This window comes from Mus caroli, unplaced genomic scaffold (genome assembly GCF_978045245.1).
Source record: "Mus caroli unplaced genomic scaffold, Mus_caroli_1 scaffold_2, whole genome shotgun sequence".
In the NCBI taxonomy this organism is placed as follows: Eukaryota; Metazoa; Chordata; class Mammalia; order Rodentia; family Muridae; genus Mus; species Mus caroli.
In genome coordinates, this window is record NW_028227257.1 from 41,511,757 (window position 1) to 41,655,068 (window position 143,312).

The following is a 143,312-nucleotide window of genomic DNA, read 5'->3' on the forward strand; positions in this document are numbered from 1 at the left end:
TTATGCACTTTAATGTGGTATATAATATAATAAACCTTCCATTATCTGATCTTCTCCAAATTGATTCCTCCTGGAGTTCATATAATTCTTAATTCAATTGTCCTGGGGACTCTCCTTGAGCATGAGAATTAGAAAGTTGGGTTACAGGATCAGAATTCTAAGTAACCTGACAAATTAGAGAAATGTTACATTATAAATGATCAGGATAATGTCCAACAGGGATGGGTGCTAGACCCTGCCCAGAGGATACAGCATGAGGAAACCTAGAAAGCAAACATGATGGGAATTCTAGCATCTCATCACTCATGGTGAGAAATTATTCTGAAAATGAGCATCCAGGCAAGAAATTGCAGAAGAGCAAGACAGCAAATGTTTCTTCTCTATTGTTCAGCCCTGACTTAAAGAGAAATACAAAAATGAGTATTAAAATCCCTCAGTGTGTTACTGTTATAAAGAATATCTTTGTGAGAACTGTGTCCACAGAACATAATTTGGACATTATTTCCTATTTAGGTTGGACCTGCTGTATACCTGGTACTCCATAGGAGATGTCATAATGAAAATCAATGCATATTGCATATCAGAATTACCTCAGTAAACTTTCAATACTATCAATGTCACACCGAGCCCCTCTATATTAATAATCTAGGGTTGTTATTACAAAGTGCCACACACCGAGTGACTCTGAAAAGAAGAAACTGGAACTGAATACTGACTCCCTGGGTAATCAACCATGAAGACTAGAGTGCAGGTCCACAGCACCCATGGCAATGTTGGATAGAGCACCTGTAGTTAATCCCATTGCTGAGGAGGTCGACCCAAGATTCCAGGAGCAACCTTGCTCCGTACACTAGCTGAAGCAGTGAGCTCTGGGTTCAAAGCCTCAATTCTATAGCATGGAAGACAACTGGACAGACACCCAGTGTCAACTTCTGTCCTACAAACATGCATGTGCTGATGGGCATGCAGGTACACTCCACATGCATGTGAAGATGCATACTCACATGCACACATATCAAGTATGCACACATGCGAAGTAAAGACAGAATTTTTTGTTGCACAGGTTCCATTTAAACTGAAGTGCTGATCATGTCTCCTGTGAAAGATGTAGTGAAGGATCCTTTTTGGCTCATCTAATCTCTAGCAGCTGCTATCCCCATATATTCTCCAGCTTGGGGAAGCATGGCACTGATCTAATCTTTAACCAGCATGTGACAGTCTCTTCACACATGCCTTTCTCTAGGTTTATCTGACTCTGGGATCAATGTTTTCTTTCTCAGAAGAGTCCTAGTCATCGAAGATTAGGACCTGCCTTGATGACCTCATTTTAATTAATAATCACGAACATGTTATTTCCAGTGTAGGTCATAGTTGGAAGAACTTGGAGTTAAGATTTCCATGTACCTTTTTAGAGGAACACAGTTCACTTATAACAGCATCCCAGAACAAATTGCATCAGTGTGTCAAGGTAGGGTTCAGCCATTAGGATTTTGTAAGTGCTCCCAGAAAGTCTAATATGTAGCTAGGGCTGAGAACTGCCAGCTTTGGGGAAGGTTGAGGGCAGCCACTAGAGATGGACTAGCTCTAGTACTAAAGGGACTTTGTGTGTTAAAGGTGATATGTTGGCAAACTGGAGTCCCTTCTGTTGACCATAAAATATGAGCAGCCCTTTCTCATCTTAAAAAAAGTAATTAAGAAATAAAACCATGATGCAGCCTATGGCTGTTCACAATCACTTACCCCTCTTCCTCCCTCTACTGTCAGGCAAATCCTCAAATGTAATTCTAAACTTACCATTTCAAATTCTTACACTCTTAACAAGTGCAAATCTGTTCACTGACAATTTCAAAGGGGGTCCAGTGAACCAAGAGCAATATTTACTTGGTAATCTGGCAAAGCGGAGATGAGAAGTTTCAGGCTCCTTTTACCCTTAGGCAAGGGAAAAGAAGGACACTTAGATTAGAAGAAGACTCATGACCAGAGACTTGTAGATGTTGCTCTGTGGCTCTTGAAAGGGACATTGTGAAACCCAGGAGCTGGTACAGTCATAATCACAAGGTCATGACAGTAAAGAGCACACACAGTGGAGTCATCCTCTCTTTATCTCCCCGACTCTACAAAGGGGAAAAAGAACTTCAGGGAGATTTGTGAAGGCCAGTCTGGACAAAGAGTCTGTATGTGAGTAACATGTCTACGTGCAGGGTTAAACAGAAAAAGCCTGAGTCAGACTAGAAGGGATAAAAGAGACAGACTCAAACCCAGGCAGAGGCTGAGCCTTGCACCCTGTCTTAGTCTCCATCAGAAGCGTGCACAGCCCGACACAGAGTCAAGGTCTGGCAGAGTTAGCTCTCAAGTCCTTGAAAACTAATTCAATAATCATGATGGCCACATCCTACATGTTAGAGGCAATAGCTACAGCAAATAACACACTGCCACAAAATTAGTCTTTTTTAAAGTCAAGTTAAAAACAAGTGCCTACAGGCAAGACTTCTTTAGGGCTCTCCTGGGTAACAACACCCCAGAAGATTTATCTCAAACACAACTGCTTTGACCTTTACTCAAACACTGAGCCTACCAGGTCTCCAAAAGGCTCTTCCTTGCCAAACCCAAAAGGCACAGCAGGCCTTTTGTCTCTCTTCCTCCTCCCTGTCCTCTAAGGCAAGCATAGCCTTTCCACTCCCTTCCTCTCACTGGGAGTTCTCCTTTGGCCTCCACCCAGCCATTTCTTTCCTTTCCTTTCGAGGGCTTCTCACATGCCCTGCCCCCTCCACAATTTCTCTTCTTATACCATTGTATTTTAGGTTGAATATATAAAGTATGTCTTTTATAGGCCTGAAGTAGATAAACACTGGTCCAATCTATGGTTTAGCCTAATTCTCTACCCTGGTAGTGTGATGTTATTACTCATGGTTTCAGCTATTATGTTTCTGGTTGATGCTAAAACTCATTTTTAAGTCTTGGTAACTCCTAAAATCTCTTAGTGATCCTCTTCTTGATGGGAGTGGTCTACAAAGGAAAGGGGCAACTTACAGAAGTTTTTATACATCAGTCTGGACAAACAGACTGCACTATTTCCCAGCAGCTGGGAAAACAGCCACTGCCCATTGTCTTCCCACCAGGGCCCTCCCATTGTTCAGCTGCCTTGCTTCCCTTTCTGGGAAAACCTCTAGCATTATAGATTTCTGAGACACTGCCTTGAGGCTAAAGGCAAAAAACTCTGTTCTGATTGATTGATGTCCAGGTTGCAGAGACTGTTGAATATGTATTACTATCTGCTTATATAATCTAATCTCTAAATGTGTCTATTTAGATTAACCATATTTTCTGAGCTATAGAAACATCTTGTCATCGGCATTTCCTACTTTGACTGAATAGACCACATCTTAGACAACATGCCCAGGTAGAATTTATGCGTCTCTCTCCAAAGTGACTGCTTTTAGTGTTCACATTACACTCCCGCCCAGGCATCTATGCTCTTGTGTGGTCTCCTTCCATGCTGACCTTCGCCTTGGTTGTGACATTTCCTTGAGACAATGAGACATTATTAAAGATGACAGAAGCAGAGATCTAAGTAATGCTTGTCCTCTTGGAATGTCATCTCCTGGGGGACAACTGCAATAAAGAAGCTTAGAATAAGCTTTCCTGCAAAGACACTATGCGAGAGGCTCTGGAAAAGATCTGAAAGATCCCAGAGTATCTCATTCCATCCTATTCACATGTCCTATTAGAAGCAGGATGTTAGTGAAACTAGTCCATGAGTATTCTCCAAGAGCACAGAACACAAGTAAGAAGGTACGAATAGAAAAAAAAAGTCTGTTAAAAGGAATGAGTTCATGAGACTATGAGAAGCATTAAGAGCTCAGAGTCATCTGGCAAGGTGGAGATCTGGAAAGTCAACAACTCCAATATGAGTATAAAGAAAACAGATATGGGGAATGTGAAGGTGACTTACAGTTCAATGGAAACCTTTCCTCTCCCTTTAGGTAGGCTTAACTCAAGTCAGGGAGCTAGGGCCCAGAAAATCCACAGGCTACCAAGGTTACCTTGAGCCTGTGGCTTTTGGGTGCTTGTCCTGAGAATTTGAGAAATTACATACCACAGAAGGTGAATTTGGGGGAGAAGTTTATTCTAGATTTATAGATGGGAACTAGAAAGATAGAAAGGAAGAATAGAGTTTTGTGTAATGAGAATAGGTCTGAAGTAGGGTGCCATTGAGCTGGTTTGAGGCCTTATAAAGACTTAGCAGAATCAGTGTGACATGTGTGGATAAGGATGAGCTAAGGAGTCTAGTTGGTCCAACCATGAGGTGTCTAAGCGCCACTTCTCAGTGTTAGTCATGTCATTGCTTTTAGCTTCCAGGAATAGATAGGAGATGAGAAGGCATATGAAACCAGCATGCCCTGTTAGAGTTTCCGGCCTCCACCTAAGACACTCTCAGCCCTGCTGCCTTTTCCTGTCTAGATTTTAATCTGTTCTTATCAGTTACAAGTGTTTCTAAGTTATGAGTATTCCTTATGCTAAAAACCAGGAAACTTAGGAGTGTAGTTATATTCTAAACACTGGAAGCCCAGGAAGAGCTAAGGTTTCCATCTGAAATTGAAGGCAAATTAAAACAACTATCCCAACTTAAAGGCTGTTGGCTTCGTGTGATTCCCTCTTATTTCAGTGGTTGATCTTTTTGTTCTGCTCAAATCTAGATGAAAAGCACTCAAATTGAGAAATACCATCTTCTTTACTCCAGTGGTCCATTTCAATGCTGATCTCATCCAAATGGCCTCACAGAAATATCCAGAATATGACAATTGCTCCTTATCCACACGGATTCATTGTTCTGCTATTAACCATAGTGTGCAGGTGTTAAATGGAAAATTCCAGAAACAAGCAATTCAGAAATTTTAAGTTACTCAGTCTTCCAAGTGGCAAGGTTGAATCTCACACCATCTGTCACCCCCTTTGTCCACTGTAGCCCAAATGCATGTACTGCCTGACTGCTAGGCACTGGGTAGACATGTAAGGTTTGAGACAGAGAAGTGTGAGCATTACAGTGCTTCATTTTGCAGTAACCTTTATTTTGTTTAGTAGTGGCTCCAAAGCAGGAGAACAGCAACACTGTAAATCCATGTATGCTGAAAGGAGTTATAGAGTATTTATGAAGACAAGGTCAAATTCTCAACTTAATGAATTAGAAAAAAGTTGCTAAGAATTATGTTAAAATATTCTGTCCACAAAATCATGAAAAAGAAAACATCCCCTACTGCATTTGTGAAGAGTTAAACTCCACATTCAGCATTGGCCATGCGTGTGCTTGAAAAGCACAGCACACATAGTATGCAAGCTATCTGTCACTCTGGCAGGCATTGGGCTCTTGGGATATGAGATTCATAAGTCAAAGATGGCTGGTATAATATACCAAATGTCGGGGTACAGAGTCTATTATAGCTTCTATGCTTTGGCGTATCTTTTGCTATATTGAAAAGTAACAGAAAATTATGTATGTGTGCTAAAAAAAATGACAAAGATCTATAAAATACTTAAGCCCACTCTTTAAATAGATGATCTTAGAAATAAGCTAACAATTCACTGACAATCCAAATCCAATGTTGCGAATTTTCTGACATTCACAGCTTCCCTTAAGCAGTGCTTTCTAATTGTACTAATTGCTTCTAGAGGACTCTGACCTCATGTCTACTGCTCTTGATGGAACAGAGATGGCAGCCTATACCATCATGGTGCCATCACTTCTCCCTCCAGTGACCATAGTGGACATGGTCAATCTCTCTAGGCTCTGGGCTCGGCTCACCCAGAAATGTTGCCACATAACTCTCTCCAGCACCTTACTCCAGGCATTTACTACAAATCGATCACACAGCATGCAGCCTATTTGCTATCCCTGTCTTGTGCCCTCATGATATATCACATGCATTAAAACAAAGGCCACATCCATGGTTACACCAACCCCTGATATCCCCACCCAAGTCAATTCATCTTCTACCTTTTTAGAAAGAGCTCCAAATTAATCTCTCTGAAGTGCATTTGGAATGGTCTGGGCTGCAAACTTGTTCCCCAGGATTCAGAGTTGTTGAGTGTGTGGTAGTTAGAGCGGTTGTGCAGATAGCTCCATATGTCCTTAATAGCATATATGTATTTTGTAATGACATTTTCCAGTTATCTTCATAAAGAGGTAAAGTCTACTTCCCAGCCTTTGAATCTTAATTTGCCGGGTGAATTTCTTTAAATAGAAGTGAAACTGTGGGGAGCTGGAGAGAAGGCTCAGTGGATAAGAGCACTGACTGATCTTTCAGAGGTCCTGGGTTCAACTCCCAGCAACGACATGGTGTTTCACAACCATCTGTAATGGAATCCTATACCCTCTTCTGGCTTTTGGGTGCACATGTAGACAGACTATTCAGATATATAAAATTTTTTAATTAAAATAAAATCTTTTTTCTTTTAAGCATAGGCCTCAAGAAAACTTGAGTGATTTGCTGCTCTCTCTACTTCTCTCTCTCAAATCTAGGCCACCTTCTTTATCAAAGATGGGGCATGGAGCTATGTCACCTAGATATGTCAGAGAATATAGTCAAAATAATGTAGGTTCCTCACTAACAACAACTTCCCACAGGAACATGTGTGCCATAAGCACCAGTTCACAGATAGAGTTAGGAGATTGTGGGTTATTTGTTATCGTATATTTTGTGCCTTGGGTAACTGATACAGTTGATACCAAGGATCCAGAGCTGGGACCATCAAAATTGTTGAGTGAGATAAACAAAATGAAACCAACAGAAAAACCATCCAACCAACCAAACAACCAAAACCAAAACAACAACAACAAAACCCAAACCAAACTATTGTCTTAAAAAGGTGGTTATTATGGAATCCCTTGTAAGGCTTTGAGACTACTGGAAGCACCTACAGCTTCAGCAGCACAGGAACTTGCAGTTTCAGCACTGGTTTGAGACAGAGCCTGAAACATCACTTAAGTATCCCAGGCTCTTCAAAGGGCATTTCCAGTTATCAGTGGCCTCTGCAGCAGTGAGCCCTGCAGGAAAAATGGCACCACATGAAAGCTGGGGAGATCGTAGTGTAAGGACATCTCTGTGTTGCCATCAGGGTCACAGAAGAGTATGTCAGAAACAATAGAAGGCACTGCGTGAGGTAAAAAATGCCTTTGGATGGTCACATAAATTAATAAATAAAAACTAACTGAACCATTTTTCTTCACAATTGAATTATAAAAGCCTATTGAATAATTATTCAATATTTACCCTTTGCCTGGAGAAATAGAAAACTGGGTAACATAGCAGCACAGGTGAGTTGATCGCATGCATCATCATCATGCATGCACATGCTTTCATAGCCACAATGTCCAGCTGCCTAGTTTCTCTGTATCATGTGGTTTCTCATTTTTGTCACATCAGCTGGAGAGACGAATCTCTCTCTCTCTCTCAAAGCACATCATCACACAGACCCACAGTTGACCTCCTTAGAGGACAAAGGATGTTTTGTAAAAAGTTGCAGCTGCAGTTCTGTTCCTTAAGCTACCTTGTATGTAAGGAAAAGGTGGTCCCTCCCTTCCCCATCCAACAATAAAGGTGAACTTGTTGTAGGATGCAAAGGGAAAGAAATCATGCATTTTTTTTTTTTACAAGTTCTGCCTGTAACGAATGTCCTTTTCCTCATTCCTTGATTCTCGGCTAAGATATATGTGCTGTTTTAGCAGTGAGCGGGACAGAAACAAATGACATTCGAGGAAAAGCTTGCCAGGAGTTTGCATGTTGACTCTTGCCCTTTGCTACACCCTTAAATAAGCAGGTAACGGAGTTCAGGCTAGCCTTCTGGAGAAGGCAGGTACAAAAAAGGTACACTTCGGCCTTCAGCCTGCCAAACCTGTGGGTGAGGTCATACCAGTGTACTCAGCCAGAGCACAGTTGCCAGGGTTCCTGCAGCAGCACAGGAGAGTTAGGCAAGAACAGCCCCAAATATCTTGGCTTACCAGCCTTAATTGCAAACCCACATAATTCTGAATCAGTAACTATTAGTTTAAGCTGTTAAATTTGTGATACCTTATTTAGTTCATTTCATTTCATTTTCTCTATCATCTATCTATCTATCTATCTATCTATCTATCTATCTATCCTATCTATCTTGGAGGCAGGGTTTCTTTGTAGCCCTGGCTATCCTGGAACTCACTATGTACACTAGGCTGGCATCAGACTCACAGATGTCTGCCTGCTTCTGCCTCCTGCTTGCTAAGATTAAGGATAGCTTACTTATAAAGCAAAGGTTAAAAGTTATATTCACAAAAGATAAGGTATACAACATCAGAGGTTTATACTACAAGAGCCACCACAAACTTAGAAAGAATAGAAGGGGAGAGGCTGTCTCTTTATCTGTCATCAGAATCCCAGGGCCAAAAGACAACTCAATCAACCTAAGTACAAAATCAAGTCAATAGCTTCTCCCACATCTTAGAAAATAGGACAGGTGTTTTTCTAAGAAGAATGGTCACAGTGATATAAACTATGTAGCTGCTCATAGTTTCTCTTCTCTCTGTTTTTTAAAATACAACCAATTCAAATTGAATCCCACCTCAAACAGTTAAGGATTTTCCTAAATACAATGTATAAACTGATGCCTTTTGGGGTCACCGTTTCTTCATGCTTCAGAATTTTTCATCCACATTTCACTAATTTTTAAACCATGTATCCACTATGTTTTTATTTGAAGTATTTCAAATAGCTTTTGAATGAAAACCCACTAACTATGGCATTTACTGTACCTATTGATTTGTTCCAGTTTGATGTAAAGACGAAGCTTGCATTGAGTTGAAAACAGTGCTCATCTGTTTCTGATATCTTTTTCCGCCTTGTTCCTCTTGGCCCTGATTATGGTTATGGGGAGGGAAGAGAAGGGGTAGGAAATGGAGGTGATAAAACATTTTGCAATTTTCCAAGTGCTAGATATAATCTAAGATATGTACTTTTTCTCTTGAAATAGTTTCCCCCATAACAATACAGACTCTTATTAGAACTGTATTTTTGCTGACAGCCCAGAGGTGCTTCGCTCAGCATCCTGTGACAACACACACACACACACACACACACACACGCACACACACACACGAAGAAGCATGCTCACATCTTTGATATAACATTACTTTTCTTTGCCTGTTTTCTCATTTATATTTATCATTTCTTTATTTTAGATCTCCACATCCTTTCTTGACACTCCCAATGGCTTTGTGTCTAAACATTTTAACCAAGTTATTTGAATTTTAATCTATGTCTTTAATCAGTCACATTGCTTTGAAAACAGTTTGAATAGTAAAGTCAAATGGCTGTCATTTTTGTTCTGTAATGTGAGTAAAGAAATTAATAGGATTTAAGGATTAGGTTGAATGCCTTCTTTTATGTGGTTTAGATAACATAGTGTCTTATTATTGAAGTTCTAACAATAAAGCATATAGTGTTTTTCAACAAGGTAAGACAATAGCTATATAAATATAAAGCATATTATTCATATCTGTTTTGTATTTAGTATTTCATTATTAATATTAATCATCTCTTCTTTCTTCCAGGGAGCTTAAAGTCCCATATATTTTACAATCAAAACTGTCACAAATTATAACACTACTCAATGTGATCTCTATAAAAGGAAATATAAATGCCAATCAAAGGGGCCATTCGTTGCTTCATTTAAATTCCAAGTGCTTCTGTCCATAAATTACATTAGTAGTCTATATTCTTCTTCCTTAGTCTCAGAAGGAATCAAAGCATGTGAAGTCTTTTCATTCTCATAACCCCTGCTTAAGGAAGCAGAATCCCTGCCAGGACTCTGGGATCCCATTTGTCCCACACAGCCCTAAACACAGAGAACAAGGCCACCCTTGCTAGGTATCTCTGGACTCAGCATCCTTGTATATGTGAGGGAGAGATAATGCAAGTCTGTGTGCTGAATTGACTCAGATGATGTATCTAGGCCACTATTATCATAGTATCCACCAGGTTAAAACTGCTAGGACAGGTGGACCTTATTTCTTTCTCCTTTAGCTGAAAATAATGTTATTAATCACTACATGCAGAGAACTGTCCTTTAAGATCATCTTAGCACAGATTCTTTGTGAACCTTTGGAATTTTATGTGTGATAATGGGGTCCAGGGCATGCCAGCCTGATACCAACTTGTAATCTATAGCAAGCAACATTTAAATGAAATTCAAGAACGCATCCAATTTAAAGCATCCTTGATTAATCCATTTTGAAATGTCACTACTTTCTTCCAGACACTTCTGCAGAATGTGCTAACAAGCAAAAGCAGTGACTGTCTGTTTCATGAACAATGTTGAAAGGAGAAAGGTCATTCCCCAAGGATAGTAAGATTACCCAATCAGCTATAAGATAATAATTGAGGTAATGATAAGGTTTTTTTTTAAATGTTTTCTTTCCATTTTCTAAGTCACTGTACATCAGTTGTGAACATTGATCCCTACTGGGAAAAGGCAAAGGCAAACTTGCAATTGACTTTCAGGTCAGTCATCTCAGATGACAGGCAATGTCGAAGGAATAGCAAGCAAACATCTACCGGTTCATTGCTAGAGTGACATCTTATCTCCTGGGTATGGCCTGTGATTTTCTCTTTTTTCTTGATACAATTCCTAGGTCTATTCAGAAGCACTGTGGTCCAGAGTACATAGTACTGAATGTACATAGTAGTCAGTTCTGCATATCTGTAGGGGAGCAAGGAGAGGTGACATCAGTCAGTGATAAGAAGTGGAATGCTGGTAGATCATTGCTGATCGCCTCTCAAATCAAGGTATTCTAATCCATCATCTTTAATAATCAATATTGAAATAATTTTATCATAGAGATATGTCTGACACATATCTCTATGTGTCAGATATGTGTTAGCATATAATAAACTGGGTAAATGTGGGCCCAGGCTCAGTGCCATTTCTTAGGGAAGCTGTACATTGGTTTACTTAAGCACGTAGTCACTGTGTCCTAGTTCCATTATCAGATAATCTTCTAGCACCAAGGAAAGAACAATACAGGAAATAAACAAAGTCCATGCTTATGTGGAAGCTACTATTTTAACTTAATGGAAGAGAAAACAAATAACAAGATATGACAAACATGCAGAATCTACATACTGAGAACTTTTAAAAAAAATTAGCAGACCTGGAAAATGTGTTACATTTTTACATCTTGTCTAGGGAAGTACTTACAGAGAAGAAAATATTTTGGTGAAGATGTAAAGGAAGTGACAATGGGAGCTACATGGATACCTAAGAGAAGAATACCATGGTGACATCAAAATCAAGCCCTACTAGAGAATATGCCTGGGACAATGAGGGAATGAGCCCAAATTTCATATTCCACAGATAGTCATCACAATATTTCTTTCCCTGTGCAACCTTGATGAGCTTTGTTGTCCATACCTATCCTCTATGAATTATAGCGTTTTCACCCTGAACTTGGACAGCTCTTTAAAATTGCACACACTTGAAGAAAATGGTAAAATAACAGATGTGACCCTGCAATGTCCAGATTAGGTCACAGAAATCAGGATAGCTTCTGCCCACATTTTCTTCATGGGATGCTGGTCTTTGGAAGCAGTCCTTTTGTAGTGAGGAGTCAAGTTCACGTCATGTGGAAATTCAAGTAAAGATGGGTACTTCATTTGAGAGCCAGCTGCCATGGGAATAAGTCAATTTAGAGGTGAACCATTGACCTTAATTTGATCCTTCTCACCTACTAACATGTGTAGCAAAGAACCACCAGAGTCCAGTTATAGAGCTGAGGAAAATAAATGTTTATCACCGCTTTTCAACCATTCTGTTTGGAAGTGACCATACCTCTAGGTAATGAAAACAAGTGAGAAAGGAGGTGTGGCTAGAAGGAACTAGGTCCTGGGCAGTATTGTTTTCTCTTTAGCAAGAAAGTCACTGGACCACAGTCAAATGCAGTCATTCCCCACAGGGAGTTGTCAGCCAGGTTAGACCCCATAATGGCCATTTGGCCTGAGAGAAGGACTGGCTTCCATGGAGGGCTCTTGAGAGTATTTTCCCTCTGCTGTGATAAGCATCCAGGTTGCTGACTTCTAAGGACTGCAGCATGGCCCATCTGTCATGGAGACATTTGCTTCATCGTGTAGGAGGACAGGCAAGTGCAGTGCCAGAAAGAAAGCATTTTTCAATGCTGAGAACCTCAGGAAGACAAACCTGAAAATAATCCATCATTGCCAATGTTTTAAACAGGTTAGCCCACTGGTGTGACAGGCATACTCTTGCTTGGGACGGAGCTTATGAAAGTGCTCACTTTATACTTCCCTGAGGCTGGATGGTCTTCAAACATGAGCAAGGAAAAGACCAGAGATGGCAACGGGTAAGTTAAATCACAAGCAAATAGATCATAGGCCTCTTCTCTACTTGTTAAGGTCTCTAAACAGTGAGGACTGCACCCAATTTTCCTGAGGACTCCTTCAGGAATTTGGAATTAAGGTATAAAATTAGCCAGGACAGAACTTGAACCACTCAAGTTGTTCATGTTGAAGCCACTCCTGCCAGCAATAAATTTTCATATGTGCCCCAGGGTAGAACTGAAGGAAACCTTTGGGTAAGTATATTTACAGCAGGATGTGACAGACATCCTTTTGATGAAAACCAGTCAGAGAGAGAGATAAACACTTCTGTTCTCACTGTTTTTTCATCTCAGGGCCACAGATAGCATGAACAGTTGTTGAGAACATGTGCAGGACATGCACGTGTACCTCAAGAATTAGCTTCTCAACTACATTTGGGTGAAGGAAGGAAGGTAGTCCTGGCCTCGACTTACAAACGGGTTAGGGAATAATGATTTGTTCTTAAACGTTGAATTTGCTTATCTAGATTTTAAAGCTATCTCATTCCATCAGAAAGTTGTCAAGCCCTTCCTAAAGAATCTGGTGAAACCCTGTCAGGACTAAAATGGTACCTTGAATTGTTTTCCCTCTTTATGGGTGTGAAGACAGAACCAAAGAAAACTTATATGATTTAGATAAGGCTCTATGAGGACCTAAAATGGTAGAGCTTATATCCTAGCGTTTAATATTGCTTTCTGTAGATGCAGAAAAGATGGAACAGCTACTCTACCATCAGAAATGTCTGCACTTGACATAGAAAAGCCACTCAATATTGGTAGTCTGTCCTCACGGGGTATAAGATTTTAATGGATGAAGATATCTCTTAATTCTCAAATACTTTTGCAAAGTGAGATTTGTTTAAACTAGCTAAATGGATAAATGTTGGATTCTAAGCATATGTAAGATGTTCAATTTTTGTTTCTTATTTCTAAAACTCTGGAATATTAACTAATTACTTTGTTCACTCTGCAGATGCCCCTGCACATCTTTCTGGGCTGGCTTTCACTATGGATAGACTAGGTGGACTGCTTAGCCTATTGTTAGGGACCAGCAGAGCCAAGCAGTCCAAACAGCTGAGTTAGCTCACCTGCCAGATTTGAGGATCAAAAACGTGGCAAAAATTCATAACTAAGAAAAGCCAGGCATTTCCCTTAGACTGAAGGATGCGAGTCTGACAGTGAGCTATAATTGTTGCTCAGCCTAGGCAAAGTATAGGATCCCAGGCATTCTGATCAGTTCTTGAGAATATGGTAAGTTTGAAAGGGGATAATAACAGAGGCAGGTTTGAGGGACTGATGACTCTGACTAAGCTACAATGTAGGCCAAAGAAGGTAGGGAGGAAAGGTGGATTGTCAGATGGTGTTTATTATCAGTTGTGGAAAAACCCATAAAGACACAACAAGACCTTTAATCTTCACTCTGAAAAATAACTGGAAAGTGAATGACAGGCAGTGTGCAGCTCTGGCCTCTTGCAACTTTCTCAAGTGCAGTCATAAGAGATGCTGAGGACTTTCTCCTTCATGACAATCCCTCCCACTCAGAGCCACAGTTCTGTAGGATTGAAATATGGTGAGGCTCTTAGGATACAGGTTGTCAAATGAGAAAGATTAGGTGTCTATAATGATTTTCTCAGAACATACTCCAGTGGCTAACAGGTCACACGAATGCTCCGTAAGTAATTCATCAAACAAAAATGAATTTTAAGTGGGTGCATCTCTCTGGCTGCCTGTTTGTGGATGTATTCTCTGTGAACTAAAACCAGAGTCCAAGCATATTAAAATACAGTTCACTTCAAGAAACACACACACACACACACACACACATATATGTATTGTATGTATCTTTGTCTATCCCATGGCTATAAGTCAAATTCAAATATGCTAATCATACAAGGGTATGTGTAGGTGGAGGAATCTTTCAGTTATTTTGTGAATGAAATGTTCAGGTTTTATATTCAGCACATTGATGACCATAAAGTCAAACTGTGTGGAAGACAACTACCTGTAAGATCGTGGATGCCAAAGTGGTGTCCGAGACTAATGACACCAGAGTTCTGAGGCACTGAGGCAAAGAAGGAGGGAACCACTGGCGACTGAGGGACCAATAAAATTGAGAGCTCACTGGAAAAAAAAAGTTTAGTCTAAATACTAAATTGAACTATAGGTCTTACTTATTGACCTCTCCCAATGGATTCTCTTAGCTTCCTAATTTTAGGGTCCCTTTATTCTCTGTCAGGTGGTTAACCATTTGACTTGGTATGAACAGACTAAGACAAAAGTGTAGATCTGCCAAGTGTTAGCTTAGAAATAGAGACTGTATATGTTCCTGCTCTGTCTCCTGGAATCCTTCTAAGCTATCCACGTGAAGATATTCAGTTAATCTAGGGATGTACCACCACATGGAGCATAGACCATTGTCTCATGTTAGATCACTGACTAAACAGCTTGCTGTGAGAACATTGCCAAGATTAGCAAGCCTGTCTGACCTATCCACTGACCTTAAGTACACGAGCAAACTCAACTTAGACCATAAGTACCAGTCAGCCAGTCTGAATAATAGATGCTAGATAACAGAGAATAATAAATGCTAGTGCTTTGATCCACTGCATTCCAGGTTCTTTTTATATCTTGTTTTGGTTTTACTTTCGCATAATGATCAATTGACAGAAAGCATACTCCAGCTATATATTATTGTCTCCTGTGATTTTAGGGTCTGGCTATGTAGCTCAGCCTGGTCTTGAAGTCATAATCTTCTTGCCTAGTCTTCCAGGATGCTGGGATTGAAGTCCTATAGCACCCTTCCCAGTTTCTGAGGGGTTAAAAACATGCTGATTCCTGTTCCACTTCCTCCCTCGCCTAAGATCCTGTTTAATCTGTCTGGGTATTGTTTTATTTTCTTTGTTTCCCAGGTGATTCTGAAGTACAGCCAAGATTATAAACTTCCTAACCTAGAAGATATGTTCTGACTCTTCAGAATATTAAAATTCCCGGTGGGATACTTTCCAATTTATATCTAGATAATTTGAGATATGTTTGCTTATGCACACATATCACAAGAAGACTAAGAACATGTCTTCCAACACGTAAAACACCTCTCTAATGGTCTTTCTAGGCAATAACACAGTAACTTCTGTGCCTAAGTCAAACATGCAGAACTGTGGTTTGTGAGGTAGGTGAGAGGACTTAGCCTCCAAGGTCTCTTTGCTTTTGCTGTGGATGCTAGCTTGAATACATCCAAATTTTGGTTTAATATTTAGATAGGAGCTTTGGCATATAAGTATATGAAAGTAGTAGCTCTTTGGAAGAGGAGGCAGAGAATATGCATTAAGAACATTACACCATTTTTACTAATTATGTGTCATAGCTAGCTTGGGAGATTGTGAACTAATGGGGAGGAAGAAGACTCAATACTCTATTTTTTTTTTTATTCCCACATAAGATCCAAGGAGCAAACCCTGCAGTGCCCCGCCCACTGGGCACCCATACTCTCCTACCCAAACTATTGAGAGTATTGGCTGCCATCTTCTGACTTGCCCTCTTTCTGGAGAATCGTTTCCAGCAGACAGAAGCCATCTCCTGTGAAACACCTGGGCGGTTACTTCTCATGCTGCACCTGGAGGCAAGTTGTAGGTGACAAATGTTTAATAGACACAAAGACCTCGCCCATTTTTCTCAGTCTGGGATAAACTTCTGGTTTGACTTAAACTCTAAACACCCATAGGAGCAGACTTCGTCTTTGTGGAAACCTTTCCTTCCTTGAATTCTTCCCTTGTCCTACTCCACTTCTTCTCCTTTCCCCCAGCAGTCCTAGCTTCATCCAGAGTCCTTGCTCCAGACTCCCATCTTAAGTTCAGCTCTTAGGACACACAGCCTAACGAAGTCTTTCTGAAAATTCCATGGCAGTCTATCACAAGCTGCCTCACCCACCATGGCTCTGTATCCAGCCCTTCTTCCTCACCGGCTCCAGGCAAGACACAATTCTCCCTCTCTGTAGTAGTTCTACGCTCCATAGTTCATCTTTTCAAAACTGGGGCATCACTGTGGCACTACCATCATAAAGATTCCTCTGCCTCCAACCCTTCCAATTTCACATGTTAGGCAGGTTCCAGTGAACTCTCGAGAAAAGACTCAAGATCAAAACCCAGCACTCTGTAAGAGATACCTTCCTTCTTTCTCCAACACACACTGATCTAGTTCACTTCCTTCCTCACTTACTATCACCTAAGACTTGTTTCCCTGCCCTGATGTGCACAGTAGCCTTATGTGCTCTCTTTTTTGCATGATGCTCACTTTTGCCTTTTGTTTTACCCATGTGTCTTTTCTCCCAACTCAAATACTGGATCTTTTTAATAAGAAACTGTGCTCTTCTTATAACCTCTTTTCCATAATACCACGTTCAATAGATGTGTATTGACTAATGAGCTAGAAGGAAAAGTCAAGAGTTATAGTTATGCTTCTCAGTACAAGGGATAGACACTCTGACCTTACTGTCAGAGCACAGAAAAGGTTAACTAAGTGTTTGGGACTTGCCATTTCATAGTGTCACATCTTTAACAATTATATTCTCTACAGTAAGGACACAGTGGTCTGAAATCCTTAAATGCCAGTTTCCTAGTTAATTGTGAAGATAGATACATTTTCCCTTGTTGGTAAAAGCTACTGTTGTTCCACATAATGACTTTAACTATAATGGAAATGAGGCAGGACAAATCAATTTTTAGCCCTTGGCAAGTGAAGTTTGTCAATACACAAAGCAAACAGCAATAGAAACTGGTAGTTAATATTATAGTTTTATTCCAATATTGTAATCTCTTCCTTTTCTCTTTCCCTATTGAATTTAAAAGTCTATAATTAGCATGGTTTATTCAACCAATGTAAAGGTCACCTCCATACCATTAAGAATATCTTATTATTCTAAGGATAGTGTGGGCAAGGGGTAAAATGTAAGACTAACACTAGCAAGTGGAATGTGGTTTTACTTCTGTTCAGTTAAGGTTGGCTGGAAATGAGTCTCAGAAACAGAGGAATGGAGCTAACACAAAAGAATTAATGCCTACCTCAAATTATCCTAAGAATTTCCCATCGGAAGACTAGATTATTTTAAGTGTCCTCTGTAAATCTGAGTGGCCAGAGGCTTTAATATAATGTAACCCAGCTCTCTATCCCTCTCTGACCTCTAATAGACTTTATCTGAGTCAGAAGTAGAAAGGGACACAGATGGTACAGGTTGAGAAAGCAACTATAGACCAGAGGCATTTTAGAAATAGGAGTGGCTAAGACAGCATAAACAAGGTAGGTGTGGAAAAGGCACCCAGAACCACACAAGTGGGTGACAAACTGAGGAGTCAAAGGGTCATTGTAAAGATGAGCTAGCTGTGCTGGTTCTGATACTCAAGGGAGCAAAAACTAAAGATGAGACAGTCAGGCAAGTGGACCCTAAGATCTCAAGCTTGGATTCCTAAAATAAAAGAGGCATAGACAGTAGACACAGGAAGGAAATAAGAAGGGGGGTAATGATAAAGTACATCCTATATTTGAGACCCCTAAAGGCTGCCAGTAAGCCTTCCAGAAGAATTCAAAGAATTCACTTAGTACTTGGTGTTATATAACTAACTGCAAACATCTGATTTCCACAGTGACACCATTGTGAGTACAGCCACAGACCAGCAGTCCCATCGGAAAGACTGTAAGAAATGTACTTTCTTGTACTCTACCTGAGCTACTGACTTATGAGATGAAGGCCTAAATGTATATATCTCAAAATTCTCAGATGATTTTATGCATGCTGGCTGAAGTTTGGGAAGTCGTAGGCTTGAGGGCTTGTAGAATCATCAATAGGGCAGTTACACACATGGATTCACAGCAGTTGGCATGCACAAACCTAAGCCACACAACATCTCAGCATGAAGGTGAGGAGGGTATCTTTAAATATCACCACCAGTTGAGGACCAATTGCCATTTGATAGCTGCTAGAAGAGGGAAATTCAGTTTTCTTTGATGGTATGACACTTCCTGGGCCTACCAGGTTCAGGGTAGGCTCCAGTCCCAGAATTAGTTGGGTAACATTAACAGAACTCATTGAAAAATGAGAAAAGTATAAAACAATTCAAAGCTGGGTACGCTGGCAGGTAACAATGAAAAGGTTACACATAAAGGAGCAGGTGTCAGGGGATCAAAATACACTGTACAAATTTGTCAAAGGAATTTGTAAAAGTATTATTTTTAAAAGAAAGTATATATCCCAAAGGGAGAAAATGTTTGCATAATGGAAAATTCCTTCAGAGGCCCAAAAATCAAGCAATGTCACAAAAGATTCTCAAAGGAATTGGAAGAAAAAAATATACAGTGCATTTCATCACAAAAATCAAGAAAAGATAAAATTACTCGTGCACTTATCTTAGACTGTCTTTGACAGAGTGTTAAATACTGTGTGAAGAGACAAGTGAGAGTCAGCCGTCCCAAAAAAGAACCTCTTGTTGGTGAACCAAAAATTGATTTGTTTTAACAAAATCAAATTTTGCTCACTTTGAGAACACACAGACAGTCACACATAGACACACACGTGCATGTGCATGAAGACACCATTCATGATACATGATAATAATCTAGCAGTGTCCGATCTTTCAGCTGTGCTTTGGCCTCTTTGCCAAGAGCGTGCATCTTTAATCCCATAACAAACAGACAAGCCATCTATCTAAGAAGCTGCAACACAATAAATACTAACAATCTGCAGTGTGTTCCGGAAGGAAATACAGAGAAACTCTGCCCTTGCTCACCTATAATTTATCAACTTTATTATTTCTCACACAAATATTGCATTAGGTTGTTTTAATAACTTTCTTCCAGCAAATGAATTTCTCTTGAATGTAGACTAATAACAGGCATGAAACCAGTTCTCTCTGGTCCCCAACGCTGAAACAAAATTACTTCCACACATTATGGCGCAGTAATGGCAGCATTTAGTGTAAACCCCAGCATCAGAATGATCACAGGATGAGCTGAAGAGTGCCCATTGCCGCAGAACACTGAGCTAGGCTCATCATTCTGGAGAGAAGGGTTTGGCTTTTGTGCAAGGTACCAGCTAGCTATCTGGAAACTATCATTTCTCTCAGCTGATGGGGACTAAGGACATGCTGCCAAGTAGTCACCTCTCGGCATTTATTTTGGTTCCACACAGAAACCTGTTTGTTCCATCTCAGGGCAGAGAGGTCTTTGTCTGCTGAACATTTTTTTTTGTTTGGTTGGTTTGGTTTTTTTTTTTTTTTTCAGCCTCTTTGCCGACCGTCTTACTGTTCTAAGGTTTGGTGAAATCCCTATTGTCCTATAGAGAATATCGGCAATCAAGCCAATGAAAAACAGTACACTCATAACCGCATAAGAAAGCCTGGTAAGAGAAACTTAGGGCTGTTGACTCTCTTCTCCAAGGCCATAGTGACTAGAGTATTTAGTGGCCAAAGGATATTAGCTCTTGTTATTGTATGACAGATGTCCTTTATGGTACTACATAAAGAGAGGAATAGAAAAGATGGCCTGGTCTCAATGCATCTCCAACATTTCAGCTAGGCTTCCTCGATTAAATCATTAACCTCTCAACTCTCTCCCTTTCCTTAATAAGTAGGGCTAGTAGGTTATAATTCACTTAGGCTCTTTTCATCTCAAATAGTCCCCATACTCATGCACCCTTGCCAGAGTCCATGATGCCATTCTGATTCTGAAATTAATTATAAATTACTTATACAATTAATTATAAAATACTCTCTTGTATAAACCAAATGAATGAAACTTATAGCAATGTGTTTCTTTGTGCTAAAATCTGAAAGTTTTGTTTTTTTTTTTGTTTGTTTTTTTTTTTTTTTTTTTTTTTGTCAAAGTAGAATGTACAACTAGGAAAATGCTATACCAACATTTTCACAAATAAGAGCTTCCCTTATCAACATCTACATGAAAAAGCTAGAACCTGGTGGGCAGCATTCCAGGGCTTTTAACCATCCTGTGCTCTTTAATACTGCAAAGAAAATACGTTAAAAGATGCTGGTGCATCCTAACACTCTGGGAATGTAAATCAGTCCCGACATTACGGCCATTGCCATGGAGATTCCGGGAAAAGTCCCAACAGGAGTGTGTGAGATGGATCAGTACGTAAAGGCACTTGCTGCCAAGCCTAAGGACCTGACTTAGGTCCCAGGAACACATATGGTGGAAGGAGAAAGCCAGCTCTGGAAAGTTGTCCTCTGACCTCCAGGTGTCTGCATTACACACAGATGTAGGTACACACACACACATTCATATGCATATTAACATGCATATACACAGAACTAACATGTGACCCAGCTATCCCATCATGGCTAGGTATATACCTCAAAGAATTAACCAGCATTTAGAAGAGATAACTGCACATCCTTGCTTTTGAAGACTAATTCACAATAGACAATATATGGAATCCATCAACAGGAGACTGGATGAAGAATACACAAATGCATAGTATATATATGTGTGTGTGTGTGTGTGTGTGTGTGTGTGTGTGTGTGCATGTGTATTGTGTGTATGTGTGCTATATATGTTTATATTATATACATATGTATGATATATAATATATATTATATATAATGTAGTTTTACTCAGCCATTAAAAAATAAGTTTACATTTTTTGGCAGGAAAGTAGATGGAACTGGAGATCATAATGTTAAGCAAAGTCTCATCAAGACGAGGTGCTTAATATGGGGATGGAGGGCATGAAAGTGAAAGGTGACTCACATATAGGAAGAGCAGAAAGAGATGTGGGTTATAAGAAAAATCAGTAGACAAGGTGAAAATGATCAAAGTCTATCATGTGTACATATTGAAATGTCATGGTATAAACCATTTCTCTATAAAATTAAGATAAGCTAACAGAAATGAACAAATCTGTTATAAGCACACAAGAAGCTTTTTGGCTAAAGTTTGACTTCTCATTAAAAATGATGCTGACGGGAGCAACAGAAATCAAGTTAAGTAACAAAAGTCAATAAAAAGCATTCCAGATGGAAAATGTAACAAAGATGGAATGAGATAAATAAGCTTCGTGTTGAAGCTCTCCAGAAAGCCAGGTTCTAGCATCCTGTGATTCCTACACTAATGGATCACCTGGAAGATGCCCCAATGCAATAGCCTATTTAGAGTAAGCCTGTATCTAAATGCCTACTGCTGCTGTGGCTTTCAAGAGGTCCCCTCGTTGAGCCCCACTGTGCTGAGGCCAGCCACATGTGTCTTTTACAATTTCCTTCTCAAACCTGCAGCACTTCTTTTCCTGCCTGCCCGGTGGAAACCTTTTCAATGAAGACAGACCACATGTGCATTGGGAATGGCAGTCAGTGAGCTGAGGCAAACAGATTTGCCTTTCTCATGTTCTGTTATTTGAAACAGGCCTCTGTGCTAAATTCCAGAGGCATTTGCAAAGCGTGCACATTGTCCCCACACCTCTACAGTAGCTTTAGACATAAAAAGACTCCATTAACATCTCATCATCACAGCTTTGACCTCTAAAACCATATCTAAGAAAAATAGTTTGAAAATATAAATCGTTTACTTTTTACTTTGGCTTGAGCTTTAAAAAAATTAAAAGAAAAGTAAAAGAAAGCAAACTTTCAGATCCATTTGAGAGGAAGGCCTGAGGGCTTGCTGCAGATGGCAGTCCTCTGAATTTGGAAAAATACAGAGTGAAATAAATGTCTTCCCCCAGTTGCCCCTCCAGCTGGAGCTGAAATGAAAAGAAGTGAGATTGGGGAGGGGAGACAGACAGGAGGAAAGGCAAAGCAGGCTGTATGTGGCTGGTCTGTGTCTGACTGTTCTAGATCCCTGGGCCTGCAGAGCAGTGAGTGCTCACATAAGAATTCACCTGATAATCTGTCTATTTATTGTCATTATCTCCTCCCACCAACTTCTCTGCCACTGAAACTAAAGCACAAAATCCTGGGAAGGGAGATGTGTGCACCTAACCTAGGGAAGACTGGAGAATGGAACACTAATTCCAGAGTAGCCAAGGAACCAGGAGGTGCAGAACTCTAGGACTTCATTTTCTTTTTTTTTTTTTTTTTTCATAGGTGAAGTTGTTTATTATTGAGTAGATTCAATTCTCTTGGGAATTACACAGGATTTATTGGTTATAGAACCTTGATTTTTTTCAGACTTCTCCCTTTACTAGGTTGTATTTCATTTTAAAAATATATGTTTTTAATTGAAACAGAATCATACCATTTTTCTCCTCTCCTTTTCACCATGCAGCCCCTCCTGATACTCTTCCTTGAACTCCTCCAAAGCTTCCCATTTTTTTTTATATTTTTATTACATATTTTCCTCAATTACATTTCCAATGCTATCCCAAAAGTCCCCCATAGCGCCCCCCACTTCCCTACCCACCCATTCCCATTCTTTTGGCCCTGGCATTACCCTATATTGGGGCATATAAAGTTTGCAAGTCCAATGGGCCTCTCTTTCCATTGATGGCCGACTAGGCCATCTTTCGATACATATGCAGCTAGAGACAAGAGCTCCGGGGTTCTGGTTAGTACATCATGTTGTTCCAACAATAGGGTTGCAGATCCCTTTAGCTCCTTGGGTACTTTCTCTAGCTTCTCCATTGGAAGCCCTGTGATACATCCAATAGCTGACTGTGAACATCCACTCCTGTGTTTGCTAGGCCCCGGCATCGTCTCACAAGAGACAGCTATATTTGGATCCTTTCAGCAAAATCTTGCTAGTGTATGCAATGGTGTCAGCGTTTAGAAGCTGATTATGGGACGGATCCCTGGATACAGCAGTCTCTAAATGGTCCATCCTTTCATCACAGCTCCGAACTTTGTCTCTGTAACTCCTTCCCTGGGTGTTTGTTCCCAATTTTAAGAAGGTGCACAGTGTCCACACTTTGGTCTTCATTCTTCTTGAGTTTCATGCGTTTATCAAATTGTATCTTATATCTTGGGTATCCTAAGTTTTGGGCTAATATCCACTTATCAATGAATACATATTGTGTGAGTTCTTTTGTGATTGTGTTACTTCACTCAAGATGATGCCCTCCAGGTCCATCCATTTGGCTAGGAATTTCATAAATTCATTCTTTTTAATAGCTGAGTAGTACTCCATTGTGTAAATGTACCATAATTTCTGTATCCATTCCTCTGTTGAGGGACATCTGGGTTCTTTCCAGCTTCTGGCTATTATAAATAGGGCTGCTATGAACATAGTGGAGCATGTGTCCTTTTTACCGGTTGGGACATCTTCTGGATATATGCCCAGGAGAGGTATTGCTGGATCCTCCGGTAGTACTATGTCCAATTTTCTGAGGAACCGCCAGACTGATTTCCAGAGTGGTTGTACAAGCTTGCAATCCCACCAACAATGGAGGAGTGTTCCTCTTTCTCCACATCCTCGCCAGCATCTGCTGTCACCTGAATTTTTGATCTTAGCCATTCTGACTGGTGTGAGGTGGAATCTCAGGGTTGTTTTGATTTGCATTTCCCTGATGATTAAGGATGTTGAACATTTTTTCAGGTGTTTCTCTGCCATTCGGTATTCCTCAGGTGAGAATTCTTTGTTCAGTTCTGAGCCCCATTTTTAATGGGGTTATTTGACTTTCTGGAGTCCACCTTCTTGAGTTCTTTATATATATTGGATATTAGTCCCTTTTCTGATTTAGGATAGGTGAAGATCCTTTCCCAATCTGTTGGTGTTTTTTTTGTCTTATTGATGGTGTCTTTAGCCTTGCAGAAGCATTGTAGTTTCATGAGGTCCCACTTGTCAATTCTTGATCTTACAGCACAAGCCATTACTGTTCTATTCAGGAATTTTTCCCCTGTGCCCATATCTTCAAGGCTTTTCCCCACTTTCTCCTCTATAAGTTTCAGTGTCTCTGGTTTTATGTGAAGTTCCTTGATCCACTTAGACTTGACCTTAGTACAAGGAGATAGGAATGGATCGATTCGCATTCTTCTACATGTTAACAACCAGTTGTGCCAGCACCATTTGTTGAAAATGCTTTCTTTCTTCCACTGGATGTTTTTAGCTCCCTTGTCGAAGATCAAGTGACCATAGGTGTGTGGGTTCATTTCTGGATCTTCAATTCTATTCCATTGGTCTATTTGTCTGTCACTATACCAGTACCATGCAGTTTTTATCACAATTGCTCTGTAGTAGAGCTTTAGGTCCGGCATGGTGATTCCACCAGAGGTTCTTTTATCCTTGAGAAGAGTTTTTGCTATCCTAGGTTTTTTGTTATTCCAGATGAATTTGCAGATTGCACTTTCTAATTCGTTGAAGAATTGATTTGGAATTTTGATGGGGATTGCATTGAATCTGTAGATTGCTTTTGGCAAGATAGCCATTTTTACAATGTTGATCCTGCCAATCCATGAGCATGGGAGATCTTTCCATCTTCTGAGATCTTCTATAATTTCTTTCTTCAGAGACTTGAAGTTTTTATTATACAGATCTTTCACTTCCTTAGAGTCACGCCAAGATATTTAATATTATTTGTGACTATCGAGAAGGGTGTTGTTTCCCTAATTTCTTTCTCAGCCTGTTTATTCTTTGTGTAGAGAAAGGCCATTGATTTGTTTGAGTTAATTTTATATCCAGCTACTTCACCGAAGCTGTTTATCAGGCTTAGGAGTTCTCTGGTGGAATTTTTAGGGTCACTTATATATACTATCATATCATCTGCAAAAAGTGATATTTTGACTTCATCTTTTCCAATTTGTATCCCTTTGATCTCCTTTTGTTGTCGAATTGCTCTGGCTAGGACTTCAAGTACAATGTTGAATAGGTATGGAGAAAGTGGACAGCCTTGTCTAGTCCCTGATTTTAGAGGGATTGCTTCAAGCTTCTCACCATTTACTTTGATGTTGGCTACTGGTTTGCTGTAGATTGCTTTTATCATGTTTAGGTATGGGCCTTGAATTCCTGATCTTTCCAAGACTTTTATCATGAATGGGTGTTGGATCTTGTCAAATGCTTTTTCCGCATCTAACGAGATGACCATGTGGTTTTTGTCTTTGAGTTTGTTTATATACTGGATTACCTTGATGGATTTCTGTATATTGAACCATCCCTGCATCCCTGGGATGAAACCTACTTGGTCAGGATGGATGATTGTTTTGATGTGTTCTTGGATTCGGTTAGCAAGAACTTTATTGAGGATTTTTGCATCAATATTCATAAGGGATATTGGTCTGAAGTTTTCTATCTTTGTTGGGTCTTTTTGTGGTTTAGGTATCAGAGTAATTGTGGCTTCATAGAATGAGTTGGGTAGAGTACCTTCTGTTTCTATTTTGTGGAATAGTTTGTGAAGAACTGGGATTAGATCTTCTTTGAAGGTCTGATAGAACTCTGCACTAAACCCATCTGGTTCTGGGCTTTTTTTAGTTGGTAGACTATTAATGACTGCTTCTATTTCTTTGGGGGATATAGGGCTGTTTAGATCATTAACCTGATCTTGATTCAACTTTGGTACCTGGTATCTGTCTAGGAACTTCTCCATTTCATCCAGGTTCTCCAGTTTTGTTGAGTATAGCCTTTGGTAGAAGGATCTGATGGTGTTTTGGATGTCTTCAGGATCTGTTGTTATGTCTCCTTTTTCATTTCTGATTTTGTTAATTAGGATGCTTTCCCTGTGCCCTCTAGTGAGTCTGGCTAAGGGTTTATCTATCTTGTTGATTTTCTCAAAGAACCAGCTCCTTGATTGGTTGATTCTTTGAATAGTTCTTCTTGTTTCCACTTGGTTGATTTCGCCCCTGAGTTTGATTATTTCCTGCTGTCTACTCCTCTTGGGTGAATTTGCTTCCTTTTGTTCTAGTGCTTTTAGGTGTGTTGTCAAGCTGCTAATGTGTGCTCTCTCTAGTTTCCTTTTGGAGGCACTCAGAGCTATGAGTTTTCCTCTTAGAAATGCTTTCATTGCGTCCCATATGTTTGGGTATGTTGTGGCTTCATTTTCATTGAACTCTAAAAAGTCCTTAATTTCTTTCTTTATTCCTTCCTTGACCAAGGTATCTTTGAGAAGAGTGTTGTTCAGTTTCCACGTGAAGGTTGGCTTTCTATTATTTATTTTGTTATTGAAGATCAGCCTTAGTCCATGGTGATCTGATAGGATGCATGGGACAATTTCAATATTTTTGTATCTGTTGAGGCCTGTTTTGTGACCAATTATGTGGTCAATTTTGGAGAAGGTACCATGAGGTGCTGAGAAGAAGGTATATCCTTTTGTTTTAGGATAGAATGTTCTGTAGATATCTGCCAGATCCATGTGATTCATAATTTCTCTTAGTTTCTCTGTGTCCCTGTTTAGTTTCTGTTTCCATGATCTGTCCATTGGTGAAAGTGGTGTGTTGAAGTCTCCCACTATTATTGTATGAGGTGCAATGTGTGCTTTGAGATTTACTAAAGTTTCTTTAATGAATGTGGCTGCCTTTGTATTTGGAGCATAGATATTCAGGATTGATAGTTCCTCTTGGAGGATTTTACCTTTGATGAGTATGAAGTGTCCCTCCCTGTCTTTTTTAATGACTTTGGGTTGGAAGTCAATCTTATCAGATATTAGAATGGCTACTCCAGCTTGTTTCTTCATGCCATTTGCTTGGAAAATTGTTTTCCAGCCTTTCATTCTGAGGTACTGTCTATCCTTTTCTCTGAGATGAGTTTCCTGTAAGCAGCAAAATGTTGGGTCTTGTTTGTGTAGCCAGTTTGTTAGTCTATGTCTTTTTATCGGGGAGTTGAGTCCATTGATATTAAAAGATATTAAGGAAAAGTAATTGTTGTTTCCTGTTATTTTTGTTGTTAAAGTTGGCATTTTGTTCTTGTGGCTGTCTTCTTTTAGGTTTGTTGAGGGATTACCTTCTTGTTGTTTCTAGGGCGTGGTTCCTGTCCTTGTATTGGTTTTTTTCTGTTATTATCCTTTGAAGGGCTGGATTCGTGGAGAGATAATGTGTGAATTTGGTGTTGTCGTGGAATACTTTGGTTTCTCCATCTATGTTAATTGAGGGTTTGGCTGGGTATAGTAGCCTGGGCTGGAATTTGTGTTCTTTTAGTGTCTGTATAACATCCGTCCAGGATCTTCTGGCTTTCATAGTCTCTGGTGAAAAATCTGGTGTAATTCTGATAGGCTTGCCTTTATATGTTACTTGGCCTTTTTCTCTTACTGCTTTTAGTATTCTATCTTTATTTAGAGCATTTGTTGTTCTGATTATTATGTGTCGGGAGGTATTTCTTTTCTGGTCCAGTCTATTTGGAGTTCTGTAGGCTTCTTGTATGTTCATGGGCATCTCTTTCTTTAGATTTGGGAAGTTTTCTTCTATAATTTTGTTGAAGATGTTTGCTGGTCCTTTGAGTTGAAAATCTTCATTCTCATCCACTCCTATTATCCGTAGGTTTGGTCTTCTCATTGTGTCCTGTATTTCTTGGATGTTTTGAGTTAGGATCTTTTTGCATTTTACATTTTCCTTGATTGTTGTGCCGATGTTCTCTATGGAATCTTCTGCACCTGAGATTCTCTCTTCCATCTCTTGTATTCTGTTGCTGATGCTCGTATCTATGGTTCCAGATTTCTTTCCTAGGGTTTCTATCTCCAGTGTTGCCTCATTTTGGGTTTTCTTTATTGTGTCTACTTCCCTTTTTAGGTCTAGTATGGTTTTGTTCATTTCCATCATCTGTTTGGATGTGTTTTCCTGTTTTTCTGTAGGGACTTCTACCTGTTTGATTATGTTATCCTGTTTTTCTTTAAGGATTTGTAACTCTTTAGCAGTGTTCTCCTGCAATTCTTTAAGGGATTTTTGTGCTTCCTCTTTAGTGTCTTCTGCCTGTTTAGCAGTGTTCTCCTGTATTTCTTTAAGTGTGTTATTAAAGTCCTTCTTGAAGTCCTCTACCATCATCAGGAGATATGCTTTTAGATCCGTGTCTAGCTTTTCCGGTGTGTTGGGGTGCCCTGGACTGGGTGAAGTGGGGGTGCTGGGTTCTGATGATGGTGAGTGGTCTTGGTTTCTGTTAGTAAGATTATTAAGTTTACCTTTCGCCATCTGGTAATCTCTGGGGTTAGTTGTTATCGTTGTCACTGTTTAAAGATTGGAGCAGAAGCTGTGTTCCACTCACCAGCAGTCCCAGAATCCTGCGGCGGGGGTCGTGGGTAGCTGGCGGGTGTCAGGCAACCCTGCGCTCCAGGTACCCTGGCGCTGATCAGGTGGGATGAGGCCTGTGGCCCTACTCAGGCCGGTTTCTGCTTCCCTAACTAATGCAGTCTCAGGTCCAGCGTGCAATTGGATTGGAGCAGAAGCTGTGCTCCACTCACCAGAAGTCTTAAGATCCTGTGGCGGGTGTTGTGGGTAGCTGGTGAGTGTCAGCAGACCCTGCGCCCCAGCTGCCCCAGTGCTTTTCTGACCGGAAGAGCGGACTTCATTTTCAAAACCAGAAATGGTGATTGTTTTGGTCTGTTGTTGTTTTCTAAAATTTTCTTTTCTTTTTTAATAGAGAGTGGAGTAAACTTGTTTTGTTTGTTTTGTGAACCAAATGCTGGAGAATCTGGAGAGTTTGAGAGTGATAAGGAAATGACTTCCTAAGCATTTTCTGAACCATAGGGAGGGAAATGAGCCTTCCTGTGCTTAGGTTAATGAGAAAAAAACCCAGGAAATCTGCCATCAAGGGAAACAAACATATAACTTCCCATTGGAACTTCTAAGAAGATAATCCACTGGGATGTTTGTTTACAGCAGCCAGGCCCTGTCTTGGCAAAAACCAATCAGGAGCTCCTAATTCAGCTTTGTTCTAGGACTCTACATGTGGAAGAAGGATTTCTGGTGTGGTTTTCGTTGGGTTGAGTTTTGTTGTTGTTGTTGTGGTTGTTGTTGCTTTGGTTTGGGATTTTTGCTTTGTTTTGTTTTTAGTTGGTTGGTCTGTTTTTATTTCATATGTATATGTGGGTGCCTGTATGTATGTATGTATGTATGTATGTATGTATGTATGTATGTGAGTTCCTGGTGCCACTGGAAGCCAGAAGAGGGTGTAGGATACCCTGGAAATGGAGTTATGGGTGGTTGTGAGGTCATCATGTCATCCTGGGAACCAAAGTTGAGTCTTCTGCAAGAGTAGTAAGGGCTCTTAATCACTGAGCAATTTCTCCAGCACGATGACAATGTTTAAGATTTCTCAACTCAAACAACAATCACCCTTTGTCACCACCACTGAAAAAGGAAGACAGCAAACATCACAATTAGAAGTCATATCCAGGATTACAGACACGATCAACAGATGCTGGGGCAGAATCAGTGGCCAACGATGGTATGTACAGAGGTAGTCCCAAAATTCTCTAGGAGAGAACAGGAGGTCCCAAAGAAAGACTTATTGGATCCCCTCCTCCCATTCCACATGTGTGCCCTGAATCTAGTTTCCATGCAGGGAACTACAAAGAGGAAGGAACCATAAAGAAAGAGACTCTGGCCTTCAACTCAAAGCATCTCACCAATGCCCATATCGATCCAATATGTACAGTGGAGTTATAATATTTTGAAACAGAAGGGAGGAGTTGTCTTAAAGATGGGGTCTAAAAGTAGTCAGAAGCCAGCCATAGAGAAGACCCAGGGGCCTTGCTTGTCTGCATGCCAATATGGCCACAACACAGTAACCTCAGGAGCCCTTGTGGTGATGAGGAAAGCTGTTGCTTCTTTAGATTCCTACCTTCCTGTCTACCTTAAGGTGTCCATCTTATAAGGATGGAAGATTCAGTATTTAGAACTAAGCATTCTCCAGCATGGGTTGGGAAAGCATGTTTGCAGCTTGAAGATAAAGGGTCCTCACCCAGCCTCTTTTAAATAACCAAAGCTATCCAAGAACACCATCCCATCTCTTATATCTGCATCCTAATACACAGTACCCCAAATATCCTAAAATGTCTTCCACTGTGTCTCCTTCAGCTCTGTTCTCCATTTTATGTTGGTGTCATTGAAAAGGGAAGAAATTATCTTCCACTCTGTGCTGGTGTCTTCTGTACATTCCCCAGAAGTGAATCATCTCTGAACCTGCTTTGAAATAGTCAAAGAAAATGATGGGAAGTTCCAGGCAAATGTTCCCTCACTGACTTTAAAGAGTTCAACTCAAGGATAGGACATCACTTGGGAGCTGGTTAGATGCAAATTCTTGGGACACCACCCATATCTACTAAATAGAAACTGCATTTTGGATCATTCAAACAAAGCATCCCACTTCGAACTACTTCTAGGCCATGAATGTCACATTTGAGATATGCTGCTTCTAGAGACCCAGGTAGTCCCTGCTTGTTGAATTACACCAAAGGTTGATGGTATTTTAGGGTAGACGCCTTAACATTCCATGGTGCCAATGTCTCCAGTAGCTTCTGGTCAGATCCATCAGTCATGCAGCAAAGCCTCAGTTCATTCTGGTTACTGAGAGAGCTTGCCTGTATTGGGATACTAAGTTCTCCCTCTGTGGCCTCAGACCTTCCTGCTGTGTATTTATAACATGAAGAAATAGAGAAGGGAAAATACAAGGGCAATTTCAAAGAAGCCAACTTTTATGTACATATCCAGAAAAGGTGTATCCTACCAGAGACTGGGAATATTATCCAATTGTACTGGTGTGAGAGAAACAATATTCCTGACCAGAATGACAATCTTATTTCTAGGTTCCTCATGTTACTCAAAATGTGGACCATGGAGCAACAGTATAGCATCATCTGGGATCTTGTTAAAGCTTCGACCTCAGGCTTCATTCCAGATATACCAAGCCAAAATCTGATTCCCCCACATGCCACCCCCCAGGAACTCGGTATCTTGGTATACTCATTAATGTTTGAGAAGGTCAGCTTACACAATGGTTCTCAACCTAGGCTGCAAGTAAGAGCCATTTGGGAATATATTAGGAAAACTTTGTAGACTATTATTTAAATTCGTATAGAGTAAGTCTTAGACATCAGCATTTTTTTTAATGCAGCTATTTCCAATGTGAAGCTTGTATTTCTGGGTAGAGCAACAGACTTGGGAATATCAGATCTTTGGATTGAAAAATTGTATGTGACTTAAAGGTATAAAACAGGAGAAGTAAGCATACATCTCAAACATGTCCTAAATGGAGCTCATTTGAGTGTATGAGCAGCACTGGAAATCTGCTTCCAGTAGGGCCTTCTCTTGGCCTGTTGAACTCTTCTATAAGAGAACACCAAGATGGGTGATCATAAATTTATTTGCTTTACAGTTCTTAACATGCTTATACATTCCATATCTACTCAGGGCTGCTCTCTGCTTTGTTTCCTTGTCTTTTATAAGAACCCCGCCCACTCTGGAATATATCTACCCATTTAGGTAGGGTCTAAATGCTTTAAGAACCTCTGATGGGTCCTATTTTGAGTGCCACTGCACTGGGGACCACATTTCTAAAACCAGGAACACCCAAGTCAGAGCTACCCTTATGACCAACAGTGAAAATCGAATCATATAAGATTCCAAAGAAAAGGATTATGAAAATAAAAGTCAAAGGGGTCCATTGAATACATGTGTTGATTTGGATAAATGTAAAAACTAAGATACATTTTGCTTTTAAAGACGGAAATTGTAATAGGACATCAGGAAGGCTAATTGAGATTCTTTCTCATATAGGTTACCTGTAAGACAGAGAAGGATTCTTCTCTTTTCCCATCTGTTGTCAACACTGGCTATGATATAGGTGAAGCATGAGTGAAGTATGCATTGGAAGGATTTCTTACTACCCTGTGTCTCGGAATGGTCTCCTGTTCTTGACTTCACTGACTTCATTTTCCACACCATCATCATTGAACCATCCAGACAAATCCTCCCTGCATGCACACATAGCAGCATCTCTCAGGCTTAGCACCTTATATCACAGAACAGGTGGTTGGAATAGAAAAATAAATCATGTTTCTGCATAATTGTTTCTGTTATGCATTCTTTATCAGAAACTTCTTACGTCAGAGACTATCTTGTCCTCATCAGCCCCCAGCACCCAACTCAATACCTGCTCACAGTAGATTTGTGATGAAACTTTGTAGAATAAGTGAATTCACACAAGTATGGCGGGTGGGAGGTTTTGAGAATCAGCTGGTAGCTTTCCCAAATCTCAAATATCTTATTGTTGGGTCACAGGATGACAAAAGAGTATTATTTCTCCCTTGTTTGTGAAACTCTTTATCTAACATCATTCCTCCATTCTGAACTCTCAGGTAGCTATGCCCTGCTTTTAGCTGAGGGTAAGAAAAATTCGAAAGCTCTTGCATAAACTCCAGCATGCTCCTGCAACAAATCTGAGTGAGATGAAACCCACCCACCTGGTAATTTGGAAGAAGTTCAGAAAGGTATTTTCTTCATTTAGATATCTCTCTCTCTCTCTCTCTCTCTCTCTCTCTCTCTCTCTCTCTCTCTCTCTGTCTCTGTGTGTGTGTGTGTGTGTGTGTGTGTGTGTTTGTGTGTGTGTGAATGTTTGACATACATGACATGGATAACATTGTAGAGTCAGTCAGTTCTCTCCTTCTCCCTCCATATAGGTTCTAAGGATCAAACTCATGTGATCAGGCCAGCTTCTCAAGTGCTTTTATCTTCTGAGCCATCTCTCTAACCCCACCGCACCCCTGTTGAAAAAATATGTAAATAAAAAGGCAAGAAGACCTAGTTACTTTCCAAAAGTTCTCTTCAAACAAGGATATGAGCATGTTTTTCAATTTTGGCCAATGAAACCTGACCACAAATCTAGAGAGTGGTTAGGGTTACAGAAAACTCTATTGCTGAAAAGATATTCAAGGGAAAGTCATTGTTCATTTATTCAGCTGGATGTTGCCATGGCTACATGTGATGCCTGAAACTCTAACAGCCAGCCTGTAATCATAACAAGAATCTAGTAAGGTAACAATGCAGGGCAGATGGAAGGATCCTTAATGACATCAGTGGGCCACTGTCGCATCTTTGGATACACCTATTTCTAGATTTGTTGGTAAGTGATGCAGCACACATTCCCACTGTTCACTCACGGTGGGCTGAAACATCTTGATACAATAGGGAATTTAATTGCCTTGACCAGCAACTAGATTGCAGATAGCAAAATAAAGGGACTAACCTTAAAGCAGAAAAAAAGGAACATTTTTGGCCCATCATGGGTATCACATTATATCAAGAATAATGCAGAAAATACCTCATTAAAGCCTCAGCATACTCTAGGAGAAGGTTAGGGACATTCTGTTTTATAAAAAGAACACACAGAAAGGTAAGGTAATTTACCTAAGGTCAAATAGTAACTAGCAGTTTTAGAAACACCACTCATGTTGGTTCAATTGTAACAGAAAGGGGGACTTTGTGTGCCACGTGCAGACAGGGTGGGTGTTCCATTGCCATTACGTCATCCTTTTGTCTGGCTCTGTGCCTCTGATCTTTTCCTGAGAACTGGATGTTGTAGGGAGACTGAGAGCATATGGAAAATGATGCGCTCAGAGAGAGAGAGAGAGAGCAAGAATGTGCACAGCGGTGACAGTGCTAAGGCTGAAAACATCCTGGGGACTTTGCATAAAACATAGAGCTGACCAGGGCAAACACAATTCTTGCTGAAAAAGGCATACATAATCATGCACATTAGCAATATTTTTGCATTTATCAATGACAAGTGACTTGATTTATTTGTGGCATAATTAAGGAAAACCTTTAACAATGAACTGTATCTGGTTTGGGCTGGATTAAAAAATATATACCTATTTACTTTTCTTAGACCTTGGAAGTTTCAATATTCCATAATTGTATTTCTAATGACAGAAGATTCATCTCAGCTCATTGTGTATGCATCACATGATTCACCACACATTTAGATTGGAGTAAATGAACTTGTTCATTATACATAGTCATCTTTTTGTTGTGCAATGTTTCCATTTTTGAAAGCCATGTAATCACTTCATTGTGGTGTTGGGAATTGTCATTATAGAATGCCTAAAATTTTCAAAGGATGCAATTTAGGGATTTTGATCTTATGGCATAAATATATGCCTGACACGTAATATGAAGAAACTTACTCCAGATGGCTGCTCAAAACAGATAAATCAAATTTCCCAGTAGTAACAAACTAAAACCTCAAATTTCTTTTTTTCCCCTTGATTAAAATAACCAGAACATCTATGTTAGTTAAATGTGCTAAATGTGAGAAAATTAGAGTTCTTGATTCTATTCTAAATTAGATTTTCTGTGCACTTTAGATGGTTTGGGGAGGGCAGAGTGGCTACTCTAGGTGAGTACCCTCCTTCCTGAGGAGGATCTGAATTCAAATCCAGTTTCATCCTTGTTGTACCAATTGATATAGAAGTGCAGCCTGCTACAATTTCATAGGAACTGTCACAGTGCCCCCCCACCTGACCCCCACTATGTAAATGCCAATGCCTTTCTGCCCATCATCCCTTTCAGCTATACTTACAGGCCTTTCCAACATGGGCAAAACCAGAACACTGTGGAAAATGTTAGTGAGAAAAGAAACACATTGCTTTAGCAAAACAGGTAAGCCTTGAAGTCAGAGAAGGCCAAGTTTCTTGAGCACACCTCCAATAGCCCTGCTTTGAGCGCATGCAGCACATCTCAGGAGCATTCCCATGCAGCTGGGCTTTCCCCTCAGTTGCCAGAAGCTGTACTCTATTCTGCAGCTGGTAAAGGTAAACCTCTTTTAAATGACCCTTTTGTGCACAGATTCGGAAGTCACGTCAACTGAAGCAGTTTCTGAGCCAAAGCTTCAGCTCCTTGAGAGTCTCCCTTTAAAGTAATACTTTCGTTTTCCATTCCCTATAACACACAGGTGAGATCAACAGACACCTTCCTTTGCCCCCCACCTATTTTATATGACCAATTTGCCTGGCCAAAGGGCTTCCATGAGCTCCTGAGATCTTCCAGTACCCATGTTACTGGGAGCTTGGATCACTTTCTAACCAATGAAAAGTAAAAGTGAAAGTACTGACCTCCCGAATAAAAAAGAGGAAATAGAAGAGTAATGCAGATGAGGAGGTGAGACACAGGAAGAGGAATACAGGTAGTCAGTAAAACTTAAAACAAATATGCCCTTTCCAGCAGGGTTTGATTCTAAGGGTAGGACTAAGAATATATTTAATAAAACTATTTTACTTTGGAAATACTGGGTTTAAAAAGGCAAGTTTCTTCATATTTTGCTGCCTCTGATTATACAAGAGATATTACGATAAAAATACAGAAGTGGATGTTCACAGTCATCTATAAGATGGAACACAGGGCCCCCAAAGGAGAAGCTAGAGAAAGCACCCAAGGAGGTGAAGGGATCTGCAATCCTAGTGGTGGGACAACAATATGAACTAACCAGTACCCCCAGAGCTTTTGTATCTAGCTGGATATGTAGAAGATGGCCTAGTCTGCCATCACTGGGAAGAGAGGCCCCTTGGTATTGCAAACTTTATATGTCCCAGTACAGTGGAATGCCAGGGCCAAGAAGTGGGAGTGGGTGGGTAGGGGAGCAGGGTGGAGGGAGGGTATAGGGAACTTTCAGGATAGCATTTGAAATTTGAAATGTATATAAAGAAAATATCTAATAAAAAATACAGAAGTGTTCACAAACTCACCCAGCATTTCCTCCTATGTGGCTAAATTCTTTCCTTAGATGTGACAGTTCCACAAGACTGTGGCCACCCACCACAACCCACTGGGCCCCATTACTACAAAAATCCCGACTACATTCTTCTCATCAATCAATTATCTCAAATCAGAAACACTGGGGAGCACTTAAAACTCCCTGTTTATCGATAGCTTTAGTCAATGTCAAATTATACCATATGGCACTTAATGTATCCATTAATCCTCATATAGAATTATAAAACAAGGAACATATTCTATCAATTTCTCACATCCTATCTAATGGGTATTGTAATAGATGGCATGGATATTCTGCAGAGGAGGGGTCTATTCACCCACTGATGCTTGAAAAATGTCTGCCTGTGACTTTCATTAATGACTAACAAGGTTATATTCAAACTCTCACACAATGACAGAAGGCTATATGGTGTTTTTATACCGAGATAACCTAAAATAAATCCACAGCACATTTGCAATGAATATACGCTATAAAGACTCATAAGATAACCTACAATAGCAATTCCAAAAGTAAATATGATTGCTGTATCTCATCAAAAACATCTGCAGTGGACAACACAGGCCTCGGTACACCAGGGACATGCCTGACATTGTCATTTGCAACCCGTTATTCTTTCTTGCTGGTGTCTCTGCTGAGGTAAGTTCTTTCAACTGGGAAAAAAAAAAAAAGCGAATGTGTGAGCTGCCTAGTTCCATGAAATCGGGCTGCACAGAGCCCCACCTGATGTCCGGCTGAGATCCATTACCGGTTTTGGGGAACTTGCCATTATTAAAGAAAGGGGAGCTGTTATCACTGGGCAGTCATGCCTCTTATCTACACAGCAAGTCACTGGCTTAGCCACATTTTCTGCTAATTAAATTCACTGTGGGAGATTCCCAACGTGTGTCTCCATGGGAAATGGATCTGAAAATCTGGACGATGGCCCTAATTGCTTCTGGTAACCAGGTTATGAAACCAGCCCTGTCATACCTGAAGAAAACAGCTAGATAAGGGTGTCTAGGTTTCAGACTATATGGGCTTCTGCAGCCTCCAGCAGGAAAAGCAAAAGCCAGACTCAGCTACATCTGGGCACATTCTGAACAAGGCCTGTCATTTTGTGCTTTTTAATCACATATCCAGGGGATGCCGCAAAAAGGAAACTGAGAAGAGGCACAGTGGGGAATGAGTAGATTCTGTTTGCTGAGATCTCTCAGGCCTGGACCTCAGCAAGCTACCCAAATTGCAGTCAACACACCAACAGGCTCACCATCACCTGGAACCCTGTCCAAAGTTAAGACTCACAGGTCCTGCCTCAGCAGCACTTGACCAGAATAACTGGAGGAGTGGAACCCAGGAATCTGAGATGGAGCGGCATGACTTTCACATGATTCTAAGGTCCAATAAAACTTAAGAAGGCCTGGCTTCAAGGGCACAGGTGACACAAGGGCACAGTAGTGAAGGTAGGTGACTCTGTCATAGAGTCTGCCATTAGGGAGACCTGTAGCCTCTGTTGTCTCAGTTTCTCATTGTTTTGGCTAGCATATGCTCTCTAATACCACTCCAAAGCTTAGCATCTTAATTCAACAATGGTTCCATGGGTTGGCTGGACTCAGGAAGTTTTCACTATTGTGCTTGTAAGGCAGATAGTGGCATAAGATTGAGTCCCAGGAATAAGTGACTTGGCTAGACATCCAACATGGCTACTGTATTCCCAAGTCCAGTATTTGAACTGCAACAGCTGTTAAGGAATCCTTCTTTCTCACAGACACCCCATGTGTCTGGTAGAAGCTACCTCATAGCACGGGCATTCCTCTTATCCAATGCTTGATCTTCTCTAGAGTATAAACTCTAAGAGGACTGAATGGGAGCTGGGTCTTTTTAGGGTTTGTGTCTGATTTATGACAACCCTACTTCTATCACACTTTCTGACTGAAAGGTAAGTCACAGAGACAAGCCAGGCTCAAGGAGAGAGTCCTACATAATCTTGGAGGAGGTCATTTTTATAGAGCAGCTGCCATATTTATAAAGTTAAGGAGACCTATATCCCTTAAAAGCCTTCATGGTTGTTATATCCTCTGATTCTCTGATGAAGGACATCCATTACATCTATCTTGCAGAGGCCCATCTCTCTAGGCTATCACCATTGCTCATTTAGCACTAAGCACATGCAATCTCGCATTGTGATTTACCTTCTAAATGTAGTTACTCTGACTTCCAAACTTGACTATAAGGTCCTCAAGGCCTTTATGCCTCCTTGAAACTCCGTTACCTGATGCGGTGAAGTATACATCATGTTAGACTTGCAATGAAAATGTGATGATGACAGTGATTATATATAATGCTACTGCTGCTGGTGATGATGATAATGATGATGGTGGTGGTGGTAGTGGTGGTGGTCAGAGTAGAATCACCAATTTTAAATCATCCTGTCAACTTGAATGAGTACAGAGCAACCATTTGCAGCATTGAAAAATAATGCTAAAGCTTTTTATAATTTTCCACATATCTTTTTCAGGCAGACTTCTTATGGCAGGCAAAAATATGGCTGGGAAATTTATTTTCTATTATGTTCTATTTGCTTCATATAAATGCATATTGTTTTTCTTTTTCTCTATTATGATTTTCTTTTCCACTTCCTCCATTGTCCTTCCTTTCTAGATTCTTCCTTCCTTTTTCACAGGGCAGAACAGACTGTGCCCTGTAATCATTAAACAACTTCATGTCTTTCAATTATGGTGTGTGTGTGTGTGTGTGTGTGTGTGTGTGTGTGTGTGTGTGTGTGTGTGAACTTAGCATGGCCACATAGCTACACAGCTGAATGTGGTCAGTAATCCTCATCTGTTCCATCTTTACTTTGATGACATCTTACAAACTCCTATAACAAACTGAAGGTGACAAAGCCACCACGAAGCTCTGACATTGTATACTTGTGAATTAAAAGTCAGTGTATCTGAGTCATCACATACAGAAGAACCATCCAACAACAACTATTCCCATTGATTGAACAAGAATCAAATCTCTACTGTAGGGAGACATTGAATTTGAGGTTTTATTGGAGTAGCTAAATCTTCACTAATAGACCAAGCTCATTCCTAGAATCAATATCAGGTGATGTTGTCAAATGTCAGTACTCTAAACTGACATTTAAACTGCACATTTTTAACCAGGAAATATATTTCCACTATATTCTCTTAATAGTAACTTACTAGTGCATTTGTTTAACTACTTCAATTTTTCTCAACCAGATTCTACATACTGCACATTTAGAACAATGTTTCATTATCCATATAAAACCAATGTCTCTAATCTGTTTCTACAATATATTTTCCATCAAATCCCCAATAAGATCTAAAAAATGACCCATGTATATTTTTTCCTCTGGACCTATTACCTTTGCTTATTCTATCTAATCTCATTCAATCACTTACACAAAATCATCTGTGAGTACCTACTATGTGCCAGACATACCTATATTCTTGAGATGCTGAGAACAGAGCCAACACAGTCAGGAGAAAGCCCTTCCTGGTGCCTTTTGGAAGTGAAGGTGTGAGAAGTAGAGTTGGGGACAAAACAGTGAAATGGTAGAGCTCTTCTTACAAAGGAGGGGATGACTATTCTGCTCTTTAAGAGGTGTAGCCATTCACCAAACAGAGGAAGAAGAGATTAAACCAGACATTGGGAGTGTGACAGAAGGACCCTTTATCCTGCTGGAATGGTCCATCTTACTGGCCAAAGATCTCACCAGCATGGATCCGATGGTGAGTGAGTCACGACCTCCAGGATCAGGATTGATGTTTAGCTAGGTATCCTTAACCTGGAGAGCAGAAGAGTGACACGTGAGGCGTGGTTCAGGGTTCATTGTTCTACACCACATTTTGATCCCAAGACTCCCGTGGAACACCTGGCTCAGTGGAAGGGAGTCTTGCAATCTAAATTTACAAAGAGAATTCCCCAGTCCTATGCATGTAAGCTTATTTCAGCAAGGGTGGCTTGGCTTCCTGAAGGTAGTTAGGTGTATTGAGCTTCTGGTATATACCTTCTATTATGCACACATTGTTGTTCTCTGTTGTGATGCTCCTAGGGAGGGCTTTGTGCTCCATAGGATTCCACTTTCATCCATGCTGGAACAAGGGCTCAATCATTCTGCTTTGGAAATGCTGACTATACTTAACTGCTTTTTTCTTCCTTCCTTCCTTCCTTCCTTCCTTCCTTCCTTCCTTCCTTCCTTCCTTCCTTCCTTCCTTCCTTCCTTCCTTTCTTTCTCTCTCTCTCTCTCTTTCTCTCTCTTTCTTTCTTTCTTTCTTTCTTTCTTTTTTTCTTTCTTTCTTTCTTCCTTTCTTTTAGCTTTGACTTATCCAGACCAGACCAAAACCTGTTTTTTTCTTCTGTGCCTCTAAGTTTACAATACCGTTTCTCTTTCCAGTTTGCAACATAGTAAACTTTTGAGAGATTGGAGGTGGTGGTGAAGAAGGTGATGCATTTAGTTGACTATTCCTAATGTAAGTGTTCTTACATTTGAGCATTTGAAGTTTGTGACAATTGAAAATGTCTAGAATGGATAACCAACTGATGGCTTCACAGGAGGAAGGGACTTAGGACACATCTGCCAAAGATGGGGCCTTGCAAACCATAGCTGCTAAATCAACCCAAAAGGTAGAGAGCAGTACTGGTAGTCTTCCAGGGACAGAATCCTGGGAGAAGAGGATACGCTGGACCAATGGACTGAGAAGTGTCACATCACCCCATCTATTAACCAGAACCAGGTGGCTTTATCTCACTGCACTCGTTTGCAGAGGGGAGGAATAGATTGCACACCATTACAAATGACAAAAGACAACATGGCTGTAAGAAAAAAAATGAAAGAAAAGTCGAAGGCAGACTGTGTCTCTGGTCTGATGACTCTGCAGTTTGACAGCTGTTTCTTTCCGAATCATTGCCTTTAGTTTTGTAAGAAGTAGTTTCAAGCAGGGAAGCCTACACAAGGTTAAATTTTCCTCAGATTCAATAAGAAAAATAAGGCCTTCATTTACCATCAGCCTCAGGTCTGGCTGGTTCTCTTAAGGCTATGTGCTCATTTGAACCAATCACTGAGGCCAGAGGAATACTAGGCTTTAATTGGCTAGACTGGATACATGACAGATTTTTCACCCTGTGAGACATTTGATACCTGTGAAATGACAAGCATTAAGGAAAAGAAAAGATCATCCAAGTAAGTATGGGTGTTGTTATTGCAAGAAATGGAAGCTGAAACTTAATGGGCAAATAAGAATTATATACAGATGGACAGATGGATTATGCATTTATTTGGAGAGAGAGAGAGAGAGAGAGAGAGAGCACCAGGCCATAGAGTGCATGTGTCTCCTTATACCTTGTTTTGAGGAATAGTCTTTCTTGGCTTTACCACTGAGTTGAATACTCCAGGTTAGGTGGCTGAGACACCTCTCCTCACCAACCCCAAGCTAGGTCTCACATGCCATGGACATACAATAAATCTTCTATTTTACTGGAAAGGAGCTTAATTAGCTTATTTTGCTTTTACCACTGAACAACAACAAAATATATAATTATTAAGACAAGTGAGCTTTGTGTGTTAAGAAGAAAGAAGAAAGGAAAAGAAAGCCAATACATACATATCCATTGGTTTCATGACTGGTGGAGAAAGAGAGACTTCAGCGCTGGTTAGAGATCAAGGATTGTGGAAATGTGAAGTAAAGGGGAGCAGTCACCGGTCATCCTCCTGGGATAGAGGGCACTTGAAGGTGAGTAGTAACGGGGCTGCCATGCTGGGAAATCCACCTAAGTTAGGAGGCATCTGGATGACGCAAATACCAGCTTGGCTGTATAAATCAAGTCTACCATTAGAAAAAAAGTTTTGACATTTGCTAAATCACCTACAAAAACTTGCTGTGGTTGTTAAGAAGAGCCCCCAAAGTGTTTTCATTCTAAAGCTAAATGTCAAACTTCCTTAAAGATCTGCTCACACCTACAGATGTGGGTTGGGAGGGATTGCTGTGCAAATTCGAGGCAATAAGCTTTCCAGACATCTTCATTGCAGTAACTGTTCAGAGACAGCTTCTAACATCCTGGGCTGGGTAATTGCATCTTCTCATCCTGCCTGTGTTTTGGCAATCTACTTTTTAAATGGTATGCTTACAGAATATTTGAAAATGGAATTGTAACGCTAGAAGTTATACATAGTAAAACTGACCCAAACTCAATTTGTTTACAGAGTGTAGCTCTGAGAGCTTTAATGGGGGAAGTCTAATAAACAAATTCAGAATACTAAAGAACATTCTAGAACTGCTGTTCTTGAACAGGAGACCAAGCAAACAGCTATATAGTAATTACTAAAGATTTAAATATAAGCTAGGTATGGTGGCACATAGCTGTCAGCCCAGCACTTGAAACACAGAAACATGAGGATTTTGTGTTCAAGGTTAGCCTGACAGCACAGTCAGGCTTCCCCCTCCCTACCCCCCAAAAACAATCAAACTAATGAGAAGAGAAAATAAAACAAAAATAAATAAACAAGTAAACAACCCCCCCACACATGGCAGAAGTCAGATATAATGTTTATTTCCATGAATCTGCTAACTTATTGCTAAGCAGTACCAGTTATTGATAGGAGAGAAAATAGAGACTAATGAGTTAAAATATTTCCAACTCAATAATTCTGAAAGAATTTGTTTAAGTTAGTGTTGTATTGCTATGAAGAGACATTATGACCCCTGCAACTAACATAAGGGAAAACATTTAATTGGGGCAGGCTTACAGTTCAGAGATTTGGTCCACTATTTACATGGCAAGAAACATGGTGGCATGCAGGCAGATGTGGTGGTGGAGAAGGAGCTGAGGGTTCTGCATTCTTGATCTGCAGGGAGCAGGAAGAGATTGACTTGAGCTTCTTAGACTTCACAGCCTATCCCCACAGTGACACACTTCCTCCAGCAAGGCTACACACCTACTACTTACTCCAAGCCTGCACCTCCTACTAGTTCCACTCCCTATGAGCCAAGCATTCAAACACATGAGTTTATGGGGGCCACGCCTATTCAAACCACCACCGCTGAACTTCTGTCTCCTTAAACACTAACTTAAAATACACCAGTTTTATGTAACAATGGTGATTCTTGCGTATTCACAGGTGACAAATAAACTGTTCATCTGTGTAATTCTGTGCATACTCATAGACCATGACATATACAATTAAAAATATTCTTTATGAATGTCTGAAGAGTTGCTGCAAACTAACAGTGTCACCACATCCTTGAACTTAAATGATTCTTCCCTTATTTTCCTAATCGTCCATGGGAAACTGGGACAGTTGAGAATCTTTTAGTTTAAGGAGTTGCTTAGATATGCTGCAGGAGAGAAAGAAGGAAAAAAGAGAGAGGGGAGGGAGGGAGAGAGGGAGAGCGGGAGAGCGGGAGAGAGGGAGAGAGGGAGAGAGGGAGGGAGAGAGGGAAGGAGGGAGGGAAGGAAGGAAGGAAGGAAGGAAGGAAGGAAGGAAGGAAGGAAGGAAGGAAGGAAGGAAAATGGAGGGAGGGAGGCAGAGAGGGAGTCATAATACTAAGGATCACCAACGATTCAATACTTGCAAGTATAACTTAAGGAATTTAATAGAAAATAAGAGAAAACATTATTATAGTTATAAGTAAAATTTTTGAAGATTCAGAATCATTCAAATGTCTCATGGGCTTTCTAATCTTTGGAGACAAAGCCAAGAAATCTTTTGTTAACCTCTTTCATGAGGAATCATGTCCCACATTTGGATGCTTGGCTTTTTCTATTTGTATATTGAGAACCTCTTTTGGATGGACACACACACATGTGTACTGTTGGGAGACAAATATAGGTCTAGTTGTTGGGCATCATTGAAACACGGTTTGTTTAAATAGTAGTTTAAATTCTGGACAAGATGCAAAGCATTTGAATAGATAAACAAATTTCTATGTGTATCTACATATCCTTTAAATTTTCATTCTATTTCTTGAAAACTATAATACCTAATTGAAAAATATTGTCTTCCTAACTCTTCATGGGCCCATTTTATGATCTGGAAGTTTATGACTGAAATGCATATTAGTGTTATTCAAGAGTGTCTGCCTTCAGTGTTATCCATTAATTTGTATAATTAATATAAGCTAACCGTTTTAAAGATATGTTAAAATGTGTCTGTTTTCCACGAGGAGAACATAGTTACTAAATAGGGATGTACAGCTATTTGAACTGAGTGACTGGCTACAAGGAAAGCAAGTGCAGTATGAGATACACTGAAAGAGTGGCTCCACCCACCATGCGGACACCAGAATGATCCTTGGTGAAATTAGCATGGTCCCTTTCCTTCCTCTTAGGCCAATCGACTCCTGTCATCTTATCTTTGTTACAATGGCAATTTTTGACAACAGAATTTCTTTGCCTTCCTTCCATCTCCCAACTCCTCCGCAGAGATTCCTGATTGAGAGAGAGAGGGAAGAGTAGGAGACAGGCAGACAGACAGACAGACAGACAGACAGACAGAGAAGGACCAACAGACACACAAACAGAGCAGGGGGTATGCTACTTGGTTCCTGTTAGCTAGCTTCTGTTTCCATAGCACTTTAGTTAGAGAGGCCTTACATGGGAGGCCAGCTCTTGCCATGTTCCTTTGTCCACACTTCATGCATAGCTTTGCTGCTTTCTTGGCCTTTGAAAGTTATCTGAGCCCTAATGACATCACATAGACTTTCCACAAGCTCAGGACTAGCCGGTGACTGCTTCTAATGAAGAACAAAGACCCTTTAGCACAAAGCCATCACATTGACTGAAGCTACAGGAGTCTGGACTGTCAGCCTCACTAACAAAGAGTCAAAGAAGCTTTGGAAAATGGTTCATGTTGTCCCCTTTTCCAAGCCTAAGCTGTAACCTTTTCTCTCTGCTGTCACCTCCTCAGCCATCTTCCTTGGGAGAATTCCCAATGTGGCTGGATAGTCGCCAAACTGGACAGTCTTTTATTTGTTGGCATTGTGTGAGGCAGCTAGAAAGAGCTAGGCTCAGAATCTATTTTATTTTTCAATGTGCTTTTTATGATTTATGAAAAATTGATCTATTCCCTTCGGTTAGAAAGCCATGAGTCAGAGAAATACAGTTACAATAAAGTGGCAGTGTCATTTCTAAAGTAGACCATGCTGTGGACCACAAATGATGGCCAATTAAAATAAGTTATTCCTGTCTTGTGGGGCATTGTGAAATGAACTATCATCTATGATGAATTAAAGCCAGGGTTCAGAAGGCTTCCTATTGACTAGCCTATGGTATAATTTATACTTATTTCTGTTTATGGGCAACATGGGGAGAAGGAGCTACGAAGGAAACTGTGCTAGCCCTCATCTGCAGATGAGTAAGAGTAATGAAAAAGGTACGTGCTTATTAAGAACTTGAGCCATAAATATTTTTTCAGTCATCACAGTGTCAGACATCTATATGGATATAGATGTAGCAGAGAATACCGTCACCTCGTAACCTAGCTAGCCCTAGCACAACAGATTGGAAGGCTTTATCTCCCAGACACACACAACTCACATCCTGGGAGCCTGTGATCCATCTCAATTTACATTCTGTGTGTAGTGTTTTACGACAAGAGGACTGGATTTAAGGAAGCTCCTTCTCTCGGTTTTGAGGTTCTCCTCCTGTTCTTCCTCCTCCCTCCTTCGCCTCAGTCTTCACTTGGAGCTTACTATGTAACTCAAGATGGCCTCGAACGTGTGGTTCTCTTTCCTTTTCCCTGCGAGTGTTCAGGTTACAGGTATGTACCAATACACCCAGTTCTCAATTTTCTCTCATAACAGCCTAAGAGAAATAGATGCTTAAGCCCGACTCACCTTAAAATATATTACAGAATAAGCTATTTGCTGACCACTAGACTAATCTTAGAGCAGTAAATATTATCAACTGTGACTGTCTTACTTGTAGTTTCTATTGCTGCGATGAAATACCATAGCCAAAGTAACTTGAAGATGAAAGGGTTTATTCAGGTCATACTTCTATATCACTGTTCATCACTGAAGAAAGTCAGGACAGGTTCTCAAACAGGGCAGGAACCTGGAGGCAGGAGCTTATTCAGAGGCCATAGAGGGTGTTTACAGGCTTACTTTTCATGGCTTGCTGATCCTGCTTTCTTGTAGAATCTAAAACCACCAGCTCAGGAATCACACCACCCACAGTAAAATGTCCTACAGGCTTGCCTACAGCCTAATCTTATGGAAGATTTTTCTTACTTTCTTTTTTTTCCCCAACATAATATTTGTGCTGATTATCTGGGAATTTCATACGATGCACTGCAGTCACAAAGCTTTCCATCTCTCCCAGGTCCACTCTCTTACCCTTGTGCCCTCCCTCCAGTAAAAAAGGAAAACACAGAGATACATGCCAGGACAACTTGTGTTACCATATATTCATTGGGGCATAGGGGAGGTCATTCCCAGAGTAGAGGGGGACCAGTCTCCAGTGAACGGTATACCAGTAGCTGCACCCTGCTTAAACCTCCAGTCTCTCAAGGATCATTTGGAGACATTTTCTTAGTTAAGATCCCCTCCTTTCAGATAGCTCTAGCTTGTGTCAAGTTGACTTAAAACTATCAAGCGCACTGCCTGAACTGCAATCGTGTTGAGGATTTTGGGATCTACCCCTAGCCCATAGCTCTTGCTGATCCTCTCAGCATCTCTAGCCTGCATGACAGAGTTTTAGTTCTGTGATTCTCCAATGCTGACTCTTCTGATTTCCTTGTAGTCCTGTGACAGACTCACCCTCCACATCTATCCCATCTTCAGACATTCTCCACATTGCTTGGCCTTTCTCTCCTTCAGAGAAGGTCACATGGTAAGGATGGGTGACATTTCCAGAGTGGGGTCAGTTACTTTTGAGAAAGGATGGTCAGCCCTGAAACTGGACATACAAGTGACATCATACAGGCTATATATACAGCTTAATTAGGAATGTATACATATATACACACCAACTTCTCTGATTCTCTGTTTCTGTCTGTCTCTCTCTCTTTCACACACACACACAATTAGAGAAAAAAAGGTGTTAACTTGGAAGAGAATCAGAAGTTGAATATTGCAATATTTAAAGGGAGGAATGGGAAAGAAGAAATGTTGTATTTATATTATTATATCAAAATGCATTTTTATTGTAAAGCCAATAAATTTTATTTAAGGGATTTCAATTCCTCCGCTGTCCATTCTGGTCATTTAGGTTCAAGATTTCTGAAAATAGCCCTTTCTCAAAAAAAGATGCTTAATCCAGTCCTGCTATCAACCCTTTATTCTTTTATATCTCCTTGAATTAAAGCCACATAGTCACAAAGACTTCAAAGTTCTCCACCAGAGGATTTCTGATAATTTCTTCAAACAATTTACTTTGGGAACCATTTTAAGATAGGCTTCTCACTTGCTAACATCCCCAACATGTCTGAAGAGTTCCAGTCACATTCATGCCTAGAGAATAGTATGTAAGGCTTAGAAAAAAATATGGTAGCATTTCGAGTTACAAAAACTACAATCTAAGTTCCCTGTCCAGACTTAATAGCTATATCGAGAGAGTCCGCCCCTTATACTCCTCCTGCATGTAATCATAAAGGGGGAACTGTATCGCAGACATAGAAAGCCTCTCTGTGGAGACTAGTGAGCTCTGGACTAGCTTTCCTTCATACATCACACCAGAGAAAAGATGGCTTCAGCTTCGGCTGTGAATAGATATTCTCCTGCCCTTAATTTCCAGTGCCCTATAAATAATCAGATTCTTCAATGAATGAAGGCTCTCAGAAACTTGGGTGCTTGTTTGGCCATCTGCATGTTCTCACTGTGAAATTCTCTAGCTGTTTGTTAACTTGCCTGTGTCAAGGAGTGTGTGGGTGTGGGTGGGTGTGTTTGTAAACACCACTGGCCATTTCTTTCCACTGCCTTGGAAGATGTTTTTTATTCATCATAACATTTTATGTTCTTAAAAACATGTCACCAGGAGCCTGGATATTCACAAAACTTCTCTCCATCCCCCCAGTGCTGTGATATGTATTACCAGTGTATCTTTAGAGGATTCCACTGTGTGGTAGTGGGAAAGGATTTCCAACACTCCTGAGACGCTTACGATGAAGTCATATTCATAAATCTGTTCACTATTTCTTCCAGTTTGCTTTTACTGAACTACTTAGAAATGGGATCACTCTGTGTTGTGTAGTTAATAAAGTGGATGAGGAAGCATCATAGGAAAAATGCTGGATTCCAACTCGTGTCCCTAAGACTTGCAGGTGGCCTGCCAGACTATGCCAACTATGGCTCTGAGGGTGGGATGGGAGTTGTCATGGGTTCTCCTCCCTCCCCAGGGCAAACTCCCAGCAAGAGCAAGGTAATTTACCTTGGTTACTAAAGTCTGTGGTAAGGTTTCATCCAACCGAACATGAGACAAATAAGTATTTCATCAGAAGGAACTCTGTGATACGTGTGACAGGTTAACTGAATTAAGAAAGCCACTACATTCACGGCAGTTACAGGGAAGTGGGAGGGGAGGACTAGGAGAGCAGAGAGGTTCACACTGTCCCTGGCAGATTCTGATTTCTGTGCTTGCCTTCCTTGCTTCTCTCTCCTCTGCTCTGTTCCTCTTCTGGAAAGTTTTCCTTGGCCATTATTGTTGCCTTTACTTCCTTACTCAAACTCCTGAAACCAACAACAAATAGCACAAGGGAGACTGTGACCTCCACCTCCCACAGGAAAAGCTGGACCCCAAACAATAAGCACTACCCCCGCCCCCCCCCACACACACACCATTCCTGGACCCCTTCCACTCCCACAAGCATCTTGGATACTTCAGCTAAAGCAGAGAGCCTAAGTTTAAGCAGTGGCCTGCGGGGTACTAGAAGGAGAAACAGGTAGTAAGTCAACAATTAGGGCACAGAGCTGCTAAAAGCTCTTACTCAAAGCAACCTAAGATTATACTGTGAACAAATTAAATTGCCTGCTGCTTCCATTCTCGACAGGTGACCAGCAACATACAGTGATAAAAGACCAAGCAAATATACTGAATTGGATTTCTGCCTTTAAAAAAGGGTATCGCCAAAACTTAGAATCTGACATCAATTTTTCTAGATGATAATTCCCACAAAGGGAGGAGAGGAAGACTTGGTACTAATACTCAAAGACTGAGTCCTTAAGTAATCTATATTCAGTGAATGCCAAAATCTGGCATTCCCACAAAGGCTAGTGACTTCTCTCTGGCTTCCAAACAATTAAGGCATAGATTAATCTTAACAAATTTTCTCGGTGAGGCTGGGATGTCAGTCTGGCAGTGTTTCATACTGGATACAAATTCAAGAGAGAAAATGAGGAAGAAATAGATGTCTATTCAAGCAGCCAATGGCAGTGAACTAACGAAGACCACTCTGGACTTTTAAACACATGGACCTGCCAACCACAGCTCAGGCCCAGCAACAAAATCCCTACATTATCAAATTAGATAATCTTCATGAAGGCGATCCATAGGCTGATAGGGAGCCTAGACTGAAATCCCAACATTTAATTAAGAAGTCACCTCTGCTTGCTAATGGCAAAAAAAAATCTCTAGTATTGCACTCCCTAAGCAAAATAGCTCAAGGGAACTCTTGCCAAACCCAAGAGAATATGAACTTACTGAGGTCACACAGCAATACAATCGTGAACAGAACCACACAGATGTGGGTGAACTGGACCAGTTCAGGGAAGATGTTGGCAAGTTCCTATTAAGAAGTGCAAGTTGTGCAACACAGTTTCTAACCCAAACCCCTAGGAGCTAAAGACAACCTATAAACCTGTTAATCACGAATTCCTAAGATCTTTTGGAAGAATTTCTGTCTGGTTCCTCACTATGCAGATCCCTGAATGTAAATGGTTTTCAGCAGATCACACTCCCTGTTCCGCTGTGTCCTTTTACTTAATGCTGTATAAATCATGGTAGGAAAACCAAGCGCAAAGCCTGGCACAGATTACAGATTAGATGACAAGCAAAGCTTACATTTTAAAGGCTTAGTTCTAAGCCTGGCATTACTAGGAAGTGGCAGAACTTTTAAGAAGTAGGGACTACTGGGAGTTTGGGGTCATCTGGACATGCCCTTGAAGATGATAGAGTGACCCAGCCCCTCTCTCTTCCTCTCCATTTTACTTCTTGGCTATGAGGTGGTACTTGTTTTCTGCCCTGTACCCCCTGATGTGATGCAATACTTCACCATTGGCCCAAAGCAGTAGGCTAATGCACTGAGACCTCTAAAACTGTGGGCCAAAATAACCCTTTGCTACTTAAAATGTGGGTATCACAGGTACTCGTAATAGTAACAGAAAGGTAACTAACAGATTAATTAATATAGTTCATCAAATCTAATCAACAGTGTCTATACTACAACTCTAAATTTTTTTAGATGTTTCTCCAAATAGTTTTTCTTTTCTTTTCTTTTCTTTTCTTTTCTTTTCTTTTCTTTTCTTTTCTTTTCTTTTCTTTCCTTTCCTTTCCTTTCCTTTCCTTTCCTTTCCTTTCCTTTCCTTTCCTTTCCTTTCCTTTCCCTTCTCTTTCTCTTTCTCTCTCTCTCTCTTTCTCTTTCTCTTTCTCTTTCTCTTTCTCTTTCTCTTTCTCTTTCTCTTTCTCTCTCTCTCTCTCTCTCTCTCTCTCTCTCTCTCTCTCTCTTTCTTTCTTTCTTTGTCTTTGGTCACTTAGGGATCTTTAAGTTGATTTTACACACATAATCTGTGAGTGGCCATAACAGTCATCATCATTGTTCCTAGAGTACAACAGTGCATGTAAACAGGATAACTCAGCAAGTGCTCATTGATACTGTTGGTTTGTGCTTCAGAGACATTACAGGAAGAATATATGTTTGAAATGTTATCTTCACTAAGCCTGCAAGTTCCATTAAAGTAAATAATGCACATTTTGTCTATTGAGAAAAATAATACAGATGATTAAAATTGTTCCTCCTCCCCTCTGTACACATACACACATGCACACATACAAACACACACACATATGTAAAAGTTCTTAATTTTAGGAATAGTCTATGAAAGCTGTATTATTTAATCATTTAATGTTTATACATAACTTACTCAAGTCATAAAAATAATGTAATTTTACACATAGCCCTTTTCATACTCCAGCAATTTCACCACTAGGGTTGTCCATTAAAAAGAAATGAAAATATATGGCCTTAAAAATCTACACAAGTATATTTAGAGCAGCTCTATTCACATAGCCTAAGAATTGGAAACAAACCAAATAGCCATCAACAGGAGGGTTGGGAAATACGGTGTGCTATATTTTTACACAATAAAGCACTATTCAGCAATCTGAAGAAACAAACTTGAGGTACACAACTACACACAGTTCAATTTCAAAGAAGGAAACATAATATTGGTGGAAAAAGTTCAACACACAAAAAGTCTATCATCCATGATTCTATTTATATGACACTCAAGAATAAAGAAACTGTTGTACAGTAACAGAACACATAAAAACACTGGCCGACTGTGGGAGCAGAAAGACTGAGAAGGGAGTTTCTAAGGTGAAGAAAGTGTCCTTTGTCTTGAGAGGAGTGTCTACTGTGTGGACATATACGCATCCATGCATGCGATTCTAGTAAAACGGACTCTATGGGAGCTGGAGCTTAACTCTAACAAAAACTCAGCACGCAAAGTACTATTGGCATATCTGAAAAATAAATTTCATATACCAAGGGAGTCTCTACTCAGGCCATATTTAAAAAGAGCACTTTTTGCAGTTCATAGTAACATCATCACTAACTGAGTCATTTCATGGGTCCCTCTCACTTTCAGTTAAGCCAGCACTGTCTCCTGAAGATTCTCCACCAAGAAACCACTAGAGATTCCCTTGGTGATACTTGAGCCCCTTCTGATCCATGTGCCCTTGCAGAAAATACAAGGATGAGGGCAATGGTTGAGTTGCAGCATCTCCAACACTTCACCATTGCCTTTGGCCCATTTGAAACATCCCCCACACCACCAACTGCAACTCAAAAAACCAGGAAGAGCTGAGTCAATAAATCATTAAATACTATCAGCATAACTGGCTTCCTGGGATGAGCTCTAAACCCTGATTGAAATTTCTCCATTAAATCAAACAGAGCAAGGTGATTTTGTAATTACCCATAAATAACATTGCCACCTTCGTACCTTCAACAGCCACTAGGATAGAAAACCTGTTGGCAAAGTGATTAGGTCTCAAAAGGCCACAGACCATGCATAGTGACAGCTCTAATGATGTAAGAGCAAGTCCAGACTTAAGAAAATCATCATGATTTCTTTTAAATATTTTTGTTTTTGAAAGTATAATATAATTATGTCCGTTCCCTTTCCCATTCCTTTGTTCAAACCCACCCACATGCTCTCTTTCCAATTCATATTCTCTCTTTGCATTAAATTGTTGTTAGATGTGTCTGTGTATACAACTTTCTCAGTCTGTGTAATGTTTAGGTATGATTTTCAGAGCTGACCATTTGGAAGTGGATAACAACTGGAGTGCTTTTCCCTGAGGAAGACTGTTTCTTCTATTCTTACCACTTAGTTGACTGCAGATCTTGTGAATGGCTGAGGCCTCCTGGGTTTTACCCCTTCCAAGCTAGTATGTCTGTTATTTCCTTGCTCAGCTCACGTTTAGTCCATCATGTTGGTGGGACTTCATGGATGTGGCTTCTGATGTTACAAAGAGACACTCCCTCATGGAAAACTCCTTGGTCCTCGGGCTCTTGCAATTTTCCTTTCCCCTCTTCCACAGTGATCCCTGAAACTTGGATGCAGGCATTGTATTGTAGATGTATATTGGGTCTTATTCTATAATTCTGCATTTTAACTTGTGATTTTCTATAATGGTTTCCATTCTGTTGCAAATAGAAGTTTCCTTGACGAGGTGTTAAGAAATATATTTGTCTGTCAGTATAAGGACAACTATGTAAAACGTAGTTAAGGATAATACCAGTTTAATACAGTGAGAGTTGTAGGTCCTCCTCCAGTATGCATAACTTCCCTATTCCTGGGTAGTTGGTTAGGGCTCCAGTGCTAGGCATGATTTTCCTGTTGTTGAGCACATACAAGCAAGGATTCTACTGACGGGGAAGTCTCTTCCTCTGAGGATTAGCTCTGATAGTTTCTGAATGTACTATGTAAGTTGACAAAGGAGCAAAGCAACCCACGGTCATACCCAGTTAGCTGTAAAGACTATGAACCACAGTAACAAGCCTGGCAAGATGCAAGGTACAGTAGTAGCACTGATATCTTAGGGTAACTAACAGTGGTTTAATTGGCCTTAAAAGTCTGTTCAATAGGAAGGAATTCATGCCTGGTACAATAAATCTAGTCATCTATCCATCCATGGTTAGTGAGGCATGGACCCTAGAGGAGAACCTGCTCCTGCCACTTTTCTAAATCTGCATAATTTATAACTTTATTCTAAATCTTTATCCTTATAGCCCCATATAAAGGAGTTCTCCCATCAACAAAGAAGATGGAAACAATTACAAAAAGACACACTTGTCAGGATACTGTCAGAACTACTAACTATATGGTTCCTAGACCCAGCTGATATGCCTACATTACAACCCTAAACCTATGACTCAGGAACATTATGGAAGGGGTGACAGAAAAATTGTAAGAGCCAGAGGACAAAGACATCTGTTGCAAGACAGTACCTTCTATGTATGACATGGAAGTCACATCCATGAAATCTTGCTTAAATAAGACCTAAACTATGATAACAGTTGATTTGCCAGTGCAGGTATAAGGAATCTCACAGGGCTACGTAACACACACACACTAATGATGATGATGATGATGATGACAATAATAACAGGTCATTAATTTTAGAGGCACTATTGGGACATAGGAAGAATTGGAAAAAGTGTAGATGATATAAGTACACAAAAGAAATTCTGAAAAAATATTAAATTTTAAAAAAATTAGGACTGTGTTAAAGAACAAAAGGAAAAAAAATGAAAAGTAACTATCAGTGCCAGCGAAAATTCTCTCTCAAAGCATAATAGGAGTGTTGACCTGAAAAGGTGAATATTTCAGAACAAAAATCAAGGACAGTTCATAGAAGCACCAGGGAAATGGACCCTCTGCTTCCATAGCATAGATTTTTATGATCTGCAAAACTATAGTGTTTTCTATTTTACTCCCAATGCTGGCATACGAATATTTTCGTTTATATTTTTTCTCAGCTCTAATTGCTTGTCAGTTTGAGAAGCAAATGCTGGTAAGAAGCCTCATTTCCTGCCAACAAGATAATGTAGGCTTAAATGTCATAATTCAGGTGAACTGCATGAGTCTTTAACTTCTGACTCGGGATCCAACCACTCTCAATATTTTCAAGTAAAACTGGTCTGATAACTAGTATTTTTTTTTTTTCAGAATTCAAATCTAATGAATAAATGAATTTACTTTTGCACTCTGGTTAAGAATATATGCCTAAATTATTTTTGTGAGGACACAGTAGAAGCTCTAACCTACTTATGAGTAAAAGTTGTTGAAATTAAGATATGAGTTTGTTTCCCACAAGGTCGATTTGGCAGATGGTGTTGGTGCCCCAGTTATCATGACCTGCTGCAAGCAGCAGCCAATTTGTTCCTTCGGGGCTTTCCTCTCTGCACTTGACAAGCAGGCTTGAAGCACTAGAAAGTTCATTCCTTTGGAAGCATATTTCAACCAATGAGGAGAGAGAATTGGTGAATTATTTCCCTAGACTGTCCTCTCCTAGGAGGGACAACTCAGCAGTATGTTCTACTCTGCCTATTAATGCTCTTCAGTGGGAGTAAGCCCATTGTTCCAGAGTGTATTTTTGCAGAGTCTGCATTGCTGGCTTCTCTGTCTCTGCCTTCTCTGCCTTCCCTGCCTTCTCTGCCTTCCCTGCCTTCTCTGTCTTCTAAGCCAGATCTCAGCACTTCCTAGTCAGCTCTTCGCTCCCTGTTCCACACTTCTGCAATCTGAACACACATAACCTCAAACTTAGACTCAAGCTTGGATTACCATGAGATAAATTTGCTTAGACCCAGTCCCCAATCTTGGTTAAAAAAATTGTGTTTGGGGGAAAAATATTATACTGAGAATCTACCTCTCTCTCTATATATATATAATATGGCTAACAGGAGTGAGGGCCTGCCCACTGAACTACAGAAAGTAAAAACTCTTACAAAGAAAGGTCTAGATTTACATTCTAATTACATACACAGGTTTTGTTGACAGAAATTGCCTGATTGGCTGACAATACGTTCATAAAGTTTATAATTTGTTTTATCAACTATGTTGGAGAAATAAAATCCTTATGGTGTTAACATTAGAGCAGGTAGGTATCTGATGTGTCCAGCAACAAGTCAGGACCCATCAGATATAAAGTTTAATTAGAAAACTTTCCTGGAGACTTTCTTTTCCTACTCCAGACCCTGCAGACCAGAATATTAGGTAGAAATGGCCATTTAATCTACTAGTATCTTCAGCAGGTTCTACTAGAATTCTTTAGTGATGGATGGCTTCATTTTGCCCACCTGGAAAAACTAAAGTTATGTGTTGGTGAGAGATAATACAAGCCCAGTGCTCTTTATTCACCTTCAAAGAAGAAAAATAGCCATTCAAGTTACTGAGTGATGGGGATAAAAGCCCATTTGGGGCATCCAGGAGTAGCCTCCCTTCTCAGAGTCTTTCTACCAAGCAGTGAGAGCAAGAACACAGGAACAAACTTGGATTGGGAGTCAGAAGTATAAGTGTTTGTCTCCAGTCAGCATTGGCGAGCCATGTGACACCGACTGGACAATATGATCTTTTTTCTTGGCTTTGGTTTCCTTCTGAAATTAGAAAATCCCTCCCTCTTTAATTCTGGTCTCTAACAGTAAAGCTAATTTACTATTTGAGTAGGTGATGGGAATTGTCAAAGTAAGGGCTGTGATAATCGTCTGGAGCTTGAATATAACCTAACTGATGGATACTGGCTTGAGAAATTGTGCTTTTTGTAATTCAAAGGCCTCTTAACCTAAACCCTTTAAGTAATTTCCATAATCCCTTACCAGTAGAATTCAGAAAATATATCTTTTCTCAGCAAAATAAATCCTGAACCTAGGAATTTAAAATGAAAAGGAAAGAAATATATAAAACCTTACAAGGCATTGGGGGCTACACAATCAACATAGAAGAACTCATTTTAAAAGACTGTGTGCTCTTATCAAATAGACCAGCTGGAAGTAGATATAACTGATACAGTGATCTCAGTAATGTGTATGGGGGGGTAGATGTGGGACTTCAAGCTCATCTCTAACTCTGTGTCTCTGTTCTCCAATGTGAATACATATATTCTCAGGCTTTTTTCATTTGTAAGTATATCTTGGTCCATTTACCACTGCTATAACAAAATGCATGAAGCTGGGTAGTATGCAAGGAGAAGTCAGTCTATTTTGTATTTTGCATGCAACTCACTGAATGATATGACCACTGAGTCCAGTCAGGACTTCAGAGAAGATAGCATCACAATCATAGATGCCTGTATGTAAGAGAGGAGACCAGGCAGCACAACAGAGAGTGAAAAGAGGAAGCCTTCATCTTTTTATAATTAGTCATTTTCAAGAACTAAAAAGGGTCCCACAGGAATTGCATTAATTTCTTTCATGGACAGTACCTTCAATGATCTTCTAATTCAATAAACTCTCAATCTGTTAAAGGCTCTCCACCATTGAATGCACCATTCTGAGAAACAGGATTCCAATTCCAAATACACAAACCTTGGTGATCGATGCACATGTAAACACTCGAGGTGGATTGCTCTCCTTTTGGAAGTCAACCACCAGAGCTGTGCATTCTTTCCCCTCATTCTGCATGGTCTGCTGTACCTCGAACTCTTGAATACAAAACAGCTGTAGACATAGAGAACTTCAGCCTGCAGAAGGAAATGCTGCTTCCTCTTCATAGACGAGAAAGTAAGCTTCATGGATAGTCAATAATGTGACAGACAGGACTCCAACGTATGCCTATGGAACTCTAAATACAATTACGATTTCCCTCTTCAGATGTTATTCAGTTTACTGTTTATTACACAACATTGTTCATTGTAACACAAAATCGAAAGATCTATAAAGAAAGAGGTAAAGTTCTTGGATGGGCTCAAGTCCTCATCCCTAGTTGAAGAGCTATTGACAGATGGTAATAATGTCTTCTGAGAAAACGTGAGTCAACTTTCTACAAGGGTATTAGTCCCTGGTAAGTCTACGACACTCCACTAGATGGACAGCATAAACTCAACCTTGTGGATTATTTAAAAAGAGAAAACGTGAAGTTGGGGAAGCGCTATGGGAGGTGGATCTGGAAGGAGCCAGATGTGGAAGGAATATGATCAAAATACATTGTATTAGATTTTCAACAAATTAACAGAAGCATTACATTAAATAAATTTCAAAAGAAGAAAAGATAATAATTGCTACTGAACATTAGATTCTTGGTGTTTTAAGAGGTGTTTGTGGAAAGTTATCTTCTATTATTATAGTTAATATAACTATGTTTATTTTCTTCTACTGGCTATTATTGTCTCAAAATTTCTGCTCATTTTTATTCTATGTTTACAAGCTGATATACCTTGGACTTACATTCATTTGGTCAAGGTACAATAATCTTTCATCTACAAATAATTAGCAAATACAGTATCTTTTGCTAATGAATTGAAGTTCGAACTTTCCTTAAATATAGTTTCCATTTGTCTCAAGGTCTGCTTCGGGGACCTTCTGTCAACTGATCTATTTGTCTGCCATTCAGGCAAAACATTTTTATTCTAATGACTATAGTAGACTGCAAAGGGTCTCCTCACTAGAGATATGTGAACATTAATGCTGGACCCTACCAAATTGATCTCACTTGGTCAAAGACCCTTTGCAAATGTGATTCAGTTAAGGATGTGGACGGGGGAAATGACCCAGGATTGCTGGTGTGGTGTCTGTACCATCACCTGCATCCTTATAAGATAAAGTTCATTTAAGACACAGAGGAGGAAGCCAGTATGACTCTATAGGCAGAAACTGGAGTGATTCAGCCTCAGGCAGAGAAGACTGATGCCAGAGGCTAGAAGAGACAAGGAGGAGAGGACCCAGCTCCCCATAGGCACAGCTTCACTTCTGACTGCTGGCTTCCAGAAGTCCAAGGAAATGCATTGCTATCATCTCCAAACACCACAGTATAAAAGAATTTCTTACAGCAGTAATAGGAAAACATTTACAATACAAGAGAGATGACTCAGTACTTAAGAGCATACACTACACAACATGAGAACCAGAGTTCAGATACCAGCACCCACATAACAAACCAGGCATTCCATGAACATATGTGATCCAAATTTTGCAGAGGTTAGAGATAGCAAAATAACTGAAGTTTCCTAATTTCTAGCCTAACCAGGAATAACTGAGTCCTAGATACATTAAGAGACCCTGCCTTAAATGAATATGCAGAGAGAAATAGGAAAGAATGTTTGTTATCCTCTTCCTTAGTCATTCTTTTTCAAAACTTTCTTGGCTTGTAAACATCACTTAGTATTCCAATATAATTGGAATTTTAGCTAGATCTAATTCAAACTAAAGTTGTACTACATCTATATATTACATTGGTGTTGGCTGGTATCTTTAAAATATTTGTCTTCCTTTTCAGGAATATGTTGTTTCTCTTTCAATTAACTTAGGTCTTATTTTATATCCTTAAATAATATTTGAGAGATATTTTTGCTTTTTTAACTATTCTTCCACAATTTCATACTCATTCTATTGTTTTCCTCACTAATTATAATGTATTTCTGTTGCAGGAAATATTAAAAAATGAACCTGCCAACTCTTAGCTGGAGAGCAAGAGCTAGCCCCTGTGCCAGGTGATCTCACTCGCTTCTTCTTTCAGCCTGCCAACTCGCCAGCCCTTCGAGGCCACATGACCCCCACCCAGCTGTCTCTGGGACAGGGCCCCAGAGTTCCTCTCACTTTCATGCAATGCTTGACACACCCCTGGTTAGCCATCTCAACACCAGATAGACCCTTAATGCTTAATTAGCCAATTAGATTTATATATCAATAATAATTTAATTTACAAGATGTCAATGCTGTAATTTCAGAGCCAAATGATAATGATTAAGCTTTAACCCAATTATTCTAACATTTTGATAACACCAAGTCAGTCTCCATTCTGGTTCCCTCTCTCTGTCTCCTCAACTCCTAGATCTGCCTCCCTTCTGTGCAATCACAAGACTCCCACTGCTCTAATGTGATTGGATGGGGAAAATCCACCAACATTTTCTCATTTCCACCTTGCTATTTCTCTTATAAAGAAAGATTATCGGTTTTACATATTTATGTGATCCAAGTCATCCCCTGTTTTCATGATCTTACCTGACCATCCCTGTCCATTGCTGTTTTATTTACAATAGTCAGAAAATGAGAAATAGCCTCGATGCCTATCAACTGATGAATAGATAATAAAAACATGGTACATGTATCAATAAAATAATAAAAAAAGATTAAATGCTCAGCTAAATGGACACAACTGGAAACAATCATTTTGTCTCTATCATGGGACAACAATACCCCTACTAGACACTACAGATTAGCAAAGAAAAAGTCCAGTGCCAAAAATAGGTTAGCTCTTTAGGGTTTGTTGGTCAGTGAAATCCCATATACCACTCCCCCAAACATTACAGGCTATTGGTTTTCCTTACCTTTTGAAAGCTAAAAGTATGTCCTACTGTTGAATACATGTTATTTCAGACATAAAACATGAAGAAATTAAGCTGGTACTGATTTAGAAGAGTCATCACTACTGGCTAGCTTTCATAGTGCTGGGAAATCCTATGAGCCCTGATAGAGGACAAAAATAATCTTAAATCTTACCTATCTGTGGACCTGTGTGCTACAATAATGACCAGCTTGTTAAGACAAACCCACTCAAGTGACAGTGGTACTAGTGTCATAGGAGTAACCAACAACTTTCTAATTGAATTTAAGAATTGTTCCACATGGTAAACCTTTATCTATCAGCAGGTCATCATAGGTCCTAAGGAAAAGCCTACTAGTACTATTCTGCTAGATGGGTATAGTATTAAACTGATTCCTGATGGCCTAGTGTTATACCCATAGATTAGTGCATCTTTCAACTCTCTCATCAAAGAGGTTTCTTTCTGCAGTTGATAGCAATTAACTCAGAGACCTAAGTTAGACCAGGTGCATATGTGATTGAGGAATGGCACAAGTCTCAGGATCATTGTAGAAGAATGGGATAGAGAGATTGTAAGAACCAGGGTGGGTGGGCACCTCCACGGATTCCATGCACAGACCACCTGCACATAATCACACACAGATACACACTCATACACATAATTAAAAATCAATAAAAATAAACAATTAAAAATAGGTTGCAATTATATTTTTTCTAGATTTTATTTTTCTTTTTGGTCACTCCATTTGTTCTTCAAATTTCTCAATTTGAAAATGAGGCTCCCTTACTTTTTGCTTATTTATTTATACTTATTTGGCCTTTTGTTTATTTTTTTATACTTATTTGTTTCTTTATTGCAGTGCCAGGGCCTCCAGCATGCCAGGAAAACATTCTATCACTGAGCTGTTTTGCAGCCTTCAAAAAGTTTTTTAAACTATAAAAGAAAAACAATGATATTTTTGTATAATATAGTTTTAATAATAACTTGTTGTTCTCTGTACCAAATGTTCTTTGCTCCATTACTTTCCAAATGTTTAATATATTACATAATTTCAATTTAATTTCTTTATTGATCCAGAACTATTTAGAAGAGAAAGTTCAGTCCCATGTAATGTTCCTTCTGGTCCTTGTATTTCTCATCTCTTGTTTAACTATAGAATAAAACAGGTAAGACTCCTCTATGGGACGTATTTATTAAGATTTCCCTTGTAGGTAAATATGTAATCAGCAGCCATAAACAGTCCATCAAAATAGGGAAAGTGTATATTTCCTCTGAGCAGTTTGCAAAGTAAAAGAAATACGTTCACCCTAGTGACTTTACTTTATCTTAGCTGGCTTGTACTAAATTGGATTTCTTGGTTATATTCTTCATTACTGCATATTGCTTCCAATTTTTTTTTGCTTATTTGACATTTGGAATTCATACAGCTGTTTATCACCAGCTATATTACTATTGGGCTTAGTCAGTTTCCTTGCATTTATAATCTGTTTGATTTGTTTTGTTTGGGTTTTTGCAGGCAAGATTTTTGACACATAAATTTACACAACTGCTGCCTGGCCCTTACCAAACCAAACGTTAGCCATCATTGATTTTCCTCTTCCCCATTTGAGGTTTTGTTCCTACACCTCATTTACATGACATTGATATGTTCACTTTGATTCCATTTGAACTTGATTTCCTGGTACAATTTTGTTAAAGTTTTGATTGTCCATGTTCTAGAATCATTTCATTTTATTTATGGAAATGAATGAGATCATTTAATTTTGGTTTCCTCAACAGTGTAATATTTTTATTCTGACAGAATTCAGATGATTAATATTTATTTGAATTATTTATGTTTATTTGAATAATTGATATAATTACCCAAATTACGTTATTTGCTCTCTGCTGTAATGTTCCTTCCTATTCCTTTGTAATTATAAACACATAAAGCCAGGACTATTTGTAGCTTTGCTTATCTGTACTTTGCACATTTTCCTATTTAGAGATCCCTGTCATGAATCAATTATCACTTAGATTGTGTCCCTGAATATTTTCCTTATAAAGTTTCATTTTTAAAATCATATTTCATCCTATTGTCTGAGATCTTGCAACTCTGAGCATGGATCAGGAATAGAAAATATGAACTCAAACTCAGTTTGTGCTATCATATTTTCACACCACAGATCATTTTTGTGACCCTATAAAGTATTGAGATTTCCTGCCAGCAGGAAGTAGGTAATGAGTTCTTGGGGGGCATCAACTGTCCTCTAATATAGCGCAGTTCTGAAACTATCTCTGTGCAACATCAGGCCCCACAGGTGTGCTGTTCTCTTTAAAGCCTGAGCCACCTCCACTTCAGACTCCTGTCAAAAGCCCTAGGTTGTTTTATCCGTGATTTTTTAAAGGTGCAGATTATGGTTTTCATAACCTTTCTTGGAGTTATTATTAGCTTATTATAAAGAATATTACAAAAATAAAGAAAAGTGAGGATCAGGAAGCAGTAGTGATATAATTGTCTTCTGTAGGCATGACACCCTATGGAGTGTCCCTGTTTTTCCTAGAAGTGTATAAACTATTTTGTTTTGAAAGTTAATGAAAACTTCTTACATAATCATGGCTTAATGCTAGGCTGAGTGAGGGGCATAACTTGTCTCTGCAGATTTTCTTGGCATCTTTTGTGCAGTGTCCATCCTTCTAGAACCTCTTCTAAAATGGGGTCTTGTAATTAAGATATGCCAGAAAGTTTTTCTGAGTAGTTCCAGAACAGAGAAAAGAGGAAAATTTTTTTGGGAGTTTTTATTTTCCTGCCTTCAGATCGGAGTCATGAGCTAAGAGCTATAGATAACAATCAAAATGTATGAGCCACAATATATAGAGATGTATTTTGCTGTTACTGGCACATGATACCTTGGATAGGTATAGTATTAGTGGACATTAGAACCTTTTTAAAAAAAAAAAAAAAAACCTGATTCTTAAAGGCAAGTCAAATGCTAGTTTTTCCAGGTTCAAGTGCTCATCTGTTTCCCAGACAAAACAGGATTCTCTTGTTATGTAGGTACATGCTTTCTGAAACCTCTGCTGGACAAACCTCTTAAGCAACAACCAACCCTAGAAACATCCACCAGCATCTCCAAAGAACCCTGACATCTCCGTCATGGTCCCTGGGTTCTCCAACACTTCTCTCCCTATTAGCTCTCCTGGACAGCTAAGAAATGTGTATCCTCAAATGTTCCATTATAGGACTTACTGTTTTGTCTCCATTGAAAGGAAGGAGAAGGGATAGCGATATAATAATATACATGGTCATATCAGCACAGTGACCAACTGTCTGGTGAAGTTTATAAATATACAGCATTGTGCTGGTCGTGGTGGTGCACGCCTTTAATCTCAGCACTTGGGAGGCAGAGGCAGGCAGATTTCTGAGTTTGAGGCCAGCCTGGTCTACAAAGTTAGTTCCAGGACAGCCAGGGCTACACAGAGAACCCTGTCTAGAAACCCTCCCCCCCACCCCCATCCCCCCAAAACCCCAATGACTCGTGCACATTTTCTTATTCTCTCTCCCTCTTATGTGTGTGTGTATAAAAAGACTTCAATGTCACTTTACAGAGAAGGCCACTGAGGCTCAAGCAAAACAGCTTACCCAACACCCTACAGTTAGTGAGTCATGAGGACAGAATAAGATTTCAAGTGTTCTGACGTCTACTGAGGTAACTTTAAATTACCCATGTCTAATATCTCTAGCTTATTGTCACCAGGATCTATTCTATTCAGTACCCTAATCCTGTGACATCTGTTAAAAGAATTTAGATGAGACATAGTTCAGTGTAGAAAGTAAGTTGCTCATTACAGAGCAATGTGGAACACTCTTTAAGAGTGAGAGTAGAAAATGGCCAGAAACCACTGTGCCAACCAATCCCAGGCAGGTTGATGCTATTTATAATGTCTCTAGGAAATCTGTTTTAAAGGGTATTGTTCTGTACAGCTGATTGGCAGAACCATTCATATTAACTCTTAAGGGTATGGACAATGGTGTGTCCTTAGTCTTTACAAAGAAGCCTCTGGCTGGATGGTCATCACACAAGATATTTATCCATGAATGACTTCCTAGGCCATTCACAATGTCATATCTTCATACATAAATCACTGATATGGCTTTGATCCTTCTTTTTATATCAGCAATCAGAGTCCTTCAGTCTCAATGTTGGTTTGACAAACTGCTGATTGTGAGGGAAGCAACCAACCTCAGTAACAACCAGATCTGCTGATATACAACTAGCTGCCTAACACCATGGGATTTTTCTACTAGCAAACTCAAGAGGGGTTTGAGATCCCATGCAATGCTGAATCCTAAGTGGCAAGAGCTGGATCGAGAAGGACAAGAAATCATCTGTAACATATGTAATGATGTTACAGATGATTAACATATAGGCACTAAGGTTTGCCGTGCTCTTTGTAAGAATTTCCAGGAAGAGGCACACACCAGGAGAAGACAGACATTATTTTGAATTAGGCTCTTTGAAATTGCTCTTGCTAATGAGCAGTCAGTGCGCCTGTGTACCTACTTTATAACTGCAGGACGGGAGGAAAGCCTGGCATCTCAGCCTTCATTTTGCATCTCCTTTACTTTGGCTCACATGCCTGCTTGCCTCTGCCCACCTGTCATGCCTCATTCCTAGTCAAGGGGAAAGGTACAGAAATAAGCTGCTGTCTTACATGTGCAATCACCTTGGAATCCAGAAAGAGTCAAACCTGGAAAGATACACATCTCCACCCTGATGAAGGCAACAATCCACAAGGGTGAGGCTGCACTCTGAAACAGCAGGAATCACCTGTAGGAAGCAGATAGGTTCCCTCAGAAAATGGCAGCAATTAGCAGATTAACCATTGATTTTATAACTCCTTCCCTAAGCCTGAAGTCTTCCTAGTTCTTGAGGTAGCAGTTGACAGCTGCTGGGGTACTATCATTCCTAGGGTGCTTTCATTATAATGGAATATACTTGAGTATCTTCCCATAGGTGGGGAAAAAATAAGCAATATGAAAGACCAGCAATTGGCAGACTATTCACAAATGGAGCTCCTACCTGTTCTGCTCTGTCCAACCTGTTCAGGGAAGTAACTGCCAACCATGTATGCAATTTCTGCTGAGCTTATTTGATTCTAAGAGATCAGCACACACTGGCAGGCAAGGAGGAGCAAAGGGAAGCTTGACTTATCTACCTTAAAGTCCTATGCCCTTGAATGTTTTACCCTCCATGTCGTCAGCTGCAGAATATATAATATACATTTTATAAAAGAAAAAGAAAAAAAGAAGAGGAGACCTTCTAGGTGAGAAGGTTTGAAGAGGGAATAAGCAAAGTACAATTGCCTACAGGAATACTCAGTCAATTGCCTGTGAAAGACTGTGATCCAGACTCCACAGAGACACATGGTGACCTCAACAGAGGAACCCCTTTGTCCCAACAGATAAACGTATGGGAACATTTGAGGCCACTTTGCCACTGAGAGCCTCATGGACAAGAACAACATGACCTTCTCCCCAAACAATAAAACGCATAACATCCTTGAGCAGCCAGAGCTTGTGTAAACGGGTTAGCAGGCAATGATTTCAAGTTGTAAGTTTTAAAGCTGTGTCATTCAGCTCTGTCACTGGCTTTCACCTGGCTACTACCTAAGGAATAGGCCTGAACTTGATTTTTGTAAGCCAAGAGCACTCAAGGAAAGTCATAGGACAGAGTTCTGTGAGATGTTTGGGTGGTCAAAGTTCCTGGTTAAAGCATTTCTTTTAGTCAGCGTAGCTTTTGAATCCTACCTACCCAGCTTGCCTTATTTTATAATAATATGAGTAAATAATTCACTCTCCCACCTATTGTGGAATCCCTCCAAGGCCATAGTGGAATGTATAAACTTTTTCCTCTCATTTTCTATCAATATACCTTGAACACGGAAGTTAAATAATTTCTTTAACACCTGACTCAGGAGCCACATAGTAAGTTATATCTGAGGGAAACAACTGAAGTGGGGGTGGGGATGGGGATTTTCATTTACCCAGCCCTGGAAACCCGGAAGTGCGGTTTGTGCTCAGTTTTATTGTATCTTGTTAGGTCATGTTTGGTAGATAGGTAGACATCCCTGGGAGGCCTGCTGTTTTGTTTTCCTCTTCTCCTCCTCCTCTTCTTCCTCCTCCTCCCCTTCCCCCTCTTCCTTCTCTCTTAGTGGAAGGGACTGGAAAAAGTGGAGGGAGGAGGCCTCTGCTGATGTATGAGAAAAGAATAAAAGCTAAAGGAAAGAAAGAACGATGTCTGTGGTTCACACATCATTTCATTTACTTCAGACTAGTGACATGGAAGTGGTCACTACTGAATATCACATTACAGATGGAAAAACAGGTTGAGAGACATAGTCTCACAATGATGTAGGTAGGAAATAAAAGATCTAGGGATGAACTATGTCCAGAAGTCTCAGCTTCCTAGATCCTACTATCCACTGTCTTACCTTTCTGCCCCCTCTGTTCCATAGGAAGTAAAAGGACCCCCCAAACAGCAGGAAAACACTCGGAGGTGTCTTTTGGTACTGATAAACTTTAACCTTACCTGAGATTTTGGAACAATAAGCCAACAGAACGTCCAAGGTTGCCTTTCCCTACTCTGCACTGGTTGTACACCGCCTGTACTAAAGGCAGTACTTGCTGCACATTGATCAAACACTTGCCCCCCAAATCAGAAACTACATCAGGCATTGGATAAATCACCAATCAAACAGACACTTATTCCCACCTTTCAGGAGTTTCTCATCACAGGAATAAAACCAAACCAAAACAAAACAAAATAAAACAAAACAGAAACAAAACAAAACAAAACTAAACTAAACAAACCTTCTTAGGCAACATGTAAGCACAGATGGGAGTTTTCAGTATAGTGTTGTATAATGCAGAGGAGTCCAGGTTTTACAGCTGGGCTTCCTAACACAACACAGCAAATGTCTTTATTTGAATCTCTTAGGTATCGTAAGCAGTGGTAAGAGAAGTTCTTGGAGCCGTGGAGGAGCCTAAAGTGACTCCCACCTCACCAGCATTCTCAGCCAGTAACCTTCTGGCTTATTTTTTACAGAGCTTGTGCAAGTCAGGAAAACTCTCCTATGAAAGCAGAGATCTTTTGCCAATTTAGGTCCCTAAATCTCTGAATATACCTAATATCAAATCTGTCTCATTGATTTAGCTCTGTAGTAGTCATAGGTAACAGATTTCTACATTCTATGAATCTTCAAGAGTATGTACCCACGTTTTCAACACACAAACAGGTTTGCAGTCAGATATAGACCTCTGTTATGTAGACTAATTGTGTGTGTGTGTGTGTGTGTGTGTGTGTGTGTGTGTGTGTGTGTGTCTGAAAAACAATGTGCTAGAATCTTTTCATACCAGTTCAAAAAGAGTCAATTGCTCAGTCTCTAGAAGTTCTATGGTCCAGTTATTAAACACAAGCCACTATTAAAAGTTTTAATTATTTAAACTAGTGGTTAATTGTAAAATATGCATATATATACACATATGCATATATGCAAGCAATATGTAACATATGTATATATTATGCATGCATATGTTATGTATACCACTATATGCACATGTATAAGAGCAATATGTAATATATGTATATATTATGTATGCATATGTTATATATACCTATGTATGTATATATATGTGTATAAGCAATATGTAATAAATGTATATATTAAAGAAAAGGTTTTTTAAAAAGCCTGCCAGATTTCATCATTCTAATTATTTTGTTTTGCTGCCTTCCACAGTCTTGAGGTTATTTTCAGCTACAGCACCCATGTGTCCAGAGGACTTCCCAAATCTGACTTCTAAGATGTCATACTAGAAATTTGAAATCAGTGGTAGTGTATTTGTGCTATGATATTCAGCTAACACTACAAATCAAAGCCTTTTCTCCCCCAGAGAGCCAGTTGTTACACATTGCCAGCACAGCACTAAAGAAAAGCTTTCTCTCCCATAAAAATAATGCAAGCAGTACAGCTTTAATTACAGGGCCAGGGCAAATGCAGGCACAGACACAGCTGTATAAAAGCCTGTAGAGGAGACAGATGAAGGCGAGGCAACCAGAGGTTGACAATAACTTTATAGAGATGTCACAATGGGCAGGCTTCTCAGTCATGCTACCCAACTGGCCAACAGTTGACTGGGAACTTGGGGGAAGGAATGAATTCACAGGTTTCCAGATTCCCACATGCACCACCCAGAGTAGTCAGCCTTCCAATAGCCCCCCTGAAGCCACAGAAGCCGAGAAGCACAGATTATAAGGCAGGACCAAACCAAGTTGTCCATGAGCCAGAAATAGTTCAAGGCCAGGCGCCATGAGGACAAAGTCCACACCACCCAGGGAGGACAGAATCTCCCCCAGGGAGCCAAGGAAGATACCTGAAAAGTGAGGGACATTGGTGAATTCCACATTTTGGAATTTAGTGCTTTTATTCCGTTGACATTTAGATAGACTTTAAAATTAGGTTTTGCGGAAGTCATCTGTAATGCAATATTCTCCGATAGGTCTTTCTACAATGATAAAAAAAAAAAAAACACCCTGTCTTATCTGTAACCTCTTACCAATGTGTGCTGTCCAAACCTGAGGGCACTTCATCTGGCTATTGAGCCCTTCAGGTTAATAGAAACCAGGTACTAAATTTGGGATTTTACTTTACTTTAATATCATAAACTTAAACTTATATAACTTTATGTGGCCAGTAGCTAATCTATTGGACAAATATAGGTCTGGTAAATCTTCAGCTTGCAAATAGCTTTCAATCAGGCTGGATATAGGTCTTAGAATTAGGATAGGGAGTAAGTATAGTTCCCTGGTTCAGCTGGTCTATTAAAATCTAGTCAGCTCTGCTGGGTCCTTAAAAGAGCACATTTCTCTTATGTTTTTTTAATAGCTAGTCTCATTACTTAATAATAGCATTTTAGTCAGTACCCCAGGAAGTGGTCCCCCTGAGCCAGGTAAGGAAGCCCATAAGAATAAACTTATTTTCTAAGCTCTTGACATTAACTTTATCAGACTATCAGTGTGATCTAGTCCTGCTTTTTGGTCCATCCTGAATAACTTTAAATATAATATCCCCCAATTTGTCATCTTCTGTGTTCCTGATCCTTACTGAGTTGAATCCTCCCTTTGGTCCCTGCCATTTTTTACTGACTATGGGTCTGGCACTGTTAGCAAGGCCTTGTAGGCTTACCTTACCTTTACATCTTCTGGGTCTGTAGTGTTGACAAACACTCTACTCTCTAGGGTCCTGATACTATATCACCCCTGGCTTCTAGGAAGCTTTTCCATGGGACAGAACACCCAAAATCACAGTAGCATGACACACTTGGGAGACCCAAACTCCTGTTGATTATGAGGCCACTCAACTGGTGTTATATATGCCTGTTTACATAGGTAAAATTGGATGTTAGACCATCCTCCCAGAGAAGGAAGCATTCCCTTTGGGTGTCTCTTGTGGCTGGTGATAAAAGTTGGCACCTGTGAATAAATCTCATCTAAATCTGTTTTCAACTTTTGAAATTTGTTTTATATGTAGAGAGAAAAATGTAATCCTCCAGCACATGTATACAATCTGTAAAGATCAATTAGCCTTCTATTCCCATCCAGTACTTATTTCTATGTGCTAAGAAAGCTTTTAATTCTTTTGAAGTTGATAACAAAAAATGTGTAATTTAGTTACCCAAAGTGTTATTGTGTAAAAAGCTCTTGAACAGTGAAAGACTCTTCATTTGTTTTTGATGGACTTCTATGTTAACTTTCAAAAGAAGTTAGAAACTTTGAGACTAATAGGGTTTTAATTTCTCTAAATCATAATACCTGCACTCTCAGACTCATGATGGCTACATTTATTTTGGCTTAGCTATTAGATAATAGTCTTCTATTTTGGTTCCTTTGAGATTTATTTACTTATCTATTTGCTCATTTATCTTTGAGGAGTTATGTGCCTTTGTTTATTTCTTTTTAACTAGGTTTGCTAAAACATTAATTACATAGACTAAAATTTACCTTCTTTGTCACACAGTTACTTTCATTTCTATTGACAAACACAACATGGTAATGATTTGAATCAAGAAGGAGAACAATTAGAATCATAACAAAAGATTCCTTCACTTCCACTGCAGTCACTACTCTCTCTATTCCCAAGACAGATCTGCTTTGAAGCCTGATTCTGCCCTTTCCAGAATGCCCTGTGATGGAACCAAACAGCAAGTAGGCAGCTATGTTCCTTTGATGTCTTCCATCTACAATACTACCTCTAAGAATGGGATATTCTATTTCACTTGGTGAGGGGCTGATAACAGTGACAGGGTACCACTCTATGCACTGTAACAAGGCCAGTCCAGGGGTCAGTAGAGAGGTTACCAGCTGACATTGCTAGCATTGACAGGTTATAGAAGTATTCTTAATGGAGGAAATAATTCACTGGAATCAAAAGAGGAGTCAAGCTATAAGAAAGTAAAAATCCTTTCAGGTAGAGAAGCAAGTTCATAAGCAGACATTAAAACTAAAGCTTCCTATCCCCCAAAGAGAACTAAGGGACAGAGGGTCTTGCAATTTGGTCTAGAGGCCAACGGTAAGCCAGATACTCTTTAAGATTCAAGTCCAAAATAGGTGTGTACTCCTGAAATCTGGTAATCCTGAGCCCAAAGAAAATTAATGCGTGCTTCAGATATCCAACTTTTTTGCATCAACAGACCTAAAATTTGCTTTATAAGAGTCCTTTCAAGCTGGAACTCCATAAGCTCAAATAGAACACATTCTATACTACACCTCACCCTGGAATGAGGGTTTGGGAAGATTAAAGGAGGAACTAAAAAACAAGTTCTCAAAATTCCCTAAGCGGGGGAAAAAGTGATTTAGCATTTAATAGGATTATAGGTCCATTAGTTTTCCCATGGGAATTTTAACAGGATGAAATTGAAAAATAATGGGGAGAGATTATGGATAAGTGTCTCTAGGTTCAGCAGCAGCAGATTGGTTCAATAGTCAACCAACTGCTTTATCTTGGACAAGTCCATTGAACTTTCTAGTTCTATTTTCTTTTCTGTCACACGGGGGGAAATGGAAAAGAGAAAGAATGAAGGCAGGTCAGACTGTTTCAGAAATTCTTTCTAGTTCTTTTACTTTGTGGTTTTAGAAGTTGACGTCAAAACCATCGTGCTTAAGGAAGCTTGAAGTGGAACTCTGAAGTGGGGCTCTCAAATAAAGGCTGCATTCATGGTGCCAAGGTTCAGTGAGCACAAAGGAGTTTTTTGTTGGGGTGGTGGGTGGAGGATGGAGGGTGGAGCAGTACTCTACCGCAGATCCTAAATGAACCCTTGAAATTCTCATAGCAATGGTAGATTTTCAAAAAAAGAGAGAGCTCCCTTTGGCTCCACCAACCACCCTTGCACCTCTCCTGGGCCACCAAAAGAAGGTCCAGAGGTCACTGTGTCTGGTTACTGTCTGTCTTTCTTAAAAGGTCACTTCATCCCCATCTGTTTACATCAGCTCAACTGCAGTTCTAATCAGTTTCCCTGGGACTGCAGAAAGCCAGCGTAATTGAGACCATTTCCTTGAGTCCCCGGCGCCTGAGGACACCAAGACTGTTCCAAAGTGGCCAATTCTCTGCTTTTCTACTGAGTCACTGCCCTTTCCTTACAGATCCACCACCAGCCCTGGGCATTTTCTGCCCCTGGAGGTGGTGATCCAACACCTCCCTCAACTCCTTTAGTGCAGAGATGAAACTGCAAGATTTGAGACCCCACAGGAGGGTCAGATTCCTAAGATGAGCCATTGTCCCAGGCTAAGATAGAGGGGGTCCAGGAGAACTGGGCTCACTGATATTTGATTCATCCTCTCTCTCTCTCTCTCTCTCTCTCTCTCTCTCTCTCTCTCTCTCTCAGCAAAACAAAACAAAAACATAAAACAGCAAAACCCAGCAAAGCGTTTCAAATAGACCTTGTAAGGAAAAGCAAAATGGAGAACAGATCTAAAAGTTGTGGAATGGGGGTAAAAATGTACAGTTGAGATGGTAGAAACTGTTTAGGTTATTCTTTTCTTGCATATTTATTTTTATATTGACATGTTATTTATACATATTTATGTGGACAGTATGATAAAACAATACATTGTAGAACATGTAAAGCTCTTCTTGGGGTAAACATTTGTAACTTCTTAACCTGTCCAGGCGTTCAGGATGCTGGCCGCCCACATGTGCCAGCTGGCCATGGCTGTACATTCTTAGACTCAGGACAGAAGCCGAGGCCAGAAGATCACAATTTCTGAGACCAGCCAGGGAAATTTAGCAAGCTAGTCTCCAATAAAAAGCAGAGAGAAAAGAGTTCAACAGAAGACATTTCCCTAACCCATGCAAGGGACTGGCTATAATGCCCAGTACCAGAACAAGAACAATCTCACAAACCTTCTTGTCTACATATTTTGAATATATAATGAAATGTTGCAGAATAAAGTTTCCTTATTTGGTAGATCTAATCCTTTGGAACTCTATACTCTACTTTCTCTAGGGGTCCTTCTCCCTCATATCTGTAACTTCTGGGGACCATCATTTTAGTCTCTTCAGTGTAATTAGACTTTTAGTTTTCACTGTGAGCAAACATGCACCATATTGTCTTTCTGTGTCTAGCTTCTTTCAGTTAACCTAATGGCCCCCTGTTCTGTCCATGTTGTTACAAAAAACATAATTTCATTCTTTATAATAAATCTTAAGCTCAGTCCCTTATTCTCATCAAAAACTCCCATGAGTTCTGTGCATGTGTGTGTGTGTGTGTGTGTGTGTGTGTGTGTGTGTGTGTGTGTGTGTAATGTACTGTAGGGTATAATCATCTCCATAAAAGTAGTAGAGAAAGTATCATTATGTAGTACAAGCAAGCATATGCCCATTACCATTCTCTCTCTCTCTCTCTCTCTCTCTCTCTCTCTCTCTCTCTCTCTCTCTCTCTCTCTCTCTCTCTCTCGCTCTCACTTTCTCTCTCTCTTGTTCTTGCTCTCCCTCTCTCTTTCTTTATCCAATAGCATTCCTATAGGAATGTCAGCAGGCTGAAAGTGGAGAAACAAACATAACAAAACAAAGACCCAAAACTTCTGCTAAGTACTTCTAGTTGAGAGACAACAGGTACACTGGAAAGTTCTTTGCATTAAAGTCAACCCACTTAGGAACTGCAAAGACAGAATCACATTTATTCAATAGAAAGTAACTAGTTTTCAAGTTAGATGATTTGACTTTACCAATGGCCCTAAGTAGTCAATTCCTCCTACCTTACTTGGGAATTGGGGTGACTATCTATGTCAGTTAGTACCCATTTTCCAGACAGGAGAGTGATATGAACACCAGATTTTCCCTTTGAAATGTTCATAACATCTTCATCATATTGGTCCCTCCCTCCACTCTCAATTCCCCCAAAGACCTCCTTTATCATCTCCCTTTCAACATCCTGTCCTAGTACTTAATTAATTAATGTGTATGTTTGCTCACTTATTTATTCATTTAATTTAACCCACTGAATCCAACTAGTGCTACCTATGTGTAAGGACATCCACTGGGGCCTGGAGAAGCTACCAGTGGTCATACCCTTAAAAAATAAGTGATCCTTCCTTTCTCAGCTGCCAATAAATCCTCAGATGGGGGTGGGCGTGGGGGTGGCAGCAGCCTTGGAAATCTCTGCACAATCCATATTTAAACTTTTGACTGGCTTGATCCTGTATAGCTCTTGTGTAGATAACCACTTCTGATGTGAGTTCACATGTGCGTGAGTCACATCTCTTTCCAGGAGATGGCATTTCACAGCACAGCGCCCCACCATTCTTCCATTCTTTCTGCTCCCACCTCTGCAATACTTCCTGAGTCTTGGGGGAGTTATGCGGTTGATACAGATGATCCATCGAGGGCTGAGCCCTCGTGCCTGCTTATCCCCAACACTTTGAACAGGAATGTGTTTTCTGCCTTAAGTACTAGGTAGGAAAATAGGATGCTTTTCTGACCAAAGTTGGGAGCTGCACAAATGTCTAGCTATGTTCATAAATATGAAGAGAAACAACTTCCCTGGGGTCTACAACTTCTCTAGCCATGGTTTTTAAACCTTGTTTACAGTACCAGGCATGAAATTTCTGCTATGGAGCATACTTCAAATCCAATCAGCAGAGCAAGTTGGCCATCCCCCAAAAGTTTTGCCATTATTGTAACAGTGGCTACATCTTGCCTAACAGGTTGATACATTGTTGGGTCATGAAAGGTCCAGTGCTAGATAAGAGCACTGAGGTCTCTTCATCCCAAAGCAGCTTGCATAGCACTTTCCAACACTGCAAATGCTAGACAGTAGGAAGAGTTTCATGGTCAGTTCAAAATTAATGTTCTGCAATCTGTGAGGTCTTGAGCAACAGGGTCTAACCTCTAGCCATGCTGGGCAACCAGAGCAATGGCAATGGCCTCTATTGCTTTGGCTTCCTCTGGAGACTCTCTGGGCTTACAATTAACATACCCTGCCTTCACCAAGCAGTCTCATTGACGAATGTGGGATGCTTTTTACTTATACTCCCTTAAAATATTTTTAATGAGTTTATAAACCAGTGCAGTTTCATAAGCTTATCTTTAAGGCAGGAGGTAATTTCACAACTGGGAATAAAGTGCTGAAGTTAGATTCTTCCTTCTAAGGAAGCTAGGGGACAAAAGGACAATATCCCTTGATAATGTTTTTTTTTTTTTTTTCCAAAGAAGTGGTCTTTGGAAAAGGCAGTAGAAAGGTAGCAATGGGGTTATTAAGTTTCTAAAAGATATTTTTTCAAAGAATGAGATTTAAAAAACCAACAACACCTACAGTTAGAAGTTTTATAAGGGAAATGGGCTGAGGAAAGGGGAGGAAGAGGATAGTGCAACCTTGTGTGCAGCATGAAGACCCAAGCCTCTCCTTTTAAATTACTAAACAGCACATGCACAGAAACACGCCCACACGGTGCTTACTTGAATCATCGAGATTTTTATTTAAACAGGCCTGCCTGTTGTGACCAATTCACATCCCCTTTCTCAAGTGACCTTTTCCCCAGCTATGACAATGTCAGAGCCTCTGCCTATGAAAAACCCAGCTTTTCTATATCCTCACTTCTCAGAAGTTAGAGTTGAGGTGGAAATGCCCACCTTGACTGTAATCAGAGCAACAGGATGCATTGACTCCTCCAGATAATTAAGTCCCAATCTCCCGGGATGGAACATTCTAAAGTGTGGGCCTGGAATGCCCCTCAGAGATCTGTATGTTGAAAGCTTGGTACTATTGGGAATTGTTGGAACTTTTATAAGGCAGAGACTAGTGGAAGGTATTAGGTCAGGGGGACCCCCAACTCCTTCCTCTCATTTATCATTTCCTGGCTACTGTAAATTGCATAGCTCCACAATCCTTCTCTGCTACATGGCTTCACCACAGCTAGTGAGAATAATCGACCATAGAAGAAAACCTCCCAAACTATTCCCAAATCAAACTCACCAAACTTCCCTCTTCTCACGGTTTCTGTTTTGGGCATTTTGTCACAATACTCAAAGGCTAGCACAGAAGCTGAGCATCGCCAGAAGTTTGAAAAAGACACAGCCGATCCTAATTTACTTCCAAGGCTGAGATCTACTTGATTAAAAGTGTGAGGATTTTAGTGATGGGACTAGATAAGACAGTAGTTCTTAGCCCTGGCTCTACCTTGGAATCCAGAGTCTTGTGTATAAGCTACTCCAAACTATAACATATCAGGAACTATAAGAGCACAGAAACCTAGAACCCAGAGTTCTTAAGCTCTCTGAGTAGCTCTAGGTTTTAACAAGAGCCATTAGGTTAATAGTTGGCCTTTGATAGCAGAAAGACTCATGGGTAAGGATCATACCCAGTAAAATTACACTTGAATATCTTTGATAGCAACTGAGTAGTGTTGCTCTTGACAAGTCGCATCATGTTGAATCACAGAGAAATGGATGTCACATGCTCATTCTCAGTAAACTCTATTACTGTGCATATATGTGATTTCAAAAAAAAATAACATGATTTAAGCTCATTTTGCGTCTAGATCTAGAATTTCCTAACTGATGGAAAAGATTCCCTCTGTTTGACTGTCAACTTTGTGAAGTTTAAAGAATACAGATTGAAAGAAGTTGGATTGATTTGTTCTTGCTCCTTTGGTCTCCACTACACAGCTCTCCTCTCAGAGTTTTTCTGCCGCCAGGAACAGAGAGTTGCAAATGACTAAGGAATTAAACAGGATGTTCAGAACCATAGCAGGTGTGACATGAAAGTGTGTTTCCTTGGTCTCAAAGACATTTATATAAAACTCATACAAAAATGGCATTGTGCCAGAAATGTTTCTGTAACAAGTTACAGGATGCTTCTATTGATTATTTACTCATGCCCCCCCCCCCAAAAATCTTAAGCTGTCATCTTAGGGGATTCATTCTGGATATCCATTTCAGTTTTATATGTTATATAAAACTTTTCCTAGCCTTTACAGCTTTTATCCTTTTAATCTTGGTTGGAGAATATGGTTCTTGTTACTCAAATAACACATGTCCAACATAGAAATGGTTACATAAACTTTTGTTACTACAAAACAAAAAATTCATTAATTGAGGCATTTATGGGGAACATCTGGTAAGTGGCTTTCACCGAAGAAGGAAAAACTCTGCGTAGATTTTTTTACAGCCTTTAATGACAGTCTTTTGATGAGTGGAAGCTAGCGGTCAGTTAAAATATCCCCAAGGTATTACCTGATAGTTAAGAACACATTATGTCAGATCTAGAGGTGGATGATTAAGAGAACTAAAGCTAGCCCAATATAATTTGGCTCTGGGACTGCAACTGACTCAACTGTCCACAACCACAAAGATCCAGTCAACACAAGCATTGCTTCTGGTGGCTGGCACTTCAGGTTTCAGCACCAGTCCTAGTCCCAACTTTATGATCCAATGTAAGTAAAATACTCTGAGGTGGAGAAGACAGTCAATCCCCTACTCTTCTCATGGTGTGTTGTAGTTCAACCTACACACTCCCATGTCCTTGCCTCACAAGCTAGCAGCACTAGGAAGAAGATGAAAGGTTTCTGAATTGAGGGACGGAAGGTAAACTTGTTCTAGTGGTCCTCAGACTTCTACCTGCACAGGCCAGGCATCACTTGGATGACTTCTTGGATTCTGCCTCTCAGAGATGCCCAATTACTCCCCTAGGATGAGATCTGAGACTCAGACAAGGTCTCAGCTATTATTGATGCTATTGCCCCAAGAACAGAGAGACCCTGAGATTTCCTGTTATCTCTTTTCCTCTCCTGTTCATTGTGCAATCAAGAAAAGGACATTCTGGGCCTGCCTCTGGATCTTTCTATACATCCATGGCCACCCAAGCTTGGGGTTGGGTTGAGGCAGTGCTCGGAAAAAAAATGCTTCAGAAGGCTGTACACCAGGCACTTTTCTAAGGAAAATAACATTCATAAACAAACTTGGTGGTTTTGAGAGAGTTCTCTGCCTGCTCCCCACCATCTGCAAAGGGCTCTTTGTAGCAGGCAGAGGGAGAGAGGCTTGGCGGGGGCTCTTGTTCTCACTTTGCTGCTGTTTTTCATCTCCACCCCCATATTTTCTCGCCACACCCTGGGCTCACTCCGTTTCTTGCCCCAGGAAATTGTCTCTCATGTTATAAAGTAGAATAAGGGCATTTTAGAAATGTAAATTTATGAACGTATCCTCAATGCTGTGGTGTACTAGAAGGCGTAAATAAATAAGAGCCTTTTCATAAACACCAGGGAATCTGAACTTATTTTAAAAGCAAGAGTTTTTTTCCTAGAACTGGAGGACAGTGAGTAACACACAAACACAAAGTCGGGTTCATTTTAGAAGACGAAGGGGAGGCAAAAGTTGGTAGGGGAGAAAGGTGGAGAGAGCCGGGCAAACCAGAATATGAATAAGAGGGAGAAGCTCTAAGTCAGCGGCACTGCACAGAGCTTTCTTCAGTCTAAGCACCCTGTCCTTCCAAAAGGAACGGCTGCTCAAAACTAACCTTTTCAGAGTGTCGTCAGCTCCTGAGCCTCATAAAGCAGGTTAGAGCTCATTCTAAGGTTGGACAATAAAGCAAATAAAAATGATCAAAACACAGGGTTCCCACTATTTATCTGAACTTTGAATTTCACAGGGTATCTGGAATTTTATCTGGGCAGCTGGGCACCAATCATTGTCCCATTGCTACAGTGCTCTGCCTAGGTGAACCCAGGCCCTCAGTAGCCTTTATTTCTTATTTTTCAGAATGCCAACCAACCGCCTATAATATTTACCAGAGTATGAGGGAAGATAGGAGCTGTTCTGCTTTTTATCACAGAAGCACGGTTGACAACATTGAGTTTCATATTTAATACTTCCCAAAGCCTGCCAGCTCTAAGCCACACTGGGTCCACTTGGCACTCAACTTTCTCTTGCATCACTTTTTAAATCATTCCTGTCGCATTCAAATGGCAACTTGTTCCAAATGTCAAATACTTATAAAGCTTTTGATTCACCCTGCCTCACCTTGCACCTCCAGTCTGGACATCACCTAGAACTTAAAGAGCAGACTCTTGCAGCCACATCCAAAGACAAACTGCATTGGTTTAGTGATCCTTGCCATTAAAATATTCCAAAGCTCCTGATGTGATCCCATTGTGCAGATGTCCTATTTTACTTTTCTATTGCTGTGATGTGTTAAAACTTCCGACAACTAGAGGAAGAAAGGTTATTTGGCGTGCATGTTCTCATCACATCACATCATGAAGGAGGTCATGGCAGGAACTCAAAGAGACAGGAATGGACACAGAGGAGTAGCACTTACTGGTTTATACCTCCTGGATTACTCAGTTTGCTTCCTTATACAAACCAGGATCACCTGTCCAAGGATGGCTACCCATGACACACAGTGGGCTGAGACTTCCCACCTCAAGTACTAATCAAGAAAATGTCCCCACAGACTTTCCTATAAGCCATCTGATAGAGGCATTTTATCAAATTAGGTTCTTCTTCTCAGAAAACTCTAGTTTGTACCACATTGATATAAAACTAATTAGAACAGCCTCTTGGGTTGGGAGACCGTTTCCTAGAGCAGGCTTCTAGGCAGGCTGGAGATCCTACATCTCCTGACGGACCCCAGACAAGGTGACATACTGTCAGGGAGAGGACCACATGTTTGGCAAAAATCTTAAAGGAAATTGAATACCAATTAGTATGACTTTGGCAATGAATGGTGGGCCACCATTAACAGAAAGGAGCAGATTATAAGCAGATTATAAGATTATAAACTGTGTATCCTTCAACACAGAGAATGCATAATAGATGCCACAGTGCAGTTGGACACCTTTACAGAGGGCCGATAGTTGGGTGTGTGCATGCCCGTAGAAGACTGTTTCAAGAGTTCACAGCTTTCTCACATTCTCACTGTTTGAAACTTGTACTATCTGAGATACAAAGATCCAAGCACTACTCTAGTAAAATAAGAAGTCCTAATACTTATAATCTCTCCTCGTTTCAAAGAATTTTACCAGAAGACTATTTTGTCTCCTCAATTTTTAACCACTACAGTTATGTGTCCCCATCCAATAGATATCAACTTTAAACTTAGAGATGATTATAGAATCATGGCGACTGGTAAAGAACTCTACAAATCGGACCAATTCCATCAATGTTTTGATTAACTTTAGATGCAATAAACATTATAAGTTGGGATTCCTCACAAATGAATGTGTATCCTTGGCTATGATTGGATATAGTAGTTTTGAGGAAGCCAAGGTGAGCCCTCAGATGACTTTGCTGGTATGTACTCAAGGGTCCACATTGTAAGCATCAAGGAATATGGGGCTGCTTTGCTAAGTTTAGCTGTACTTAACTATGACATTTGGTGGCTTCAGCCTTCTTAGCTGTGCCATTCTCAATAGTCACTTAATAAATAGTGGCTGAGTGAATGGACTGAGAATTCTCCCATGCCACCATGGTCATAAAAATTTTGAAAACATTCCTTAGGGAAAAATGTGTTTTTCCATCATTTATACTTCAAACAACCAGCTTCAAACAAGTTAGATGTAGCCTCATGAGTTCTACCTTCATTTTTTTATTCTTAAAATGCTGGCCAGGTGTGCTGGATAAGTTATATACTGCCTTTAATCCCAGCACTGGGTAGGGGTTGGGGGCAGGGGAAGAGACAAATGGATCTCTGTAAAATTGAGGCCAGCCAGGACTAGATAGTGAGACCACATTTCAAAGGAAATGAACTGAAAGGTGCTTTCTATATTAATATGGTATATGAGAGGTCTTGGTCTAGTGATCATAGAAATAAAATCTAAAAACATGTACAAATTCTCATACCAACCTTTTAACTTGAAAGAAGAAGGCTTGAGGACATATGAAAATTCCAAAGAATTCAGGCTGTTCATCAACAGAGAAAACAGGACATTTTGTTAGAATTTTGGCAGGGTCCAAGTGTGTTAAGCATGAAATTTTTTCCCCATGGTATAAAGAGACTTTTCCAGATAAAATACAAATACAGGTCCATAGACAGGTTGGTAGAGTTGACATCCTGGCATTATCCAGAGGAGGGGTGTGTGAAACTGGGATGTTCCTTGGATAGGGTAAAGGAATGAAGGCAGACAGGTTTGATACATTGTCAAGGACAGAAAACACAGCAATGGTATCAGGCTCCACAGGTAAAAGCATGAGGACTCTTGAATGTCTCCATGAATGTCCCTGTCACTGTAATAATATGAACTCACTTGCAATAATTATAAGCAAATTGAACATCACTTCATGATACAATTTTTCTTTTTCATCTGAACATGGGCCTATGGAAAAGTTAACAATCCTTAACTTATAAGACAGAAGAAAACATGTGGATTTTGGGGGAAGGAGAGCACATGCAACACATATCTTGAAGACAAATACTTTTTCTTGGCTTCTGTCAAGGGGGAAAAATGATCAACTTTCTGAAGATGAATCCCAGCCATGGGATATAGGCGGATTTTACATCACAATTACAACATCAAACACGAGAGCAGTGTTAATTTGCAGAAAGATCTCCCAGTTGTCAGCGTCCTTAAGATTATCCTCTTACACTTCCCATGATATCTAAAGAAGAGATCTCAAAGGTCTCCAAAAAAATGAAAAGTGTCACCACCTCCCAACATACAGTCACTCAACTCAGCTACACTGACTAATACAGGCTGAGTGTGTGCCCATTCTTTGTTTGTAGACTGCTATCCCACTTTTCACCAGTGACAAGGAGAATAATGGTGCCTCTATAACCCTCATACAAGCCATCACTTTTCACTGTGATATTTATAATACGCTTATCACATTAATAGCCCCAGTTTCCGACTGCTCTTGTAGTTTTGGTAGTGACCTCCTAAGACCATGGACTTGGCTGTGCTTCTTGTTTGGCCAATGGAAGAATGGCAACTTGAAAGCAAGTAGGAGCCTGAAAAGTCAGTTAACTGCTTTCTCTTCCTGTGATGCTTCATCTGGAAGCCTTCGAGAAATGTGTCTGGAGTGCAGTTATCCCAGCAGGAGCCCACTGATGTAAGACTGCCAACAAACATGTCTTGCACATAGGAAGGTCAGCTAGACTCAGCCTGTATCAGAACCAAGACATCAACTTCCAGATACAGAATAAGATTGTTTTTGATCACAGCTTCCTTCTTCTGTTTAGTAACCACAAGATAACCATAAGATAAATATGGGCTCTAGCTTGTTCCAAATGAAACACCTAATTCAAGTTTACTACACCCTCAAGAACACGATTGTTTCAGGATTCAAATTGGTCAAGTTGGGAAGACTTGAGGCAGGAAAAGAACATTTTGAGCTAAAATCATCTAAAAGTTCTGAAATCTTGAAGCTCCCAACATGAAGAAGCCCATCCTCTAAGAGCAGAATAAACAGCAGCTATAGATAGAATCAATATAAACACACCTGCCTGCTCCTTGGCACTCAATGCCTTTTGTTTTGTGTTTCAGTCAAACGTGGGAAGAAGCCATCAGCGGGACACCTGAAAGTTTCTGGATCTTTAATCAAACAAACAATAAGGAAAATCTGTCAGTCTTAACAAGCAATGATGTCTACAGCCATTTATTGTTGGAAAAGAAAAATGCAATACTGTGATTTGAGTTTATATTGTAGAGAAGGGAAGGAAAGGGCTTTTTAGTCAACATGTTAAAATATGAAAGTTGTACTCTAGTGTAATGCAAAGCAAGTTTCCCACAAACCGTTCCCCTCCTGGCAGAGCCATACCTGACTCTACAGTTCTGGTTATATATACTTTCCTCTAAGAGAAGCTAGAAGACAGCTTACTGATTCCCAAAATCAACTCCATTACCCAATGACTATATCAACTCTACTTAAACACTTAATGGTATATAGCAGAGCCAATGGGATGGCTCTTCAGGTGAAGATACTTGCTACCCAGACTAATGGTTTTAGTCCAAACTCCAACATCCAGTGCAATTGAGATTTACCTGTGCGGGCATTTAAAAGTTTGAATGCCCCATCTCAGAATTGCTATCAGTTTCAAACTTTCTTCAGTTAATAATAGTCACTTGCCTGGTTTGAGAATAATTCTTCTAACATGATCTTCCCAAGGTCCATGAGCCATTTCAATGTAAACTCACTTACTTTTGTCTCCTTTAAATGAAAATGTGGAGAGAGAGAGAGAGAGAGAGAGAGAGAGAGAGAGAGAGAGAGAGAGCAAGCCATGACAGGTGACTTCTTCTTTCAATTAATAAGTGGAAAATATTTGAAGTTGATTTAAAGCAAATACTCAGCTGTCTTCCTGTGTTACTTGTTAGCTACTAAGTTTAAGAAAATAATGCGGGTTCCAGGACTCCACCTAGACTAGTCTGCACAGGTGAAAGTGTGAACTGCAGAAGCTAATAGCTTCTGGGACAGGCAGAAGCCACAGAGCTTTTGGAGCAAACCACGTTTCGGGCTCGAGACATCCGGGCTCCTTCCCTGCCAGAGGAGAGGTGTCTGCCCCACCCAGGAGGGCTTTACCATAGCATCTGGGGGAGACATCTTGGTTCCGGGACTCAACAGAGACTAGTCTGCGCAGGTGAAAGGGTGGACTGCAGAAGCTACACAGATTCTGGGACAAGCCCTGTTTTGGGCCTTCATCTTCTGCCAGGAGGCAGGTCCGAATGCCAGATGTCTGTCCACCTTCCCTGCAAGGGGAGAGCTTGCCTGCAGAGTGTGCTCTAACCACTGAAACTCAGGAGAGAGCTAGTCTTCCAGGTCTCCTGATAGAGGCTAACAGAATCACGAGAAGAACAAACTATAACCAGAGACAACTATAACAACTAACTCCAGAGATTACCAGATGGCGAAAGGCAAAGGTAAGAATCTTACTAACAGAAACCAGGACCACTCACCATCATCAGAACCCAGCACTCCCACTTCAGCCAGTGCTGGGCACCCCAATACACCTGAAAAGCTAGACCTGGATTTAAAAGCATATCTCATGATGATGATAGAGGACATCAAGAGGGACTTTAATAAGTCACTTAAATAAATACAGGAGAACACTGCTAAAGAATTACAAGTCCTTAAAGAAAAACAGGAAAACACAACCAAACAGGTAGAAGTCCTTAAAGAAAAACAGGAAAATACATCCAAACAGGTGATGGAAATGAACAAAACCATACTAGACCTAAAAAGGGAAGAAGACACAATAAAGAAAACACAAAGTGAGGCAATGATGGAGATAGAAACCCTAGGAAAGAAATCTGGAACCATAGATGTGAGCATCAGCAACAGAATACAAGAGGTGGAAGAGAGAATCTCAGGTACAGAAGATTCCATAGAGAACATCAACACAACAATCAAAGAAAATGGAAAATGCAAAAAGATCCTAACTCAAAACATCCAGGAAATCCAGGACACAATGAGAAGACCAAACCTACAGATAATAGGAGTAGATGCGAATGAAGATTTTCAACTTAAAGGGCCAGCAAATACCTTCAACAAAATTATAGAAGAAAACTTCCCAAACCTAAAGAAAGAGATGCCCATGAACATACAAGAAGCCTACAGAACTCCAAATAGACTGGACCAGAAAAGAAATTCCTCCCAACACATAATAATCAGAACAACAAATGCACTAAATAAAGATAGAATATTAAAAGCAGTAAGGGGAAAAGGTCAAGTTACATATAAAGGCAGGCTTTATCAGAATTACACCAGACTTTTCATCAGAGACTATGAAAGCCAGAAGAGCCTGGACAGATGTTATACACACACTAAGAGAACACAAATGCCAGAACAGGCTAATATACACAGCCAAACTTTCAAATACCATAGATGGAGAAACCAAAGTATTCATCAACAAAACCAAATTCACACAATATCTTTCCACTAATCCAGCCTTTCAAAGGATAATAAAGGAAAAACACCAACACAAAGATGGAAATTACACCCTAGAAAAGGCAAGAATGTAATCCTTTAACAAAACTAAAAGAAGACAGCCACAAGAACGGATTCCCAACTTTATCAACAAAAATGACAGGAAGCAACAATTACTTTTCTTTGATTTCTGTTAACATCAATGGGCTCAATTCCCCAATAAAAAGACATAGACTAACAGACTGGCTACACAAACAGGACCCGACATTTTGTTGCTTACAGGAAACCCACCTCAGGGATAAAGACAGACACTACATTAGAGTAAAAGGCTGGTAAACAATTTTCCAAGCAAATGGTATGAAGAAACAAGCTGGAGTAGCCATTCTAATATCAAATAAAATCGACTTCCAACCCAAAGTTATCAAAAAAGACAAGGAGGGGCACTTCATACTGATCAAAGGTAAAATCTTCCAAGAGAAACCCTCAATTCTGAATATCTATGCTCCAAATGCAAGGGCAGCCACGTTCATTAAAGACACTTTAGTAAAGCTCAAATCACACATTGCACCTCACACAATAATAGTGGGAGACTTCAACACACCACTTTCATCAATGGACAGATCATGGAAACAGAAACTAAACAGGGACACAGTGAAACTAACAGAAGTTATGAAACAAATGGACTTAACAGATATCTACAGAACATTTTATCCTAAAACAAAAGGATATACCTTCTTCTCAGTACCTCATGGTACCTTCTCCAAAATTGACCATATAATTGGTCACCAAACAGGCCTCAACAGATACAAAAATATTGAAATCCTCCCATGCATCCTATCAGACCACCATGGACTAAGGCTGATCTTCAATAACAACATAAATAATGGAAAGCCAACATTCACTTGGAAACTGAACAACACTCTTCTCAATGATACCTTTTTCAAGGAAGGAATAAAGAAAGAAATTAAAGACTTTTTAAAGTTTAATGAAAATGAAGCCACAACATACCCAAACTTATGGGACACAATGAAAGCATTTCTAAGAGGAAAACTCATACCTCAGAGTGCCTCCAAAAAGAAACTACAGAGAGCATACACTAGCAGCTTGACAATACACCTAAAAGCTCTCGAACAAAAGGAAGCAAATTCACCCAAGAGGAGTAGAAGGCAGGAAATAATCAAACTCAGGGGTGAAATCAACCAAGTGGAAACAAGAAGAACTATTTAAAGAATCAACCAAACCAGGAGCTGGTTCTTTGAGAAAATCAACAAGATAGATAAACCCTTAGCCAGACTCACTACAGGGCAAAAGGACAACATCCTAATTAACAAAATCAGAAATGAAAAGGGAGACTTAACAACAGATCCTGAAGAAATCCAAAACACCATCAGATCCTTCTACAAAAGGCTATACTCCACAAAACTGGAAAACCTGGAAGAAATGGACAAATTTCTAGACAGATACCAGATAAAAAGTTACATCAGGATCAGGTTAATGATCTAAACAGTCCTATATCCCCTAAAGAAATAGAAGAAGTCATTAATAGTCTCCCAACCAAAAAAGCCCAGGACCAGGTGGGTTTAGTGCAGGGTTCTATCAGACCTTCAAAGAAGATCTAATTCCAGTTCTTCACAAACTATTCCACAAAATAGAAGCAGAAGGTACCCTACCCAATTCATTCTATGAAGCCACAATTACTCTTATACCTAAACCACAAAAAGACCCAACAAAGATAGAGAAATTCAGACCAATTTCCATTATGAATATCAATGCAAAAATACTCAATAAAATTCTCAATAACCAAATCCAAGAACACATTAAAACAATCATCCATCCTGACCAAGTAGGTTTTATTCCAGGGATGCAGGGATGGTTTAATATATGGAAATCCATCAACGTAATCCATTATATAAACAAACTCAAATACCAAAACCACATGATCATCTCCTTAGATGTGGAAAAAACATTCGACAAGATCCAACACCCATTCATGATAAAAGTCTTGGAAAGATCAGGAATTCAAGGCCCATACCTAAACATGATAAAAGCAACCTAAAGCAATCCAGTAGCCAACATCAAAGTAAATGGTGAGAAGCTTGAAGCAATCCCACTAAAATTAGGGACTAGACAAGGCTGTCCACTCTCTCCCTACCTGTTCAAGATTGTACTTGAAGTCCTAGCCAGAGCAATTAGACAACAAAAGGAGATCAAGGGGATATAAATTGGAAAGGAAGAAGTCAAAATATCACTTTTTGCAGATGATATGATACTATATATAAATGACCCTAAAAACTCCACCAGAAAACTCCTAAACCTGATAAACAGATTCAGTGAAGTAGCTGGATATAAAATTAACTCAAACAAGTCAATGGCCTTTCTCTACACAAAGAATAAACAGGCTGAGAGAGAAATTAGGGAAACAACACCCTTCTCAATTGTCACAAATAATATAAAATAGCTTGGCATGACTCTAACAAAGGAAGTGAAAGATCTGTATGATAAGAACTTCAAGTCTCTGAAGAAAGAAATTAAAGAAAATCTCAGAAGATGGAACGATCTCCCATGCTCATGGATGGGCAGGATCAATATAGTAAAAATGGCTATCTTGCCAAAAGCAATGTACAGATTCAATGTAATCCCCATCAAAATTCCAACTCAATTCTTCAACGAATTAGAAAGGGCAATCTGAAAATTCATCTGGAATAACAAAAAACCTAGGATAGCAAAAACTCTTCTCAAGGGTAAAAGAACCTCTGGTGGAATCACCATGCTGGACCTGAAGCTGTACTACAGAACAATTGTGATAAAAACTGCATGGTACTGGTATAGCGACAGACAAGTAGACCAATGCAATAGAATTGAAGACCCAGAAATGAACCTACACACTGATGGTCACTTGATCTTTGACAAGGGAACTAAAACCATCCAGTGGAAAAGACAGCATTTTCAGCAAATGGTGCTGGCACAACTGGAGGTTATCATGTAGAAGAATGTGAATTGATCCATTCCTATCTCCTTGTACTAAGGTCAAATCTAAGTGGATTAAGGAACTTCACATAAAGCCAGAGACAGTGAAACTTATAGAGGAGAAAGTGGAGAAAAGCCTCGAAGATATGGACACAGGAGAAAAATGGCTTGTGCTGTAAGATTGAGAATTGACAAATGGGACCTCATAAAATTGAAAAGCTTATGTAAGGCAAAAGACACCGTCAATAAGACAAAGCAGCCAACAACAGATTGGCAAAGAATCTTTACCTATCCTAAATCATATAGGGGACTAATATCCAATATATATAAAGAACTCAAGAAGGTGGACTACAGAAAATCAAATAACCCCATTAAAAAATGGGGCTCAGAGCTAAACAAAGAATTCTTACCTGAGGAATAACCGAATGGCTGAGAAGCACCTGAAAAAATATTTAACATCCTTAATCATCAGGGAAATGCAAATCAAAACAACCCTGAGATTCCACCTCACACAAGCCAGAATGGCTAAGATCAAAAATTCAGGTGACAGCAGATGCTGGTGAGGATGTGGAGAAAGAGGAACACTCCTCCATTGTTGGTGGAATTGCAAGCTTGTACAACCACTCTGGAAATCAGTCTGGCAGTTCTTCAGAAAATTGGACATAGTACTACCTGAAGATCCAGCAATACCTCTCCTGGGCATATATCCAGAAGATGTTCCAACTGGTAAGAAAGACACATGCTCCTCTATTTTCATAGCAGCCTTATTTGTAATAGCCAGAAGCTGGAAAGAACCTAGATACCCCTCAACAGAGTAATGGATACAGAAAATGTGATACATTTACACAATGGCATACTACTCAGCTATTAAAAAGAATGAATTTATGAAATTCTTAGGCAAATGGATGGACCTGGAGGGCATCATCCTGAGTGAGGTAACCCAATCACAAAAGAACTCACCTGATATGTACTCACTGATAATTGGGTATTAGCCCAGAAAATTAGTATACCCAAGATACAAGATACAATTTGCAAAACACATGAAACTCAAGAAGAATGAAGACCAAAGTGTGGACAGTTTGCCCCTTCTTAGAATTGGGAACAAAACACCCATGGAAGGAGTTACAGAGAAAACGTTTGGATCTGAGACGAAAGGATGGACCATCTAGAGCCTGCCATACCCGTGGATCCATCCCATAATCATCCTCCAAATGCTGACACCATTGCACACACTATCAAGATTTTGCTGAAATGACCCTGATATAGCTGTCTACTGTGAAGCTATGCCCGGGCTTAGCAAACACAGAAGTCGATGCTCACATGCAGCTATTGAATGGATCACAGGGCCCCCAATGGAGGAGCTAGAGAAAGTACCCATGGAGCTAAAGGAGTCTGCAGCTGTATATGTGGAACAACAAGAACTAACCAGTACCCCCCCCCCCCAGAGCTCATGTATCTAGCTGCATATGTATCAGAAGATGGCCTAGTCGGCCATCACTGGAAAGAGAGGCCCATTGGTCTTGCAAACTTTATATGCCTCAGTACAGGGGAATGCCAGGGCCAAGAAGTGGGAGTGGTGGGGTAGGGGATTGGGGGGGAGGGTATGGGGGACTTTTGGGGTAGCATTGGAAATGTAATTGAAGAAAATACCTAATTAAAATAAAATTTAAAAAACGAAAGGAAAAGAATGCATCTAGGTACTTCAGACTACTGACTGACAAGTTTACCTTAATGGCTTGTTAGGGTCCATGAGTTGCTGAAGAATGATATCTCAGAACCAAATAGTGTTCAAAAGCAAAGAGTGTTTATTGAACAAATTCTTGCATGCAGGAGCCCAATTCCATTGAGATGGAAGGACCCTGACTGAATTTGCAAATTCAGTTTTAAAGCCCAAAGAGGAATAATAGGGAGAGGAAGGTGATCTATATCTTGATCAAGTGGGTTTTATCTCTGGGGGTATAGGTGATGCTATGATTGGTTAGGGTTTTGCTTCAAGCATACTTGACTACTATTCTTGCTTCTTGCAAAGGAAGGAAAACTCTTGACCTCTTGGCTGCAAGCTTGGCTAACTGTCCTTTTGCAAGCTGGGGAGGGGTCCCTTTTCCAGTAACTGACTTGTCCAATTCTGGGAAGTAGAAACTCAGGCCTGGTCTCCTGAACTGCTAGTTTGCATGGAGTCAGCCTGGCTTAGCCCAATTCATTCCTTTCAGGTTCTGTATGTTTCTGAATCTGGATTTTGTTTTTGTGTTTGCTTTTGCTGCTGCTGCTGCTGTTGATGATGGTGGTGGTGGCGGCTTTTTGTTTGTTTTTTCCTTCCGTGTACTCATCCCTGAATAAACTCTGAACTGTCCTTTTTCATTTATCTTTCAACTCTTGCCAAAACTCTGACACTTCTCAATCACTCCCATCTAAGATGGATGACGTGTCTCTTTGGCCAACATCTCTGCTGCTTAACTCATATCTACTGTGTGCAGAAAAAATATTTTGAGTGGAAAGGAAGTTGGAAGGGGAATTTTCTCCTCTTGCTCCAATTATTTCATTAAAGGTCCTCCTTCTTCGAGGGCGAGTAACACAAAAATATATGTTTAATGCTACACAGACATGAGGACCACAAAAGGCATTCGGGAAGACTTGTGACAATATTTGATTGACTATGATTACTGCATTGATAGGAAAGAGTAACCAAAATTTAAACTTTAGCTCCTTAGGGATAGAATTTGTATGTCAGGCACACAAGTGACTCAACATGCCTCCTCTATGAGGCAGTGGAAGAACGACAGAGAGCAGAAATGGGAGAGTTCTTTCTCCAAAGAAAGCACTTTGTGAGGGGGACAGAGATGTCTCCGTTAGGACTAGTCGCTACTGTTAAGTGGGCTCTGAATATAGGCCTTAAACTGGAATGTAGTTCTCACCTGGCTCTGAGCTGTGTGGAAAGCTTGACAGGTGTGGGATGATGCAAGGAAAAGGCATTTGGTACATAAGAAATGTATCTACCACAAACCCAAATAAATAAGATATTATATGTGTTGTATGGCAATGTGCCCTTTGTGCCCAACAATCAGCTGAAAATGTTTTTTTTTTTTCCTATCAAAATACGGTTATCTTTAACATTAATGTTTAGAGGCTGCAAAGTACAGGTTGAAACCCCTTTATGTGAATTCCTTGAAACCAGAAGAGTTTTAGATTTTGGAATATTTGCATATGCATAATAAGAATTCATGAGAATGGGACCCAAGTTAGAAAAAAAAAAAAGGATGCCATGATTCATGCAGTAGTCGTATGGTCTGAAGATAATTTTGTATAATATTTTCCTTGTGCTTATGATTTGATGGAGACTTGTCACTTGAGATCAGGTATGGAATTTTTCACTCTGTATTTTGGATCACTTGAGATTTCAAATTTCTAAATTAGGGTTGCTAAACTATCATTTCCACATCCCCTTCATATAGATATGGAGCTGCAGTGTAAACACTCAGCCAGATCTCACATCAACTCTCATTTATTTTCTTTAAGCATATTTTAGGAAATGCAGTTCTCAGCCAGAAGTGGTAGCAGTAGCCACTTTGCTGTCATATTTCAAATCACTCACACATCTGATATCATAGATAGGAATAAGCAGGGACTTGCTAACACAGTGGGCATATGAAGCCTGGGCTCTTCTTCCTTGGAAAAGAATACATTATTACTAGGCATCCACACTGAGATAAACACTATCAGTTACTGTTAAGTTAGTACTTCCCCAATCATACTATAGGGCAAGTATTCAACTATAAGTGGCTTACAGGGTAGGGGGCTATGATCTCAGGAAACTATCTGTGACATGGAGTGGAAAGTAAGGAATATGAACCACAGTTAAGAGAGGCAGTGAATAGAAGGTCATTGGGTTATTGTGTGCACTATTGGTTCATTTTGCTGGTGACTCTGAGAACATGTAGGTAACGCCTCAGTTTTCTCCTACTTTTAAATAATTAACTCCCACCAGTTATTGTTTAGAGGATGCTCTGAGAGGAATTGATTCTCAAGCACACTCTGCCTGCTGTAGGCAGAGCTAGGCAGAGGCATGCAGAGACAGCACACTCTAAGATGTTTGGGTGGGAGAGTGGCAGTAAACTGTGACAGACTCCAATTGAGCAAAGTGGATAAGTTATATACTGCTCTGTGTGGTCCAGCTAGTCTCCCCCAGTTATCTTTCATCTCTGAAACTAGAAGGAGAGTTTTATAAAGCTCTGTCCAGGTTATGGTTCATACTCTGCGATGAGAATGCACTGTGACAGTTATTCATGTGCAATAAAATGTGTATATGTGAAACTTCTGCTTCCAGCCCTTGTGGAGTAACAAGAACTAAATTTTCTCTCTCACCTGAAATGCCTAAAAAGAAACACCAGACAAAATATATGAATCAACGCTTACTAGTATATACTCCTTTTTATAGCTATATAATGTTGAATTGGATAAATGTAATATTACTCATTTATTTACCAGTGTAATAAAGCCATTGCAGTGGTTTTAAGAAAAGTTTCTTTGAATATTCATACCCACATATTGTGAGGGCAAATTTTCATATATCTTGGGTACATACATAGAAATGAAAGGGTGGATAATATAGTAAGTATACATTTAGCATTTAAAAATCTGCCAAACATTAATGAATATACCTTTTCACATTCCTGTCAGCTGACACAATTACTCAACATCAATATACAGTAGTCTTACAGTGTGGGTTTATGCTGCATTTCTCTCATGACTAGCAACATCAAGTATCGTCTTTTGTAGTTATTGGCTATTCATGAATAATGTTATAATGTGCTTATGAAAATACCTTTTAATTCAACATGTTCTTTTCTTTCATTCAGTTATATGTGCTCTTCATAAACTCTAGATAGAACTCCAATAGGAAATATATTATGTGAGTGCTCTCTCCCTGTTTGTTCCTTGTGCATTCATTTTCTTGTTGGCTTCTTTCAATGGATAGGTGGCTTTGAGTTTGTTTCTTAATCATCACAATTTAATTTTACTCTCAGGACCGTGGCCTTTGCTAGAGAAGTCTGCTATTGTTTTAGTATTTTGGAATTCTGTTGCCCTAAAGGTTCATTGTCTTGCTCACAGCCACAGCAAGCTAGTAACAATGTCAGCATGAGAACTTTATTTTTATGAGTCTAGGTCTGTTCAGAACCCGAGTGGGCCAATTTAGGAGCAATTTTGGGGTTTACTCTTTGGAGTGACGTCTAGGAAAGACCTGTTTTGAGTGGTAATCCATGCCCTCACAGATGCAGGGTTTCAAGGCTCTAGTTATAAATCTGTATTCCAGCTTCATTTGCTTCTTCCCACCCACGAAGGAAGATGTGGTGAAGAACGGGAGTACAGAGTCTCAAATTCCTTCAAGCTGAACGCTATTTATTAAACCTGGCAGAGGATGGCAGAGCAAGGTCGTCTGCCCTCTCATCTTCTCTGACCTCCCATCAACTTCTTTTCCCTTCTTGGACTTAAAAAAAATCACATTTTAATGCTATTCATAATTCATAAAAAGAAACACTAAAATCAAAACATATTACTCCTGGCTTACAAATGCCAGTGCTACTATTAATTATTAACAGCTCCTAAAGGAAGGCAGAAGCAATCCCAAAGGTGAGAGAGATAAAAAGCCAGTCGACACACAGCCATTGGCATGAGCATATGAGTGTATATGCATATACACAGAAAGCTGGTCGGAATCCTTTGTACAAAGGGTTTCTAACCATGGTGCATGTTAAATAGAAATTTATTCCTCTACCCAAGAATCAGCGGTTTAGCTAAAACTGTGGACTGAGCAGTTGATGATGACGGACCTTCACAGATAAAAAGCTGATGTTTGAGGCGAGGGCTGCTCTGGTTCACAAACAGATAGGCACAGAGCCTATTCTGTCTTCTAAATGGCAGGGCTTCCTCTCTTTTTAAGTTTGTTTTTAACTGATAGATGATAGCCATATATGCTTATGGGTGCAGTTTGATGCAATGTTTCTTTACACATATATGTTGTGGAATGACCAAGCCATGCTACTTGGTGTATCCATATCCTCAATTATGTATCATTTTGTTGCAGAGAGAACACCCAAAGTCTTTTCTTGTGGTAATTTTGATATATGGTACACAGTATTATTACTATTACTATTATTATTATTATTAGCTATGGTCACCAGTGCTACTCTACAGAGAGCTGGAACTTATCTCATTGTCTAACCGACACTATGAAATCATTGCTCAATCTCTCCCCTTTCCTTGTCCAATCTGTTTCAGAACCTCTGGTCTCTGGTAATGACTGTTCCAGTACCAACTTCTTTAAGTCCATTTTTCTCAGACAAGTGATCACCACTGAACTGTATCCCTGGACCAAGTCCCATTAATTTTAGATTCCACAAGAGACTGTGCATTTGTATTAATGTTGTTTTAGGGTCAAAGCCTGTCCTCTAGCAGTTCCAACAAGCACAACTTAGCTGCCTGTCCCCAACATTCCCATTTAAAGAAACAATCAATGGGGAAAAGCAATGAAAAGATGCTTACTCAAAATAGCCACATTAAGAAGAGGAAGAAATAAAAGGATGCAGTGGATCTTCCATGCATCCATCTCCAGGTACTGATATGGGGCTGGGTTTAAATAGAAGTATCACTAAACAGTCTTGATCAACGTGTGGTCCTGCTCATCACTGAGTGCTCTGTCTTTGCTCAGGTCTTTCTTGCAAGGAGTCCCATTAGTTGTCAGAGCTATGTGAAATCTTTGCATGAGAGACAAGTTCCTCTTCTGGCTGACACCTGGGCATCAGTCCTTTTCTTTTTCTAGCATGAGATTCCTAGGGAAATGTTTTAGTTCTTTGGCTCCATTTTTTTTCAGTAGTTTGATGGAGACAGGCACGTGTGTCTTTATAGACTTAAAACTTAAAACTGCTAGAAGACATCAGGGTCATCTCATTGACCATGGACTAGGAGTAAAGTCTTGGACATGATCCCAAAAGTATAGGTAGTGAAAACAAACGAATGAGACTACAGTAAATACAAATGCTTTTGTAAAGACGAAGAAACAACACCAAAAAAGATGACGTAACCCAAAGATTAGGAGAAAACATCTATGAATTATACATCTGAATTGATACCCAAAATATACCAGGAGCATAAACTTCTTGGGAGGCTAAGGTGTCCTATGCCAGTCTAGGTTCTACAGCAGAGTTGCAATAAATCTGGGCAAACACACACACACACACACACACACACACACACACACACACACAATAAGGGCAAGTAGGGAGGTTGGATAAGGCTTAGCAGGCTGCAATGACACAAGTAAAACCAAACAAGGAGTTTCCAGTGGTAAAGAAGGAACTAACTATTCTCTTCTCTGAACCGTTCTGGTCAGCCAAACTCATATACTCTAGTCTTTTAAACTAAAGGACTTTTTTAGTATGCTTTTTTCTATCAGAATTGGAATCCCATCAGAGATCTAGAGATATGTCAGAATTTGTCTTTATTTCAGAGGGGGGAAAAATAGAAATCACAGAGAAACTGATGGCATGGCTCTTTCTGTCAGCTAACAAGGGGAAGTCTTCTGCTCTTCTTGGGGGGGGGCATCTATCTCCAATCCAGCAAGAATAGGCAAATCCACAAGGGTCTTTTCACTCCAATCTTGCCCCAGGGCTACTAGAAAAGGCTGTACTGTTTATCTGTACTTCATCTGTACAAAAAATCTCAACACTGGCCAAAAGTGAAGGCAGCATTTATTCTCTCTCTCTCTCTCTCTCTCTCTCTCTCTCTCTCTCTCTCTCTCTCTCTCTCTCTCTCTCTCTCTCTCTCTCTCGGCTGACTCAGCAGTTAGGGGCACTGGCTGTTCTTCCACAGGACCCACTTTCAATTCCCAACACCCACACCTCAAGTTCCAATGAATCCTAAAGCCCTCTCTGGCTTCCAATAGCACCAGGCCTACATGGGGATCACAGACATATATGAAACATGCATGCAAACACTCATACACATAAAACTAAACAAACAAACAAAAAACCAAGAAGCATTAGTTTCTTCTCTTCAGTGAATATATTCTAATGGAAAGAACTACACACAAATATACAATATATTCTTCTTCTAAATGTTATGCAGTTAGTAGTTTAAGAAGAGAGATTGGTCAGAACTAATAACAGAGGAATAAATGCTCTCAAGCATCCATTTGGGATTACAGTGCCCAAGGTCCAGTAGGGAGGGCTGGCATTGGGGAGGGAGATGTTTATGCTCTGAGGGAGGTGGGCTGCCTTTGCTGGAATTCGGACTCCAGCAAGCCCTTCAGTAATTCCAAGATGGATGGTGCCTTCTATTTTTGGATTCACACTGGGAAGCCAATTAAATTAAAAAGCTATTCATTTCCCTATATTTGTCTCCAGGCTGCTCAAATAGAAATGCAAACGACTCCTATTGAGTGAGTTTTCTGCCTCAAAGAGAATGAGACTCAAACATCCAGCTCTATGTACATCTCAGAGTCCAATTTGCCTAGAGGGGGAGAAGCACAAACCTCCGACTCAGGGCTAATTATTGGTTTCTTTAGCAAGTCATCCTAAATGGAGGCACAGTCATGTTCCCTGGCCTTCCCAGTTTGGAATGGTTACAGAAATTGGGTCCACATTTACATAAGTGGACACAACTAACAAAGAGATGTTCATTTTCCCCCAGCACAACTCAGAAAAATGAAGAGATGACAGGCCATAATTATAACAAACACACTTTCCAGTCACTATAGGCTATGACCTGATACAGATGAGAGTTGGCTGTAATCCCAAACATGTATGTTCTCAGGTTCTACAAAATTGAGATATTCTATTCTCCTAATAATTCAAAATGAAGTCTCTGGAGTAAGATGTGCTAATCAGGCTGGCCTCATTCATGGTGTGTGGACAAGGATGACCAGATTGTAAAGGCTTAGGGTTCAGTTAACTTAAGCAGCTAGAACCTGCTGTGTAGCAGTAGGTGGAATCTACAGGCCTGAGACATTAAGGGATCCTAAGAACAGGTTCTTGGAAGTCACTAGTTAGTCAGCTCTGGGGAACTAACTTCGTAATTCTACTAAGAGTAGAAATGTTCTTTCAAAAGTGGATTGACTGGTAGCTTATCCAAAGAACAAATTGAAGCAGCTAGTGCTAGCTTTCAGGTTTTTGTTTTTTATGTTTTTTCCTGAAAATATGGCCTGTAGGGTATAGGGAGATTGTCCTCTGACAGTCCTTGTATGAAAATTATTTCAGTAGCCTATAGTCTATAAAATAACAGCCTACAACCTGCCATTTGTAGATCATTTTGTGTACCTGTCCAGCACAAATCGAAACTTGCTCATCACCACTGGCAGATAAAGTGTTCTGTTGCCTCTAATGGCAAGGCCATAGTCTTAAGCATGGGGAAGATGTGGCTTGTGACAGACTCAGTGGCCTTCATTATGGCTTAGGGAGATGTATAGAGCAGGCTGTAATAAGCAGAACAAAATTTGAGACAACAAACAACTGTGTCCATATTTATGAAAGTCTGAAACTATTTCCCAGGAAAGAAGCCATTTGGAGAAAATTGAAAATCACTTGACTTTATCTTCACTTTCATGAAAAATATCCCCATCTGAGGCCTGCTTAACTGTAGAAATCCACAGCTATTTACAAGTGATTGGAGGGAGGGGGAGAGAGAGAGAGAAAGAGAGAGAGAGAGAGAGAGAGAGAGAGAGAGAGAGAGAGAGAGAGAGAGAGAGAGAGAGAGAGAGTATAGAAAAGCCCATGATCTAAAGAACAGTGTGAAAATTTTATTAACCTGCCTTGCAAATCACAAAATGTTCTCTTTAATTTTTCCTCTTTTTTTTTTTAGAACAGAACAAACACAAACCTGATGTCTAATCTTCTATTAGGGAAAAGCTCTGAAATGAATTGTGGGGTTTGGCATATGATGAAAATAGCAAGTTGGATCAAGATGAATGCACAATTATTTCATTTCTACTATCTTCTAAAAAAAAAAAAACCTATCAAGCCATTAAAAGAAGGAAGCATGTATCAGAAAGCACAGTCTACTCATGATGCCCCCAAATTGTAAACCATTTGTTATAAACTAACCAAATTATCATCAGGAATAGATTAATTTACAGTGTGCTCACCTGGAGAACGGACCACTAGGCAACAAGGGGAAGCCCTAACTCTAACTCCATGCATCAGCAGGAACTAACCTCACAGCATACTGTTTAACAGGAGAACCCAGCCACAATGGTATCAGTCTCTCAGGCTCACATATTTAAATGAATATAGATTATTGCATTTTAAGTTCCCAAAGGCATTGATTCTATGTCTATATGGATTTTAGTATAACCTGATAGAGAAACAGGTTAAAGATGCTTAGGACAATTTTAATGCATAACCCTCTACATTTCTTCTAATGGCATTCCATCTGTGACTCAGAAGAAAATAAATCCTGCCAGAGAAACAACAGATTCTCATTTAGTGCACATACCCATGGAGCCAGTTGGGGTGACATGGGCAACTGTTGGGCTCTCAGGGCTTGTTCCCTCACTTGGTATTAGGTAAGCTTCTGGTGACACAAGTTTCATTAGCTTGGTATGACTGGGACATTGTGGATTTTTAGCTCCTGGGATTCATGCCCCTGTGTAGTCCCTGCAAATCCAAAACTAGATCTTCACTATGTTACTAATAGAATATTTCATTTTTTAATAAATATTTTTCTTTTATTGAACATAAAACTTTTTTACATCATGTATTCTGAATACTGTTTTTTCTTTTTCTCTCCCTTTGAGTTCTACCCACTCTCCCCACCACATCTAATCCATCACCATTCAGTTTCTCATTAGAAAATGCACATTCTTCCACAGGATAATAATGTAATATAACATAATAAAACAAAAGCTAACCCATTGAATAGGACAGAACCAATAAGCAGAAAGAAAGCAGACCTCCCCTGAAAAGGTACAAGAAACAGATGTAGATACAGAGAAGCACTCATTTGCATTCTCAGAAATTTCATAAAAACACTAAACTGGAAGCTATAATAACACAAAAACCTTGGAGGGTAAAAGGATATATATTTCAATTTGTTGGAGTCATGTATGTGTGTGAATGTGTGTGTGTGTGTGTGTGTGTTTCATCTCTTTTGATTTGGTGGTCTGAAATTCTTGATTGCTTGTGTTTTCCTGGCTATGGTTAACCTCTTTAGATTATTGTTTTTTCCTAGCATCTTCTGAGGGATAGATTTGTAGACAAATACTCTTTAAATTTGGTTTTATCAATGAATGTCTTTTTATTAGGGATATTTTCTCCATATTCTGGTTCAACTTTTTCTGGATATAGTATTCTGGGTTGATATATGTGGTCTCTTAGAGATTGTGCACTATGTGTGCAGGCCTTCTAGATTTAGAGTCTCCATTAAGAAGACAGGTGTCATTCTCATAGTTGTTACTTTATATGTTACTTGTTTTTCTTTTCCCTTGCAGCTTTTTTATTCTTCACTTGTTCTATACATCTGTATTTTGATTATTATGTCCAGCAAGGAATTTTTTTTGGTTTAATCTATTTGGTGTTCTATATGACATTTGTACCTTTATAGGCATCTCTTTATTTAAGTTAGGGAAATTTTCTTCTATGATTTTGTTGAAAATATTTTCAGTGCTTTTGACCCAGGTTTCTTTTTCTTCACCTATTCTTATTATTCTTAGATTTGTTGTTTTCATGGAATACTGGATTTGATGGATGTTTTGTATTAGATTTGTTCCTTTCTTTCTTTCTTTCTTTCTTTCTTTCTTTCTTTCTCTCTCTCTCTTTCTTTCTCTCTTTCTTTCTTTCTTTCTTTCTTCCTTCCTTCCCTCCCTCCCTCCTTTCTTTCTCTTTTTCTTTTTTTCTCTTTCTTTCTTTCTTTCTCTCTCTTTCTTTCTTTCTTTCTCTTTCTATCTTTCTCTCTTTCTCTTTCTTTCTCTCTCTTTCTCTCTTTCTTTCTTTCTTCCTTCCTTCCCTCCCTCCTTTCTTTCTCTTTCTTTCTTTTTTCTCTCTTTCTTTCTTTCTCTTTCTTTCTTTCTTTTTCCTTCCTTCCTTCCTTCCTTCCTTCCTTCCTTCCTTCCTTCCTTCCTTCCTTTCTTCCTTCCTTTCTTTCTTTCTTTCTTTCTTTCTTTCTTTCTTTCTTTCTTTCCTTCCTCCTTCCTTTCTTCCTTCCTTCCTTTCTTTAAAGATGTAACATTTTCTTTCACTGAGGTATCTATTTCTTCTCTTTTGTGTTCAATGCCTGATATTCTCTGAATTCCTAAAATTTTCATTTTCCAAATTTCCCTCGATTTGGGTTTTCTTTTTGATTCTTTTCAGGTCTTGAACAGTTTTACTCATTTCCTTCCATCCTTTGTGCTTTCATAGAATTCTTTAAGGGATTATGCATTTCCTCTTTAAAGACTTCTATCAAAAACATCAAGAATATTTGAAGGTCTTTTTTTTGTACTTCAGCTATGTTCCAATTCTCAGGACCTACTGTATAGTAGGGTTGCTGGGCTTTCATGGAGACATATTGTCCTGGCAATTACTGATTGTGTTTTTACACCTGCATCTACACATCTGGGTTTGGGATGGTTGTGATTCTAGGTGATGATATCTAGTCTTGTCTTTGCTAGGTGGGTGTTTTGTCCTTTGTTTCTATTGTCTCTCTGTTTCTTAGGAAAATGATAGCTGTGAGTTGACTGGTAGACAATTCTTCAGGATTGTTGTTAGGTGTGGCCACTGGGGTTCCAAGTAAAATGTATTTCAGGAGCTGACACTTGGAAATGGGGAAAGTTGAAGAGGTAATGGGGTCCACTGGAATGGGGAAAGTGGTGTGTTCCACCAGGATCTGTGTAGTTTACTGGGAATTGGGGCACAGAGTGAGGAGTGTTCATAACAGGTAGTCTATCACAGAGCCAGGGATAAGACTTGGGCTTCAATTTGGAGAAGAGAGAGTGAAAATCTTAAGGTTGCATACCTGCTGGGCTGGCCTACTTTCTTCTCTGGTAGGTTTGGATAATGGGTTTCAGAGATTGCTGGACTTTGGAGTCTGGGATAACAGGATAAGCTGATAGGAAGGTCAGAGAAGATAATCTGTGTGAAACACTGGACTGGGGATGACAAAAAGGGGAACTCAGCAGGTGGCCTACCTCACAGTTAGGGATACAGCTAAGGGATTGAATGTGGAGGGAAGGAAGGAGGGGTGAAAATTCTGTGGGTAGCCTAATTGTTTCCCAGGACTGCAGGTTCTTTGGGGATTGCCTTTTGGTGATAGGAGTTGGAATAATGCCAACTATTTACTATTTCAATAAATAGTTGATCTAAGACTTACAAAAGACATTGCAGCTTTTGCCTTTTCTCAGACATGCAGAGAGATGTGTATAGCAAGGAATGGGTTCTAACCTGCAGGGACAATATGGTAGACAACTGATAAGCCAGGCTGTAAATAGATCCTCTAGTATCATTTAGGCTCTGAGCTACAACTCTGTTAGAACCAATCAGCTAAACTATTGACTATTGTTAAATTCCTCAAACTGTGTAAGGCAGTGTCTTAGTTAATGTTTTATTGCTGTGAAGATATATCATGACCAAGGCAACTCCTATAAAAGAAACCACTTAATTGGGGCTAGTTTACAGATGCAGAGGTTTAATCCATTATCATCATGGCAGGAAGCATGACAGCATGAAAACAGACATGGTGCTGGTGGAGCTGAGAGTTTTCTACATCTTGATCTGAAGACAGCCAGGAGATGACTGTCTTTTGCAGGAGGCCAGGAGAAATGCCTGGATCATATGAGACCTCAAAGCCCCACCTCCATAGTGACATACTTCCTCCAACAAAGCTACACCTCCTACAATTAGACCGCACCTCCAAGAAGTGTCCCTTCCCATGGTCCAAGCACATTAAAATCACCAGAAGTAGTAAACATATTTTTGTTGCACTTTTTTTTTTTTTTTTTAGTTACATGGGTTTGGGGAGTTTGCTGTTGTTGTTCTTGTTTGTTTATTTGTTTGCTTGCTTGTTTTTTAACTTTATGTTGCTAAGTTTTGGGATATTTTCACATGCTTTTATAAATAACTCATAGTCTAGACTGCATATGCTATAGCTATTACTATTCAATAGTCTACTTAAATTTATGGTATCAGAGAGTTAAGGGGACAAGTGGAGGCCCAAGCCACTTTTTACATGTTCATTGTAACTTATTTCCTTTTTGACCAGAACATACCAGGTAATGCAACTTACATTTATGAGGTAAGGTACATTTACTCATTTGCTATGGGAAGACAACTTACACAGCAAGCTTGATGATTGTAAATTTTGCCCACAAGCCCATGGATACTGTGTTATTTTAAAAGCTGTTGTCTACTCCTCTCCTCTTCCATATGGGCTGAACATAGTGACTCAGTTCCAATGATTAAAGTATGATAGAGTTGGTGTTGTGTGATGGACTACCCTTGCTTTGTCATGGAAAGGAAAGCTTCTGTCTGGTTTGCTCTATGTATGGCGGCTTCTTCTTCTTCTTCTTCTTCTTCTTCTTCTTCTTCTTCTTCTTCTTCTTCTTCTTCTTCTTCTTCTTCTTCTTTTTCTTTTTGAAAGACAATCACTAGGGTATACATAGAGAGTAGCCATGTTTGACATGAGTCCTCCATCTCCAATGAACCCTTCAGACAAATGCTCCTTTCCCAGATTTTTACCTGAACTCCCGAGCTAAACCACTACTGGATCTTGCTCATTCACACGAACTGCAAAAGGGAGTTATTTTATTGTTTCTGTAAGTCACTAAGTTATGGGGTAATTTCTTAGATAGCAGCAATCTGCAGGTGCAAGGAAGGGTGACAGAGCTGTTTCAGCCTGCTTTGTTCTTCAACCCACAGGTTTGATATCCTCATTCTTATGATTCTAGATATTAGGACCTCTTGTAGCTACCCTAAGCAGAAAAGAAATGGAGCCAGGGCTTTCAAAACCTTTCAGTTAAGGCTACAGCATTAGCTCCAAGATGTGCTAAGCCTACCACACTGCCCAAAGCACAGGCTACCTCTGCTCCAGCCAGGACCTCATACCCACTACAGCTGGATCAAGATACTTCAGCACACACTAATGTAAGTTGGTAACCAGACACTAGAACCTCCAGTAGTAATACCAGAGGAAGTTGGCACATTTGCACTCCCTCACTTAACAATGGCTTCTGTGAAGCACCAGCTATTTCATGCTGGCTCAAAAGTCTAACATAGCTCAGATTATTTGAAGGAATCCATCTGCAAAAGAGGTTATGGCTATAAGTTATGCTCATTTCTCCATACAAAATCATCATGATATTAGTTCAGTACAGGTGAAAATCATTTATATGCCTTTCTATTCCCTGACCTTTAATTTATTTTAAGTTTCAACTTCAGAGCCATTGCCAACAAATTACTAATGATGTCTTAGAGTGCCAGGTAAAGACCAACTCTGAGGTTGCACCTGATCAGTCTATGGAAATATGGAATCAAGTTATGAAGATGTCGCAGGTGCTGCGGGATTGTGCCAAATGATGGAGATCTGTAAAAATAAACAACCTTGATGTCTATGTTTTCCCCTTCCCTCTCATGACCTTAGAAAACTGTGTAGGTTAAAACTGTTCCCATGGAATGAACCATCATTGTCACATAAGGCACTCTTTGTATTATCCCAGTCCTAGGTAGAACTTAAGTACATAAAACAGCCATTCTGGCAGCAAATGTCAAGCAATTCCCACCCAAATTTTGATCAAAATACCCTTTTGCTTCAAGAGTAACTTCGAATATACCCCAGGGCCCTCCACTTTGTGAGTGATTTCTTCTGCGAATCTACCACCAATAAGGTGCCAGCATATTACTACTCCTCGTTGCCAGATCTTGCAATCCATTCATTAGGAATACCAAAGTTTGAACCTACCAGCCATGCTCTGGCTGCCACAGTTGACTTTTCTGGGCAAGGTTAAGCGGGTAGGAGAGGAAGACATGGGAATTCCGAGGCACTTTGAGCCATGTGAGATGACACTTCTGTGGTACCTGCTCTAACATACCTTACCCACTGCTATTATCTCCACAAAGATAATCGAATAAAACCTAGTCAGACTGTAAATTACATTTTTCTGGATAGTTCTCCAAAAAATGGATTTAATTTGTCTATTTTTATTTTTAAACAACTTAAAATGCATTTTGTATATTCTTTTTTTCTAATACAGTGTCTTTAGTTGCTTGTCCTTTGTCTCCTGTCTTCTTGTCACTCCCCAGTCAGTTCAGATCTATATCCCTCTCCTTCTGCACCCTCCCATCGCACTCCTCCTATACTGAGTAAGGAAGGTAGGACTTGATTCTCTTGGTTCCATCATCTTCCCAGTGGCCTGATACACTCCCTTTTCCTTTTAGGCTTAGAATTGTCCCAGCGGAAAAGGAGAGAGGATATTCCCCCCTATTATCTGTGCCTGGCTTGATAATTACTGCCACTTCATAACTGGGGGAGATCCTTTCTTCTATTTCAAAGAAATGGAGGAAGCTAGTTATTAGCAGAATTCTAATGTTTCCTGATTAAGAAAATAGGATTTGCCTACATTGACATTCAGTTACTGTATGTATGCATGTATATGCATTTTAACCTAGTATATGTAATATGCACACAATGTTTGGAATATTTTCTCCAGAGCCTAATACCTCCTAACAGGAAAGGATTGTTACATTGTCTGTGTGCTCTTCACAGATAAAAGACAGGTATTATAGACAGCCATCACTTACATATTTTATTCATTTACTTATTTATCTAATAGTTATCACATTCTTCTCAACATTTGAAATGTTTCCGTGGGGGCGGGGGGTGTCAGGAATTCAAAGTACTGGAAGCTAGGAAAGAAATCTAGTGATCATAATTTTGAGAATATTAAAGAGCTAGCATGCAATCAAATGTCTCTGACAATCCTCCAGTGACTTTACTGCTCTGTAGAAAAGCCTGTAACTCCTCAGGCTGAGAGTCAGCTCTGAGCCAGTCCTTGTGACTGCTAATTGTACCCAACATGACTGGAGAATGTGGATGACACTGGCTTCCCAACCTGCAACTCGGCTTCATAATCCTGGCTTTACCAGCTGGGACTCTGATGGGGCGTTTTACAGCGGAGCCTTTGCTACTCTCATGAAACATTATAATCACATAAAATGTTATGTTGTACCATTGATTGTAAGTAGTGTGGAGCCTTCCCGTGGCATCTGTGCCTTAATCACCTCTTTTCATCACTTCACTGCCCATTGAGGAGTCCTTGGAAGGCTTCCCTCCACATGAATAGGGGTGTGGCGTTTAATCAGCCACACCTGGTGAAGACAACCTCATTTGCAATTCCAGTTCAACAACTCACCCAGTGTAGCATTGGGAAATTCTCTCCACTTCCCTCTTCTTATATTTATTCAACAAGGAGCTAACATTTTCTTGCTCTTATTTCCCTACTTCATCCATTTATACATGGGGCTTGCCTGGACAACCTGCTTTGGGTGCTCCTACCAACTTCCTCTTATACCAGTGAAACTGAGTGAGAGGAATATGCTTGTCAACTTCATCTACTGAGTTCTTTCTACCAAGGAGGACAGAAGTCCCGGGAAATCTGCCCCAGTTTTCAACCTTGAAGAAAGATTAAGAACATATCTGGACCAAACCCTGAAATCCAAGACCTAAATCTTGTTCCTCCCTGACATCCCATGCAGCTCATGATTTCAGTGAACCGCAGAGCCTAATACAATGGTTCAGGATCTGAAGTAGACCACTACCTGGTTCCACCCAGTTTCCCAGTGAACAGAGCATACAGAATAGAAGTAGTCAACCAATCTGTGTTGCAGTGATGAACAAAGCCTGCTTTGAATCACCACCAGCTTCTGCAGAAAATAAAAAATGGACCCTTTCACAGGCAATGAGCTAACACTGCTGAGGTCAGAGCCTACCTCTACTCATCTCTGCCCTTTACCAGCAGGGCTGGCATTGTGCTCTGTGGAAGGTCCCTCCAAAAGCCAGCAAGATGAGAGTATATTAGACATGGGTGAGTGCTACATATACACTGTGGGTCTACCAACACACCCTAGATAGAAATTATATCTCTGTTGTAACCAGGTACTCATAGTTCACCATAACCCATCTTGTCCTTAAGCACATATTTCTAATTAGCAAATGCATAGACATAAAAGTCAACCAACTTGAGAAAGAAGTTGAGAAGTTGAGAACACCGATGTTCTTTCAGACCCTCAAAAACTCCACTGCCACAAGGTACCTTGATCAGCAAATATACTGTACATTCCAATAACCCATAAACTTTTAAAATACAATGCCTGACTCTAATTGGTTCAGGTTAGTCAGTTTTTAAAAAGACATGTTACAAGAAGAAGAGAATTAGAGAAAGTGGATAGGGAGAAGAGAGAGGACCTGAGGGTAAATATGATCAAAGTACATTATATACATTATGTACATATATGCACATATATACATACATACAAAATTGTCAAAAACAAATTCTAAAAGTTAAAAATTATATTGCCTATCTCTGATACCAAACCAGTTATATCTCCATGGTTGGAAGCCAGAAATGAGGTTTTTCTTTTTCTTTTTCTTTTTTTTTTTTTTTTTTTTTTTTTGATTCCTGGCAATCCATAAGGCAGTGTTTGTTAATCATAGTCTTCAGGCTCAGGCTTAGACTCCTGGCTCCGCCGCTTGTGTTCCTTTTCGACAAGTTTCTTATACTCTCTGCACTTCGGTTTTGTCATTTGAAAACTACAGTGTGAACAAAAGTCAATACTTTGTACCTCCCAGGGCCCTTTCTAGGATCCGATAAGGCATTATTTGCCAAGTGTTCCCATCAGACCTTGGCACATGATAAGTGCTACAAATGCTTGCTGTTAAGAAAAATAAATGTACCAAGTTCACATTCCTTCCTTCCTTAGGGGTCTTGGCTCTTGTAGGTCTGTCCCTGACTGTCATGGACTATATAAAGTCATATACTCTACTCATGTTCTATCCTAATATCACATTTAGTCCCACATATTTAATTATTTCTTTTGCTGGCTTTCTCCCACGGAAGTGATAGCAGAATAAGATCTGTGTGACTCTAGATCAGCAGACAAAAATGGAAGAAAGGGTTGAGTATTAGGGGTGCATTTCACTCCTGGGCAACCTTCAGTGGCACATTAAGGGAGAGAGAGGCTCAAACTTCTGGAGTCGTTTATGAGCAACAAACATTCACAGTACACATTATAGTCCTGGAGTTTGTTGTGGGTGCAACATCATGGTTGGGAAGAGCATGTGCTGGCATCCTCAATTAAACTTTGAGCAATACGAACCTTGCATGTAAACAAGAGAGGCAGCCTCTCCCTAAAAATCTCGACCTGTTGAGATTCCATGCAAGATATACGACTTATTTCAGTTCCCTCATTTCAATTCAGTAAAGAGCTCATATCTATCCTCTTTAAAGTTCAATTAGGTCTTTTAATTTCTCTACATTGTAACCCACCTCACAGCACACTCCCAGTTTCTACTCACTGAATGGGTCTGAAAGAATAATCTTCAAGAGTTTTAAGCTGAGTGAAATATACAGAGACTATTATCAAAGGCAGAGAAGAGATTCAGACCCTATACTCTATGGATAGCATAGTGGAGATAGGCAAGGATTCCATACGATTCCAGACCAGTGATTCCAGACTAGGCTCTGTGCATCTCATAAAGGTTTTAACTTTACTAATCATCCTTAAACCATCAAACTTGTATGCTCCATTCCATAAAAGATAATGTACCCTAATTTGGGACCCCAAGACATTATGAATGTGATTTGAATTTTACTATCACCTACATTTGAAAGGGTCTGCTATAGATTCTAGAAGATAGGAGCCATAACCTTTAGAATCATCGTGGGTTACAGATAAGAAGAGTACCTTATGGATCCACTTCGTGATGGTTGCATAACTTAATCTATTCAAAAAAGATGCCCCAATGGCTGAGCGTTTGGGAAAGTATCACAGTGAAAATTTTCTGTCACCTGGCGTCTGACTGTGGAACACTGCGTAGCAGGTGACAGCCAGGCAAGGCCATTCTTATTCTGTTATTTTCCACTGTAGGTCTGGAGTTCTGATTTCAAGATGCTTTGAAGAAATGTGATTCGGTTTACAAACTGACCTGTGATGAATGAAAAGTCCTTGTTCCTGCAGTACATTCTGCTTTGCATGATCTTTTCTGGCATTTTCAGAATGTTTGTGCACTGCCACCAGACTGGTCTATCTGTTGGGTCCTTTTCCTTTCCCTTACATGGTAGCTCTGAAGCTCCAGTTCAGGCTCAGGTACCTGGTGGATTAGAGCTTCTCAAACTTTGATATATACCCAGGTCACCTGGAAATGTTCTAATATACAGATCCCGATGTGGTAGGTCAAAGCGAATCTAGGAGTTGCAATGCTGATGGTCAGAGACACACCTTGAATAACAATCATCTAGCACTTTGATATTTCCTCACCCCAAACCACCATCTAGGCATTGAAAAATGACTATCTGACCACAATAATTCAATTGAGAGGGGCCGTGTGCTGTTTTGCTATTCTTGATACTAGTTGCCATTTTACAAAACTAAAAATGCATTGCCAATGGAGATCTGGCATTTTAGAATCTAGAACCCTGGTGCTGGAAGCAGTTTCAATAGGGTCCAAGAATATTGTCCTTAAATTATATGAAATCCTCACCATTGTCTATATCCTGGGGCCACACCTGCACTAAGCAATGCGCAAGCATGGAGCCAAGTTTACAGACATACAGCCCCATAACTGAGGTGAAGGAAGAGGGGAGATAAACACAGGGTAGATCCCAAGGTCTTTTTCTCGTCACACAGTAAAGTATTTGGATGTGTGCTGTCGATTCTGGGTCGGAACCACAGAGCAAGAAAGCATACCTAACCACCTGCTTTTGAAGCTTAGCTGACCATAACCAAACCTCCTGTTACACCAGCTGCTGAAAAGACCTCCGTGCTAGGGTAGGGGGTGGTTAAGACCAGTCCTACTCATGGTTTTATCATTCAAGGCAGCTGATGGGACACTGCCTATGAGGCTCCCCTCCCCTCTCTAAACTGTATTTTCTCTCTTGTTGTTCTTAAGGCTCTTTTTATTTATAGCTAGGAACAAATAATTACCTACAGCTGTGTTTCTCAATTGCCGGCACTTAAGACAGTTCTTCCTCCTACCCAGTCACCAACCCAGTTCCTCATCCGAGGACTTCCTGGCATACTTCAGTTGCAAGAGGACTTAAATTATCAGCCAATAACCACAGGGACCTCTGTGCGTTTTCTGAAATCATACGATTGATTTCTTTATTTAAGCTCACTACCATGGGATGGATTTAAGAGACAAAAGACTCCCCCACCGTTCCTTCTTATAGTGATGAGGGAGGCTTCAGAAAGATTAGTTTCAAGGAGTACTCAGCAGCTGGAGTGGGAAATGCACTCGCCTTGGAATCCAGGTCTGCAGGTTTCTTCAGCTCTCAGTTTCCTCTTGTGTTCAGTGTGGAGGAGAATAGCGCCAACCCCAGTGGTAGAATAATTAAATCAGTGCAGGCAAAGAATGTACTCTCCTGTTAAAGCTGAGGAGGGACCCAATGGCTCGGGGCAAGTTTTGGGAAAGGGTAGGAAATCAGAATTATAGAATGAAAAGGGGAGTTTCCCTGAGGGTCGTCTAGACTAGGAAAGGTTCACTGCAAAGGTCAGAGAGCATGAGACTCGGTGGAAAGATCAGATTTTTCAGCTCCACTTGAAGATGATAGCATGAAAGAGATCACCAGAGCCATAGCATCCTTGTCTTTAGGAAGCTCCCTAGGTGATACTCTCAGTATGAACCACATCACCTCCCTTCCTGATAGTGCAATCATCCTTAGCCCTTTCGTTCTGTGAGATCCCTGGCCAGCACTAGCAGGCAACGCCGAAGATGAGGAAGGAAGGGAACAAGCCCTTGGTAGTGACCCATAGTGACTCGAATGTGAACTTTCAATGTGTTACCTCATCCTCACAAAGAACTTGTGAGGTCACTGACGTTGTTTCCGGCGTGTGTGTCTGTTGTTTGGTTGGTTTAAGATGATGAAATTGAACGTATAGGTCATATAGATACTATCACACAGCAATGTTAAGGGGCTCAGATTTATCGAGAGGTAAGGCTCAAGATCTGAGGCCTGAGATTTTTGTATCAGTGATGCAAACGGGAACCCCTACTCCACACCACTTTTCATTGTTGGTTGACTGGGAAAAGTTAAAATAGGTATTTATATTTATGCTGAGGTATAGTCTGTAACCACAAACGCACTAGCATTGGTGACCTCTTCTTAGATTTGATTAGAGTAATGATTTACTTGCTTCTAAGACCTTATAATGATTAGGCAAGTTCGAATCCAGACTGTGGGTGTAGTTGTAGAACTTTGATCGAGTTTCCAACTTCCCTATGCTTCTATTTTCTTAGCCTGTAATGAGGGCTAGCATTATACCTTCATCAGAGCCTTGCAGGCAGGAGAAAACGAGCTAGGGCACGTACAGAATGACACAGCAACTTCGGCTTTGGCTACATGAGCTCTGTAAAGTCCTTTGTAACTACAGGTCTTAACAACCAGACCAGACCCCACAATGATATCAGACAGCACATGCAACCACGTCTTTGTTTTCTCAGAAGTGTCTTTTCTAAAGTCTTGGCTGATGATGAGAGGGGACGGGTGAACAGAGTGTCAGCTGTACCTGTGTAAAATGTTAAGGCAAAGCATCCTCTGTTTCTTTGCCAAGGTGATTGTACTGCGCTTATTTTGAGGGAGAAACTCAGAGTTATTCAAGGTGAGGGATCTGCCCATGCATGCCCCAGCCAATGTGCTCCGAAAACTCCAGAAGAGTGAAGAGATGGGAAGATAGGAATTACCGTATCATGAACAGGCAGGTAGCTTTTTATTCTTTGCCAAAGATAACCTTCAGGGACTGGGGCAGAGTTCAGTAGTAGAGTGCCTACATAGGAAGTCATCCCCAGCACATGCTCATCCACATCACTGAAAAAAATATATCAGAATTAAAGAACGAATCCAAAGAGTAGGACTAGGGAACACAAAATTAATTATACTTCCTGCTTCAGCTGCACCGACAGAAAAAGCTGAATTTCCCCTCTGCTCCCTATATCTCTACTCTGGGCAGAGTGACATTTCTGCCCTCCCCATCAAAAATGGAATCTGTTTCCTCAGCCTTGAATTTGAGGTTCCCTGTGTGACTTCGCTTTGTTAACTGGAAACAGTGGAGCTGAAGCAAGGGCAGTATTGGGTGTGAGCCTGAGAGGCATACATCCTTCTTGGAACTTCATCAGAAGTCATCATGAATAAGCCCAGGTTTTGTGCTGCTAGGAGGGACACACACTTTAAGACAATCCATGGAGGCCATCCAAGGGCAGCAAGCAAGTCTTTATGTAGATTCCCAGATGATTGTTGACTCAAGGTCTGTCTCCAAACAATGAAACCAGGTAGTTCATCTATAATCTACAATCAAGATCCTTGTTTTCTCTTTTTGAGGGTAGGGGATGCCTGTCGCACAGCCTGAAGTAACTGATACATCTACACAGTTGATAAGAAGAAAACAGCAGTAACATTTAAAAATTCATTAAAAGCTAGGCATGTGGCACACACTTGTGTTCCTATCACTTAAAAAAGGCCATGGTAAAAGGATTGCAAATTCAAGATCAATGTAGATAGCAAATTTTAAACACCAAAGTCAGTAATATTTATTTTTATCACTATTACTATTGTTAATAATAATTAAAAGTTGAAGTGTCATGTAGGCTAAAAACTTTATTAAGCATTTCTCAAAAATTAGGCACTATATTTTAAAGTTTTACAGCTCTATTTTATAATATGTAGTGTGCTATCTCTGTATAATATATATTATACTATTACATGTAATATATATTATCCCCATGATAAAAATGATCAAATATATCATGAATAAACTGCTGTTGAAGGAATGGGAAAAGGTCAGTAGCTAATGGGAAAAGCATATAAGCTTAGATAAAATTGGCTTCATTATACTGGTAAGGACAAGTAAGAGAGGCCATCCAATGGTAGCCATCCCCTGGCCAGTCCCTGTACTCACTATGATAGGAATATGGTAGTAATGACAATCACCAACATTAGCCAAGCACTAATAATATGATAATGCCATCATAATTTTCCAGAACCTTATCATACATCATCTGAGTGGATAAACCAACTCATACAAGCCTATGAAGAAGATTTGATTCATTCACACAAAAGCCAAAGCACTCTACAACACAGGAAGATAACCAGAGTAACACAGAAATCCAATTGCTTGGTCAGAATTTGAATCATAGTCAACCACACATGTGTCTTAAGGAAAGGAAGAAGGAACAGTAGAAATTGAAAATAGTTTTCCTAAGCACAACTGCAGTGATATTCTTGCATCTTTTAACATCTTCTTTATAATTTTTAGGTGCATTTGTTGCTATTATATGTGTTTGAGTGCTTCCGCTGGATAGATGTAAAGACACTATGTTCATGCTCAGAGCTCAGAAGAGATTGTGAGATCCACTAGAACTGGAGTTAGGGATAGTTGTGAACCATCATGTGGCTGTTGTAATCTCAACCTGTGCTCCCTGCAAGAGTATAGAATGCTCCTAACCACCTAATCATCTCTCCATCTCTTTTAACCTCTTGATAGATTTCTCTGGGTTGTTAGACTAAAGGTTTCTGGTTTTATAAGGTCTCTTTATTCACAAAAGGATATCTACAGTCTTTCCTTATCCATTTGCACATTCTCATGTTTCCATTTGAGAAGCTAAGTTAACTTCCTCATGGAGACTTGGCAGATGAGTCTGTGGGGTCTCTAGAGAGTCTCTCTATAATTCTCTACAGAGACTGTCACTGAGCCTTGGGCTTTCCATTTTCAGCATCACAAGTCGGCATTAAGGCATAATCTTTACAAAGCTTAACATTGATTAAATTACATGAACTTAAGAGACAACAGATACCTTGAGAATACAATGGGTGTGACTTAACAGAGTACAGATGGGGTGGAATAAATTGACACACTAAATACTTGTCCTCTTTAAATATGGGTGATGGTGCTAAGTACTATAGAACTGGTGCCATCTCTGTGACAGGTGTTTTTATTTTACAAAAGAAGACAAACACCTAGATCCTTGTGAAGAAGGAAAGAAACTGTTGGGCAGGCTAGAACTGGCTCACAGGAGGCAGGTTTGGAGTCCTGAGTCCTGTGTCATGTTGTTAGTGTAGGATTACACCAAGGGAGGCTCCTGCCTTACAGATATCCTCATCACCAAGGATCTGGTTGGGTTGCAGGACTGAGTCACTGGAATTGTGACCCAGGTATCTAGGTTAACAATCCCTTCAGGAGATTCTTACCCATACCAAGATAAGACTGCACCGGAAGCAAAAAGGAGCAGATGTGCAAAGTCCAGACAATGGGGATCTGGTATGTGGCTGTGGCTAATGTACAAAAATGTCTCTAGTCCTCAGAGTCAGGAGGAGGAAAAGTACTGGTACTGACACAATGCAGGAAGGCCTTTGGGAGTGCAAAGAGGACTGGTCCCTGAGATGTTCTGAGGGCCCTGCTCTTTATCTTTGCTCCTCTTCTAAAGCCAAGACACCAGACTCACCAAGCCAGTGGCCTCCTCCCATCCCAGACCTCTAGAGCATGATACTTTATCCCTGTATTTGCAAAGCATCGTCAGCACTAAATCTGTTCAGAAGCATATCTCCAAGTTGTCACCACTTATAGCTAATTAGTCAAAGACATCCATCTGCCTGGAGGCTCATCACACTTTTCATATTAATTTTTATGCAAATCTAGTGATTCTGGGAAGGAATGAAGTCAAGTAGGTCAGTAGCTACCTTACTCACGTCAGCATATGATGCATTCTTAACAGGCAACCTGTAAAATCTCCAGGAAGATCACATTGTTCTAAGTCTTGGTATGGGGGCTCCCACACATTGAAAAATGACTTCAATTAAAATTATGAGCTATATCATACATACATTGTGTGTGTGTGTGCATGTACAACATGTGTATATTTATATGTGTGGACATGTGTGTGTTTGCTCTATGTAGTTTGAGTTGTATAAGAAACTGCCCAGAAAGCCACACCTTCAAAGTACAGTTCAATTAATTTAATCATTCTTTCTTCTTTTATTATCTCTCAGTTTTTGCTTATTTAAATCTAATTTTGTTTTTTTTTTTTCTATTTTATGATATTTGCTGCCTTCTTTAGAAAGAAGCTGCGTTATCTTTCAAGAGCAAATCCCATTGAAACAGGGACATCAAGGACATAGGACAAAAAAAATTAAAACCTAGAAGTAGTTTGAAATATTAACAATAATTTGAAGGAAGGGTCAATTGTCCAATATTAATTCAGTAATAACTGGAGAGACATTATTCTGACTGCTTCTTTCAAGAAAGAACTACTTGGAATCTCATGAAGATCATTGCCATGGCAAAGGAGGATACAATAAAACTTGAAGGAAACCATTCCTCAGCCCAGTGATAAACCAACACTAAGATTCTGCCTGGAGATGACTTAAGCTAAAATTAGACCTGGGTGCATGTAATCTCCTCTCTGTGTCTGCCCTGATGAGAAGGTGCTGCTATTCTGTGACTGGCTAATGCTTTACCAGTCTAGAATGATTGCTCTTTCTATAAACCAGTTACCTTCCTAGACCCTAAGTTTCAGAGTTCCCTGTTAAGATGTGATAGGAATTGTTACCACCCCAGACTCTCTAATGTCCCTTCTGCTGTCCCCAGTTTAATGATACTTCCTGTCCATGTCGCCCATCTTGTATCTTTCTCTTCGGTACTGAGAAGTAGGAGCCTCTGACCTCCAGTCAAGATTATGAAACCTAAATCCTTTATTTTGGTGGGAATAAATTCTGGTGGCTAATTAATGCTCCAGAGACATCCAGGAGTCAGAGTGAAGCTAAGGATTGTCCCAAACACATCTTCTGTTCAACCTTAAGCTTTCAACATTCTGTCTTCCCCACTCATTCTGAAAGCATGTTTCTTAGAGACCATTCACTCAGGAACCTTCATCTTAGAGTCTGATTTCAGCATTTTAAGCTAAGGAAGATTGTCTAGCCCAGATGTTTCCAAGTAGCACAGACCAGATCTGATCATCTGTAATATATATGCACAATATATAATTATATATTGCACATATACATATATAATACATTATATATAATATAAAATATATTGTTTTTTAATAAATAAAATATCATGTGAGCCTGGGTAAGGGAAGGGCACACCAATGATCCTAGCACTTGAGAGGCAAGAGTTTTATGAGTTCCAGACTAGTCTGAGTGCCATAGCAAGACCCTGTATCAAAAACAAGAAACAAAACCAATACCAATACAAAACAACAAAATCACACAAAGAAGAAATCCCTAGTTCCAAAAGGTTTTTCTTAAGAACAAACACCAACCTCACATGATTTTGTATGTGAAAAGACAAACATCTCCAGATGGCAAGACACTGGTCAGCAGTCACGCAGCTAAGAGGATCAGAACAAATCCAGGAATTCTTCCATCTGACTTCTGTTCAGTACAATCACTAAAAGCAGCTGAGCTTGCCTGGGAATCCACTGCATCTGGAAAGCTGGTGTGGAGGACAGCACAGTACTTGGCTGTGGTACTGATTCTTACATCTGCTGATCCTCTCCATTACCCACTCCCTCTTGTTCTCTTCTCCCTTCCTCTACCCCACAAGGTTTTCCTCCTCTCTCTGTCCCCCTCCCTCCCTCACCCCCTACTCTTGTCTGTAGCCTTTTCTCCTTCCCTCCCCATGCTATTTGCTTTTGCTCTCCTGACCTTCCACTATCTCCTGTTCTGCTCCTTCCTTCCCTTCCAATCCTCCTTCCTTTTCTCGACTTTATCATCCTTCCATGAGTATCGCCCACAGCCTCTTTCCCCTGAATCTTTTCCCTTGTACTCATTTCTGTTTATTTCACAAGTGAAGACTTGTGAGCCAGCAATTTGGCAAAATATGCAAGTTTGAACTGACAGTCGTGAGTTGGCTGCTCAGAGGCGTTTCCATCAGCCGGAATGCCATCCTGGAGATTCATGGCCTGTGAAACAGGGAAACAGCAACAGCGGCCCTTTTCTAGCATAGGAATTTTACTGGCAGTGCTGTTCACAGATCTGCAAGGCCTGATTTAGCGGATGGGAGATCAATGTGAAAATATTGTCAAGCTTCTGAAACCGGGAAGATATTTAGATTTCTTGACTCATGGGCATCATAGTTTTATAGTTGTGAAAGGAAAAGGAAGCAGTTGGATTATAAATTAGAAAAGCCTACACGAAAAATCCCATCTTTTCCAAATTCAATCATTTACAACCCTTCTTCAAAAAGCTGAGCACTACAGTAAAGACTCGCCTTCAATTTTTTTCCCCCTGAGTAAATTCTTCTGGTCTTTCAACAGCCCTTTCCAAAGAGGCTGCTTTCAGGTACTTGACAAGGCTCACAGAGTTCTGCCCAACCATTACTGCCCCTCTGTTGCAGATGCCCTGTCTGAGGACAGCCAAGAAGTTCAACACACAACACCAATTGGGAGGTGGGAGAAGCAGAGGAAGTTAAATCCTCTCACTCTTTCTGTAGATAAGGAAAGTGGGGCCTAGGAGAGCATAGCTTACATGGTGAATCCAAGAGATAAACCAAGAGCCTGAATCCCATGATGGTGGGTAAGTTGTCCTAAAAGTTTGTTTATTTTCCTCAAGCCACCTACTTAACATTTTGTCATTCAGAATCACTAAGGATAAAAAAATGTCCACAATTGTGTGTGCTTCCCTATATCCACGCTCTGCTCTGGGAGCTCTACTGTGTGTCCCACCAAAGGGTGGGTTCCACTTTCTGCTGTCACCTTAGCCAGCCTTCTAACTTGCTCTGATCAATGGCAGGTAGCACCCGTGACATTGCCTATGTCCTCAGAGCTGGCCTCAGACACTTGCACAGGAAAGATGCCTTTGTTGAAACCTGCTCAGTCATCTTGGTCTGGGCTAGCTTTTCAGAGGTGGGTTCCCCATGCTGGGAGGATAAACCATGTGGCTGAGGTCACCCTATCCTGGCCACTCTCAATTGACCAGGATCTGCCCACAAATGCACAAATTTAGCACAGAGTGACGAAGCTGTCCTGCTACACCCATCCTAAATTTGTTAGCCACACTATCATGAGCTAAGTAAATCACTGTTATTTCAAGTCCTTGACATGGGATGGTTTGTTACGGAGCCAAGTTTAGCTAACAGAATCAGCTCTTCATCTATTTGCAAAGATGATGGAAGATAGGTTTCTTATTTAAAAAATTCATTTGAAAGAACTACATTCACAGCAGTTTAAATCCTTCTGAGTTTCTGCAGGGTAGCCATGTGGCAAGTTACAAAGCTGGCTAAGAGGACAGTGCCAGAACATGGAACCCACCTTTTGACAGGACACACAGTGGAGTTCACTGCAGAGTGTGGATATAGGCGGGCAGACACAAACGGTAACATTTCCTTATCCTCGGGTAGCCATGTGGCTGCTGCAATGTAAACTTACCCATTACAAGGAAAGTCAGAGTTGAGTTCTCAGGGCTGGCGAAATGGCTCAGTAAATAAAGTGCTTGCTCTACAAGCAAGAGGTCCTGAGCTTGGATCCCAGCAATTATGTAAAAAGTTGATTGCAGGAGCACATGTCTGTGATCCCAGACTGGGAAGGGAGAAACGGGCAGATCTCAGGGGCTTACAAGCCAGGTGGTGAGCTCAAGTTTCAATAGACTTAAAACATAAGCTGGAGAAAAATTGAAGAAGACACCTAACTATGACCTCTGGTTCCATCCACCTACCCAAATACACATATGCACTCACTCATATAAACACATATACAAACATACATCAAACACATACACACATATGCATATGTGAGCACGCACACACACACACACACACACACACACACACACACACACACACATGTGCACACGAAGGAAAAAGATGAGCTGAGTTCTTTAGCCATACTAACCATGATTCAAGTTCACACCTGTCACTGGCCACTGCACATACTAGCACAGATACAATGGCAAGCCTACCAGCAAACAAAGATGTTGTCTCAGAGCCACCTGAGACTGCAAATCAAACACCCCAGAGTCACCACCTCCTTGGAAAATTTCAAATCGATATGGGATCCTCTATTTTACATAAAAGAACTACATCACTGGGGAATGTTTGGACTGGCTGTAAACTTGATCAGTATTGCAGGAAGAGAGGGTGAGAGTGAGGCTGTTAATGAGTTGGGAAAGTCTTCTCCATGTTGAAGGAGATCTCCCTCCTTTGGGGGATTGCCCTACATTTTATTTTAAGCATTTTTTATGTCGATAAGGTTGATAGCTAACTTTATTTGAATTCAAGCCCCTAAAAGAACCAGTGGAATTTTTTTTTTTAAAGTATGCGGCTGCTTCTTTCCAATTCTCTTTCCAATATTTTCTCCTCTCCCTCTCCAGTACAGCCTTTGACTTCAAAGAACTAGAAAAGACTCAGAGGAAAATGGGTATCTGACCTAATTAAGCATATGGATTGAAATTTTCTCTTAACTGATGAAATATTCCCTTTTTCTCACCAGCCTCATTCGAATTTCCTGGAACAAGGGACCTCGAATACTGTCCCCTTGCTCCTCCATGAAAACCTACAGCCTCTGCCAGGAGCATCAGACAAGCAGGCAGCAAACAGAGGACAGCCCATGAGAAAGTAGAGGGGAAATTATACAGTGCTCTGGTCGCAGCCCAACCACCTTCACCATATGGTCTAATGACTTAACTTCCCTGTGGCTATATCTCAAATTTTGGATTTTTGCATAACAACTTTCAATGACTGGCAAGGATTTAGTGGCAGAAAACAAGGGAAGCAGCAAACATGGGAACAGTGGCCTGCACAGGATAAAGCAAGGATTCTATTGTGTGAGAGTCCCAAATGGCAGGCTAATGCCTTAGCCAGGTCTCCAATGTATGATTTCTACATCCATCTTCAGTTCCTCTGATCTGTGTTGCTAAAAGATGTACCTACAGCCTGCAAGCCTATCTTAAGGTCACCCATTTCACCGGCAGGGACAGGGGTCCAAGCTAGTGATGGTACGGAAGCACTAAACCCCAGGGCTCTTTCAGGAAGACCAAGAGTAAACATACTCTAGAGGGCCCCATGGGTAGGGCTCAGTCTGGACTCTGCCACTGCTCCGTTGAGTAGTCTCTTCTTCTCATCACACTGTTTCCTCAATCTAGTGACTCCTGCTAACTCTCTCCTGGCTTTTCCTTCCTTGGCATTGCTTGGCTGCAAGTTGTTCAAAGCAAAGACCCCAAAGTCTTCTTTGCCGTCTATGGAACTCAACATAGGCACCCTGCACTTGACAAGACACCCACACACTGATTGAGAAACATATTACACTTGGTCACAGAATTGAGAAGTAATAGGAAGTGATTGCATGGGTCCTATGTGGTCTCATTTTCTTGCCTGATGATTCTAAGTTACGAGGTCTTTAGGTAGTTTGTGGTACCTACCATATGATAGTGACTGTAAAATTCACCTCCATTCTTTCCTGCTTTATGATATGCTAGGCAGATTCTTGCACAAAGAATCTTTTACAGTTTCTTGAGTCTGTGTTCAGCTTTTGACTTGTTTCTGTTAATAGAACATGCCAAAAGAGGTGTTCTAATTGTTCTCACCATAAACATCAAAGGACAAGCATGTGTCCCTCCTCATTGTCCAGTTACCATTTGACCAACCATGAGCCAGCTAGTTTCCTGGATGATGATTCTCCAAATGAAGCCTCCATCTGAGCTACGTCTAGATCAGGCAGCTCCTACACAGACTTTCAGATGACCACCAGTAATATGGAGAACTATATACAAAAGGTCTTTTATCTGTTTACAAAAGAGGCATTTTCAGATTAGAAATGTCTCCTAAATGACTACTATAATACATTAAAATTAGAAAAATATCATTATCCACATCATCACCATCATATTTCTAGCTTCTTTTCAAAGATCCAACTAGAAGGGAACAGGTGACAGTCTTCTGAGATGCTAAGGATGTTCTGATTTTCATCCTAGTGCTAGTTGATTTGAGTGTGTTTGGTGTGTTAATCTTCATCAGGCTAAAGTATCTTACATGCTCCAAAATTACTGCTATTGTTTAACTAAAATTAATAAAATGAATAAGGAAAATGGAACCCTTGCTACGTCTGGACCTATAATGACGACAGTATTAACAGAGGTGTGATAAGCCTGAGATAAAGGGAGAGTTAAACATTGGACCAAGTCCTCACTGAACTTCACTGCCCCAAACATGACCTACTATATTCAGTACTTATTTTATGTACTCATTTGAATTTGCCAGTTATTAAAACTTGTGTTATGAAGACCTGCTATGGAAATAACTTCTCTGATTATTGACAAATATTCAACCTGACCTCTAATTTTCTGGCTCCTTCTTTTAAAAACTATTTTTGTTGTAACAATTGCCTCTTATCCACAGTGTGAAATAACAGGTCAACTGTCTAATGAGGAATCTTATTTCCCAGGTTCCCTTGTTTCCAGGTGTGACTATGTGATCAAGATTCTCCAGTTGAAAGTTAGTAGAATGATGGTTGGCTCTCATCTTCTGGATTTCTGATGAGGAAGCAATTTCTTCTACTATTGATTTACAAAGATACCAGGGTCCTAGGGTTGGTGGATAGACAGAGCCTGGTGTCAGAAATGGACACGTGGTAAAAAACCATCAGCTCTTAGGAAGGCCAGAAAGCAAATCCCAGGTGGTGAAACAATAGTATCCTATTTGGGAAAGTTGCTGAAATATATTTGGTTCTACTGCTCACATTACAGTGATTAATATGTTTTCATCCTATGGTTATTCATGCATCCATGCATTTGATAAATATTTATGAAACTCTCATCTGCAAGGCACTGTGCCAGATTTCAGCCTTCAAGGCTCTTATCTGCTGGCTTAAATGTGAGGACAGACAAGTAAGGCTTATGTGCCTTATTAGGTGGCTGGCCATGTATAAGTTACTTCATACACAGAATAACAGTCAACGATCACACTACGCTATAGATGGTACAGCCTGAAATGATAAATCGGAAACCTGAAGCTTATGATATCCATGAGACAGGACTTTGCACTTAAACACGTATGCCTTTTCAGCCCATTATACTGCTTCCTATAATAGAGGTTAGATAAATATGTGAGAACTCTTAAACTAGTGAAGAATACATAACATACAATGAATAATGTTCATATGTTGACAAAGATGTCTATTTTGATATTATTTTCATGCTTTACATGGGCATGGAATCATCTTTCTGTCAGTGGTCTAATGGACGTCATCCTTGTCTTCTCCATTAGACAAAGCAATCATCAGCATCACCACCACCACCATCATCATTGTATATGTCTGGAATATGACCTGTATGGATGGTGGCATTCTGTATGCCATGACATATGTGTGCAGGTGAAAGAGCCACTTTGTGGAGTCTGTTACACAGACTCTGGAGATTTAACTTAGGTTACTCGATTTACTCTGTAAGTGCCTTCACTCACTAAACCATCTTAGCAATGCCGTCTTTGATGTCTTTGATGGTTATGTTTGGGGGCTCAGCAAGATCCACAGACTTCTCCAAAGTTCATTGTTAGATAAAGCATTGTAAAAAGAAGAACTTAGTGAATCAGGAACTTACATATACTTGCTTCTCTATTCTACTTGAATTTTAAAACTCAATTTTCTTACTCAACAAAGTAGCAGGGCTATACCCTCTTCCAGAGAATGAGGGCAGGGAGTGTGTAAAAAAATGCCTAAGACCTTAGAAAGCATACATAAATCTTTTAGTTGTTCTCATTTATTTAATAAACAATAATGAAATGTATCCTGTTTTCCTGTTTATATACATAAACTTGCTATATATCTTAATTAATTTCAGGCACACCCTACCTAAGAACATATTCAGCATCCTAACTCAGCTGGAAAATCCAAGGCTTTTCATTTGCCTCAGATGTAAATGCCAGGGGGGGAAATCACAAACAGTTAAGAGCCCGCAAAATCTTCAGATCTGACACGTTTCTCAGCAATTGGATGGGAGTCTGAGGGAAGTGGATGGCCCACAGACTTCAAGGCTTCCTGTCTTAGTTAAAAGAGATACAAATTGCTTCCCCAGTGCACCTTCTCAGGGGAGCTTCCAGGATAAAGCGCTGATATTGCATGAATCCACCTTCAAGCAGAAACCTGAGGGAGATGCCATTATTTTTTCATGTCTTTTTACTGGACCTGATTTCAAAAGACAGGGATGTGTTTGTACTGGGTTCCTGGATCCTTTATCCTGGGCTCTGTGATGGCTCTTTATGATAGCACAGCAAGGAAACTGGGACCCTGTGCTTCTTATACATTTAATGGGTACTACTCCCTCCTGCTCCCTCTGCTTTCTACCTGGTTCAGAAACATGTTTGCTCGCTCTCAAGTCAACAAGCATTATGGGGCACCTGTTTTATTTGGTGCTTTCAGCAGAACCCTGAAAATATTCGTGCCATGGAACCATTGTCACCCTCTGTCTTGTAAGGGGCTCACTTCTGCAGCCACACTCTACCCATGGTGCCACATACTTCAGTTATCAGTACATCTCCGAGAAAGGGCTCCTAGAGAGGCTGGCTTGTACTGCGGGGCAGGTGCTCCATGAATGTGTATTGAATGAACACTGGAATGTTTGTCAGGATAGTTTACACACATATTATAAAAAAAAATCTCTAGTTCATACAAGCACCCCTCTTCCAGTATCTTCTAGAAACTTTTATTTTAGTTCTATAAGATAAACATCAATTCTTTTATTCATTGGACAGCTCTTTGTTGACCACTATGTGTTAATACTATCTTGGTCAATATAAGTAACTATAGTAGCAGAGTTAGTCTAATATTTAATAAGGAGAATAGGATATGAGAAAAATCAATCAATCAATCAATCAATCAACCAATAGACAATGCAATTTGGCCATACTAAGTAACAGATAAAATAATTAAATGATGTTTCCATTGCTACTTCAAGTCACCCCATAAGACCAAAAAAACAAAAAACAAAAAACAAACAAAAAAACCCACCTATTGTTTATAGATTACATAGCTGAGGAATTTGGACAAGGGACACTAGGGGAAGACTGTTCCCAGAGCATTACCCAGGACTTCAGCTTTAGGCTGCTGGGCTTGATTATGGGTGCTTGAGCTACATGGACACATCTGGTGGTAAAGTTTGCTGTTACCTGTGACATGTATTGAGTGGTGACTGGAATATCTCCATGTGTCTTGGGCTTTCCCCCAGTACGGCAGCCTCATGCCTCCTTACCATCACCCCTACTAGTTCAGAGTTCCAAAAGCAAATGTCCCAAAAGGCAATGTGAAATCTCTATAACACTAATACCTTAGATTTCCTAAGTGAACCTGAAGGCTGTGGTGTCCAAGATCAAGTCACTGGAAAATTCAGAATACTGCTCGGAACTTGGAAAAATGTACCTGGTTACTGCGTTCTCCAGAGGGGAGTGATGACATGTGTTTTCATGGCAGAGGGACAAGAGGGCCAAAGGCTAAGTAACCCATTTTTAATGAGGACCAAAATTCCACTAATGAGGGAGGAGGAGCCCTCATGACCTAGTAAGTTTTTAATGGTCCTCTTTTAATACTGTCACATTGGTCGTTATGTTTGAACACAAGAATTTTGAAAGGAATACATTAAAATCATAACACACAGCCTTAGCAATGAGCAGGTCCAGTAATGAAATAAACTCTGTGGGTGGCCTTTGTCAATTGGAAGGTCATATGGTGCCAGCTGCTACATCTTGTTCTCACAGAACATCTGTGCTGCCATCAGCATGCATCCAAAGGCCGCTTGGCAATGGATGCTTGACTGGCTGTAGTCCAGAAACAACCCATGGTAACTGCACTAGTTATCTATTGTTATATAACAAATGTAGATGCTTCTGACATCAAATAGCTGCTGTGGTTATGGAATCTATGGGTTCATTGAACTATTCTGTGATCTGGAGTCAGGTCACCTGATCTGGGCAGGGCTTGTTCATGCTTCCAAAGGTTAATATGACAACTAGAAAGGCCTTAGCTGGATGTCTTTTCTCCTAACTTCATGTCTTTCAGATCCCTCCATCAAGGTGGCCTAGACTCATTCTTATAATAGGCATTACAGAGCAGAAGTAATAAGTTCAAGTTTCTGCTTGTATCTTGTTAATATTTGGATTCAAAATGTCATACATAAACTTATATTTTAAAGCATTGGTCCCCAAGTTGGCACTATTTTAAGAAATTTTGGAAACCTTAGGAGGTGCGTCTGGGAGAAATCTGTCACTAGTGGTAGGTATTTTAAGAGTATAGTCTAACCATTGGTTCTTGTTATGCTCTCTGCTTCCTGGTATTCCATAACGAGATAGACTCTGCCACAAGTTTCCCACCATGAATGCCACCATGGTACCATGTCTTTCCCTACCCCAGTGAACTAATACCCTTTAAACTGTGAACCAGAACAAAGCTTTCAACTACTTTCCATATTTCTATGAATCAAGTATATTTTTTCATGACACAAAGGAAACACATAGACCACACACACACACACACACACATATATATACATATATATATATATATATATATATATATATATACACACACACACACACACACACATATCAGGATGTCTAGAAGTAATTCAATAATTTGAGACAGCCAACAAGAGACAGAGTTACTGCATAAATAAGCTCCCTCTCTAATCTCTCTCTAAAACACAGCTCCCAATCCCCTAAGTGTGAACTCACAGATAATATGATGATGGAGTTAGACACTGTCTGTCCCAATGCCTACATATATGTCTTAGGTTAGGGTTAGGTTAAGAGATACCATGACCAGGACAACTCTTATAAAGAAAAAATATTACAGTTCAGAAGTTTAGTCCATTATCATCATGGTGAAAAACATGGTGGCATGCAGGCAAACATGGTGATGAAGAGGTAGCAGAGAGTACTACATCTGGATCTCCAGGAAGCAGGAAGTGATTGATACACTGGACATGGCTTGAGCATCTGAGACCTTAAAGCCCACTTCCAGTGACCACTTCCTTCAACAAGGCCACATCTACTCTAACAGGGCCACACCTCCTAATAGTGTCACTTCTTGTGAGCCTAGAGGATCTCTTTTCATTCAAATCACCATAATATCCTATTCCAGGCTTGGCTCTGTTGAAAATCCTCTGTGACATGTCTGAGAGGGTTTTTTTGTGGAAGACATTGTGCCCCAGGTTCTAGGCCAGTTTGACTTAAATTATTTAATATTTTCAGATTAAATGTCTTTAAAATTTGGGATCCTGGAAAGCTATAACTACCTTGAAAGAGACTGTGAAGATAGTAAGGCCATTTGCACAGTGTGGAGTAGTGAGAAAATAATAAGTTAGAGCATTTACCATTACATCTGAGGACAACACAGATTTTCCCTAAAAGTTGACAGTGTAAGGAAGGCATATGTGGAGACTCCATCACAGTGATGGGTGTCCATAAAGCCTCTACATAGACAGTAGAAAGGCTGTTATCTGTGATGAAGAAGAAAGCATTTCTCAAGAAAAGGAAGAATCATGTTTGGCTGGTGATAGCTCCTGAGAAACAACTGAAACAACCGACTGGCTAAGGTGAGGTGAATACTACCTCTTTCCTTTCCAGCCATAGTCATTCTCCTGGGAGAGGCTTGATGCAAAATAAACAGGGGCACTCTCAATAAGTGACTCTAGGCCCACATTTTTTTTTTTTACTAAGAAATGCTTTGTATTAGTTACTTCCCAGTTGCTTTGATAAATCATCATGACCAAAACCAATTATTATGAAAAAAGAGCTTTTTTTTTTTGCTTAGATTCCCAGACAAAGAATCCATATTGGTGCGAGAGGTTTGGCAGCAGGCAGCTGGAGCAGAAAGATGAGAGATTCAGTCTCCAACCACAAACACAAAGAGGAGACAGGAAACTGGAAGAGGACTGAGGCTATGAACTCTCAAATCCTTCTTCAATGATGTATATTCTCCAGCAAGGCCATTAAACCTCCCCAAACAGCACTACTAACAGGGGACCAAGTGTTCAAATATTTGACCATATGGGGAACATTTCTCATCCAAACCATCACAATCTTAGAACAAAGGACTGAGGCATAGGATACACAGAGCTTATTAAACTGGACAGCATTTCTAAGCAGTTGTTTAACCAATAATACAAGGGATGTTAATACACAGCTACCACACATAGGCTGATTATACACTGTGTCCATACAAGTGCAGGGAGGTTCATTTACTTCACAGTCTATATGACCAGTGCTTTTGATATTGTGCAGTGTATATACAACACTGATGTCCAATACAGTGATGTATGTGGTTATTCTCCTAAAGCCAAACATTCTACATCATTGAGCTGAGATGGAAATTCTCAGACGTTCACTGTTACTCAGTCTTTATATTTGAAATATTTACAAACGCTTTCTAGACTAGACCTAACTCAAACTTGATAAAAATTTGTTCACACTTTTTCTTCCTGATACATATATCTAAAATTGTGTATGACTTCCTATGTTCTATCATCATATGTCCATCCATGTTTGACCTCTTATCATAGTAGATTGAGAATGCCTCCTCCATCTTCAGAGCTGAACCATGTAATATTATTGCTTCTAGTGATGTTGAATGTCGAAGCTTGATACATTTACTTATTGTTAAAATTAATAAAGAGTGACTAACAGAAGCCATGAATACTTTGCAAAGATGTGTTTCATTGTTCTTCGTGAATCTACAGCATTTAAAAATTGACTACTGGGGCTGGGTATAGTGGCACACAATTTCTGCACCTGAGAGGTAGATGCAAGTAGCTCTCACTGTATTTGAAATTTAGTCTACATAGCAAGTTCCAGGCTATCTAGTGCTGTCTCAAAACAAGTGAAAATTTTAACTACTGAAAATATGCGTGTGTATTTGTGTGTATGTGTGTGTGTGTGTGTGTGTGTGTGAGTGAGAGAGAGAGAGAGAGAGAGAGAGAGAGAGAGAGAGAGAGAGAGTTTAATTCTTAGAAAAAAGTAGTTTAGAATCTTAAAGGAATGGAAAGTAAGTTCATGGCAAGTACACTTAGTATATGAATAACATTTATGGATGTAAATACATATTTAACAGAAATCCTGACTGGAGGAAATATGGAGAAAATAAACTGAAGGAACATTTCAGAAGATGTAAATTAAAAAGAGCTCGAGTAACTGTCTACTGAAACATGTAATTTCTCCCGTAAGAGACAGTAAATTATATCTGAAAATTTAAGTGACCCTTTCAGCCTGTTGAATATTCCATAATACAGGATTAGAGTCACTGATATGAGCTTCTTTGGAGTAAGCTCTCCTGCTATTCAGTCCTAAGATGCTGACTTTCTTATTAGTCACTGCCTTCGACAATCCTGTACACTCTCTTCACTTCCACAGAAGGTCCTTGGTTGTCTTGGGTGAGGAGGCACTACTTTAAAGAGAAGTGAAGTATTCCTTCACTGAATTATGGGACCATTTGTGTGTCTGTGTTCTAAAAATAAAACACCAATACCACAGGCCCAGATAATGTCAGAATTGACTGGTGTTATCTGTAAGATCTAAGGAGGGATATGGGTTGTTGGCCAACACACAGGAGTAAACAATATCATGGGAGCTTCAGTACTTTCCTCTTGTGCGTCTTGCCTTATTTCTCACTGTGTGTTGGCTTGGTCCTTTGGCTGGCTTCCCTCCTAGTAGGAGTGAAGCTGCCAGCAACACTGGGGGTTCACATCTACTTTCTTTGTATCCAGCAATGAGACAAAGAGAGTCAATCTTCATATTGACATTTATCTTGACTCTGGATGACTGCTTGCAAAAATGTCTCCAATTTTCAACTCCTCTCTGAAGTCATAACCTTTATAATATAACCTTATGGTTTCTATCGGCACAAAGTACAACCTCTTTCCTTACCGTTTGAAGTTTTCTGGTCTTACAGCTTATACTAGCCAACACAGTAGGGAAGATGTGATAAAGTGATTATTTGGAGCTTAAGCTTCAAGAGAACTTCACAGTCACTGTCTCAAAGTGCTTACTACCTTGAATATGAGGACAAACTAAAGCTATCCTGATGGGATGTGAGAGGTCACATGAAACAGAGATAAGTCACATCAACTGGGCCCAACCCAGACCAACCTATAGACAGCACACCCTCAAACACAAGAGAGTGTCCTTCCTGGACTGCTGTCCACAGGCACACAGGAAAGGTCAGCTGAGAAGAGCTGAATAACACATTTATGGAGGTATGACTTATAACAAACTCTATGTGTTTAAAACGGGGGTTCTCAACCTGCGGGTTGCAACCCCTTTTAGAGTCACATATCAGATATCCTGCATATCAGATATTTACATTACAGTTCACAACAGTAGCAAAATTACAGTTGTGAAGTAGTAATGAAGTCATTTTATGTTTGGGAGTCATCAGAGCATGAGAAATTGTGTTAAAGTGCCACAGCATCAGAAAATTTGAGAACTACTGATTTGAAACATCTGAATACTGTGGTAGTTTGTTACCTGGCAACAACAGTTAACTGATTCATAGATTTTCTTAAGACAGTCTTGACTACATGTTAAATCCTAGATTCTTCTGCAACGAATAAGACAGTGGACCCAATCCATATGATGTCATCTACCTGGAGGTGTAATGCCAAAGGAGAAATAAAGGCCTTAATGAACAGCGGGGAACACTCAGCAGGGTGTAGGAGAAATATGGGGAGAGTAGATTATGCAGTCTTTGGGTGGATATTGTTTGTCCTCTTCCATCATGGTTTCGCCAGACTTCCCAGGTGTATGAAGATGGAAGGAGATGGGTGTGTCTGAAGAGCTCCACTGGACTGAGGGCCTCTAACTCAAAACACGGCATCCCTAGAACCTCAGAGGAAATGCTTGCTTCAACAAAACTGACAATCACTGGCTCTGAAGGCTCAAGTTACTGAAAATACTTATCTACATCTCCTGGTACCATTTCTTAAAAGTACTGACAGGTTCTCACACTCCATGTGAAAACAGGCCAAACCTCACGCCTTTGGAGCTCACAAAGCCTTCCGAGAAGAAAGATGCCATACTTCCTATGTGTATCCAACAACATACAAGACCACCAACACCCATGGTACTTTTTCTGGAAGGTTCTATAACAGATCAACCTCCTGTAATGTCAAGCAATGCAAGGAAATCTCTAGACAACTTTACTTCAAAACACTGTCAAGTGTTGCTTCAGTCTGTTTCCTAGTGTTTATGTACTATTTTTTTCTTTTAATACACTGGAAATAGATTAAAATAAGTTTAAAACATTAAATAAAAATATGAAAGCAGGAATATACATTAGATTCATTGTATCCTGGCAGGTAGAAAATGTTGTCTAAATACCACTCAGTATGAGTTTGGAGGCTCCATTTCAAAGGGCAGACATTGACCAGGAACTGAGGGGACAGAGGCACCTTCTAGTACAGGGAAAAGTAATTATGGGTTTCTGGTAGCAGGTGGTTTTCATCTTTGTTTCTCAGTGCTGCTCTTAGAAGCAAGCAGGAAGGAACTTGTGTGTGTTAGAAAAGTAGATTACAGTTCTAAGACAACGGTGTAATGGAATTTTTTTTAAAAAATCATATTTGTAAGTAGTAAGTAGTCAGATTTTATTAGCAGGTAGCACATCAAAACTTATGGAGAATGTAGCAAGAAAACAACTCCAAGTGATTTTGATATGAATATTGGTGGGATGGACTGTTAAGGACTTTAAACATTATATGTATGGATTTGTTGATTGAAAATGAAAGAAAATTAATGATGGAGATATGGTTCTGCAGTTAAGAACACTGGCTATGTTTCCAGAGGACCTGGGTTTAATTCCCAGAACCCACATGATAGCTCACACCTATCTGCAAATCTATGCCCAATGCCCTCTTTCTGGGGTACAGAGACATACATGAAGACAAAGCATAAATACACATTAAAATAAACTTTAAATATAATAAATAGTAGAATAAATTAAATTGGATTAAACATCTATAGAAATTAAACAGTATCAATAACCCTAGTGTCTCAATTGCCTGCATCATGCTCCTCTGTAACTTTACCTTACCAGGTGACTATATTTGGTCTTTTATTTTAAACAATCAGACAGTAATACATTTGACACAAGTAGAGGCTTGAAAAGTGTGTACAGTTTCCTCCTCCTGTCTTAGACTCCTCTTGCCATATTTATGAACATAGCCTTTTATAGCCTCCTGAAGCAGAACTCAGTCATCTCAGCTTACTGGAATTTAAACCAATAAAAAAATATGGAATTCATAGAATCTGGGAGAAGTTACATCCTGTCTGAGTTTATTTGGGTTACAAAGTCTGTATTGGTTATCCCCAACTGGTTGTCTTACTGTTGCAAGGGCTTAAAAATTACATGTTTTTTTACCTCCATACACTTTATTTGGGTCACAAATCTGGGTCAGGCTTAGCAGAGAAGTTCTTCTTGGGTCTCACACTAAGATATAGGCTAGGTGTGAGCTGAAGTTCTGACTAGGGTAGAAAGGCTTTGCTTCTATGATGACTCACTCAAGAAGCTGGTAACAGCTGCTGTTAACTGATAGCAAAAAAAAGTCACCTTGGACCCTAGGTGAGGTGCCCTAAGGTTATAGTTACTTCCCCTAGAACACCTTTTCAGATAAAGAATCAGACTTGAAGAAAGGTTAAGCAAGCTTTAAGGAAAGGGGAGAGCAGTAAGAGAGCAGAATATCAAAGAGCCAGGCAGGTTAGACCAGGAAAAGAAATTAAAGCTAGTTGTAACCAGTCTTCATCCATTCATCCCCAGAACCTTTTCTGAGGTGGACATAAAGATGGCACACTGCCCTGGATGGCATGAGCAATAGACAGGAAAACTGCTTCAGCCCTTTGACCAATCACGGAAGAAATGGTCAAAAGTATTAACACTGGTCTAACCATTTCAATCGGTTAAGAGTTTGTGGCCACAAACTCAAGATGAATGTCTGCAATACACTTCTCCTTATGAATTTATCTTTCAGTTTTACGTAGCTGTGAGTTAGGATGGCACGGCGAGTTTGATGGCCTGGATGTGGTTTACCCATCATCTTTGAGGCTAGTTTAAGGCCCCAAGCTGCTGGTTTGCTTTAGTTCTAACTAAGCAGCAATAAGCAACTTAAGGACTATTTGTCAAAATATTAGCAGTTCAAAATTTTACACTGTGTCTTTGAGAATCTGTCTTCTCTCCCAACTCCTGAAAGCCTTGCCTGGCCAACAACCTCACACGCTTTCTGGCTGTTGGAAGAGGTTTCAGTTCCAAACTATTTGCATCTTTTCACAGGAAAATTACCTTAGTCCTTTTGTGAGGATGGCTGTTGGCTTTCCAGAAGTGTGAATGCCGCCAAAATACCAATCACATATTATGGTATCTCTTCTTACAGTTGCTAATGCAGCATCATCTATGACAGCCTAGTAATGCAGAACATTCAGTGTGCAGGAAATCACATAGCAGTTTGAGTCCCATGACACAAGAATCATCCCCTGCACACCATGTAGAGGGAGGGGATTGCTGGAATATCTTCTACATTTAGGCCTACACATCAAACCTGAAAACTTTGTGTTTTCTTCTATATGAGTCTCCAATATTGCCTGAAATAAATGCCCCAGAACTTGCACGTTTTATTTGGCAGGGACTGCTACTTTGATACCTTGTTCTGGATGCTACAGATTCAGTGGCTACCACACACATATGACAGGATTCAGATCTTTCCTTTCTTGCAATTTCTAGACTCACTTCATTTGTCAGAGGCTGGTGTCTCCTGTTAAGCTCTTTGTAACGTCTCCCTCAGCAACAGTTGCCTCTCATGCCTCCCTGGCCCACATGGCTATTATTGGATAGCCCCTCCATGGGCTCTTCTTTCTAATGATATTGTTTCATTGGTATCTGAACTTGTGCTCTGCCCCAAATCCTCAAGTGGCCAAAGGGGTCATTCTGTCAGTGCCCAAGTCCTCCCTCAAGCTCTGATATGAATGAAAGGAGTGTTTCTTCACACATGTGCATGTGTGTTGTTGTTGTTTTTGTTGTTGAAGTACTTTCCTAGGAAGACTCTAATAGGAAAAAAAAAAAAGCATTTATTTAACCTATGGGAAGAATAGGAATCTTTCAGTGTGTGAAGTCCTGAGTGGGTGTGTGGTTTTAACAAGAGCTGGCCATGTCAAAACCTTCCTCCAGCCTCCAGCCTTCAGCCTCCAGCCTGAGTGCAAATGTTGCTAGTGTGTGCTGAAAATGTCTACTGTCGTTCCCTCATGCCTTCATACTGGAAAATGTCTGCCCGAAATGCTACCCCCCTAGAGCTGCTTCCCCTACAAAGACTGCTCCCATTGAGATTATAAAAACCTTCCTACCTGATTCAGCTATATCCCATCAGCCCTGTCTCCTTCTTCTGATGTTTGCAACAACCCCAGCTCGCTGGTCAACTCAGCATATATAACAACCTGAGCTTCTGGGTCGCCATGGCTTCTCTATCAGAGTGTTCTGGCCACTTGATCCCAGCTTTTCTGTGCCCACATTTCTGTTGTTTTTATTAAACATCTATCCTTTCTTTATTTCCTTGCCACCTCTAGACAAGGTTCCAAGACATGCAGAGTCATGTAAGGCTGTGACATCACCTCAAATAGAGAAGGAGCTGGCAGATCAAAGAAAGAGCTCCTTCCAGTTCAAGTGGCAAGTAAAGAAGGCTCCTGGACTCTTTCCAGAACCATGGGTGACTCCCGAACAGTAGCACTGCTGACAGGTCCCTAACTCAGTCTAATTTCATTCTCTTAGGCACTTCAACATTTTTAAGATCATGCTTAACTAGGAAAAAGGGAGTGACGACTAGAATCTGGGGTGATGGGTTCAGTCTGTCTTCTTTCCATCCACAAGGGAATGGTGAGAATGTCATTTCCATGGTCACACACTGAGCTACCTAGTATGTATTGCTTATTTTGCTCTCATGACTGCAGACCAAGGTCTTCTATAAGTCATTACAGCATCTTAGCTTCAAAATGGCTGCATATTATCAAGCCTAGGGGAAACATACACTAAAATAAGTGTGTGTGTGTGTGTGTGTGTGTGGACTTCTGTGCTCATGCATGTGTGTGGGCATTTGTGTGTGTGTGCTCATGTGTACATACTACTCTATTTTCTTTTCTGGTCATACATATTTTGTATGTGATCACAGGTTTGCTGTTTTAGTTTTTCTCTTTCCATGCCTATGATTTGTTACTATTAAAGGACTGGGGAGGTGTGGAGCAATTATGTGTACACCCATTCACTGAGCTGTACTGTCCAAACCTCGGGATCCTGGTGTACATTTCTTGGGTGCTGAATGAAAAGCATTCTCTGGATGTCAGGAGAGTTGTTCCAGCTAAGAGACAGTGCCAGGAGAGCTTGCATGCAGGTAGAGGAGATGTGGAGAAATGCACAGACTGGAGATCTATTTTTATTAAGGAAACAGTAGGATTTACTAATAGATTAGATATGGTCAGTGGTGGGAAAAGAGCCTTGCAACTCGATTGGGAGTCATGGCATTTACTGAGAGCCTAAACAGAAGCAGGTACATTCTGGTGGTGATGGTAGTAGTTTGTTTTGTTGTTTGGTCCAGGAGTAGAAGAAATCAATAATTCCCCTGGAAATTGATTTTGAGATGACCATTTGGACACTCAAATGAAGTAGCAAGAGGCATCTGAATGCACTAAATTGAATCTGAAGTGCTGAGCTCAGCATCAATGTAGGGGCTATTATTCGGCATTTCTCAAAACTTAGTGCAAGGAACACTGATGTCCTTGTCTGTTCAGAACTCTGTGAATTTGTATTGGACAGAGTAAAATATATATGATGATCTCTGTTTCCTCATATCTGACCATTCAGCTGGTGAGTAACTGGAATGGCTGGGGCAGGAACATCTTGAAAGTCGAGGACCCTCTTTCAAGCTGTCTTCTTGTCCATGTCTTGTTACTGCCCTAAAGGATGGAGTATATAACTGAATACAATATGCAACTGCTCCCCACGCCCAACATAAACAACTGTCTCATCCTCATCGTAGTTGTCTACCCCATTATCACTTATAGTTCTGGGGGTGTCTGAGGTTGACAGTGATCAAGACCTTTGATATGGCCTTCAAAGTCACAGAGCATCGCCATTACGTCTGTTGGATACTGTGAACCAGCAAAGTTCAAAGGAGTAGAAAATGATGCTGCTTCATACTGACAGAGCAGCAAACAATTTGAGATCATATGTAAAACTGACACATGTCATTCATCATAGTCTCTCGCTAGAATGTAAGTTCTGTAATAAAGGGATTTTTGCCTGTCTTGTCCACTCATATTTGTATTTCCATTCATAGACACCGTTCTTCAGATGAACAAGAGGGCTTATTGTTGAAATTGAATCATGTAATATTAGAAGTCAAAAAGTAATCTGGAGGCCAATAAAGCCACTAGTATAATTCAGTCCAGATCTTAAGGCTTAGAAGATGGGGCCACTGGTATAAGTACCTCATGGACACAATATGAATGCCTGAGGATAGTGGCAGAAAGGATGACATGACCATGGATAGAGCGGTCAAGGACAGAAGAATGTGGGCATCTTAACTCAAGGAGAGAGGTTTTGCCCTTCCCTTACCCTTTATTCTTTTTAGAGCTTTCAGTATATTAACTGATCCATATTAGTGAGGGTGAACAGAGGGTCAGATTTTTAATGTTATTGTTTGTTTAGTTTTATGTTACCATTTGAACTATTGGTTCAATGATAATAATCCCTTCCAGAAATACTCTCACAGATGTACCTAGAAATAAAATTTTATCACGTATCTGGGTATCCCTTAGGCTACTCAAATTGATACATGAAACTATCCATTATACCTTGGTAGCAAGAAAGATGCATATCTATTGAAAAAGAGAAAAGCAAAGGCTATAATTATTAGGTATAAAATAAGAAGTCTATAAGGCTTGATAACAAGCCTGATGAACACTTAGCCTTTAAGAGTAACAAAGGAGAACGGAACAACATTTTCCCCACAGTGCCTCTAAGCCTCTTAATCAGGGATGCATGATCACCTAGAACCCATGTGTCAAACCTCCGCAGCAAGTGGTATGTGGACTCAGTTTTTTGAGTCCCAATGGCATAGAGTTACTTTCCTCTTAAGCGCAGGTCATACCACCAGGATGTTCTCACATACATGGCAGAGATCGTTCTTGGGCTATAGTGGACCAATCTCAATGTATGGGTAGTGGAAACCATGAATAAGTAAAATGACATCTGTTCTTCTAGGCAGAAACAAAATGGCTACAAGCTCGGCACATGGGCTCAGGATCCCTTAACCACATTCCTAGGTACAGAGCACTGCGGGGCCAAGAATTTGAAACTTGAACCTGACCGCTAGGCCATTACAAACAATGGTCAAAATAGAGTTATAAGGCACATTTTGCTCAGCCCAACATATGATAGTTTGTAAGCTTAACTTAGAACTCATGCTTACACATAGAGTGTACAGACAAGCATTTGTATGACTGTCCAGAGCACTGTAACTGTGAGGCACAGCTAAACAGAGTCTGTGGTGGAAGACACTGAGCATTGCATTCAGAAACCAGAGTATCTGAGACTCATCTCAGATGCTCATAAACCCTTGCTGCACTTGCAATTAAGATTTGCTAAAATTAGATTATGTTGCCACCAGGGGAGCTGTGCAAATGCCCTAATGAAGTCATGATCTCAACTTCCAGGCTTCTCCTAAATATGATTAACAAAGATCAAGAATTTAGAATGCTTCTCTATTTAATTAGGAATTTTATGAACTGGGAACCCTCATTTTAGCAGCTGAGCAAAAGTATCAATCCATATTATCCACTTAGGATATATTAGTTAAGCTTTAAAATTCAGGAGTATGGAAATCTAGTCTACATTACACAATGCTGTAACTGTGGGCTTTCCTATCTATTCATAAGTTCCCCAAAATAATGACTCTGAGACTTCTTCTATATGGTTAAATACCTAGGTCAATAGCTTTGGCTCATTTCCACTAGCTCATAACTCAATTATGCCTTTTAAAATAATCTAAGCCATGACATGTGGCTGGTTACCTGGTCCTCAGTTTTATGTGACTATCTTCCTCTGTGTCTGAATGAAACGTCTATCATGTGACTCAGTCCCAGAATTCCTCTCTCTCCTACTAGTCCCACCTCAGCTCATTGGCCAATTAGCATTTTATTGATAGGTCAATGTTTTTCCACAGTGCACAAGAGATTATCTCTACACATTGCCCCAGAAGAGTTGACCACAAGGCCCCTTTGTCTACACAAGAGTACAACAAGCCAGGTTCACTCTGAAATCGTGTGTTTAGTTCAAGTTGTTTAAGCACATCCTTTTAAAACCACAAATTAAATGTAATGAATAAGTTACCTCTGCCCAGGAAGTGCAGCTTATTTATTGGCTCTGAGGACCTATGCCTTCCTCAATTTTAAATATTTTTTTTTATAATGGAAACTTCCAAATGCACAATGGTAGACTTTACAGGGAGGTGCATGTTCTCTTGAGGAAGTTCAGACTGTAAACCTTTGCTTCCGTTTGTTTTGTTTGGTGGTAACAAGTCAGGCCTCAGGAAAAACTTCCTCAGCTGTGGAAACAAGCAGGGGGTGCATTTCTTAGCTTGTGTTTGCTTCTGTGTTTTTGTCTTGGTACCTGAATGAGATTCATGCTTCTATCATCCTGAATGATGGAAATGTGATCTCCTGAAGGACATCTCTAGATGATAAATAAACAGTCCTCTCAGTTAGAGGTTTCCCAGTGCATGCAGGCCTACTCATGTCCCCTGATGACTGCACAAATGTTTTCATTGTGAACCAGAAAGAAAAGTGCTTGGGGAAGAAAGGGGACCAGTGACATCAATTTTATACACACTTTCAGGGTTAGCACAAAATGATAGGTCAGCAGGGATTGGTCAAATGGCTTTCCCTGACCAAAAAAAAAAAAAAAAAAAAAAAAAGTCCAATGATTTTGAGAGCTGCTTACAATCAGGCATGATGTTGAGGAGACAACTCTAATAATGACCAATGAGGGACTGGGTTCTGGCTGTACACAGTGATATGTCTGTCTAACTAGGGTGCTGATACAGGAGACTGGGAGACTAAATGTCCCTCATGTAATAGAAGTCATATATGACAAAACTGAGCAACTAGACCATTTTCTTTATTTAGGTTCTAAGAAGCCATTTGATAGATCTGGTGACACACATTAGCACCACAGCCTAATTCTTACCACTGTCCCAACAGGGCCACTGTAGCCTTTTCCACCAATCTGGCCCTTCCTTGTTCTTCTACTTCTGTGAAGTGACCATTTGATTTTGAGGTATTAATACTTTTTTCACGAAAGGAAGTTTCCTTAATCTTAAATTTTTGCTAATGACTGAGGTGAGGGCCAAGCAGGGCATGGCATTAGCTGGCCAAGGTCAAGAATTAGAGCTGGCCGGGCGTTGGTGGCGCACGCCTTTAATCCCAGCACTCGGGAGGCAGAGGCAGGCGGATTTCTGAGTTCGAGGCCAGCCTGGTCTACAGAGTGAGTTCCAGGACAGCCAGGGCTACACAGAGAAACCTTGTCTCGAAAAACCAAAAAAAAAAAAAAAAAAAAGAATTAGAGCTGGCTCGAGCTGAAGTCATTGAGAAAAGAAGGAAAGTCATAATAGAAGATGTGGGGACACAAAAGTACCTCTGGCTTCCTGTTGTTGCCTGATGTCACTCTGTCTGGGGCAGAGCTAGTAAGAGCAGTAAGGAGATTTCAAGTGTCTGCTGGCCTCAGGGTGTATTTGAGGCTGTCAGGAGCAAGGCCTGGCTCTTCCTGGTGATCAGGAAGCTCACGAAGCTCACGTACTTTTTCCATCTCAATGTGTCTTCAGGGCAGGATTCTGTTGTAACCTGTCAGAAATGGCCTTATTTCTTGCCTCATCCCTGGGCCTGAACGGGTCATGGGTTTGGCTTGCACTTTGGACTCCCTTGGAAGCCCAGAAGATAAAAACACCACCAAGCAAATGCCTGGAAAAGGTCATCCATTCAACTGTAAGCCAAAGGCTGAGCAAACCCACAAACAAATCCTTACAGGCTTTGGGAGCCAGGGCAAGAAGACCTAATGGAACCACTTTCAGTAATCTTCATAGTACGGCTCTAGGCCAGAGCCATGCCTGCCCCCAAGGAACCTGAACCTTTCTTTCATCCTTCCAAAGCCTTCCCATTTAGGAGGAAAGTGTGCCATGTTGTCTAAAATCTCTCCCTCCTTCCCCTTTTACTTCCCTGCCATCTCTATCCTCCCCATTTTACTTGGTGTTGGTATCCTGAAGACTCCCCTGCTTATTTTTGGAACTTTGTTACATGAGAAGCCAAAGAAAGTTGCTTATATGGATGGATTAGAATATATGCATCTAGTCATTGTTTAACTGAGAAGGTGGGCATTTCTTTTGAGCTCTGGGGAAGAGCTTAGTTCATTTGTATTGTCCTTTTTCACCATGCCTTCAAAATGAGACACTAAAGACATTAAAGAGTGATGAGGAAACCTACCATAAATGTTTAATAAAATAAACACTTAGTTTTCTTGCCCATCTAGTTAATTTGTATATTGGAATATTAGAATAACCATTAGAGCTTAGTATAGTGGGCCATGCCTTTAATCCCAGCCTCTGCAGGCAGAGAAAAGCCTTGTCTACACAGTGAGTTCTAGGACAGCCAGAGATACACAGTGAGACCCTGCCTAAACACAAACAAACAAACAAACAATAAATCCTACTAGAATAGATGTCGTTTCCTCTGCTTGGCTAGATTGTTTTGAGCCATGATCATTATAGGGAGGCATTTTCTTCCTGTGCAGAGAAGATAGCTAAAATGGAAATGGGAGCTTTAACGTTCTACAGGTAGGAAGGTTTGACCTGGTGTTCAGCTGTAGCCCCAGTTCCTCCATCACCAGTGAATAACTTTTGGAAGCCACTGGCTATGAAGGGGTTCTCATTCAGCCCAAATGCTATTTTCAACCAAACCAATACCTACAGCCCTGGGCTTCTAATAAAGAGTGACAATACTCATTAAATATCAACAAGCTCTAACATCATTGTTCTATTTTGGTGTTGAACATGACCCTAAGTACCCACCACAGAGCTTTCCATGTTGGACACTGTGGCTCAGGCAGGAAGTCCTGAGGAAATCAAGAAATGAATACAAGAAGCGACAGCTAAGCTATACAAGGCTTCATGGTAAGTAGAGTCCCTAACTTCTCCCTCCACAAGCCCAACCTTTGCCCAGCTCCTTCTTACAGCAATTGGGTAGGCTGTTAAGGAAAGCACAGCTCCTTTCCTTCTGACTCGCTTGAGTCAGAACTGAGTGTGTCCTCATTATTCTGTACCCAGACGAAGCCTAGGAACATGGCAGGTCTTCAGAGAGCAATGCTGTCACTAAAGATGGGCAGAGAAACACAACAAAACTCCAATTTGTTTTCACATCTTCTTATTTTGGCTTCTTAAGGAAGACGGAACAGTGGGGTCCACAGGATTACAGTTGAAAGTCAAGCTGTGACTAGAAAAAAAAATACGTCTGAGGTGTTCATGGGCTTCAGGAATCTGAGAGTGATGGAAAACTTCGCCTGGAGGGCAAGAACTGAGAAGGATGGCTTAGCAGAGCCCTGTGGAGAGAAAAAGCTGCCACACCGGTTTGGGGGAACTGAAGTCATGGGAGTGGTGGAGACTTTACCTTTCCCCTATCAATTCTTCACCATTAGTGATTTTAGTACAAATAATGGCTCTGTAGGTAACTCTATGTGAATCTAGTTCTAGAATAAGAAAGACCATAAAATCTATTCGTAGGCCTATGTCAAACCAGGCGGTGGTGGTGCATGCCTTTAATCCCCAGTAATAGGGAGACAGGGGCAGGTGATTCTGAGTTATGATCAGCCTGATCTTCAGAGGTAGTTCTAGGATAGTCAAAGCTACACAGAGAAACCCTGTCTCCAAAAGGAAAACAAACAAACAAAAGACCTAGGTCAAATGCTACATCCTGGTGACTGTGCTCATGGCCCAATCAGTCACCCTATTCTGAATCCTTGGCCCTGTTCTTGTATCTCTGAAGCATTCCTCAGTAAGGGGTAGGGCACTTAACTCCCCACATGTAGCTGAGTGGCCTTGTGACCAGCTTTGACCAACAGAATGCTGTAGAAATGATGATTTCCAATGTAAGTCTTGAGAGATGAGAAATGGTCCTTCCTGTTGTGGGTCATTTTCTGGTGCCATGAGAATGATCCCCCAGGAGGATGAGAGACAAAGCCGAGCTTCCTCAGCCCAAGCAGCCCACTTCAGGGGCTCTCTGCTTGTCAGCTGCTCTGGGATCCTGACCACTCCTCTCAGTACCACACAAATCAGATGCCCTCCGTCCACCTTCTAAATACAAATCTCTGGAGAATGAATTCCTTCAAGGATTCTTCTAGAAAAGAGCAGAGAATCTAATCTGAAGGAACAAAAATGGGGAGGGAGGGGGCTCATTTCCAGATGTCAGTACCCGTGGAAAAGAGGTCTGGCTCTGGCTGGCTGGAGTGTAGCCTTAGAAGGAATGGAGGCACTCCCAGGCAAGGTAGATATTATTGCCAACAACTGTGGGGTCAGGTTAGAATCACCAGTACTGCTGAGACACCTGTGGTTACTCAAATGAATGTAACTCACCATTAAAATTCCGATGCCATTCATATCCATCTCGGTAAAGGTCAAACTTTCTGCCAACAACAAACAATAGCAATGCTACAACTAGTTTTAATCACATAATATTTGCAGGAGTCATATCTCAAACCCTCCAAGACTGCATTATGAGAAGAGATTATTATAATTAATAAAGAATTAAAATAAAAACCTTCAAAATAGACTTGTGTTGGAAAATGCCTAAGAATCCTTTATAGCACCCTCCTCCAGCTTTTACAGTCATCTGAAGAATCCTAGCAGAGAAGGCATCTGATGTGTCAGAACCATCCACACCACAATAAATCATTTCTGTATCTCATTAACATGATAAAATTAAAGTTCGCATTGGAAAGCTAATTAGAGTATGAGAATTCCTCAACAATACAGCCCATTGTAGCTTTACAAACTAGGTGGCTACTGAGTGGGAGGATTTAAAACGGCAGCACCAAGGCTTTGTCCAACTCTCTACATTGACAACTCGCTAAAGGAATGTGTAAATTGAAAGTACATATGCACTCATGAGGAACATTTATGGTTTACTTTGTGACTTTTCATCTCCGGTTTTGCTGAGCACTTATAGGTGTATCTTCTGTTCAACAAGCACTGCCACAGGAGTGTTGGGATATTGTCATCGCCTACCTCTTCTAGGAGAAGGTATTATCGCCATTTTCCTGGAAATATGAGGTTTAGAGGCAGAGCAACTTGCTTCAGGTACCATGCAGATTTAGTCAAAGTTTAAATGTGGATGACAATCCAGCTTCAGGTTGAGCCACTAGCTGCTATATCAACTCTACATTTTATTTCAGTTTCTTTAAAGAATGTAAGGGGAGAATCTCAAAGGGTTTCTATAAGACAACTACTTAGTTAATGCAAAACTCCCTAAGAATAAATGTAAGGCAAGGTTTCTCCATCTTCATTAAGTTGCTTTATAATGGTTATTTCAAAACTCAGCCATACCCTGGGGATCTCTCTATGCTTTCAAATAGTCATCCTTTTAACCATTTCCTAGCTGTTTTAGTCTTCACTTACATTATTCTTTCAACCCAACATTCTCCTGGCCTCCAGCCTGATCCTGTCTCTCCTGCCCAGAGATCTGTGCCTAAAATAAAAGCTTGCCTTATCTATTCTCAATCCTCTTTGGTTTTGACTAAAAAGCCAGATAAATGAGTCTGACCCATAGAATGCTTGCTTCCTGCTCCTGCTAGGTCAGTGCCCTATTCCAACCCCAGCACACAGGCTGTGGCTTTATTCTACATGGACCCTTTACTGCTGGCACACTGGGATGTCTCAGTATTTTTGTTTTGGGATTTCTTCTGTTATAGTCCACACTACAATTGACTATTTATGCTAGCAATCATTTTCTCTTCCAGGCAGAAGGTAATGCTAATCCATGTAAATGATTTGCTAGGAGTTCCAGCCTTCCTCTCAGCTCTGCTGCTTTGTACTCACATAGCCCTTTCTGGGTCAGTGATACTTGGTGCTATCTGCAGACAGCAGCAGTAGCATTGGGAGGAAGCCTGTTGGATATAGTCACTTGGACACCATTTTGGACTGACATCAGAACTTCTGAGGAACTGGGTTCAGTCACCCATGATTCTTCTATATCCAACATTAGAGCATCCTTCATTTCAACCACAACTTCCCTAAACAATGTAGCACTCATCTTCCTGGCCTGCCTGCCTGAACCTCTGACTGCTTGTGATTAAGCAAAGGACCAATAAAAGATCAATGACTGAATGAGCAGTGGGTTAATCCTCTGAATGACTCATTAAACCTTCTGTGTCTTGTTGGAGCCAGAAAGACATTGATCTCCAGTCCACTACTGTCTATAAATATTCTTAGACGTGGAATTTTTCTTTAAGAGTAAAGATTGATGACAACTTTCAATTTTGAATTAGTTAAGGATTCGTGCACTTTCAACACTGTAATAAAAGATGCCGAAATACTTTTTAAGGTTTACAGTTTGGGAAGCACAAAAATTAGAATTCCATTAGATGCATAGAATGTCTCAAAAGAACATTCTCAGGCATTCTGCAGGATAACAGAAGGTGGTACTCTCTTTGAAGGGTATTCACATACCCTTAAATAGTCATTACCATTCTTCTGAGAGGAAGGCAAATGCAAATTGGATATCTCTTGTAAAGACTGGCATATATCAAAATATCTCAGATTATTCTGGTTTCACACAAGCCTTCATGTTAAAATTAACAAGGTCACTCAGATGACTTGTTTTTATTTAGCTTTTTTGTCAAAAGTTCTTCTAAAATGACAGATGAAGTAGTTGACATAAAAGAAAGTCTCTTAAATATAAAACTTTCCTCAAAGTAATAAAAACCAAAGAACGTCCTAACTTAAGTCATTTTTTATACTACTATGGCCTTAATGAAGGAAGACTCCCAGAAACCTTTAACAAACCACTCTGCTCATTACTAGCAGCTCAGAGAGATGTGTAAAGAGCCCTTCAGAGGGCCGGGCGGTGGTGGCACACGCCTTTAATCCCAGCACTTGGGAGGCAGAGACAGGCGGATCTACAAAGTGAGTTCCAAGACAGCCAGGGCTATACAGAGAAACCCTGTCTTGAAAAACAAACAAACAAACAAACAAAAAAGAGTCCTACAGAGGGACCCAAAAAGCAGATATGGCAGATCTGTTCAACTTAGCTCCACATTTGGGGCTTTTTAGACTTAAGAGCATTAAAACAGTCTTTGAGCAAAAATCCTTTCCACTGGACATCCAGTTAATAGACAACTAGACAGTAATCACAAGGACAGAGCCTGCATAATGGAAATCATTACTAGCCCACTAGAAAGGCTCAAAAGAGGCAACCGAGGGAAGAGGTTGATGTGAAGGAAACAGGGCCCAGGATCCTCAGATGCCCCAGGCAGCAGCCAGCAGCACGCACTCAGCATCATGGCATCCTCAGAGTGGCAGTCTCAATCCATTTTTACAGTTTCATCTTACCCAATGCTGGCCAATTTTCAACTGGGAAACTTTCCACCCACCACTGTTGGTTATGGAAATAGATGCATAACCTCTGTTTTGAAAGAAAATTCTCCAGAAGTGGTTTTATTGGAATATATATTATGAAAGGTAGAGGGAAGCGTTTAAAACAAGAAAAACAATTGGTCAGTAAGAGGAAGATACTGCTGCGAAGGCCATAGGAACGTCATCCCTGGAAATGCAAAGGCGTGATTAGCTTCCACTGAAGCTTCTCAAAGACTCGGCAGATCCTCATAACCCACTGGCTTCTATGGGCCCCTACATTTTATACTATTTAGTTTACTTTGCAGTTTTCTCTCAAGTTTTGGTCCAAAGTCTTCCAAGGCAATCGAGTCAACCCAGAGGGTGTAATTTAAGTGCCATGTTAATCTTGGGTCCCAATGATGG

General features: G+C 40.2%; 1 long non-coding RNA gene across 1 annotated transcript; it reads right to left on the reverse strand.

Moving 5' to 3' along the window:
- Positions 1 to 8,786: 8,786 nt before the first annotated feature.
- LOC147005800 (uncharacterized) lies at positions 8,787 to 81,774 on the reverse strand. The gene is made up of 4 exons (XR_015044843.1): positions 81,686 to 81,774; positions 80,094 to 80,149; positions 10,584 to 10,728; positions 8,787 to 8,884 (listed from the first exon to the last, which is right to left on the reverse strand). It is a non-coding gene; the product is annotated as an uncharacterized LOC147005800 (long non-coding RNA).
- Between the last annotated feature and the right edge of the window lie 61,538 nt (positions 81,775 to 143,312).